The sequence below is a fragment of the Pristis pectinata genome, chromosome 29 (genome assembly GCF_009764475.1).
Source record: "Pristis pectinata isolate sPriPec2 chromosome 29, sPriPec2.1.pri, whole genome shotgun sequence".
Taxonomy (NCBI): Eukaryota; Metazoa; Chordata; class Chondrichthyes; order Rhinopristiformes; family Pristidae; genus Pristis; species Pristis pectinata.
The window spans coordinates 14,909,569-15,053,747 of NC_067433.1; the positions used below are offsets into that span (position 1 = coordinate 14,909,569).

The following is a 144,179-nucleotide window of genomic DNA, read 5'->3' on the forward strand; positions in this document are numbered from 1 at the left end:
AAAGGAATTACAATCATGGGTGTTCGTGGGTTCATGAACTGTTCAGAAATCTGATGGCGGAGGGGAAGAAGCTGTTCCTGAATTGTTTTAACTGCATGATAGTAAAATTACTGCACTGACCATCCAGGGACACAGAATGGTGATCCATGGACATGGGTTTAAATCCCATTGTTGCGGGGTGGGATTCAGTTAGTTTAACATATCTGGGATACAAAGAGTGTGAAATGGTTGAATTGAGGAAAAACCCATCGGAAGAGATATCTGCCTTGATATCTGGTGTATCGGGGGAACTTTACCAGTTGGGTCACCACATAGTTTCTGGAGTTTGTCATTTACAGTGTAAATAGAGACAGCTATTTTCCTGTTAACGAGACTTAACTCTTGGCCCTACAAAGAGATAAGAAAGGATCAGCTCAGGTTCTTTATAGTCATGTTGATTCAGTAAGAAGTGCTAGCTAGAACACAGTACAAATGCCCTAAACATTAGAATAGCTTCATAGTTAATTGAGTGTTCTACGCCCACGAAAAAGCAGACAGGGCTGTGATTTAACATTTCCTCAATAAGCACCTTAACCACAGCACTCTGAGATTTCTTGGTCCTGAACCCTCTACCTGACCTGGAGTGTTACTTGTTGCATTAAAGCTGACAATAAAAGGGTCCAGCATGTGTGATGTGCACGCCTTTGACCTTCTTTATCTTGAGTTCCAATAGGCAGAAGCTGATTTATTGCTGTTTTGACAAGATGGGTAAGGCTGTTTACTTTGGTTGGCTGAGTGTAGAGAACAAAGTTTCATCAACAGGAAAGTAAGCTGCCTCTGTTTACATTGTGAATGACAAACTCTAGAAGCCATTTGGTGACCTAATTGGTAAAGTTCTCCATGATAGACATTTGCTGATGGGTTTTATGACCCTATGTATACACCAAACCTTGTGTGGAAGATTTATTGATGACTGGAAGGGAGACTGAGAAATCTTTTGATGACAGCGAAATGTGGTAACTGTGCAGATGAAGGCTTTGTTCCTGCAGTGAGGATGTTTGAAGGCTTTGGCTTTGGGAATATTGATGCTAACAATGGTTATCCCTCTCCCTTCGCTGTCCACACCTCCTTGCCTTTCCTTTAGAGCTCCAAGTATCTGCAAATGCTTCCAGTAAGGTATGAGGTTGAAGGAAAGTACTAGAGACTTTCAAGGTCGAAATTTACAACCTCCTCCCACACTCTCCCTTTCAATCACTTTTTAGCTACTAAGTGCTTCAGAGCCCTTGCCCGAACTTGGCAGGGGGGAACTTTAGTCACAAACGCACAGCCATCTCCCACATCTGGGTGGAGGAGGACATTCTAGGGGACCTTAGAAGTGCCGAAATTGGGACCTCCTTCAAGAAATGAGGCTGATCAGACTGTGGTAACTACAGAGGGAGCCTCCCTGCTGCCTGCTACAGGGAGAGTCACTGCCAAGGTCCTCCTTAACCACCTCCAACTAGTGGCCAAAGAGCAGTTCTCCCAATTGCCTCCATCCAAAGGTACAGTGGGCAGGCACAGTAGTCTAGTGGTTAGCATAATGCTTTACAGCGCCAGCAACCTGGGTTCAAATCCGGCCACTGTTTGTAAGGAGTTTGTACATTCTCCCCGTGTCTGTGTGGGTTTCCTCCGGGTGCTCCGGTTTCCTCCCACATTCCAAAGATGTACGGGTTAGGAAGTTGTGGACATGCTATGTTGGCACCGGAAGTGTGGCAACACTTGCGGGCTGCCCCTCAGAACACTATGCAAGAGGAGATATTTCACTGTGTGCTTCGATGTACATGCGACTAATAAAGGTATCTCAGGTATCTCATCTCACATGATCTCTATTCAATATAATCATGGCTGATCTGCCCAGGGCCACATCTCCTCCTCACTGTCAGTTCCCAGTTGCTTTCAATTCCCTGATCTTTCAAAAATGTACCTACCTCCTCCTTAAATACCCACTATGATCGAGCCTCTATAACACTCCAGAGCAGAGAATTCCAAAAATGCACCACTCCTGGCTCCCGAAACAGGCTCTCTGTTCCAAGTTCTCTCTTGGGAAGAGATTACCAAGTTGGCAGAGGAAGTAACTCATACCAACATATACAAGAAATACAAAAATGGTGCATGTTTTTTTAAATTCATAGTGTGGTTCAGTCTATATATTCATAGCGTTATTGGTTCTATACACCTTTAGTGTGAGCACATTCTATGTACAGAGCACTATTGGTATCTGTGTGCTTTGGTTCTATGCACAGCTTCAGTGCAAACAAAGGTAACATTGAGTTGGGTACACTTTTCCCCTCATTGTCCGGGGACTTGTGCCTCGCAATCTGTTGGACACACTGCATCTTGGATCTCCAGATGAAACAGAAGACAGCACAGGAGACAGGCAGGGCAGAGGAGCGGGGCGTGAGCCACACCCGCGCCAAGTACAGCAGCGCCAAGAGCACCTCACACCTGGATGACCAGGTTCTTGCTGGCCAACGAGAGGGAGCGCTGCTCCCACAGTCCCGGTTTTCCTCTAACCTTGCCTCTCCACTGCAGCCATTTTTTGTAACACGCCCCAGACCCTCTGAACCAGATCCCCAGCACCTTCAGGTAGCCAGACCTGACGGTGAAGGGGATGGTGGATTGGGTCAGGCCAGTTGCCGAACAGCATGGCTTCGCTCTTCCTGTGGTTGACTCTGGCCCCTGATGCCAACTCAGACTGGTCGTGGGTGCTACTCAGTCTGTGGACTGACCATGGATCAAAGCAGAAGATGTTGACATCATCCCATGTACACAGAGGCACTGATTTGCATGCCCCCACTACCTGGCATCATCACCCCTTTTATTCCTGTACCCTTCCTGCTGGATTTGGCAAAGAGATCCATGCAGTACCCAAACAGGACAGGGGAGAGTGGACAACCCCGCCTTACTCCAGACTTAATGAGGAAGCTGGAGCAACATACACAAAAAGCTCAGCAGGTCAGGCAGCATCTATGGAGGGAAATAGTTGACATTTCAGGTCGAGACCTTCATCTGAACACAAGGAAGCTCTCTGTTTCCCACTTTTTGACTTGGACTGCATGCTGATGTCACTGTAGAATAGTTGGATCCAATTCCTGACTCCCTCCCCAATGCCCACTTTAGAGAGCACAGGACCCAGCCCCTCAGTGTCCACTGATATTGGCCCCAGATTCCGATAAAGTGGGCTAATCAAGGAGTAGACAGCCACACACCTCTTCAAAGTGCTTGTGACTGACAGCACTGATGGTACTGACTCTGTACGCGAACCAGCTCCCAGCTCCCAGCTCAATGGTTTAAGAGTGAACACTAAACCCACGTCACTAGTGCGTGAGTGAAAGGGTTACCATGGGAACCTGATACTTGAAAGGAGGGGACAATTTTCACTGCTTCTCAAGAATGGGACAAAGCTGAGGATGTATTTGATGTGTTCTCACCACTTGCTGGAATTTGAATAAATAAACAATATAATGCTTTGGGGCTGTAAGGGGATAAAGTGAGCGGGTTGGTTACACACACTGGCTTCACAAACACAAGCCTAAGTAATGATCCAATTTCAGAAGCTTACGATGAATAAACACAGGAACACAAGACAATAGGAGAAGGAGCGGGCCACTCGGCCCCTCAAACCTGCCCCAATATTCAATACAATCATGGCTGATCTGCCCAGGCCCCAACACCTCTTCTGTGCCAGTTCTGGTCGTCCCATTACAGGAAGGATGTGGAGGCTTTGGAGAGGGTGCAGAAGAGGTTCACCGGGATGTTGCCTGGATTAGAGTGTATTAACTTTTAGGAGAGTTTGGATAAACTTGGATTGTTTACTCTGGAGCGTCGGAGGCTGAAGGGAGACCTGATAGAAGTTTATAAAATGATGAGAGGTATCGATAGGGTAGACAGACAGAATCTTTCTCCAAGGGTAGAAATGTCAAATACTAGAGGGCATAGCTTAAGGTGAGGGGGGAGAGCTGAGAGGAGATGTGCAGGTTAAGCTTTTTTACACAGAGAGTGGTAGGTGCCTGGAACACACTGCCGGGGTGGTGCTGGAAGCAGACACAATAATGGCGTTTAAGAGGTATTTAGACAGGCACATGAACATTGCAGGAAATGGAAGGATATGGATCATGTGCAGGCAAAAATGGGTTTAGTTTAAGTTGGTATCATGGTCAGCACAGACATTGTGGGCCAAAGGGCCTGTTCCTGTGCTGCGCTGTTCTGCGTTCTCTGTCCTATGTTCCACAAAGCCCTAAATTCCCTGATTTTTCAAAAAATTATCTTCTTCTTCTTCTTCAAATATCTCCAATGATCTGGACTCCACAATCTTCCAGAGATCCACCATCCCGTGCAAGAAGTTACTAGGCACCTTGTTTTAAATGACTGCCCCCAGGTCTTGTAACAACGTCTCCTTGTTCAAGAATCCTACTGATGGAAGCATTTCAACACCTGCCCTGCCACCTATTCTTGTGGGAAGAGTTAAGAAACTGCAAGGGTAAAAGGACCCTGTTGGGAGTTACATACAGGCCTCTGAATAGTAGCCAGGATGTGGGGTACAAATTACAACAGGAGATAGAAAAGGCATGTAAAAAGGGCAATGTTACAGTGGTCATGGGGGGATTTCAATATGCAGGTAGACTGGGAAAATTAGGTTGGTACTGGATCCCAAGAGAAGGAATTTGTAGAATGCCTACGAGATGGCTTTTTAGAGCAGCTTGTGGTGGAGCCCACTAGGGAAAAGGTAATTCTGGATTTGGTGTTATGCAATGAACCAGATTTGATTAGGGAGCTTAAGGTAAAGGAACCCTTAGGAGGCATTGATCATAATATGATAGAATTCACCCTGCAGTTTGAGAGGGAGAAGCTGAAATCGGAGGTATCGGTATTACAGTTGAGTAAAGGTAACTACAGAGGCATGGGAGAGGAGCTGGCCAACATTGATTGGAAGGGGACCCCAGCATGAATGACGGTAGATCAGCAATGGCAGGAGTTTCTGGGAGTAATTTGGAAAATGCAGAATCAGTTCATATCAAAGAAGAAGAAGCATTCTAAAGGGAGGATGAGGCCACTGTGGCTGACAAGGGAAGTCAAAGAGAGCATAAAAGCAAAAGAGAGGGCAAACAATATTGCAAAAATTAATATAGAACATAGAACACTACAGCACAGTACAGGCCCTTCGGCCCACAATGTTGTGCCGACGTTTTATCCTGCTCTAAGATCTATCTAACCCTTCCCTCCCATATAGCCCCCTATTTTTCTATCATTCATGTGTCTATCTAAGAGTCTCTTAAATGTCCCTAATGTATCTGCCCCCCACAACCTCTGCAGGCACTGCGTTCCACACACCAACCACTCTCTGTATAAAAAACTTACCCCTGACATCCCCCTTATAACTTCCTCCAATCACCTTAAAATTATGTCCCCTCATGTTAGCCATTGTCGCCCTGGGAAAATGTCTCTTACTGTCCACTCGTTCTATGCCTCTTATCATCTTGTACATCTCTATCAAATCACTTCTCATCCTCCTTCTCTCCAAAGAGAAAAGCCCTAGCTCACTCAACCTATCCTCATAAGACCTGCTCTCCAATCCAGGCAGTAGTCTGGTAAATCTCCTCTGCACCCCCTCTAAATCTTCCACATCCTTCCTAGAATGAGGCGACTGGAACTGAACAGAATACTCCAAGTGTGGCCTGACCAGAGTTCTATAGAGCTGCAACATCACCTTGCAGCTCTTGAACTCAATACCCCAACTAATGAAGGCCAACACTCCATACGCCTTCTTAACAACCCTATCGACCTGCGTGGCAACCTTGAGGGATCTATGGATGTGGACCCCAAGATCCCTCTGTTCCTCCACACTGCTAAGAGTCCTGCCATTAACCTTGTATTCTGCCTTCGAATTCGATCTCCCGAAGTGTATCACTTCACACTTATCAGGGTTGAACTCCATCTGCCTCTTCTTAGCCCAGCTCTGCATTCTGTCAATATCCTGTTGTAATCTATAGCAACCTTCTACATTATCCACAACACCACCAACCTTTGTATCATCAGCAGACTTACTAACCCACCCTTCCACATCCTCATCCAAGTCATCTATAAGAATCACGAAGAGCAGGGGTCCCAGAACAGATCCCTTCAGAACACCACTGGTCTCCGACCTCCAGGCAGAACACGCTCCATCTACCACTCCATCTTCTATGGGTGAGCCAATTCTGAATCCACACAGCCATGTTTCCCTGGATCCCATGCCTTCTGACTTTCTGAATAAACCTTCCATGAGGAACCTTATCAAACACCTTACTAAAATCCATGTAGTGGGAAGCTAGAGGATTGGGAAGCCTTTAAAAACCAACAGAAGGCAACTAAAACAGCAATAAGGGGAGAAGAGATGAAATATGAAGGTAAGCTAGCCAATAATATAAAAGAGGATACCAAAGGTTTTTCCAGATATATAAAGAGTAAAAGAGAGGCAAGAGTGGACATTGGATCACTGGAAAATGACGCTGGAGAGGTAGTAATGGAGAAAAAAGAAATGGCAGACGAACTAAATAAGTATTTTGCATCAGTCCTCACTATGGAAGACACCAGCAACGTGCCAGAAATTCGAGAGAGTCGGGGGCAGAAGTGAGTGTAGTCACTATTACCAAGGAGAAGGTGCTTGGGAAGCTGGAAGGTCTAAAGGTGGATAAGTCACCTGGACCAGACGGACTACCCCCCAGGGTTCTGAAAGAGGTAGCTGAAGAGATTGTGGAGGCATTAGCAGTGATCTTTCACAAATCACTAGAGTCAGGAATGGTTCCGGAGGACTGGAAAAGTGCAAATATCACTCCACTCTTTAATTATGGAGGGGGGCAAAAGGCAGGTAATTATAGGCCAGTTAGCTTGACTTCAGTGGTTGGTAAGATGTCAAAGTCCATTATTAAGGATGAGATTTTAGGGTACTTGGAAGCACATGATAAAATAGGACAAAGTCAGCATGGTTTCCTTAAGGGGAGATCTTGCCTGTCAAACCTGTTGGAATCCTTTGAGGAAGTAACAAGCAGGATAGACAAAGGACAGTCAGGGGATATTGTTTACTTGGATTTTCAGAAGGCCTTCGACAAGGTGCCGCACATGAGGCTGCTAAACAAGATAGGAGCTCATAGTATTACAGAAAAGGTACCAGCATGGATAGAAGATTGGTTGACTGGCAGAAGGCAAAGAGTGGGAATAAAGGGGGCCTTTTCTGGTTGGCTGCCGGTGACTAGTGGCGTTCCACAAGGGTCAGTGTCGGGTCTGCTACTTTTCATGTTATATGTTAATGATCCAGATGATGGAATTGATGGCTTTGTGACCAAGTTTGTGGATGATACAAAGATAGGTGGAGGGGCAGGTAGTGTTGAGGAAGCAGGGACTCTGCAGAAGGACTTGGACAGGTTGGGGGAATGGGCAAAGAAGTGGCAGATGGAATACAGAGTGGGGAAGTGTACGGTCCTGCACTTTGGTAGAAGGGATAAAAGCGTAGACTATTTTCTGAATGGGGAGTGAATTCAAAAATCAGATGTGCAACAGGACTTGGGAGTCCCAGTGCAGGATTCCCTAAAGGTTAACTTGCAGGTTGAGTCAGTAGTAGGGAAGGCTAATGCAATATTAACATTCATTTCGAGAGGACTAGAATATAAACACAAGGATGTAATGCTGAGGGTTTATAAGGCATTGGTCAGACCACATTTGGAGTATGGTGAGCAGTTTTGAGCCTCATGTCTAAGGAAGGATGTGCTGGCATTGGACCAACTCCAGAGGAGGTTTACTGGAAATGATCCTGGGAATGAAAGGGTTAAAGAGGAGCGTTTGATGGTTCTGGGCCTGTACTTGTCAGAGTTCAGAAGGATAAGGGGGGATCTCATTGAAACCTACCGAATATTGAAAGGCCTGGATAGAGTGGAGGTGCAGAGGTTGTTTCCAGTAGTGGGAGAGTCTAGGACCAGAGGGCACAGCCTCAGAATAGAAGCACGTCCCTTTAGAACAGAGGTGAGGAGGAATTTCATTAGCCAGAGGGTGGTGAATCTGTGGAATTCATTGCCACAGACGGCTGTGGAGGCCCAGTCATTGGATATATTTAAAGCGGAGGTTGATAGGTTCTTGATTAGTAAGGGCATCAAAGGTTATGGGGAGAAGGCAGGAGAATGAGGTTGAGAGGGAAAAATAAATCAACCATGATCGAATGGTGGAGCAGACTCGATGGGCCAAATGGCCTAATTCTGCTCATATGTCTTATAGTCTCATGGTTTATGGTCTTATGGCATGCCCATTTAGGTTCTCATATGTTTCAATAAGATCATCCCTCATTCTACTAATTTGGTGGACGGAGAGATAACATGTCCTTTGGTAAGAGTGGGCAACAGAACAGAGCAGATGTTGTGTCTACATTGCAGTAGACCTTGGCCTATCAGGGGTGGTGTTCAAAGGAATTTTCCATAGACTGGTGAACAGGAATGGAGAACTGCACAAATAGTTATTTTATCTGGAGGTTTAATGAATGTTTCCTGAGACCGGTTGAACTACAGCTCAGTGGTCATCTGACTGAAGGCAACAGCTCATGGGGCAGGATGACTCTCTGTTGAACTCAATGGCTTCATGCTGCTTGTTCTGGTCTGAAAGTGAAAACCTTGCAGATTGAATCAAAATCTGCACTCAAGCCAGAGCATTTGTCTTGTCAGTGACTGAAGTGGAGATACTTGCACCCTCTCCAGATCATACAGTGTGTTGAAATGCAATCACATCACTTGTTAAAAAATAGTTCCATACATATTGCCAACAGGCAGGTACATTAACAACATTTAAAAGACATTTGGACAGATACATGGATAGGAAAGATTTTGAGGGAGATGGGCCAAACGCAGGCAAATGAGACTTGCTTGGGTGGGTGTCTTGGTCGGCATGGACCAGTTGGGCCAAAGGGCTTGTTTCCGTGCTGTATGACTCTATGACTCAATACACATAGAGCCATGAGCACAGAAACACATTCATCAGCCCATTGAGCCTGATCCAACCATCAAGTAACCATGTACACTAACTCTACACCAATTAGGTTTTATTCTCCACACATTCCCATCAAACTGCACCCCCCCTCTCCCTCAGATTCTACCCCTCACCTACACATGGGAATTTAGGGTGCCCACCCTACTACCAGCACATCTTTGGGATGTAGAAGAAAATCAGAGCAGCTGGAGGAAACTGGAAGGCATGCACGTAAGGTGAGGGCAGTAAGTACAAAGGAGATGCGCGGGGCAAGTTTTTTTACACCGAGCGTGTTGGGTGCCTGGAATGCGCTGCCAGGGGTGGTGGTGGAGGAAAATACAATAGAGGCGTTTAAGAGGTTCTTAGATAGGCACACTAATGTGCAGAGAATGGAGGGATATGGACTTGTATAGGCAGAAGGGATGAGTTTAGTTAGGCTTTTAATTACTGGTTTAATTAGTTTGGCAAAACATTATGGGCCAAAGAGACTGTTCCTATGCTGTTCTATGTTCTACAAAGCCCACACATTTGCAGGGAGAACATGCAAACTCCATACAGACAGCACCGGAGGATTGATCCCGGGTCTCTAGGGCTGTAAGGCAGCTGCACGTTTAATGGCTTCCCTACAGTATCTCTCTGGTTTATATCTGTTAGGTTGTAAAACTGCAGAGCCAAGCTTACCTTTCATCAGTTAAGTCCTTGCCACCCCTTGCCTTGCCTCATTCTGTCCATCTATTGCTTGGATTCCTAATGTTTCAACCTTGTATGAGAAGGGAAGGATTATGTGTCGCTGGACAATCAAACATACAGCAAAGTAGAAACAGAAAATGCTGGCTGGAGTTACTCAGCAAGTCGGTGAGTACTGATACTCCCTGGTCTTCTGAGCAATTTCAGCATTTTTTGCTCTACTTCACGTTGTTTTTGCACTGATGGGCAGAATTATTACACACAATCTCCACCTTGCTGTCTCCTCCAAGTTGCTTAACTGCAATAAATGTACATTGATAACAAGCAAATGTCTCTTTAAACTCAACTGATGTAAGGTAAGCTTGGCTCTGTAGTTTTACAACCTAACAGATATAAACCAGGGATACCCTGGGGGAAACCATGAAACGTGAAGTTGCCTTGTATATCATTCAGTCTTACACAGCACTTGAGTGCAATATGTCTTGAGATTAAACGATGCATGCTGTGACCAGAAGATTGTTACCAGTAAGTTTCCACAGGGCTGAACACTCAGCCCTTGCTTTTTGCTTTGCTTATAACTGAATAATTTAGCCTTGGTAAAGTTTGCAGATGATGCAAAGTTTGGCTCTTTTGCCTGATACCCAGGAGGTAAAATTTAAACTGCGAGAAATGATGGATGGTGCAATCAGTTGAGCAGTAAAATGGCAAGTGGAACAACCTGGGAAGTATGAGGTAATGTGATTACAGAGGTGCAGGAAGGCAAGGGAATATAGTGGTGTGGGGGAGAAAAGGGATCTTGGAGTGTACGTTAGTAATCCGTAAAGGTAGCAGGTAAAGGTCAAGAAGGCATAGAGAAAGGTATGGTAAATTAGCTAAGGAATAGAAATCAGAATCAGAATCAGGCTTATTATCACTGACACGTCGTGAAATTTGTTGTTTTGCGGCAACAGTATAGTGCAAGACATAACGACATAAAAATTACTTTAAGTTATAAATACAAATATAGAGTGCAAATTAGGAATAACGAGGTAGTGTTCATGGGTTTATGGACCATTCAGAAATCTGATAGCGGAGGGGAAGAAGCTGTTTCTGAAATGTTCAGTGTGGGTCTTCAGGCTCCTGTACCTCCTCCCCGATGGTAGTAATGAGAAGAGGGCATGTCCCGGGTGGTGAGGGTCCTTAGTGATGGAACATAAGAGCAAGGAGCTTACACTAGAACTGTGTGCAACACTACTTAGCTTATGTGTTGAATACAGTTCTGTCACCACCTTAAAGGAGGGATGCACTGGAGCCGAAGCAGAGGAGAGTCTGAAGTTTGTGGCTATGAGGAAAGAATGGATAAGCTGGCATTTTTTTTTGGAAAAGAGGAGACTGAGGGGAGATTTAGTTGAAGTGTGCAAAATTATGAAGTGTACAGCATTACTGACAGAGTGAAAAGTGAGGACCTCTTTCCTTCAGCGAGGGGTCAAAAACCAGTGGAGATCCATTCAAAGTAGATTAGAGGGGAGAAGGGAACAAGGTTTTCACACAGAGAGTGGTGGTCTGCAGATCACTGCCTGAAAGGGAGGAAGAGGAAGGAACTCCCATTACATGTACACAGTACTTGGTGTGGGTTTGTAAATCTGTGACCTGCAGGGTGTCAGACCCACTGTTGGAAGGTAGGGTTTGGCTGGGGAGATCTCTTTCGACTTCACAAAATGGCCTCCTTTTATGACATAACTTTTCTCCGATTGCCTCTCTACCCTGCTACAGATCAGTTGTGCGGTTCCCCATGGTCTGAAACCTTCCACTCTCACCGGCCAAGTTCCAAACTATTAGGTTGAGGATCTTTCTGCCGGGAAAATGAATTGTCTAACAAGGAAAATCACCAGGCAGGCAAGCCTCGGGTACCAGTTTAGACCTCACTGAGGCAAAAGGTTATGGATTGAAGTCCTAATCTGGAGATTTAAACTCAAATTCTGAGGGTGTCACATAGTCCCATGCAGAGGACAAACTGCACTGTCAGAGGTCCCAACATTTAAGGGAAATGTCAAACTACTCTGGCAGTTACGATTCCTTTGTGTCATCTTACAGGAGCGCGGGGGAGTTCACAGTGCCTTGCCCAATATTTATCTTTCACTAAATATCACTAAAACAAAACGCAGACTGTCTGATCTGTGCGGTTTGTGGGAGCTTGCTGTGTATGATCTGCCTGATACTGTGGCATCCATGACTACATATCAGAAGCATGTTATGGGTCATAAAGTTCCTTGGAAAATCCTGAGGTTGCGAAAGTGCTATGTCAATGCAAATGATTGAAGCCATTCCACCAAATACAATGGTGTTTTTCCTATATCCTACAATCATTCCCTTACACTGGAAGACAGCAGCACCACGGCGCAGTTTACTCCATCATGGATCCTTTCCTGGTTCTTCAGCCTCCCAAAAAATCTGGGTCAAGGTTGACCTGAAGGAAGTGGGGACAAAGGCCTGGCCAGCAGTGCAGCTGGCTCAGTAGCGCCATCAACTGGATGAAGTCCACGTGGAAAAGTCAGATCCCACAGGGACACCTGGCCAACTTTAAACCACCCCCCCCCCCCCCCCCCCACCAAGCAACTCCTGCAAAGCTGGACTTAGTCCTTGACGGCAGAGCTTTGCAAATTGTAGGGTGAATTTGACCAAATAATACCAGAGAAATGATTTCAGGATATGGCTAAATAAATGATCCTTGATTATACCTCCCTTCCTGTCTGCTTTTTCCTTTGTTTCCCTTTTCTTCTCTTTCACCTGCTTTCTTACTCTCACTATGTTCTTTATTGCTTGATTCCCTCTTTTAATTTCACTTTCCCCTCATTCTGTTTCACCGACTTCACTCTCTCATTTCTATTGTTTACTTGTCGTTCACAGACTTGTTTCCTTCTGTCTCCATCTTGTTTCTTTTTATTCGCTCTCATTTTTCTTCCTTGCTTCTCTCTCACTCTCCATCCCCCTCCCAGTACCACAGGCAAACCTCATCTAGAAGCAACTAGCCTAGTAAAAAGACAGACTCTCTCCAAACATCCACAGTTTCATTTGCTAAGGTCGTTAACCTCTCGAAGCTGATTGTAAATTACAAATCCCAGATGCAAGTAATTGAATTTTGGATGGATTGAGTTACATCCTGTCCACATTCAATGTTTATTAAACCTTCCTGCAAAGTGCAAAGCTTTACCCAAGTGTTAAAACAGAGCATTTAGTTGAAGGAAAATGCTGAAAATGTCTATATCTGGAGATTGATGTTACAGATTGCTTATACTGTATCATATCTGTATTTATGGTGCATTTTGTATCATTTGCACATGTTTTCCTTCCGGTGCCAAGTCGAGTGAATCCAGCTTGCTTCTCCCAATCACTGGACACCATCCAGGACTGGCACCCTATTCCCTCCACCACTGGCACATCCCATCTCTAGTGGCATAATGCAGTTCCCCACCCAAGGTTACTCTAACACCACCACCCAAACCTACAGCCTCTGCCATCCACTGCCTGTAGGTTCCCCTCTAAGCCACACACCATCCCAAACTTGGGAATGCGTCGCCGGTCCTTCATCGGCACTGGGTCCAAATCCTGGAACTCCTTCCCCAGCAGCACTTCAGTGGAAGGGTACAACTGTTCAGAAAGGCAGCTCGCCACCACCTTCTCAAAGCAGTTCGGGATGGTCAATAAATATTGGTCTTCTTGGTGACGCTCACATTCTGTAAATTAATAAATAAGTCGGTAAGTTGGTTTACTATTGTCACATGTACCGAAGTACAGTGAAAAACTTGTCCTGCATACTGTCCATACAGATCAATTCATTACAACAGTGCAATGAGGTAACACAAGGGAAACTAATAACAGAATGCAGAATAAAGTGTTACAGTTACAGAGAAAGTGCAGTGCAGGCAGACAATAAGGTGAAGGCCATGACGAGGTAGATTGCAAGATCAAGACTCCATCTTATCATACTAGGGGACTGTTCAATAGTCTTGTAACATTGGAGTAGAAGCTGTCCTTGAGCCTGGTGGTACGTGCTTTCAGGCTTTCGTATCTCCTGCCTGATGGGAGAGGGGAGAAGAGAGAATGTCTGGGGTGGGTGGGGTCTTTGATTATGTTGGCTGCTTTACCAAGGCAGTGAGAAGTGTAGACAGAGTCCATGGAGGGGAGGCTGGTTTTGTGATATTCTGGGCTGTGTCCACAACTCTGCAGTTTCTTGCAGTCACGGGCAGAGCAGTTGCCATACCAAGCTGGGATGTATCCAGATAGAATGTTTTCTATGGTGCATTGATAAAAATTGGTGAGGATCAAAAGGGACATGCCAAATTTCTTTAGCCCCTTGAGGAAGCTGAGGCCCTGGTGAGCTGTAAATGGGAGCATGTGCGCCGGCCCCCAAATTAAAGTCAATGACCAGCTCTTTTGTTTTGCTGACATTGAGAGAAAGGTCGTTGTCATGACACCATGTCACTGGGCTCTCTATCCCCTTCCTGTACTCATCATTACTTGAGATACGACCCACTACAGGGGTGTCATCAGCAAACTTGTAGATGGACATTTGAATGAGTAAGCCACAAATAAGTAAAAAGTTGAAAGGGCAAAGAGAGTTAAGGGTGATTACTTTTTATTCAAATAACTCCTCATGGAGCTGTACAGCAGAGAAACAGCCCCTCCAGCTCACTGACTCTCCACCAACCAATAACCACCCAGAATCCCATTTTATTCTCCCCACATTCCCATCAACTGCTCCCCAATTCCACCGCTCACCTACACACTAGGGGCATTTTACAGGGGTCAATTAACCTACCATCCCACATGTCTTTGGGATATGGGAGGAAACCAGACCACCCGGAGGAAACACGAGGACACAGCGAGAACGTGCAGATTCCACACAGACAGCACCCAAGGTCAGGAATGAACCGGGGTTGCTGGCGTAGAAAGGTAGCGGCTTTGCCCACTGCGCTGCCCACTTCTCCCAAATGTCAAAGTTAAAGTTATACTTCTGGTGAACAATGCATGAGAGAGGTGGAGTGAAGGTGGGCAGGTTTAGATCAGCTCGAAATGAAGCATCATCTTTTTGGATGGAGGAATGGGCTGGAGCAGCTGACTGACCTCACTTCTGCCACTGCCACAAGAATCCTCACAGGAGTTGGGAAATTCCCTTTATTCTCGGCAGGAGATGGTGGCGGGAATCTTTCACTTCACGTCTAGATTTCAGAGGCAGACGAGTTGGGGGTGAGGTGGGAGTGTAATTCAATGAAAACTTCCGAACGGGACCTTATGGACCTTTGTCGACTGAGGGTGGAAGAGCGATGGAGATGTGTCTGCCTGGAGTTGAGGTATTGCGCAGTCATGCCCGATGTAAATGCTATCATACTAGAGGGGCTGAGTGGCATCTCCCTGCCACTGGGAGAGGTTAACTGATAAAGTGTTGACTGACATAATGCAATGGAGGTATTATTCCATAAAACAGGCCATTCAGCCCATCTATGTGGGTCAGGTTTGCCCTCCATTTGGGAGAACAGTCTGAGTCCAAGTTAGCTACTGTTTCCCCCTACTCCCTGTATCCTGTGTTCATGTCCATCCATCAAACCCAATCTTGCTTACTTGCATATGTTGCAAGGACTAGAGAGCCTGAGTTGTAGGGAAAGGTTGGTCAGGCTAGGTCTTTATTCCTTGGAGCTAGGAGAATGAGGGGTGACCTTATAGAGGTTTATAACATCATGAGGGGCATAGATAAGGTGGATGGTAGCAGTTCTTTCCCCAGGGTGAGGGGAAAAATTTAAAAGGGACCCAAGGGGCAACTTTTCATGCAGAGGGTGGTGAGTCTACGGGACAAGCTGCCAGAGGAAGTGAGTGAGGCAGGTACAACTGTATCATTTAAGAAGCACTTGGACTGGTACATGCAGGGGCGGGGCTTAGAGGGATAAGGGCCGGACACAGGAAGTTGGGACTAGATGGGTGGGCAGCATGATCAGCATGGGCTCATTGGGCCAAAGGGCCTGTATCTGTGCTGTGTTCCTCTATGACTCTTTTGCCTTAACCACTAACCTAAGGTGAATTCCACAGTTTTGAAACTCTTCTTGCAGAAATGTCTCCTTCTTTAATTTTGCATCAATAGCACCCCTGTTCACAATCCCATAAAAAGCAGCAACAGCTCGCTACTGTACAGCCTGTCTCATCCTTAAATCATTTTCCAAACTGATCCATCTTACCACAGTTAGGATTAGGGTACCTTGCCAACACTCAATAAATGAATCACTCAGTTAACTGGTCGCCTTTAGTGATAGATTGATGCCTGTTTGTGCAAACAGTTTTCAGAAATCAATCACTCAGTGAAACATCAAAATCTTTTTCCATAATTTGTTAACAGCAAAATTTTCTCTTTTTATTCCATCGTCGACTGGTGAGAGATTCCAGAATCGAGCCAATTTCAAGCTGTGTCAATAGTTTGTTTCTTCGAAAGACAGTCAACAGTTACTGGATATTCCAATCAATTGCCAACTTTTCCTGACGAATGACCTCGCAGAAGTCTTACCCAGTGAGGCAAGTTTCTGACACGTTTTCCTCAAGTAGTTGTGTCTGGGGCCACCATTTGGGAGATGATTCTTTTCCCCAGACTTCAGCGCCACTTCCAAGTGCCTGCCTCCCCTCCTCTGGGACTAACACCTAACCTACCCCAACCTTGTTCACCTCCATATAGCCCTTCATCATCTTCTGGTCCACACAGCACAAGACTCTTGTCCAGATCAGGGTCATTATGAAAGGGGTAAGGATATGAGGAGAGTGGTGATCTGTTCTGATCCAGTTGGAGCAGGACCAGTGTATATCAAACCTGAAACTCAATTCTCATTCAGTGTTGGTCCACACCTTTAGTGCTCAGGAAGACACAAACACATAAGAAATAGGATCACCTCAAACCTTCTGTCTTTCAACAAGATCATGGCTGATCTTTGAGCTTAACATCACTTTTCTGCTCATATCCCTTCATTCTCTCGATATCCAGGTAATTATCACTCTTTATGTTAAATGCAACCAATGACAGAGCATCCATCACTCTCAGGAGTAGAGAATTCTAAAGATTCACTACATTCTAAGTGGAGAACTTTACAAATTACATATCCTTTACTTTCAGACTGTAAGTACCTGGTTCTAGACTCCACAACCAGGGGAATCATCCTCATTGCATGCCCTGAGAGACTAAGTTTCAGTGAGGTCACCTCTCAGTCTTCTAAAGCACCATCAAAGACATCTTCAAGAGGTGGTGCCTCAAGAAGGTAGCATCCATCACTAAGGACCCTCACCATCCAAGGAATGCCCTCTTCACGTTACTACCATCAGGGAGGAGGTACAGGAGCCTGAAGACCCACACTCAATGATTCAGAAATAGCTTCTTCCCCTCTGCCATTAGATTTCTGAATTGTCCATGAACACTACCTCATTATTCCTGTCTTCTGCACTATTTATTTATTTTTAAATTTATAATAATTTTATGTCTTTGCCCTTTACTGCTGCTGCTGCAGCAACACAATAAGTTTCACATCATACAAGTCAATGATAATAAATCTGATTCTGACTCTGAGGCCAAGGCTCCTTAATCTCTTAAGTGATACCGTCACCATGTCAGGAACCAGTCTGTTGAACCTTCATTGTATTCCTTCTGTAGCAGGTATATTGACCCTTGGGTAAGGGGTCAAAAATGTACACAATACCCCAGGTTTTGTCTCACTAATGCCCTATATAAATGTAATCACTTGTCACAATGTCAAGCAAAGGGCAAGCTCAAAGACAGCCCAAATGTAGCACACTGGTGCAAGACTGGAGTCAGGATGCTTCCTCAGAACCAAACACAGGTAGCAACCAGAAGGAATCTTGCCTCAGGGCTCTGAGGTGGAGACCCAACACAGAATCTGGATATCCTAAGAAGAACAGTGAAACCAGGACTGCACTAGAGCTGCCAGGAGACAAAGTACACCCAAAAATTGACCAATACTCTGGCAAGTAGTGCTAGTGAAACCAGGGTTCTTATGCTAGTCTCCTGATGGGGCTCAGGTGTGTGTTGTTATGCAATTATTAGTGCATGGACTCCATGTGCTGCACAACGAGGCACCATCAATGGAGCCGAATCGAGGGCCAGCACTCAGAACCATGACAATCACTTATCTTAACTCTTGTATACCAACAAAGCACACCAATGCCTCTAGTTCCTCAGAAGGCTAATGAAATTTAGGCATGTCCCCAGTGACTCTCACCAATTTTTACAGATGCACCATAACTTGGCATTGCCACTGCTCTGCCCAAGACTGCAAGAAATTGCAGAGACGTGAACACAGCCCAGTCTATCACGCAAAGCAGGCACACCTCCACTGATTCTGTCTGTACTTCCCACTGCCTCGGGAAAGTAGCCAACATAATCAAGGACCCTTCCCACTCCAATCATTCTCTCTTCTCCCCTATCCCATCACAAACCACCAGACTCAAGGACAGCTTCCATTCCTCGGCTATCAGACTCTTAAACAGACCTCTCATCCACTAAAAGATGAACTCTTGATCTCCCAATCTACCTCGTTGTGGCCCTTGCACTTTCTTTGTCTACCTGCACTGCACTTTCTCTGTAACTGCAACACTATATTCTGCATTCTGTTTTTCTACTTACTACCTCGATGTACTTATGTCTGGCATGATCTCTCTGGATGGCGCACAAACAAAAGCTTTTCACTCAGTACATATGACAATAAGAAACCAATATCAATGCTCAATTTCATGATCAATGAAAACCAACTTACCTTTTGCCTTCTCAATTGCCCTATTGACTTTTAGTGACTTGTGTATAAGGATACCCAAGTCTGTTTGAGCATCAACAGTACCCAATCTTGCACCATGTAAAAAATACTCTGCAGTTCTGCTGAGTCTGCTGGTGAGTTGCCATTTAATGCCCTGCACTATACACCTGGAGCCTGTTGTGATGTGAACAGAAGAATGTAAGAGAATGATGTCCGTGATGTTGATCAAGGAAAAGAGATGAGCTTTTAATGGATGCCTGGCCGACCAGAGTACTTTTCTGGTGAGTGGTGAGGAAAGGAGTTTGATTGGAAGCCATGGTTCAGCTTCCAACTTCCCCAATGTGGAGCTGAAATAAATTTGGGAACAAGGAAGTGGAAGATGGACATTCAAACTTTGGAGCTTTTCCCTCATTCATGAGAACAGCAACGATCTGTGCCTCCACCCACATCCCTTGATCCATGTTTCTTTTATTCCATTTTCTTATCAAAATGTAGCAGTCTTGGATTTGGAATCATCTTTTGAGCTAAGTCCTCCTGCTTTAAGTGGGATGGTATTTCACATCTAACATCCTTTGTGTTAACAGGTAGGCTATAACTTTAAGGTTATGACTCATTGTCCTAAACTCACCCATCAGTGTAAAACTCCCCTTTCTCTGTTGACACTATCAATTGCATTCACAATCCTAAAAACCTGCAGTAAATCCTCCCTTAATCTTTTATATTCTATGGAATTCAGATCTAGTTGATATAATCTCTCTTTGGAAGTTTGAGAACATTCTAGGAAATTTGAATGGGACTCCTTCCAAGGTCAACATCTTTCTAAGGTGGAGTGGCCAGCATTTTACATGGTGCTCCAGATGTGGTCTAACTAAGGCTTAGCACTGTGGTAGTGAAACTTCCCTTTGTAAACTCTCTCTTGGTTTTAACGGGGTATGCAGTGTTGAAGTTTTGAAATGGCTGTGATGAAGGAATGCTGAGTTGGTTTACTGGCTGTCATTATAGAGTCATAGAGTCAAAGAAAGATGCAGCACAGGACCAGGCCCTTTGGCCCATCGAGTCTGCACTGACCATCGACTAATTTACACTGGCGCAAAAAAACAAACTGCCGGAGGAACTCAGCGGGTCGAGCAGCATCGATGGGGCGGGGAGAGAACTGTTGAAGTTTTGGGTTGTGATCCTGCATGAGGAATGGTGCAGGGTCTCAACCCAAAACATCAACAATTCCTTTCCCCCCACAGATGCTGCTCGACCTGTTGAGTTCCTCAGCAGATTAGTTTTTGCTCCAGATTCCAGCACCTGCAGTCTCTTGGGTACCCATTTACACTAATCCGACACTAATTCCATCTTTTATTCTCCTCACATTCCCATCAGTTCCCTTCCAGATTCTACCACACACTTACACACGAGGGGTAATTAACAGTGACAAATTAATCTACAAACCCACACGTCTTTGGGATGTGGGAAGAAACTTGAACACCCGGGAGAAGTCCATGTGGTCACAGGGAGAACATGCAAACTCCACACCGACCAGCACCTGAGGTCAGGATTGAACCCGGGTCACTGGAGCTGTGAGCCAGCAGCTCAACGAGCTACACCATTGTGCTGCCTAGGAGAAGGAGCCCATTGGAAGACTTCCATTTGAAGAGTTCCAGGGGTAAAGGAGTCCCATTTGAAGGTTGCAACACCCAAAGGTACTGGAGGAACTCGGCGAGTCAGGCAGCATCTATGGAGGGAAATGGACAGTCCATTTCTCTCCATAGATGCTGCCTGACCCTCTGAGTTCCTCCAGTGCTTTTGTGTGTTGCTCCAGATTCCAGCATCTGTGGTCTCTTGTGTCTCCTCTTAAGTTGAAGGCTTCTGAGCATGCAGCTGGAAGTAATTCAGAAGCATGGAACTGGGTGCTGGGTGTTCAGTCTTTAAGCCTGATCGCACAAGAAAACCTCCTCCCGATTACCATCTACTAGTCAGCTGGTGAAACAGTTCTCCTCCACTTTGAACAACACTTCAATGAAGCACTGAGAGCATCAAGGGCACAGAATGAGTGGGGCACTTCAATGTCCATCACCAAGAGTGCCTTGGCAACACCACTCACTGATGGAGCAACCTGGGTGGGACGAAAAGCCTGTTTCTCTGCTGTATAACTCCATGACTGTGACATCACTGCCAGACAGGTAATTGTAATTGGTTTATTATTGTCACGTGTACCAAGATACAGTGAAAAGCTTTTGTTTGCGTGTCATCCAGAGAGATCATTCCATACATAAGTACATCGAGGTAGTACAAGAGGAAAAACAAGAATGCAGAATATGGTGCTATAGTTACAGAGAAAGTGCAGTGCAGGTAGACAAATAAAGTGCACGGGCCATGATGAGATAGATTGAGGGGTAAAGAGTTCGTCTTTATTGTATGAAAGGTCCATTCAAGAGTCTTATTACAGCGGGATAGAAGCTGTCCTTGAGCCTGGAAGCGGATGAACAATAAGGAATAAACTTGGGACAGAAACAATCTGCTGGAGGGACTCAATGAGTTGAGCGGCAACTGTTGTGGGGGCAAAGGAATTGATGACATTTGAAGTCAAGACCCTGCATCAGGGCTGAGAGTTGAGAGCGAAGGTAGCTGATATGAAGAGGAGAGGGGGGAGTGGCGAGACAGGGGCTGGTAGGTGCGCCAAGGAAAGGTGACGGATGACAGGCAGATGGAGCCAGGTAGGGGAGGGGGGAGGGTGGAGTTGGGAGATGGAGGCAGGTGGGTGATAGGTGGAGGCAGACAAGGGGAAAAGGGCAGATGGATCCAATTGGGGGAGGGGAGGGTGAAGGTTGAGACAGTTAGGAGGGTGATAAGTGAGGACACAAAGGCTGCCAGTGCTGAAATCTGGTAAGTAATGGAGGTGAACCATCAGGGGAGAGCTGAAGGCCAGGTGGGACCAGACTGGGTGGGGGAGGGTGTGGGTAGTCAAGATTTGGAGCCAGGAGGGGAGGGAGATGAAAATGGGTTATGGGGGTGGAAGATGGAGTCTGTGAAATGGGAAGACCAGAGGCGGATTGGAAGGAGAGAGAGGGGGGAAGATGGGAGGAAAGATTGTACAGCTTGATGAGGAGTACAAGATGATAAGAGGCATAGATCGAGTGGACAGTCAGAGACTTTTTCCCAGTGTGACAATGGCTAACACAAGGGGGCATAATTTTAAGGTAATTGGAGGAAGATATAAGGGGGATGTCAGGGGTAAGTTTTTTACACAGAGACTGGTGGGTGCGTGGAATGCACTGCCGGCAGAGGTTGTGGGGGCAGATACATTAGGGCCATTTAAGAGACTCTTAGGTAAGCACATGAATGATATAGAGAAATGGGGAGCTATGTGGGAGGGAAGGGTTAGATAGATCTTAGAGCAGGATAAAATGTCGACACAACATTGTGGGCTGAAGGGCCTGTACTGTGCTGTAGTGCTCTAAGTTCTATGTTCTATGAAAGAATTACCTGAAATTGGAATCTCCAAGGAGTAAATCTATTTGACTTCAAACTCAGCTGTCTGCTTATGGCAGCTGCATCTGTCCATTGTGGCATTGCTAGAATTAACTAATGTGTAGTCCTCATGGAAACTCCTGTTTTCACATCGAGGACATCATCGCTGTGTAATGACGCACAATGTAGTGAGGGCGTGAAGAGGAGGGGTGATGGTTGATGGGCAGATGGAGACAGGTGGGAGAGGGGAAGAGGTGACGGAGATGTGACCGGCAGTTCAGAACTGGGCATTGCCTAGGAGCTGTGGAGCAGAAGCAGGAGTGTGCAACACCTCAGTCAGTGATCTCATGGCCCATCTCATTCCCACCCTGCCATTAATGCCAGCCTTGGTTCAATGAGGAATGCAGAAGGACATGTTGGGAGGTTACATCTTGGCCAGGATGCACGCCAAACACTAAATACAGCATGCAACATACAGAGATAAACAATCTCACGGATAATGGGTGAGAACCAAGCCCTGTGTCCTGCCACGTCTGGACAGGGGGATGAACTTCCAAGAATATCCCCATCCTCAATGATGGTGGTGCCCTGTGTGTGAGTGCTAAAGACAAGGCTGAAGCATTTGGAGCCTCATTCAGCCAGAAGCGTCAGGTGGATAATCCATCTCTACTTCCCTCTGAGATCTCTACAACCTGAGCACCAAGTGAGAGCGACCGTCTTTGATGTCAAGGCAGTATTTGGCTGGATGTGGCAGCTGGGACCCCTGGTAAAGTTGACATCACTGAGTTGTGCTTACAACCATATCTCCATATCTCACTAACAGGAAGATGGTTGTACTTGTTGGAAGTTAATTATCCCAGCCAGTCCCAGGACATCACTGCAGCAGTTCCTCAAGGCAGGTTCCCACACCCAACCACCTTCGGTTGCTTCATAAATGACATGGATATGTTCTATGTTCTATGTTCTACTAGAAATGCATTCACCACCTCGAACACTCATCTCCTCCATCTCGGCTGCAGTGGGCACCATCTACAAAATGCATGGCAGTTACTTGTCTAGGCTACTCTGACAGCACCTCCCAAGCCAAGTTTTCAGGGGCATGGGAACACAACCACCTACAACTTACCCTTCAAATCACCCACCATCATAACTTAGAAATATATTGCTAATCCTTCATTGTTGCTGAAACTTTCCCCACAACTACACTGTGGGAGCACCTTCACCAGAAGGACTGCAGTCATTCGGGATGGTAGCTCACCACCAAGGGCTGCTACAGTGACTTTGCAGTTAGTTGCAATGACCCAGGTTTCACTCTGACTTCAGTGCTGTCTGTGTGGAGTTTGCATGTACTCCTTGTGACTGCGTGGGTTCCCCCTGGGTTTTCTGGTTTCTGTTGGATGTGCTGGTTACTTGGGCAACTGGTGTAAATTGTGGTGGAAGAATCGAGAGGTGTTAATGGGCATGTGTGAGAGAGTAGATTACAGGGAAATGAGTGAGGAATGGAATTCCTCTGACAGGCATCATAGACGCAATGGGCCGAAAGGCATCTTTCTATGTTGAATCAGAATCCAGTTAATTATCACTGTCTTACATGATGTGAAGTTTGTTGTTTTTCAGCAGCAGTACAGTGCAAAGACATAAAATTGCTGTAAATTACAAGATAAATAAATAGTGCAAAACAAAAAGAACAATGAGGTAGTGTTCATGGGTTCATGGACCATTGGACGATTCGGAAATGTGATGGCGGAGGGGAAGAAGCTGTTCCTGAAACCTTGAGTGTGGGTCTTCAAGCTCCTGTACCTCCTCCCCAATGGTAGTAACATGAAGAGGGCATGTCCCGGGTGGTGAGGGTCCTTAATGTTGGATGCCACCTTCTTGAAGCACCATCTCTTGAAGATGTCCTCGATGGTGGAGAGGGTTGTGCCCATGATGGAGCTGGCTGAGTCTACAATCCTCTGCAGCATCTTGTGATCCTACGCATTGGAGCCTCCATACCAGGCTGTGATGCAACCAGTCAGAATGCTCTCCACTGTACATCTGTAGAAATTTGCAAGAGTCTTTGGTGACGTACCGAATCTCCTCAAACTCCTAATGAAGTAGAGCCACTGGCATGCCTTCTTCATGATTGCATCAATGTGTTGGGCCCAGGACAGATCTTCAGAGATGTTGACACCCAGAAACTTAAAGCTGCTCACCCTTTCCACCACCGACCCCTCAATGACGACCAGTGGGTGTTCTCCCAACTTTCCCTTCCTGAAGTCCACAATCAATTCCTTGGTCTTGCTGACGTTGAGTGCAAGGTTGTTGTTGCGACACCACTCAGCCAGCTGATCTATCTCACTCCTGTACACCTCCTCGTCGCCATCTGAGATTTTACCAACAACAGTGCCATCTGCAAATTTATAAGTGGCGTTTTAGCTGTGCTTAGCCACACAGGCATGAGTGTAGCAGGTGTAGTTGTAAGGAAGCATGGGATATATAACAATTCAGGTCGGGTGTTAAATGTTGGGGAATGCCCTGAAGAATTCTCGAGCCCTTGGTCCAGTGCCAGTGTCCTGTAATGTCATGTTTTCTGTGCAGGTGTCGGCGTGTGGCAGAGTCTGTGTGTGGAATTACATCTCACTTTGAAATGTTGTGAGCTGGAGGACCAGCAATTCTGTGTGTAGGAGGTAAATGTTGGCAAAATCAATAGCGATCCAGTTGGATTTAAGTGACTACGGCAAAGCAACTACAGTTTGTCGAGCAGAGATTCATGTGCACACAGCATTGACTGATGTTAAAGAAAGACTTTCACATTCTGTCATGACTGCGGGATACACTTCAAGAAGAGGTTAACTGTGTGATTTAAGGAGTGAGGTTGCTGCAGCCTCAGCTCAACGTTTCATTGTCAGACCACGCCAGTGAGAACCGAAGACCACATGAAACTGCAGAGAGTTGTGGACACAGCTCAGCACATCATGGAAACCAGCCTCCCCTCCATGGACTCTGTCTGCACTTCTCGCTGCCTCAGTAAAGCAGCCAACATACTCAAAGACCCCTCCCACCCTGCTTATTCTCTCTTCTCCCCCCTTCCAACAGGCAGAAGCTTGAGAACATGCATCACCAGGCTCAAGAACAGCCTCTACTCTGCTGTTATGACTATTGCATGGACGTCTTGTACGATAAGATGTACTCGTGACCTCACAATCTACCTCGTCATGGCCTTGCATCTTATTGTCTACTTGCATTGCACTTTCTCTGTAACTGTAACACTTTATTCTGCATTCTGTTATTATTTTCCCTTTTACTACCTCAATGCACTGATGGGATGAAATGATCGGTACAGATGACATGCAGAAGTTTTTCACTGTACCTCAGTACATGTGACAATAATAAACCAATTACCAATTACCAAGTCCTCCCCCAGACCAGAACTTCACGCGCACGTTTCTGGAGTGAGACCTCAGGCCACAACCTCCACGATCTCTTACCAACAATTGACATGACTGATGGTTGTTTAACAGTGCATTTACCTCCAACTTCTTGGGGTGTTTGGCCATAAGCTGAAAGGAATGTGGTTTTGAGACAAAATCATTTGCTTTGGAGTTTCCCTGGCCCCAGAACCCCAGCAGTCTGGAAGAGGGATCATCCCAGATTTCTACAAGTTGTTCCTCCTGCATGTCTGAATCTAGCCTACCAAATTATTGAAAGATTTTAATGCTGAGTTCCTCCAGCATTTTGTGTGTGTTGCTCAGTAAGATTACCCCTCATTTTTTTTGGATGTCTTTCTCTTTCCTTTTCTGAATCTCTCTCTTCTCACTCTCTCACATCTGACTGTCTCTCTCCTCATCTCACTGTCCTCTCATCCAACAACAGTTTCTCCCTTTCTCTCTCTCTTTCTTCCCACATTTTCCTTGCTCTCTCCATCACCCTCTTCATTTCTCTCCCCATCTCTCCTGCCCCCATTTCCCAATCTCCCTCTGACCCATTCCCAATCTGCTTTAGATTCATAAAAGGAAGGCTCGGCACAGAAACAGTCCCTTCAGCCCATCACATCCATGTCGAATGTCAACCGTCCATTTATCCTAATCTTGTTTACTATTCTCCCCACATTCTCATCAATTCCCCCTGGATTCTACCACTCACCTCCACACTAGGGGCAATTTACAGTGAACAATTAACCTACCAACCCACAAAGCTTTGGGACATGGAAACCAGAACACCCAGAGGAAACCCACGGGGTCACAATGAGAACATGCAAACTCCGCACGGACAGCACCCGAAGTCGGAATTGAACCCGAGTCTCTGCCACTGTGAGGCAGCAGCTCTATTAGGTGCATCACAGGGCTGCCACTCTTTCTCACTCTCTCACACCTTATCTCTCTCTAACATCGCCTCTCACCACTCACATGGTCCCCCACCTTCCAACAGTCCCCCTGTCCCCAATTGCGAGGAGCCGACCAGACACATTTCCCACATTTATTCCCACCACAGTCTGTTTTCCCCTTTAAATCAGGGTTTCAGGGAAATGCACTAGGTGGCAGCAAAGACCACAACAAGGTTGCTGACAGACCAAAGGATTGGGATCCACTTATTGCAGTGTCACCTCGCTCCACAGGGGTGATTTGACAGAAATTGAAGCTGTTAATAGATGGAAGAGCCACGTTCAATGGAGACACAAGAGACTGCAGATGCTGGAATCTCGAGCAACAAAAAACTGAGGGTCAGGCAGCATCTGTGGAGAGAAATGGACAGTCGATGTGTTGGGCCGGGACCCTTCATCTGCACTGAACGAGTAGAGGGGAGATGGCCATTATAAAGAGATGAGGCGGAGAGGTGGGGAAGAACTGGCAAGCGATTGGTGGATCCAGGTGAGGAGAGCTGATAGGCAGATGGAGGAGGGGAGAGTAGAAATAGCGACAGAGGCTGGGAGGCGATCGGTGGAGGCGACAAAGGACTGCAGAAGATGGAATCTGATGGGAAAGGAAAGGTGGAGCATGGAACCAAGTGAGGGGGATGGGATGGGTAGATGGGAACAGTGGGGGAAGGGACCCAGTGGGAGGGGTGTGTGGCTGATGGGCAGATGGGAGCGGGTGGGGCAGGGGAAAGAAACACAGTGATGAGGGGAGCTGGGGGAAGGAAGAGGTTGTGTTAAGAGGAACTGGGTAGACCAGGAGGAGAGAGCAAAGGACAGAGGAGAAGCAGATTCAAAGTAATGATTGGAAAATGTTTAGAGAACTAGCCAACAAGTTGTGGCCTGCAGTGATAAGAATTACAAAAAAGGGGAGTGTTTGTAAATCAAGAAGGGATTAGACAGAGTTGTGAGAGAGGAACTGTTTCCATTGGTGGAGGGGTCAGAACCAGGCATCATAGACAGAGGATGATTAGCAAAGTGCCATGACGGAAACCTTTTTACACAGCAAATGATTGGGGTCAGGAACGTACTTCCAGGGGGAATAATGGAGGCAGATCCAACTGCAGCTTGCAACAGGTGATCGAGAGAAGTATTTGAAAGCAAAGGATCCACGGGAGTACATAGCTGGGTTGCTCTTACATAGAACCAATACGGACTCGACAGGTTGAGTGGCTTTCTGTGCTGTAACCTTTCTGTGATCTATGGTGGTGTGCTGCCTTCACTTGCCTCCTGGACTCTTGACTGAGGTGTTTGGGTTTGGTCCTGAGGTCATGTGGGAGGTGGGAGGGCTCTGGCGATCTCAGAGAAAACTGACTCCCCCAAACCTGGCAACCAATGGACACCCAGACAGCAGGTTCCCACTGGCGTGGGTTCCTGTGTGTGCCAACTGGAGCTACTGCTTGACTTGTCTGGGGAACATTTGGCTTTGGTTTATTATTGTCACATGTACTGAGTTACAGTGAAAAGCTTTGTTTACATGTCATCCAGGCAGATCATGCTACACAGAAGTACATCGAGGTGGTAAAAAGATGAACAGAATGCAGAATATGGTGTTGCAGCTACAGAGAAAGTGCAGTGCAGGTAAACAAATAAAGTGCAAGGGCCGCAGTGAGGTAGATTGGGAGATCAAGGATTCATCTTTAGCGTAAAAGAAGTCCATTCAAGAGTCTGATAGCAGCAGGGTAGAAGCTGTCTTGAGTCTGGTGGTGCAGGGATAAGCTCCCTGTAGAGGATCCCACATGTAGTTCTTCATTACCCACAACAAGATCATGGCTGCCTCTTCAAAACCCGGGTGGAAGACTTCAGAACATTCCACAGAGGCAAAGGAAGATCAGTTTTTTTTTATGTAAGCTGCTGTCTTGCAGTAAACCCTACACAGGGCTGCAAATTCTTTCACAAGACAACTCTTGTGAATTGAAGTGACGCCTATAGTCCCTTGTTGGATCGTGCCATTGTTCACTTGCTTTGCTCCAATAAAAGCTTGTTCCAAGCCACAGGAAGATGCACAGGCTTGCCCCGCACCTTCCCTCTGGGTTTCAGAGTTCCTTTCCAAGCCTGTTGTTTTGTACGGTGTAACTTTGAAGAGAGCTGAACAGAGTTCCTTGGAAGGAGTGGCTCCAGGCCAGTCGATCAGTCAGCCTTGCACCTCAAGTCCACATAGGACAATTGCATAGCCTGCTACAACCAACCAAATTTTGCCAGTCTGATAATTCCTCCTCTTCCTCTGGGACCCTTGCTTAGCTGAATAGTGAGATGATTGCAACATTTGGCAGCACTTTTTACCAAAGCCAGTTTGAGAGGCTTCAGGATGACTCAGACCTGATGTTAAAAGCTTCATGGGCGTTTATTGGACTTTCACACACTCCTTATAAAGCTATCAGTGCCCTTGTCACACCAACTTTAAATAGCACCCTGACAACAGCATGTTCCTGGTTGTCGGTGTGTTGGGGAAATAGGCGAAGGGGCAGCATCTCAATCAGCACATTGCACTAAAATGGACTTTGTTTATTTTTGTTCCAATTGTGTTCCTTCTTATAAAAATTGTGTGTAATTTATGTTTAATTTATGTTTTTCTTATGAACGCTGCTTGTATGATGTTCTGTGCCTGTGATGCTGCTGCAAGTAAGTTTTGCATTGCACCTGTGCACACATGGACTTGTGTATATGACAATAAACTCGACTTTGACTTTGAAGAGATTAGGGAAGAGAAAGTAAGGGTACGATAAGGCCATTCTGCTCCTTAAACCTGTATCACGACTCAGCACAGTCAGAGCTGACATTCTACCTCAGCTTGCCATTTCTCACAAGTATCAATCTGCCTCTCTATGTGGTACGTGGCACATTTAAGATAAGATATTTATTTATTAGTCACATATACATCGAAACACACAGTGAAATGCATCTTTCTGCGTTACTGAGAACGTGCTGGGGGCAGCACGCACATTCTCAGTAACGCAAAGAGTCAGAGAGTCAAACAGCATGGAAGCAGGCCCTTCGGCCCAACTCGTCCATGCCGACTGTGTTGCCCAGCGAGCTAGTCCCATCTACCCACATTTGGCCCATAGCCCTCTAAACCTCTCCTATCCATGTACTTATCCAGTTGGCTTTTAAATGTGCCCAAGTCAACCACTATTTCTGGCAGCTCATTCCAAATACGCACCACACTTTGCGTGCAGAAACTGCCCCTGGTGTCCCTTTTAAATCTCTCGCCTCTGATCTTAAACCTATGCCCTCTTGCTTTTAGCACCCCCTCCCTGGGAAAAAGACTATGTGCTTTCACCCTGTCTATGCCCCTCATGATCTTATATACCTCTGTCAGTTCACCCGTCAATCACCTACACTTTTTCCATTGATTATTTTTCCCCGTCATGAATTTTTGGGCTAATGAGGAATCGATGCCTGTGGGGATTGGACAGTAAGACAACAGTCAAATCAGCCTTTATCTTATTGAATGGCAGAGCAGGCTTGAGGGGTGGAGTGACCTATTCTAGGTAGATATATAGATATATTTATTTATTAGTCACATGTACATCGAAAAACACAGTGAAATGCGTCTTTTTGCAATACTGAGAATGTGCTGGGGGCAGCCCGCAAGTGTCGTCATACTTCTGGCACCAACATAGCATGCCCACAGCTCCTAACCTGTACGTCTTTGGAACGTGGGAGGAAACCGGAGCACACGGAAGAAACCCACACAGTCACGAGGAGAACGTACAAACTCCTTACAGACAGTGGCGGGAATTGAACCCGGGTCGCTGGCGCTGTAATAACATTATGCTAACCGCTACACTACCATGCTGCCCATTCTTATACTCTGGCTACCATTTCTTATGTTCCTTCCTTAAGTACTTGTTTTGTGCTCAATGAATATAGTAGTCCCTTATTCCAGTAACCAATGTCACCCCAGGTTCAACCAGTCAGTGTTAAAATCCCTGTGGTCCCTGCCATTTTACCGATTTGTGCATTGTCACATGACTCTTGTTGTCTGACTACATCCCAACCAGCTGAAACCATTTGGGGCAGCCATCACACCGTGAAGGCATTCCTGGCAGATCTTACATTGAGGGGTATTTGCATCACACACTCCCCACATAATGAGAGAAATGACCTGGGTTCAGCAGAGATGTGAGATGTCATTAGAAGGGGCCGTGTTCAAACATGTATTCATCAGCAGGAGAAAGAACAACAACTCAGGGTTTTTATTTTGAGATCTTTTTGGTTTCCGTGAGTAATGTGACTGCCATCTGCCTCAGCAGTTTGCCGGCTGGTCTGTCTCTAATGGACATTCTGCATGTGACTTATCTCACACACTGAAGCGCAACACACACAGGGACGAACAGGGTAATGGGAGCATGTGAGGGCAATTTACAGCAGCAGCAAGTGATTGAGACTCACCAGTCTCCGCTCTAAACTTGTGCACGGGAGCAGGACCACTGGTCTTCTCTGTCTCATTTCCTCACTCTTGTTGGGGTTTCTCCTCTCTCTGAACATTAGGGCTTTCTCACGCACACACGTATTGGTATTGGAATTGGTTTATTATTTTCACATGTACCGAGATACAGTGAAAAACTTAGTTTTTCATGCCATCCATGCAGATCATTTCAAAACTTTGAGGTAGTACAAAGGAAAAGCAATAACAGAATGCAGAATATAGTATTACAGTTACCGAGAAAGTACAGTGCAGGTAAGATAAGATATCTTTATTAGTCACATGTACATCGAAACACAGTGAAATGCATCTTTGTGTAGAGTGTTCTGGCGGCAGCCTGTAAGTGCCACCATGCTTCCGGCGCCAACAAAACATGCCCACAACTTCCTAACCTGTACGTCTTTGGAATGTGGGAGGAAACCGGAGCACCCGGAGGAAACCCACGCAGACATGGGGAGAACGTACAAACTCCTTACAGACAGCGACCGGAATTGAACCCAGGTCACTGGCGCTGTAATAGCATTACACTAACTGCTACACTACTGTGCCACCCTAGACAATAAGGTGCAAGAGCCATGACGAGATAGGTTGCACTCATATGTATACCCACACTCACATGAATGCACGCACATAATCACACGTACACACACTACTCTACACACTACTCGATCTTATAGAGGTATACAAAATTATGAAGGTTATAGATAGGGTGAATGCATGCAGGCTTTTTCTCCTAAGGTTGGGTGAGACTAGAACTAGAGGTTTAGGATGTAAGGTGAAATATTAAAGGGGAATCTGAGGGGGAGCTACTTCACCCAGAGGGTGGTGCGAGTGTGGAACAAGCTGCCAGCGGAAGTGGTAGATGCAGGTTCAATTGTAACATTTAAGAGAGGTTTGGGTAGGTGCATGGTTGAGAGAGGTATGGAGGACTATGGTCCGGGTGCAGGTAGATGGGACTAGACAGAAAACCAAGCTGGCATGGACTAGATGGGCTGAAGGGCCTGCTTCTTTGCTGTAGAGCTCTATGACTCTATGACTCAATGTCAGCAAAACAAAAGAAATGATTATTGACTTCAGGAAGTGGGGTCGAGTACACGCCTCTTAAATGTATCAATGGTGCTGAGGTGGAGATGGTTGAGAGCTTCAATTTCCCAGGGGTAAATATCACCAACAATTTGTCCTGGTCCAACCACGTGGCCAAGAAAACACACCAGCACCTCTACTTCCTCAGCAGGCTAAGGAATTTGGCACGTCCCCCATGACCCTCACCAATTCTAATAGATGCACCATAGGGAGCATCCTATCCAGATGCATCATAGCAACTGCTCTGCTCAAGACCACAAAAAATTGCAGAGAGTTGTGAAAGCAGCCCAGCCTATAGCAAAAACCAGCCTCCCCTCCATTGACTCTGTCTACACTTCCCACTGCCTCAGGAAAACAGCGAACGTAATCAAGGACCCCTCCCATCCCGGACATTCTCTCTTCCCCATGCCCCCCTTCCATCAGGCAGAAGACACAAAAGTTTGAAAACAAGACTACCAGGCTCAAGGACAGCTTCTATCCTGCTGTTATAAGACTCTTGAGTGGCCCTCCTGTACGACAAAGATGAACTCTTGTTCTCTCAATCTACCTCGTCATGACCCTTGCACCTTATTTGTCCAGCTGCATTGTACTTTCTCTGTAACCGTAACACTATATTCTGCAGGCTGTTACTGTTTTCTTTTTGCACTACCTCAGTGTAATTACATTTGGAATGATCTGTCTGGATAGGATGCAAAACAAAGTTTTTCATTGTATCTCAGTACATGTGACAATAATAAACCAATTACCAATTATCGATTAGCCTTGTTTCTCTTTCCACAGATGCAGTCAAACTCACCCTGAAAGGTTTAGCATTAACTTTGTTATATCTTCATTGTTCTCAGCTCAGACACCAATGGATATAATTCCTCATGATTGACTTTATGAATCCTTGATTAAACTCCTTAATTGGATCACCTGTTGAAAACTTGGAGTATTGTGTGCATTTCTGGTTGCTACTTTACAGGAAGGATGTGAAGGCTTTAGATAGAGTGTAGAAGAGGTTCACCAGGATGTTGCCTGGATTAGATAGTATTAGCTCTAAGGAGAGGCTGGACAAACTTGGATTGTTTCCTCTGGAGCAATGGACAGTGAGGGGAGACCTGAGAGAGGTATATAAAACTATGCGAGACATAGATAGGGTAGATAGTCAGAATCCTTTTCCCAGGATGGAAATGTCAAAAACATAAATCAGAATCAGAATCAGGTTTATTATTATTGCCTTATATGACGTGAGATTTGCTGTTTTGCCACAGCAGCACAGTGCAAAGACATAAAAATAATGATTAATTACAAAAATAAGTAAATAGTGCAAAAATAAAGGAATAAGGAGGTAGTGTTCATAGGTTCATGGAGCGTTCAGAAATTTGATGGCGGAGAGGAAGAAGCTGTTTCTCAGTCACTGAGTGTGGGTCTTCAGGCTCCTGTACCTCCTCCCTGATGGTAGTAATGAGAAGGAGGCATGCCCTGGATGGTGAGGATCCTTAGTAATGGATGCTGCCTTCTTGAGGCATCGCCTCTTGAAGGTGTCCTCAGTGGTGGGGAGGGCTGTGCCCGTGATGGAGCTGGCTGAGTCTACAACCCTCTGCAGCCTCTTGCGATCCTGGTCATTGGAGCCTCCATGCTAGGCCAGGTACGCCAGCGGGGCCTGATGCCTTGCAAGGGTTCACCCTTTCAAAGGATGTTCAGAGACACAGGGTCACATAGATTTAATTACATAGATTTTAGATGAAAGAGGAAATGTTTAAAGGAGATTTTTATTATTCGATGTTTCAGAAAAGATCGAGAAGAAGGTAGAAGGGGGGAGGGGAGTTGTGCTATTAATCAAGGACAATATCATAGCTGTACTCAGAGGGGACATAATGGAGGGCTCATCCACTGAGTCATTATGGGTAGAACTCAAAAATAGGAAAGGTGTAATCAGTCTGATGGGATTATACTACAGGCCTCCCACTAGCCACCGGGATATTGAAGAACAGATATGCAGGCAGATTAGGGAAAGTTGTAAAAACAATAGGGTTGTTGTAGTGGGTGAATTCAACTTCCCTAATATAGACTGGGATCTCCTTAGTGCAAGAGGTTTAAATGGGGCAGAATTTGTTAGGTGCATCCAGGAAGGTTTCTTAAATCAATATGTCCAACCAGAGAATGGGCCATACTGGACCTGGTGTTGGTTAACAAGCCTGTCCAGGTGACCAACCTTTCAGTGGGAGAACAGTTAGGGGACAGTGATCAAAACTCATTAAGTTTTATGATAGCTATAGATAAGGATAAGTATGGACCTTGCAGGAGGGTATTACATTGGAGCAGGGCAAATTATGAGAGCATTGGGCAGGAACTAGTGAGAGTTCATTGGGAACAGCTGTTTCTGCGCAAGTCCACAACTGACGTGGAGATTGTTGAAAGACCAACTGCACAGAGTACAGGGCAGGAATGTTCCAGTCAGAAGGAAGGACAAGGATGCAGCGTAAGGGAACCTTGGATGACGAGAGAGGTGGTGAATTTAGTCAAGAAGAAAAAGGAAATGTATGTGAGGTTTAGCAAACTAAAATCAAGCAGAGCCCTTGAGGATTATAAAGAAGCCAGTAAAGAACTCAAGAAGTGAATTAGGAGAGCCAGAAAAGGCCATGAAAAGTCCTTATCAAGTAGGATTAAAGAGAATCCCAAGGCATTTTATACATACTTCAAGAGCAAGAGGATAACTAGGGAGAGGGTAGGACCACTTAAGGATAAAGGAAGGAGCATATGCTTGGAGGCAGAAGATGTGATAGAGGTCCTAAATGAGTACTTTGCATCAGTATTTACCTAGGAGAAGGTTACGGAGGATAGGGAGATCAGAGTGAAGCGTGCTAATATGCTAGGACATTTTGAGATAAAGAAGGAGATAGCGTTGGGTCTCTTAAAGAACATTGAGGTGGATAAGTCCCCAGAGCCAGATGAGAGGCAAGAGATGAGATTGCTGGGGCCTTGACCAATATCTGCATGTCCTCTCTACCTACAGGTGAGGTCCAGGAGGACTGGTGAGTATCTAATGTTGTTCCATTATTCAAGAAGGGAAATAGGGATAATCCTGGAAACTATAGACCAGTGAGTCTCATGTCAGTGGTAGGGAAGTTACTGGAGTGGATTCTTAGGGACAGGATTTAAGAGCATTTGGAAAACCATGGCCTAATTAGGGACAGTCAACATAGCTTTGTGCGGGGCAAGTCCTTTCTTACTAACTTGACTGAGTTTTTCAAGGAGGATACGAAGGTGATTGATGAAGGTAGAGCTGTGGATGTTGCCTACATGGATTTTTGTAAGACGTTCGACAAGGTCCCTCATGGAAGGCTCATCCAGAAGATTAAGATGCATGGGATCCATGGTGAATTGGCCTTTTGGATTCAGAGTTGGCTTGCCCATAGAAGACAGAGGGTAGTTGTCAATGGGACTCATTCTGGAGGTCTGTAACTAGTGGTGCTCTGCAGGGATCCGTACTGGGACCTCTGCTGTTTGTGATGTATGTAAATGACTTGGATGAAAATGTAGATGGTTAGGTTAGTAAGTTTGCAAATTATATGAAAATTGGTGGTGTTGTGGATAGCGTAGAAGACTGTTAAAGGAAACAAGGGGATATAGACCAGTTGCAGATATGGGCAGATAAACGGCAGATGGAGTTTAACCCGGCCATATGTGAAGTGTTGCACTTTGGGAGATCAAATATAAAGGGACTGTACACTATTAATGGTAAGACCCTTAACAGTGTTGATATGCAAAGGGATCTTGGGGTCCAAGTCCATAGCTCCCTGAAACTGGTCACACAGGTTGATAGGGTGGTAAAGGAGGCATATGGCATGCTTGCCTTCATTAGTTGAGGAATTGAGTTCAAGAGTCAGGAAGTCATGTTGCAGCTTTATAAAGCTCTAGTTAGACCTCATCTGGAGTATTGCATTCAATTACAGAGGGGATGTGGAGGCTTTGGAGATGGTGCAGAAGAGGTTTACCAGGATGCTGCCTGGATTAGAGGGCATGTGCGGGGCAGGTTTTTTACACAGAGAGTGGTGGGTGACTGGAATACACTGCCAGGGTTGGGGGTGGAGGCAAATATGATAAGAGGCATTCAAGAAGCTCTTAGCTAGGCACATGAATGTGCAGGAAATGGAGGGATATGGATATTGTGTAGGCAGAAGGGATTAGTTTAGTTGGGCATTTGATTACTTATTTAATTGGTTTTGTACAACATAGTGGGCTGAAGGGCCTGTTCCTGTGCTGTGCTGCTCTATGTTCCATGTGATCTATAAGGCAAATTTTTTATGCAAAGATTGGTATGTGCCAGAACGAGCTGCAAGCGGAAATGGTGGAAGCAGATGTAATAGCAATGTTTTAGAGGCATTTAGACAGACACATGAACAGGAAGGGAATGGAGGGACATTAGACCATGTGCAGGCAGACAGCTTTAGTTTAATTTGGCATCGTGGTCAGCACAGACATGGTGGGCCAAAGGGCCTGTTCATGTGCTGTACTGTTCTATGTTCTACATTCTCCCCTTTTAATCAATAGAATAGAAGCACCAGTCTCCCAAGGCAGACACTCTATTGCAAGGTCTGTCTTGGGAAGAGATTACAAGGTAGAGAGAGAGAGAAAATGATTCATGGATGTGTTCAAAGCCTCCTTGAAGAAATGCAACATCCCCACAGACTCCAGGGAATCCTTAGCCCATGACTGCTCAAAGTGGAGACAAAACATTCAGGATGGTATTGAAAGCCTCAAGACAATGCATCAGGAACTCACAGAAGCCCTGTGCAAGCAGCACTAGGTGCAAACCACTTCTCCGACTACTCACCTTCCCACCCCATTGGCTGACTCTTGCCCCATCTGTGTCAGAGCCTGCGGTTCCCACATTAACCACTTCAGAACGCACGGAACCAGTGGAAGTTCACCATCCTGGATCTACAGGGACTGCCTACAAAGAAGAATAGCTGCCTAGAGTGTGTAATCTTTTGTCGTAATGTTTCCAGTCAAGCTTTAAATTAATCTGATGAATCTCAGGTTGCTTGTTGGCTTCTATTGAGCCATGTACTGAAGAAGTGCACCTTATTTAATGTAAACTGATACTTAGGTTTCAGAAGAAGACACCTCTCTTGGATAACATGTATCCTTAGTTTGCCACCTTGCTGCTCCTGAAAGCAGCAGGTCAGGATTCATTTCCATGGTGTAAGGAACCTTCCATTTGGACTTTTTATTCATCCATGAGATATGGACATCACAGACAAGGTCAGCATTTGTTGCATCTCCCTAGCTGCCCTGGAACTGAGTGACTGCTGGGTCATTTCCAAAAGCATCTCTGAGTTAAGTACATTGCTCTGGGTCCAGAGTCAAATGGTCAGAGCGGGTAAGGATGGCAAATTTCTATTCCCAGAGGAGTGAACTTGTGTCTCCGGGTCATTATTCTGTAAATGCTGTCACTCTTTCACACCGCACAAGTTATTGCTGAGTGGTGCTGTGTCTCTCTGGAAATTGGCAAGCTACTTGCAAAAAAATGAGGAGAATAATGTGGTGCATAAACGTTTCATTAAGACGTGCCTTAGTAAACGAGCTTGCCCTTTCCCTGAGGACTATTATCCACTAATGGTTCAGGCAGTGGATGGAGTTGGCTACAAATGATGAAGGCGGAGATGTATGAGGCTGATTGATGTCCCTTTGTAGAGAAAATTGGTGAGATGTGGGCAACTTCACTAGTGATTAGCTTGGGAAGCTTTTCCTCTCTGTTGGCTAGGAGAACTTAACATTTGTCTGCCCTCAGTGATCGCACTGACATTAGTCATTGGGGTTGCGTGCCTGGGGTTCATTTCATTGGTCTAAAACAAAGGGGCTTGCCAGATCAGCTGTTCATAGTCAAAGCAAGGAAACAGGCCCTTCGGCCCACTGAGTCTGTGCCAACCACCAACCACATATCTGCATTAATCCTACATTAGTCCCTTTCTTTTATTTTCTCCACACTCCCTTTAACTTCTCCCAGATTCTACCACTCGCCAACACACTTGGAGCAACTTACTGTGGCCAATTAACCGACCAACATTCACATCTTTGGGATGCGGAAGGAAACTAAAGCTCCCAAAGGAAACCCATGCAGTCACAGGGAGAACAGGCAAACTCCACAAGGACAGCACCCAAGGTCTGGATTGAACCTAAGACTCTGGCACAAGTTCAACCAGCTGAAATGAAATGCTCCCACTTGGATCTTGCCTATGACCTCCAAACTTTCCTGTTCTGGGCCAGCACAGTCTAAGTTGCATCTGGCCTTACCTCTGGATGCACAAGACTCTCGCTGAGTCCAACTGACGCTGAAGTCTCTCTGATAGCAGATAGGTGGCCTTTTGTGGTTTGGATCCCAACAAGCACAGGGACCAATCCCATGCAAGCTATCAAGCTGATATTTGATGTTGTTCAGGAATAATCTGGATGGTGGTGGAACCAAAATCACAACAATTGAACCAAATCAGCCACATTGGTGTTAATCCCATGTATAAACAACAGTCCTAATCCTAAATTTTGCTCTGTTCCCATGCCCATCTTCCCTTCATTGACCCATCCCAAGACTTCTTCAATCCAGTTATCTACCCACAAGATGTGGGCATCTTTGGCAACATAAGTCTTTACTGAGCAACCCTCCATTGAATGACCATTTCAGTATGAATCAAGCACATTGTTCGGACGGAAGAGGTATGGAAGGCTGATTTCATGCCCAGAGGATATTAAATGGGCTTCAAAACATTCCACTTGCTCATATATTTTCCTTATTTTCTTACAGCATAAAAGGAGGCTATTCAGACTATCGAGTCCATGCTGCCTCTCAGAACATTCCCATCAACCCCATCCCCCCACATATTTTTGTCTCCCCATACCCCTGATTCTTCCACCATCCACCAACACTCTGGGCACATTACAGTGGCCAATTAACATGCCAGCGTCTTTGGGACGTGGGAGGAAACTGGAGCACCCGGGGGAAACTCACACAATCATTGGGAGAACACGCAAAAGAGTGACAGTATTTACTGAGCGCACAGACCATCAGGCACTAATCCCATTTTATTCTCCCCATATTCCCATCAACTTCCTCCCAGACCAAGAAACTAACCATTGGCTTCAGAAAGGGGAACTCGGGAGACCACATGTCAGTTTTCATTGGTTGATTGACATTGGAGAGAGTCAGCAGCTTCAAATTCCTGGGTGTTAACACCTCAGACAACCTTTCCTGGGCCCAGCACGTAGATGTAATCATGTAGGAGGCGCACTAGCGCCACTAATTTCTTAGGAGTTTAAGGAAATTTGGCATGTCACCAAATACTCTAACAAGTCTCTGCAGATACACTGCAGAAAGTACTCTGACTGGTTGCATCATGTCCCGGTATGGTAAATCCAATGCACAGGAATGCAAGGGGCTGAAGACAGCAGCAGACACAGCCCTGTCCATCACAGGCACAACCCTCCCCACCACTGAGAGCATCTACATGAGGTGCTGCCTCAAGAAGGTGGCATCTATCATCAAGAATCCCCACCATCCTGGTCATGCCTTCTTCTCGCTGCTGCTGTCAGGCAGGAGATACAGAAGTCCCACACCACCAGGTGCAGGAAAAACTACTATTTGGTTCTTGAACCACCTTGCACAACACTAACCCTACCTCAGCAACGGAACATTGCGGCCTACCCCTTTCACTACTATGGACTTGTCTCTGATTATGTTTGTTTTTGCAGTAATATCTTGTTTTGCACGGTCTTCTTATATAATATATGTATAATTTATGTTCTGTGTGTTGTCTGAATCTACATGCAGGTGATGCTGCTGCACACAAGTTTTCCATTGTACCTGTACCTCACTGTACTTGTGCACGTGACAATGAACTCAACTTGAGATTCTACCACTCACCTATACAATGGGCGCAGTCTACACTTGCCAGTTAACGTACTGACCTGCATGTTGGAGGGAGGAAACCATAGCAGCTGGAAGAAACCCATGCAGTCACACGGAGAATGTGCAAACTCCACACAGACAGCACCAGAGATCAGGATTGAACCTCGGTCTCTGGAGCTGTGAGGTAGCTGCTTCACCATCTGCACCACTGTGCCATCATTAATGACAGTCCCCTGTCCTCACAGTTAAATACATCAGAAGACCACGAATAAATGTGTTCTTCCTCTCTAACTGGAAGTTAGGAAAAGTGATATAACGTTTTGACCAAAAATTGAATGAAGGATAAACTAAGGCAGAAGGTTCTCTGGATGCTGAATGTTGGTTTGAAAAAGTTCTGCAAACAGAATTTCTAATAGTGTGCAAACAAGGAGTTGCATAAATATTCAAATGAGCCAAATGCAAACAAGAAAAATACTTCAGCCCCATGGACTGTAGGCTGAATGGCTTTTGTCTGCAGCCTTGCACTCAAAGACGGAAGCAATTTAAGCAGACATGACAGAGGAGATCAAATTAGCAATGGCTTTCAGGGGGCCCCAGTTATGCTTTGTTCCTCTTGTGTGAGCTTGTTCTCTCTGGAATCCTTCCTTCAAATACTTGCCGCCTTTATATAAGGAATGGAGATGGGTTCTGGCAGAATTTCTACTGACTGATCTGTTTAAGATTGGAGACTGGGGGCAAGATTATCGGTACGCGACCGACTTGCATGCCTCGCCAGTGGAAGGTGCTAACTGTAAGGTTGCCCGAAGCAGGATTCAGTAAAGCTCATGTTCGACCCGAACAAGTTCAGTTTTGAATTTGGGGGAATAAGATGAGAGGGAAGTCTGGCAGACGTGTGTCTTTGACGAGACAGGAGAGGATTAAACATGTCAGTGAAAGCTGCAACAGTTACATCCCTGTAAATCTGGCTCAGTTGGTTTAAAACTCTGCTTTGCATTCTAACCCCTTAAAAAAATTGTTTAGAGTTCATTAAATGAGTGAAATTTGCTGTAGGTCATTGCTATCTCCTGTACCTGTAGAAATGGCGGTACAGTGGTGCAGCAGTTAGTGCTGCTACTGTGTATCTCCAGAGATCTGGGTTCAATCCTGACCTCCAGTGCTGTCTGTATGGAGTTTGCATGTTCTCCCTGTGACCGTGTGGATTTCCCCACGACGTGCCTCAAAACATTGGGAGGTTAATTGGCCACTGTAAGTTGCTCCTCATGTTAGAAGAATCAGGATGGAGTTGATTGGCGTGTGACAGGGAAATGACTGGGGGAATGAGTCAGCCGGGATTGCCCTGAGAGCTGGCATAAACTCAATGGGTTGAATGGCCTTCTTCAAAGTCAAAGAAAAACATGAGAAATATGAAACTCCATCCTGCAGTTATCTTACTTGTAGGTTGCTGATGCTGGAAGTGCTGATGGAGTATTCCAACACTCAACACCAGCCGGTGACAGGAGCTGGTGAAAGAGACCACGGATTGATTTGAAAGTGGAGGAACTCTTAATATTCGTACTCATGTAACGTGAAGCACTGCTTTGTATTAGAGATTACAGCAGATTATGGGAGAGAGGCATCTCTAAATCAAGACTCCACCACTGTGAGGAAGAGTCATAGAGTTATACAGCATGGAAACAGGCCCTTCGGCCCAACTGGTCCATGCCAACCAAGATTCCTATCTAAGCTAGTCCCATTTGCCTGCACTTGGCCCATGTCCCTCTAAACCTTCCTATTCATGTACCTCTCCATGTACATTTTAAATGTTGTTAATGTACTTGTCTCCAGCACTTCCTCTGGCAGCTCATTTCATTGTACAACTTGTAGATAGTGGGGTGTGTCCCTAATTGTTGGGAGTGTTTGCTTATATTATTGATCCGAATCTCCAGGCCAAGCTGCAAACTAAATCTACCACCTTGTGTTTTGACTATGTTCCATTGCAACACTCCAGCCCCTAGATGCCAGCATCTGGCTGGTGAACCTCAGTCCTTGGTAGGCATTGCTTTCGAGGTGAGATGTCCTAAAATAAGGCCCAGGAGGGACATGGAAGGTCCCAATTTCCCCGTGCTTCTGCCACCCTTGTCCTTCTAGCTGGTAGAGGTTCTAGGTTTGGAAGGTGCTGTCTAAGGAGTCTTGGTTCACTTTCTTTTATAATTAATGTTCTGTGTGTTGTCTGAATCTACGTGCCTGTGATGCTGCTGCAAGCAAAGTTTTCATTGCACTTGTACCTCACCGTACTTGTGCATATGTCAATAAACTCAACTCGACTTGACTTGACTTGCTGCAGTGCATCTTGTAGATGGTACAGGCTGCTACTGCAGTGCATCAGTGATGGAGTGAGTTAATCGTTGTGGATGGGGTGTCTATTAAGCAGGCTGGGCTGCTCCTGTATGGTGTGGAGCTTCTTGAGTGTTGTTGAAGCTGCAGTCATCCAGGCAAGTGGACAGCGTTCCATCGCACTCCTGACTTGATCCATTAGAGTTGGTCGGGATATGTATGAGTCTGTGGTTTATTCAGATACCAGCAGAGGATACAGCTACATCCCAATTATTTCTCGCCAGGACAGGCCAAGTTAAAGCTTACCACAGAAATGGTATCCTGCCAGTGATTGGGACATGGGGCATTGTGGTTACAGAGTTCTGGCACTTGGCCACTTGTGTTTTAAGGACTAGAGGGCATGGGCCTTAGTGGAAGTTGGGAAATCTTGAAAATAATGGCTTCAAACTATTACATTAAACCAAAATATGGTCCATGAAGTCTTACACTTTGCTTAATTTTTGTGACTCTCTGACTTTCAGTATTTCTCATACAATAAAATTTCTGCATAAGGTGACAGTTCGTTGGAATTTTGTTTTCTGGCTATATGGCTAATCACAATCCGCTGATGAAATTCTTCCTCTCACAAGTTGTAACACACACACCGAATGAGGAAGTGAAACTGTGTTACGGATGAACTGTCGCAAGATCCTTCAGACAAGTGTTCCGGCTGAGTAGCCTGCTGCCTCCAATGCAGGTGAAGTGTCAGAAACATGGTTGGTACCCGATACCTCTTGTGTTCTCTCCTCTTCTGTTCCATTGCTCCAGAGTTTGGTAAGTCTTTACTCTTTATTGCTAAACCATGTACCTTTCACCAGAATTATTTGACAACAATTGTCTGAGTACTTTTGCTGCGGACCTTGAACTTTATCATCATCAAATTTGAATTCTCTATTTCCTAACGACAGAGAAAGAGGCCATTTGGCCCATCGAGTCTGTGCAGGCTCACAATCTCATTCTCCTACTGATTTTCCCTGTAAACTATTCTCCCCACATTCCCATCAACTTCCCCCTCTCCAGCTTCTACCACCCACCTTTAGTGGGGGCAAGTTACGGCAGCCAAGTAAACTATTGGAATGTGGGAGAAAAACAGAGCAGCCAGAGGAAACCCACACAGTTACAGGGAGAACGTGCAGACTCCACACACAGACAGCACTGGAGGTCAGGATTGAACCCAGGTCACTGGAGCTGTGAGGTAGCACAGTCCTTGCAGTATACCCCCTGCAGTATATATATTGTGTGTGTCTGAGGAATGTATGTGCAGGTCCTTTGGCTAATTCACTTCAGGGACACCACAGAAGGTCTGGTTCCATCTCCTACGGGTGTCTATATTTGAGTGGACCTAGCATAAGTCACTGGGAATGTAAACTCCTGGAAAGTCTGACCTGTTTGTTTCCCTGGAGTCTGTAAGGCTCACTGCGTCAGCCTTGCATTGTTTCTGCGGGATAACCTGCAGGTGAAGGGAGGCTGGAATGGTGGAGGGGGAGTTCGGGGAGTCAGGTGGTAAGGGGGGGAGTGTAGGTGATAGAGGGACAGAGGTAGAGGGACTGAATTTTAACTTCTAAGAGAGGGAGTGTGGAGGCTTCAAAAGAGGAAATAAACTCAGCAGGGTAGAATATTAAAGTGATCCCCCTGCCTCCAGATTTAACCTGAATACATTGGACGGTGTTAAGAAATCCCGGAAATCCTGGTGTCAAGAAATTCTGGGAAATCAAGAGAGAAGGACAGACCAGGGACAAGCCTGAGACCCTGAAAGAAGGAAATGAAATCTGTAAATTGTTTATTAGTCGTGACTTTAACTGCAGATTTGTATGCATCTTTTACACATCTAGTGGGACTAGCTGGGTGGGTACCATGGTCAGCATGGACTTGTTGGGCCGAAGGGCCTGTGTCCATGCTGTATTGCTCTATGACTCCATGAGATCTTTTCAATAACAGGCACGAGAGGATGATTGGCTTCCACCCTGTAGGTTCTGAGGTGGCGGGTGCTTGGTTTGGGATGTTGTGCACACCAGCTGCTGCTTGTGGTCTCCTTATCGAGGGAGGCACAGTGACATTGTGGGTAGTGGAGCTGCCTCACAGCTCCAGTGACCTGGGTTCGATCCTGATCTCCAGTGCTGTTAGTGTGTGGAGTCTGCACGTTCTCTCTGTGACCGCGTGCATTTCTCCCCTGGTGTTCCAGTTTCCTCCCACATATACACAATGTGGCTACGAGAACAGGTCACAGGCTCGGATTCCTGTGGGGAATATCTCCGAGTCAGAATCAGGTTTATTATTACTGCCGCCTTCTATCATTCATGTGTCTATCTACAAATCTCTTAAATGTCCCTAATGTATCTGCCTCCACCACCTCTGCCGGCAGTGTGTTCCATGCACCCACCACTCTCTGTGTAAAAAAACTTACCCCTGAAATCCCCCTTATATCTTCCTCCAATCACCTTAAATTTATGCCCCCTCGTGTTAGCCATTGTCGCCCTGGGAAAAAGTCTCTGACTGTCCACTTGATCTATGCCTCTTATCATTTTGTACACCTCTATCAAGTCACCTCTCATCCTCCAAATGGAGCCAGATTCAGGAGGCTATGGATTTGCACCCCAAGATCCCTCCGTATATCAATGCTCCTAAGGGTCCTGTCATTTACTGTATACTTTCCTCTTACAATTGACCTCCCCTGTTCTTCCATGCAGCGAGAGCTTGTTGAAGGAAGGGGTTCAGGGAAACAGTACTGCAGTGAGGATGATTAAGGTGAGGGTTGTAGGATGAAGCTTGACCCCGGTCAATTATGTTTCCGGATCTACGGTAGGTGCATTGGTTAGGGCTGTGGTTTGCATTTTATCATGCAGTAGGTTGGAATGGTGACACGTTTCTGAGGATGCCCACATTTGAGAAGTATTCTCCGTTATCCCTTCCAGCTGATGAAGTTGGACGTTTTTGTGCAATTGAATAAAACCGGGTTCAAAGATTAGTGCTATCCCTTCTTGGACTTGATGTGGAGTAAAAATGATCCATTGTACCTTGAGAGAAGGGACTCACATTGTGAGCACTCTTATGCCACTGGGAGTGGGTAGTTGAGGAAGATCCTTGAGACATGGGAGGGAACCAGATCACCCAAAGGAAACCACCGTGGTCCTTGTAGAGATAGTACCAAAGGTCAGGATTGAACCTGGGTCTCTGGAGCTGTGAGGCGGTGGCTCCACTAGCTGGGCCACTGTGCTACTATTCTTGGTTCCCTTTTTGCAATGAATGCAAACCAGAGACCTAACAGTTTCCCAAGTTCTCTGCAACCCATCAGTGAAACCCTGACAAGTGCAGAGAAGCAGTGGAAGGGATGAATGGTCAACAGTGTAACCTCATTAGTAAAACTGTGGTTTCAGTGCTGGTTTCTTGAAGGACTCAACTTTGTTCACAGAAGTTGGTTCTTTCCTGAGCAAGGTTTGGAGAAAACTTTGAAAGGATTAATGCAAACCGTTGTCAGCCTTGCTGTTCAATTTAGAATCATAGAGTCATAAGTCATACAGCACAGAAACAGACCGTTCAGCCTAATTCATCTATGCAGACCAAGTTGCCTTACTGAGTTAGTCCAAATTTGAAGGCATTTGGTCCACCCCAATACAAGCATACATACCAGGAACAGGGCACTTGGTCATTTAAGCTTTCTCCAGCATTCAAATGATCATGTTGATCCGAAGCCTCAATCCCACATTCCCAACTACCCCACTTCCTTGTTTATCAAGAATCTGTTTACCTCTGCCTTCAAAACAGTCAAAGATTCTCCTTCCATTGCCCTTCGTGGAGAGAATTGGAAAGACTCTGATGGAATAGATTCTCAATGGGTCACTCTTTATTCTTGAACGGTAGCCACTAGTATTGGTTCTCCCATGAGAGGAAGCATCCTTTTCACATCCATCCCATCCATCCAGCCTCCCTACTGGAGCCGGCAGGTTTTCAGACTGTGACTTTGCAACAGTGGGGCCCAAAGGAGGAAATGGCTAGGCAACCTCAGGAGGAGGCAATCGATGCCTCAGCAACAGATCGTGACAGAGGTCCAGCTCACAAGAAGCCACTCCCTGCACCTGGACACAAGTGTCTAAGGGAGCTTTGGTATCAGGGTAGGTGCCAGGTATTGGCAGCTGCGAACTGGTAGACATGTCCCACTACTGGTTACAAAGGTGACCACCTTCCACACCCACCTTATACAATCTCGGCCACTCACAGAGGCACCAGGTGCACCAGCGTTGGAGGACGTCACCAGAGGGGTTGGTTCCCTTTGGAGTTCAGAAGAATCATGGGTGATCTTCCTGAAACATAAGATCCTAAGGGGGCACGATAGGGTCAACGTTAAGATATTTCCACTCGAACAAGGTGTCATGGTTACAAAGTAAAGAGAAGGTCATTTAAAACTGAGTTAGGTAAACATTTCTTCTCACAGAATGACTGCAATTCTCTACCCCATAGTTTTGTGGAGACTAGATCATTGGAGGTATTTAAAAGGGTAGATAGATGAAGTTTTGAAAGATCAAGGAATAGAGCTGGCACAGAGGAGGAGGTGAGCCCTGGGGCAGATCAGCCATGATTATATTGAATGGCGGGGTAGGCTTGAGTGGCCTACTCTTGTGTTCTTGGTTACGAGGGCTGGCAATACACCGCTTTCATTGGCCGCTCGGAGTGAGTGTGGGCTTGGATTTGCTGCTCTGCCTGACTTCCCACAGGTGTAGGGGGAGCAGACCTCAAGTATGGCTCAACGAACCCCCAGCCCACCTCAGTGTGATAGTAAAGGCTTCCATTTCTTTGGTGAGGACGGTTGTGGGGGGAGTGCTGTTGGGGCAGAGGGGCAAATCTGTAACTACAAGAAGGTCTGTCCACAGGGGCTCTGTTCTTTCTACCCTTGCTGACAACTGGCATGATTTACCCTGCACTCTCCCCTTCCCCTGATCTAAGCCCAGCTCCGATGACACAGTTGGGAATCAAGGGGTTAATTCAGCACACAACATGTCCAATAACCCCAATGTCACCCAACAAGCCAGCGGAATGATGGAGATGCCTGGGCCAATGTGGATGTAAGCCTCACCATCCACCTCTGCCAAACTCCCTGGACTGGTAATGGATCAGTCTTACACCACACAGCCAGGTGCCAGAGGTACTACAGCATCCTCCAGCAAGGAAGAGGCAACGGAAGAATATACTGGCAGTGTCTGAGGAGCAGCATGTATTGCTTGTAACTGCAGGGGTCAGTTCACCTCCAGGAGCTTGGTTATCTCTGGTGGAAACCCCCTCTTTTGCAACCACATATACAAGACTTGCCCAATCCCCTTTGCTCAGGGTCAGTTTAAATCCTATTCAGCAAATACCGAGGCTGCTGAGCAGAGTGATCCTGGGCCTGCTGACTGATGACAAAGTTATTTATATGTCCTGGTAAACCACAGAAACACCACTTCTCTTCCTCTGTATTTCACTCCCATCATTACAAACTTAGACCACTGAGATCATTGACAGAGAATTATCACCACCGTTTGCATCTGTACAACCCCAGATTCAACACTACATAGCTTGTGAGTCACTGGATCAGTGAGGGAACAGTTGAGAGGGAGAAGAGCTTCGATAAGAACTCTCAGCTCTGTCGCCCCCATGTTCCATTCTCTCGTTCACTGCGTTGCTCAGCATTTGATACAGGGGACAAAGAACTAAATAGTGACCCCTCAGGGGATCACGTGTGTCATGGATGGTGAAAATGCGATTCTTATCTGAAGTGTTGTGTGTGCGTTTAGCAGGTGTTAGTTAGAATTATTGCTGTAGTTCTGTAGTTTGCATAGCTTTTCTTCTAATTTTTTGTATTAGTTGTAGCAGTTTGGCACTAGATGTCCTTTTGCAGTGCTTTTAGCAAATAAACATTTGTACAATCAAAAAAAAGAACTGAATAGTTTGGAAATGTCAACAGTGAGCACGTTTAACTGCAGAAAATGCTGGAAACACTCAGCAGGTCAGGCAGCATCTGCGGAAAGTGAAACAGAGGTAACGTTTCAGGTTGAAGAAGGGTTTTGGACCTGAAACATTACTTCTGTTTCATGCTCCACCGATGCTGCCTGACCTGCTGAGTGTCTCCAGTATTTTCTGTTCAATAAGTTAATTTCCAGCATTTTCAGTATTTTTTTGATTTTCATTTAGTGTTTAACTGCCAATTGTACTCCTCTGTATCATCTTGCATAGCTCTAATTTTGCAAAGAAGCTTTACAGCTGAGTCTGTCAACTCCAAGTGACCGTTTCTGTTGAACAATAAGTGATAAAGTTAACAGATCCTTGGATCACCTTCATGTCCAGAAGCATACTTGGGGCTTGCACTAGTAACCATGGAACCTGCCAGTTACCATGGAGATAACAGGTCTCAGACTTAGCTGTTAGGTTAACACTTGCTTCCATCAAGTTAAAACTTTGGATACTGTCCTGAATCTCCAAAGAATTTTGGTTGGACATTTAAAAAGTAAATGGCTGGGACCTAAGGAGTGCTCATGTACAGAAAGACCTTGGGGTGCAAGTCCATAGCTCCCAGAATGTGGCAACACAGTTAGATAAGTTGGTGAAAAAGACATTTGCTATACTTACCTCTATAGGATGAGGCATTGAGTATAAAAGTTGGGATGTCATGTTGCAGTAGTACAAAGCATTAGTTAGACTGCACTTAGAGTATTGTGTACAGTTCTGATCACCACACTACAGGAAGGTTGTGGTAGCAATAGAGAGAGTGCAGAAGACATTCACCAGGATGTTGCCTGGAACGGAGGCCTGTAGCTAAAAGGAGAGATTGGACAGGCTCTGTTTACTCCCACTGGAATGTAGGGGTGATCTTATGAAGGTTAATAAAATTATGAAGGACATAGATAGGATAGATAGAGTCTTTTTCTCAGGGATGGAGAGTCTAGAACTAGAGGGCACAGGTTTAAGGTGAGGGGGAAAGATTTAAAGATGTGAGGGTTAAGTTTTTCACACAGAGGTTGGTAGTTATCTGGAACAAGCTGCCAGAGGAGCTGGTTTGGACAGATACTTAGATAGGAACAGCATAAGATATGGGCCCAAAGCAGGCAAATGGGATTAGTGTAGATAGGCTTCACAGTCAGCATGGTTGAGGGTTTAGTGTAGGATATGTGTAAGTGGTTGGCACAGACTTAGTGGGCCAAAGGACCTGTTTCCATGCTGGATTTCTTGATGATTATAAATTGAGTACACTCCTGTTTTAGGTTGAGAGCATCTTGACGTTGAAGATGGGCAGATGAAAGTTGGCACCTAGCCTGTCCACAGTAACCCCACCACAAATAAACATCCCGACCTGTATTATTGTCCAACTCAGGACACCCAATGAAAGAGGAGGAGGCAGTCCCTGGGTAGATTCAGGGTAAAGAGATCATGCTAATGTCCCCTGAAGATCTCAGCACTTTGTTCAAGGCTTATTATTCTGCACCTCGCCCACTTTTGTGTGTTGTGAAGCCAGCCTTTGCCAAGAATCAAACTAATTCCCTTCAGGTTGGTTGTAATGAGCCCAGCCTCACTGTGTGAGCTGAGAACTTGTGCAGTCCCTGATTCCAGGAGAGGGAAAGTTCTTTTCATGTGTGAAATTTTACTTTTGCTGGAGCAGAGGAGGTTAAGAGGGGACATGACTGAGATTTATAAATTCATAAGGGGTATAGAACATAGAACATAGAACAGTACAGCACAATACAGGCCCTTCAAGCCCACAATGTTGTGCCGACCTTTAAACTTTGCCTAAGACTATCTAACCCCTTCCTCCCACATATCCCTCTATTTTAAATTCCTCCATATGCCTATCTAGTAATCTCTTGAATTTGACCAATGTACCTGCCTCTACCACTGCCCCAGGGAGCGCATTCCGTGCCCCAACCACTCTCTGGGTAAAAAACCTTCCTCTGATATCTGCCTTGAACTTCCCACCCATTAATTTAAAGATAGGGTAGATAGGGTAGACTGCAGGAAACCTTTCCCCATGTCAACCGCGGATAAAGCTAGAGGAAATAGATTTAAGGTAAAGAGTAAGAGATTCAGAGGGGATCTGAGGGGGACCATTTTCATCCAGAGAGTGGCAAGTACCTGGAATGCACTGCCTGAAACAATGGTGGAGGCAGAGTCGTTGACAGTGCTTGACTACACACTGAAGGCAATGAACCAAGTGGTGGAAGAATGGGATTAATTCAGATGGGTACCCACTGGTTCAGCATGGATGTTGTGGGATGGATGGTCTGTCTCCCTGCTGTATTGAATCTGTGAAATAAAATCAGAAAATGCTGGTAATACTCGGCAGGTCAGGTAGATTCTATTGGGGAGAGAAACAGTGAAAATTTCAGGTTAACGTCTTGAAGTATTTGCAACATTTGTCATTTGGGTTACTTTTTTTATAAAATTTGAGCACCCTTCACTTTCCCCTTGAGCAGAGGCCCTGTCAGTCTCCCTCCACCACCCTCCTTCTCCTGGCTCAACACACCTCATGTGAACAACTCCCCCATTAACTCCAGCTCACTTCCTCTATATCAAAGCTGTAGCTGTGGGAACCTGTTTGGGTCCAAGCTATGCCAGTCTCTGGAGCAACAGGCCAATCTGCTGGGGAATTCAGAAGGTTGAGCAGCAGCTGTGGGAGTAAAGGACTTGTCGACGTTTCATCAGAACATCAGGAAGAATCCCTCTCCCTCCCCCGCGCCCCCCCCCCACAGATGTCACTCAAGCCGCTGAGTTCCTCCAGTAGATTGTTTGTTGCTCCAGATTCTAGCATCTGCAGTCTCTTGTGTCTCTTTTGCCTGTCTCTGAAGGGGTTAGGTGGAAATACTCTGCTTCCAGCTCAGATTCTTTCCTTTCATGACACCTCTATCTCAGGAGACATCCTATCAGAGACCTTGCCATTTCTCTCCATTACTCAGCAACTTAAAACAAGCTTGTTTTCTAAGTCTTCCTAGCTCTAATGAAGCGATAACTGTTTCTGTCTCCGCAGATGCTGCTTGGCCTGCTAACTGCTTCTGTTTCGATTTCAGATTTCCAGCATCTGCAGTGTTTACTATGGCCAGATTTTATTCTCCTATCAATTACAGCCCATTACTTTTCTGGTCACAATATTTAATTAATTGAATTGAAATTACCCAGCTACCATGGTGAGAATTGCATTCGGGTTTTCTGGATCTGTCCAGCACTGCAGAAACTCTGATTTTGCTTCTGATTCTGATTCAGATTTAGATTCAGATTAGTTTGTTGACATATACACTCGGGTGCAATGAAATTCCTTGTTCATGTGGAGCTCACAGAGTAAATAGTATACATGGCAATAATAAATACAATAAATACAGTAACAGCTGCAAAAGAGTACAGTAATGCAAACTGAACATTTGTTTATAGGTTTAAGGTGCTGGCAAGTAGGTATAGCGGAGATGTCAGGGGTAAGTTTTTTACTCAGAGAGTCCGTGGAATAGGCTGCCGGCAACGGTGGTGGAGGGGGATACGATAGGGTCTTTTAAGAGACTTTTGGATAGGTACATGGAGTTCAGAAAAATAGAGGGCTATGGGTAAGCCTAGTAATTTCTAAGGTAGGGACATGTTCGGCACAGCTTTGTGGGCCGAAGAGCCTGAATTGTGCTGTAGGTTTTCTATGTTTCTATGAACAAGTGCAAAAGGAAATGCTAAAATGTCAATAATAGAAGAGGTAGAATTAAGAGTCTGAGAACATGGCAGCACCACTGGGAAGGGGATGTGAAAAATGTGATTGGTTTTGCAGTCTGATAGCAGTGGGGAAGAAGCGGTTCTTGAGTCTGGCCGTCCGGGCTTTCAAGCTTGCGTATCTTCTCTGAGAAAGTAGAAAAGAACTCACTTCCACCTGACATTTTGGTTCTGGATGATGCTTAGTCAACGTGTGTTGTTTGTTTGCAGTGAGCTCTGCCTCCAGGCTACCCGGAGTACAGAATTACCAGGTGGTGAAACCGCGCAAACTCCACGTCAAGCAGAAACGAGAGAGTGAGGTACAGTGCAAAACCCAGTGACAGGCTTGTATTAACATCTCAACATGTGGCTGCTTCAATCAAAGGGGTCTTGGTGTGGAACAGGGATCCTGCTGTTACAATGGGATAAAGACAGCTAATGGTTCCAAATAAAACATGACTATAATAAGTCTTCTGTCCATGAGGAATAGAAGGATGGACTTCCAAGATAAACAAAGATAAGATAAGATATCTTTATTAGTCACATGTACATCAAAACACACAGTGAAATGCATCTTTTACGTAGAGTGTTCTGGGGGCAACCCGCAAGTGTTGCCACGCTTCCAGCGCCAACATAGCATGCCAACAACTTGTGTGGATGCCAAGAATGTGGATACTACAGATATCCTCTCCTTTACCCTCAATACATGATCCAAATAAACATGAATATGCCCACTAATGTTCTAAAGGTGTTGATAAACACACTAAAACATTTAAATACCCAAAAAGAAATGACATTAGCTAACAAACTACTTCTAGTAAAACTTACAAGCAGTGAATTGTTCATGAAATCACAAGGTGCAGCCTTGATAAACAATAAACAGTCTCTATTAGAAAAGTGCACAATGGGGAGCCATTTGACACAAGTGGTCTGGAAACTGGTCACCTGTTGATTTGGACAGTGATTGGTTCCTCAATGTGTATGTGCATATATATATATATATATATATATATATATATATATATATATATATAAAATATCCGAAAAAAATTGAAGTTGGACCAACCTTGTGAGTAGGTGAATCTGTGGATAACAGATCAATAGATAGCAAGGACTGAGTGTACAGCAGTCTAGGATGGACAGAGAGAGGAAAACATAGAGGAGTAATGGTGGGGGAAGTTTCTAACAGAATAGCAATACAGGGTGGCTTTAGTCAGTAAAGAAACCAGAAGATAACAGGCAGAAAAACTGAGAGCTAATGGTCCAGATTTGAATGGGAGAAGAGGTGCCAATCAAGCCTTTTCTCCACTTAATGAATTCTAAGTTCATTTTTCAATTTGCTCCATTGAGATCTTTTCTGTTGCAGGGTCTTTATCCATTGGTTGTTCGGTATGGAGTACCTGTAGAAGGCAAAGAGCTGGTCATACACCTCGAGAAGAATGAGTAGGTGGCTTTATTCCAAGAGTTGTTCCAGTATGTTTACATAGGAACCCTCAGAGGGTTGGTGACCTTTCCCAGTTTTTTCCTGCGATTGGGTTGCTCCTGACACATGGTGCCACAGGATAGCTTGCCCTGTGTTTCTGACCAGGACTTCTGGAAGATTCCAGAGAATTCAGGGGTATCTGTCAGCAAGGTACCAATGTCCATGGGTGATTAGGCTCCCAAGGTGTGGGAATGAAGGGAAAAGTAACTTTAGGGGAAGGATGCAGATCAAAGGGTGAAGACACAGGGCAAAGAGAGTCCTGCTCGTCATCCTATCAATGCAATGTTCAAGCTTCTCTTTATGGCTTCACTCCTGACATAACCAAGGCATTGACAGTGTGGATGCTGAGAGGCTGTTTCTCCTCAATGGAGAGAACAGAATGAGGGACATAGTCTCAGGAGAAGACCACAGCCGGTGACGACAGTGACCCATGTCACCTTCAGATCATCACCCTCCCTTCTTCTCCAGCCTCCCCACCAATCACCACACCATTGTCCCTGGACCCAACCTCCAGACACCTGATGCGGTGAGGTGCTGACTGCCCGAGGTGAATGTCTGGGGCAGGTGGATGGTTAATCCCTTGCCTGGAGCCTCAGAACCAGAGGTCACTCTCCTGGTTGGAGCCCAAGGTGAGCAGTCACTCTCCTGACTGAACCACCCAATCATATTGTGACTTCTGTCACCAGTTAAGGAGATAGACCTGCGCATTGCACTTTCTGTTGCTTCCACTACTCATATTAACCTCAGCCAACCAAAGCAGATTAAGTTTTGCCCCTTCTCATGTCTAAATCCCACTGTACCGTTTCCTCTCTCTCCACTTTACAGGGGTCTATTTGCCAAGAACTACACGGAAACCTACACCTTGGAAAATGGGACTGAAGTGCAGGACACCCCCCTCTATCCGGTGAGTACAGCACAAAACGTTCCAACCTAAGGAAGGTGTGACCACATTGTAGGGCACTACATGATTCTGTTTAATTCTTTTTATTAATCAGACTTACCTCTTGCAAGCTCAGGAATCTCCAAAGTTCTTGACAGTCTGTGAAATATTGGTCTGTTTTAACATTTGTTACGAAATCTCTGCTCTCTTTTCCACAAGCCTTTAGCTTGTGAGGTGACAGAAGTATAAGCCAGACATTTCTAATATTGATATTTTTTGATATTTATTTATTAGTCACATGTACACTGAAACACACAGTGAAATGCTTCTTTTTGTGTTACTGAGGATATGCTGGGGGGCAGCCCGCAAGTGTCACAAGTCTTCTGGCGCTAACATAGCATGCCCACAGCTCCTAACTTGTACATCTTTGGAATGTGGGAGGAAACCGGAGAACCCGGAGGAAACCCACGCAGACACGGAGTGAACGTACAAACTCCTTACAGGCAGCGGCGGGAATTGAACCCCGGGTCACTGGCGCTATAATAGCGTTACGCTAACCGCCACACTACTTTGCCGCCTTGAGCACGATCACCATTCAATGACTGACATGAGCATTGGCCGGTCCCTGTGACCTTTGCTTTCCAAAGCCAATCTCAGTCTTGAATATACTTACTGATGCAGTGAGGGCAGCACAGCAGCATAGCAAACAGAGCTGCTTCTTCACAGCTCCAGCAACCCAGGTTCCATCCAGACCTCTGGTGCTGTCTGTGTGGAGTTTGCATGTTCTCCCTGTGACTGTGTGGGTTTCCTCAGGTGCTCTGGTTTCCTCCCATATCCCAAAGACATGCAATTAATTGGCGGCTGTAAATTGTCCTTAGTGTGTCAGTGAGTGGTAGAATCTGGGGGTGGGGGGTAGTTGACGGGGAGAATAATTTGCAGGGGCGGAGGGAAATAGGGCTTGGAACTGATGCAATTGTTCTGTGGGAGTAAGCATGGGCCAGATGGGCTGAATGGCCTCCGGTGTTATAATTAAGTTTACGCATGAGCTTGTCGACAGCGGGGGTTAAAATTGTACAACCTCCCTCCTCACCCCAGGCTGAACTGGTGTTGATTTTAGAGACCACATTCCCAACTGCTTTTCAGACCATTGAGGTGAAACCTGTGAGAGTCTACAGACAATGTGTGCTGACTAGCCCAGGGCAGGAATTGTTATTGAGTTAATTATCTGTGTAAAAACAGGTTTCTTCATCAGGTTACAACATGTCCTGGAATGCGCCATTATGAGCAAAGACAGTCACAGCCCATCTGTAAACAAGATGTTCCAAATGCTGGTTATGCCTGTCATTTGAATCACCTTTTCTTAATTAAACAAGTTATGTTCATTCTTCAGAGGAATGTCGTGAACATAACCCAGCGAACACTGGTGACATTACTCATGCAGTGAAACACTTAGCCAGTGAGCAAGCCTGTGGTCAATGCCTGACACATGAATGATGAGGGCTATGTGGGAGGGAAGGGTTAGATAGATCTTAGAGCAGGATAAAATGCTGGCCTAACATTGTCGGCCACAGGGCCTGTACTGTGCTCTAATGTAATGTTCTAATGTTCTGTTACTTGAAGGCAGAATCGAAACCGAGTCTCTAGTGCTGTGAGGCAGCAGCACTACCTGCTGTGCTCTATGCACTCACTGACTATTCCAGGTGACTTTTCACATAGTGGCATGACGGTTCTCAGCTCCTGTCACAGTGTGGCATGTTCACTTAGATTCTTAAATACAAGCTTGTCCTGGAGTCATAGACACAGCTCAGAATCAGGACATTCATCTGCTCCGACTGTCAACCTCTCATTTTTACACTAATTCTACCTTAACCCATTTTATTCTCCCCACCTTCCCAACAACTGCCCCCAGATTCCACCACTCATCTACCCACGAGAGGCAACTTTCAGCAGCCAATTTGTTATTGGTATTGGTTTATTATTGTCACTTGTACCAAGGTACAGTAAAAAATTTGTCTTGCATACTGATCGTACAGGTCAATTCATTACACAGGGCAGTTACATTGGGTTAGTACAGAGTGCATTGATGTAGTACAGGTAAAAACAATAACAGTACAGAGCAAAGTGTCACAGCTACAGAGAAAGTGCAGTGCAATAAGGTGCAAGGTCACAACAAGGTAGATCGTGAGGTCAGAGATCCATCTCATTGTATAGGGAACTGTTCAATAGTCTTATCACAATGGAGTAGAAGCTGTCCTTGAGCCTAGTGGTACATACCCTCAGGCTCCTGTATCTTCTACCTGATAGGAGAGGAGAGAAGAGAGAATGACCCGGGTGGGTGGGGTCTTTGATTATGCTGGCTGCTTCACCAAGGCAGTGAGAGTCCAAGGAGGGGAGGCTGGTGTCCGTGACGCGCTGGGCTGTGTCCACAACTCTCTGCACCACCCAGCTTTTGGACGTGGAAGCACCCAGAGGAAACCTATGGAGTCACAGGGAGAACATACAAATTCTACATATTGTAGGAGGTCAGGTTGCTGGAGCTGTGAGGCAGCGGCTCTCCTCACTGTGTCACTGTGCCACCTTTCTTGTAACCTCATCCAGAAAGCTAAAGTACTTTACATCAGTGTTGTACATAGACCGTTGCAGTATAGGAAATGCAGCAGAGAGTTCACACACTATAAACTTCAACAAACAGAAATAAAGCTAATGACCAGATCACCTGTTTTGATCACTGGGAGAGGGATAAATGTTCCCCAGGACCCAAGGGAAATCCCCTGCTCTTACTACCATCTGTGAAATGGAGATTGAATGGCAAGGGTCACTGGATCCAAACTTAATCCAGCTCAAACTTGGTCGGTTGAGAAAGAAACCCAAGGTTTCTGGTGAATTGCATGTTCTGTGTGAGCGTAATATTGAGCTCCTTGTCATCAACCTCTTCTTAAGTGGATGTTTCTGGGTGACATGATTTGCTGACAATCCCATGCCTATTTTTCTGCTACATTTAGGATCATTGCTATTACCATGGTTACGTAAAGGGGGAGGAAGGTTCCTCGGCCAGCTTCAGCACTTGTGACGGACTCAGGTAAGGTCGGGGCATCTGCAAAACTTCCCTCAGCCCAGAGCTCTTCAGGAATGAAGAAGACATTCAGATAGGGGTGTACAAGATGATAAGAGGCATCGATCGAGTGAAGAGTCAGAGACTTTTTCCCAGGGTGACAATGGCTAACACGAGGGGACATCATTTTAAGGTGATTGGAGGAAGGTATAAGGGGGATGTCAGGGGTCAGTTTTTTTCACACAGAGACTGGTAGGTGCGTGGAACGCACTGCCTGAAGAGGTTGTGGGGGAAGATATATTAGGGACATTTAAGAGACTCTTAGTTAGACACATGAATGATAGAAAAATAGGGGGCTATGTGGGAGGGAAGGGTTAGATAGATCTTAGAGCAGGATAAAATTTCTGCACAACCTTATGAGCCAAAGGGCCTGTACTGTGCTGTAGTGTTCTATGTTCTATGTTCTATAGTCTTGGAGACATACAGCACGGAAACAGGGCCTTTGGCCCCTCTCAGTCCATGCCAACCACCAACCACCTATTTACATTAATCCTTCATTTTTTTATTCTCCCCACATTCTCACTTATTCCCAAAGATTCTATCATTCACCTACACACCAGAGTAGCCCAATTAACCTACCAACACACGTCTTTGGGATGTGGGAGGTGACTGGAGCCACCTGTGGGAAACCCATGCAGTCAGAAGAGAAGAGAAGATTTCTTCATTAGTCACATGTACATCAAAACACACAGTGAAATGCATCTTTTGCGTAGAGTGTTCTGGGGGCAGCCCGCAAGTGTTGCCACACTTCTGGTGCCAACATAGCATGCCCACAACTTCCTAACTCGTACGTCTTTGGAATGTGGGAGGAAACCGGATCACCCGGAGGAATCCTACGCAGACACGAAGAGAACGTACAAACAGACAGCAGCTGGAATTGAACCAGGGTTGCTAGCGCTGTTATACATTATGCTAACCACTGCACTACTGTGCCGCTCACAGGGGAGAAGGTCCAAACTCCACACAGACCAGCAATGGAGGGTAGGATTGAACTGGGGTCTCTGGCAGCGCTCTACTGGCTATGCCACCGACTTGTAGCAAGTCACGCAAGATTGGTCGAAGAATTTGATTTTTTCGGGCTGAATGGCTGGTTTCGGCTTGGCCTTTATTGGCTGCTTAAGATTCCGACCATAACTGGAAAGTCCAACGTTCTCTTTGGTTCTTTCTCTTCCATTTCTAGTGGTTATATCCGCACCAATGGCCAACGATATCTGATGGAACCTCTAAAGGAATCAGTCAGCAACGAACACGCGCTCTACAGATATGAGGAGCTCAGGCTGCCGCAGAAGACTTGTGGTGTGGTCAACACTTCATGGGACAGCTCAGAGCCAAAAGTGGAGGAGACCTTTAACTCTCCGAGCGAGGTATCTTAAACTAAGTCAGTGTTTTATCAGTGACGGTACTGTGTACTAACTGAAGGGTAGCAAGGCAAATTCCCCAACCCCTTGACTAGATTCCAGTCTGTAATAAAAGCTGAAAATACTGGAAATACTCAGGAGGTAACGCGGCATCTGTGGGTAGAGAAACAGAGTTAATGTTTCAGGTGACAGACCCTTCGTCAGAACAACATAGTCTAGGCAAGGTAACAGGGGGCTTTGTTAGCGGCAACAGTCAGTATGGACGCGATGTGCTGAAGGGCCTGTTTCTGTGCTGTATGACTTTATGACTTTGAAATAAGTGGTGGAGTGGGATTGATGGGATTGTTCTGAGAACCAGCATAGACTCAGTGGGCCAAGCAGCTTCCTTCTATGCCTTAAGGAACATTGAGAAATATAACTTTGGGGACCTCAACTGATTAAGTGCCCATGAAGCACAGTTTGGTGTTCAGGGATAGCCCAAGGAGTATTTCCATCAGCAGGTATTCAACTCATTTCTAACCTGTTCATCATTCTCTTCCATTCATTTCTTGGGATCAGGGCACCATTGGCATTTATTCTTCCGCCCTTGAGAACATGGTAGTGAGCCACTTTCTTGAATCACTGCAGTCCTTCTGGTGAGAGTACTCCCACAGTGACATTGGGAAGGAGTTCCAGAATTTAGCACCAGTGATGAGGAAGGACTACTGAAATATTTCCAACAGTGAATAAAAACTGAGGATGCTGGAAATCTGAAATAAACTCAAATGTCACTGGAAACACTCAGCGGGTCAGGCGGCTGTTCAGGAGTCAGGAAGTTATGTTGCAGCCTTATAAAACTCTGGTTAGGCTGCATCTGGGCTATTGCATTCAATTCTCGTTACCCCTTTATAGGAAGGATATGGAGGGTTTGGAGAGGGCGCAGAGGAGGATTGCCTGGATCCCAGGACATGTGCTATACAGAGAGACGGGACAAATTGGGTGCTTTCTCTGGAGCGGCAGAGGCTGAGATGAGACCTGATAGAAGTTATAAGATCATGAGACATAGATAGAGTAGATATCTGGTATCTTTCTCCCAAGGTCGAAATGTCTATACTGGAGGGCATACATTGAAGGTGAGAGTGGGGTTAGTTCAAAGGAGATGTGCGGGGCAAGTTTTTTATACAGGGAGTGGTGGGTGCCTGGAATGCGCTCCCAGTGGTGGTAGTGGAAGTAAGTACAATAGAGGTGTTTAAGGGACTCTTAGATGGGCACATGAATGTGTAAAGAATGAAGGGAAATGGACATTGTGTAGACAGAAGGGATTTGTTCAGTTAGGCGTTTAATTAGTTCAGAACAACATCGTGGGCCAAAGGGCCTGTTCCTGTGCTGTGCTGTTCTATGTTTCTCCCTCCACAGATTCCGCCTGATCTGTTGAGTGTTTTCTGTTTTTATTTCAGATTTCCAGCATCTGCAGTGTTTTAAATTTCATTTCCAGTCTGTATTGCACCATCAGATGCCCATTGTCCTTGCAGCAATTCCTTCATATTGGGGTTGACCCACAGTCTCTGGTTAATTGTTTGCACAGTTCTTGGTTAACTATTAACAATGGGAACATTGACAGTACTGAGAATCACCAGGTCATGTTGCATTTACTGTACCTTTCCATTGCAGAGGAATGAGTTCCTGAGGGCAAAGAAGTACATTGAAATGTACGTGGTGGTGGATTACTCAGAGGTGAGAAGGGCTCCTGCTGAATCGGGTGGTCAAAGCTGCCTCTGTTGATGGTGATTTCCCAGTCCCATGCGGTTTAGGGTGGTCTGTCGACCCCACTCAGTTTGAGCAGTGTTCCAGCATGTTTATCTCTGTCCTGCTGGAAATTCCACAGAATATCTCTGGGGGATGTAGGCATTTAGGTATTGAGGTGCCCCACTTTTTCTCTGTTAACACCTTGTGCCAGTTGCTACTAAATTCAAACTCTCATATTCTTTCTCTTCAAGAAAGAAAGATTTTCACTCTTGTTCTCCTGATGATCACTGGGTTTCCTCTGGGATGCTCCAGTTTCCTCCCACATCCCAAATACTCACAGGTTGTTGGGGTAATTGGCTGCTGAGCAAAAGTGGATGGTAGTGTCGTCCCGAAATTAATTTTCCCCTTCTGTTCACTGTAAGTAACACAGTGCCACAAGGTCAATTCGAACAAATACCTTTATTAGCAGTGCACCGCTAGGAGAATTCTCTTCAGCACTCACTAAGGGTCGCTTCCCGAGTTCTCCCCGCACAAAGGGCAGACAGACATTTGTACAGGAATTGTCACGCACATCCCATGCAAATGGCACTGCTAGTTTTGGTCAAGCTATAGAGATCCCGAGACAGCTATCACACCTCTTGTCTTAGTATAATTGAGTTATAATCAAGGCATTCAAAGGCAGGTATCACCCTTCATTGTTCAGACCAAGCCTTCACCTTGATGTTAATTACACCCAGTATCACCACCGTCTGACATATCGGAATGATCCGTTACCCGAAACAAAGGTAACATTCCAACCTAACTAGTGGGTCAGCAGCTTGCTTGTCCTTGCTAGAGAAATATAAATGCATATATATATTTAGTTTACTAGTTATAGGTATGGTTGCAATTCTTAACCCTTCACTTCCTCAGTAGGAGAGACGGAGGGTGTGAATTGTCAAGTAAGAGAGAATAGATTTCAGGGAAGTACGCTGCCTGAGGAAGCGGTGGAAGCAGATACTATCACTATGTTTAGGAAGCATCTGGACAAGCATCTAACTTGCCAATGCATAGAAGGCTATGGAGCTCAAGTTAAATGGGACTAGCATGCAACAGTTGGCATGGATGTGATGGCCCAAATGGCCTGCTTCCCTGCTGTAGTGCTCTATGATGCTACGACTTTGAAGTAAGTGGTGGAATGGGATTGGCAGGATTATCTGAGAGCTGGCATAGACTCGATGGGCTGATTGGCTTCCTTCTATGCCTTAAGGAAATATGAAAGATATACCTTTGGGGACGTTAACTGGTTAATTACTTTTGAAGCGCAGTTGTTGTTGAACTGTTGGAAACAAGCAAGCCCAATTGTGTTCAGCAAGCCCCCACACTCATTCGTCAGGGAATAAGCAGATTACCTAGGGTGGTGCAGCAGATCATACAGCTGCCCCACTACTCCAGTGACCCGGGGTTGAACCTGACTTCAGGTGCTGTCGGTGTGGAATTTGCATGTTCTCCATATGACTGCACGGGTTTCCCCAGGGTGCTCCAGTTTCCTCCCACATCCCGACATTGTGCATGTTGGTGGGTTAATTAGGTGCTGTAAATTACCCCTTGGTGTAGGTTGGTGGCAGGAAAATTGAGGGGATTAATGGGTTAATGAGAGAGAGAGAGAGAGAGAGAGAGAGAGAGAGAGAGAGGGGGGAGAAAGGGAGAGAGAGAGGGGAAGAGTGAGAGGGAGAGAGAGGGAGGGAGAGAGAGAGAGAGGGAGAGAGAGGGGAGAGAGAGAGGGGAGAGAGAGAGGGAGAGAGCGAAAGGGAGAGAGAGAGAGCAGGTTGTAAGGCAATAGGAATGGGACTGATCAGAGAGATGGCACAGATTCTTTGGGCTGAATGGTCTCCTATGTCATAAGAACATATGAAATAACGTAACATTATTGGCTGAGGGATAATTGACAGCTACAGCTTGCAAGGTTGTATTTGAAACAGAGTCAATGAGATCTCTGACAACCTTCTGCGAGAGCAGAGGGAGCCTCTGCTTTATGTTTCACATGAAATGCCATGCAGAACTTCCTCGTCACTGGACACAGAGAGGACACACTGTGCATTCAGCTGCTTGCTTTCAGTAGTCTTGATGGATTGAAGTCTAATAGCTCCTCTTCTTTTTGTTTTACAGTTCCAACGGTTTGGGTTGGCAGTGAAGAACAGGGTGTTTGAGGCAGTCAATCACATCAACCTGGTTGGTAACTCTAAAAGTTTAAACACCTGCGAAACTCTCCCTGCTGACAGACTGGACAGGAACATTCCCCATTACAGAGGGCTCTCTTGCACCACTCTGATCATGTCACCATGTTCTCCCCCTTTTGCTTCTGTTTGTTATACTTTTAAATTCTTACCAAGTTTCAGGAAAAAGGCAACACATCTAATTGCCCTTGCAACTTGTCCAATTGGCTCATTTGGATGTTTTGTCATCTCTGGCCATGGTTTGGCTTGGTGACCTTTCCCCTAAACCACTGCTTCAGTGTTACTCACCCCTTCCATCTGAGCCTTTCCCTGACCAGCCAGTGAGAGTGATGGCCCTTTTTGACTGCTAGTTATTGCTGTCTTTTAAACATTAATAAGAGAAGACTCCATTTAAATAACACCATACAGGACCCCTCCTTAGGATGCCAAACAGCCATTCAAGGTCTGAGAGTAGTTATTGTTGTGATAAGGGAAACACAGCATCTAATTTGTACACAGCAAGATGCCACAATGCATTAATGATGATGTTTTTCTTGATCAACATTGGTGGAGGATAACTCTTGTCACAGGATAACCCCACTTCTCTCAATTTGGTTCTGGGGAATCCACCTGAGAGAGAACACAGTTTAATATCTCACAGCTGAAAGATGGCACCTCTGACAGTGCAGCACTCCCTCAGCATCGCCCTGCCAGTGTAAGCCTAAGTTTTGAGCTCAGATCTCTGGAGTGGGATGTGAATCCATAATCTTATACCACTCAGCACCAAGTAATATGATTGCCCGACATAAGATAGTGTGCCCATAGTTATGTAATAGAGAGTGAAATCACCAAGCAGATTTCAATGCTTCCAGAGTTCCTGTTTATATCAGCAAGAACTGAATGGGCAACGACCTTCCCTGAGCAAATGCCTGTCAACTGGATAATGCAGATTGAGTTAGAATTTATCTGCACAGCTTGGCAAGGGCTTATCAGAATTAAATTGGAGAACAGGTTTGTGGTATGAGCAGAGATCAAGCAGTCAGAGTTTCAAAAGATGAACGGTGAGCTCAATGAACCACATGACATTCTCATGGGCTTGACCAGTGGATGCAGAGATGGTGTTCGCTCTGGCTGGAGTGTTTAGAAGCCAGGGTCATAGTGTGAAGGTGAATGGTCAGCCATTCAACTATGAGGTGAGGAGCAACCTCTTCACCAAGAGGGTGGTGAACCTTTGTAATCCTCCACCCAAGAGCCTCGGTCGCTGAGTATATTCAAAACCGAGATCGACAGTGTTTTGGGCATTAAGGTAATCAGGGGATATAAGATAAACCAGCCTCCCCTCCACTGACTACATCTACATGTCCCACTGCCTTGGGTGTTGGGAAGAGCCCTGCCAGCTAGTGCATGAGATGTTGGGCAGGGCTGTTCCATCCGGTGTGCAATGCTGCTGGAAAGACTAATGTTCAGAAGGTTACATGGACTTTCAATTGTTTCGCATCCCTTCTCACATAGAATTGGAGCAAATGGTTTACTGACATCTCCTTGTGTGACAGGTTGACGGAGCTCACAGCACCAACTTTGGAGGGAGTGAATATAAGTCAGGTTTTCACTGCATTGTAATCAATTGCAGAAAATCCAAAAACTTACATCTCTCTTTGCGCAGTTGTACAGGCCATTAAAAACACACGTGGCTTTGATTGGTCTGGATATCTGGTCCAGCGGAGATAAAATATCTGTCCAAAAAGACTCCGGTCAAACTCTACAAAACATGTTGAGCTGGCGTAATAAGGAGCTGCTGCCAAGGAAGGAACATGACAATATCCAATTCATCACGTAAGTGACAACAGCTTCCTTTCACTTGTTGCTTCATTCTCTTCTGCAAAAGGTCCACAAGAACGTTGAGGTAGGAAGAGAAGTAGATGGCAGTTCTGACTTTGGTCGCAAAAATCTTTGCCTTTTGCACCTTTCAACCCACATACACAAATACACACAACATGTGTGTGTGCACACACATACACATATACACACACAAACACAAATGCACACCCACACACATGCACACACATGCATGCACACGCACACATGCACACACACATGCATGCATACGCACATGCACATACACACACACTCACACACACATATGCATGCACATGCACACACTCGTACACAAGCATGCACACACATGTACACACACACACACACACACACACACACACACACACACACACACACACACACACACACACACAGAGCAAATAAAACTGGGTGGCTCTTTGCTACAGGAGGTTTTGCTCACTCCAAGATCTCTGCTTGAAATCCCAGTCAGTGTCATGTCGCATGGAGGCAGAAGCATAGAGATGGTGACGTGGCAATTAGAGCAGAGAAACAACCCAACTAGTCTCCGCCAACACTCACATCCACGTCCACCTCCTCCCACCCTGCTCCACCTCAGTCTGTAGGTACCATATCATTCTGTTCTTTTCTCCTTTGTCTGGTTGCATCATACACAAGGATGATGATCTCATGTCAGGTGATCTATTGATGTATAAAGTGGGACAGGGAGCAAATTGCTCAAGGGGATGTCACCAGCTGGCAATGGTGTGGAAAACATCAAGCTTTTCTCCTTCGTTTGTTTGCATCATACACAAGGATGATGGTCTCACGTCAGGTAATCCATTGATGTATAAAGTGGGACAAGGAGCAGATCACTCAAGGGTATGTCACCAGCTGGCAATGGTGTAGAAAGCATAAAGCGTCAAGACTGACACCTTGGATGACCAAACCATGGGTAGTGGTTTTCTGCAGGTTGCATCAGCTCCACTGTTCTGCATGGGTTACTCAGGAATGGGAAGTAAAATTACAGCATTTAATAAAAATAACACAGAACTGGTGAGAGCAGAGGTATACTTAATGTGGAGGATGGCAAGATGTCATCAGAAGATTACTGAATGGGCCATAAAATTAACTTTGGTGTAAATAAGCTTCCTTCAAAGCTGCATCTTGCCCTACCTCCTGTCCCCTTGCTGGGTCTGAAATCCCGCCATGGCAACTGGAGTGTGTAAAATTCAAGTTGTCAAGTCAATTTGGGACTTTGTGAAAAAGCAGATTAGCCTTAGTCGTGGTAACCACAAACAACTGGATGGTTATTAAATACACATCTGGTTCACTGACGTTCTTCAGGGAGGGAGGGAGTCCAAAACTGTGGGACATGGAAGGGGCTTGGTCGACCATGGTGGAGAGGAAACTTAGTTGCAGGAGGTATATTGGAAGCACTGACATTCAGTACAGAGGTGAGAGGGAATGAAACGTCCTACATTTGTTCGCTGATGTTTGTGGCCTTAAAACTATGCCTGATACTAGTGCTTCATTTTCCTTGTAGCCTCCTGGGTTTCCTCAGAGCGCTCCGGTTTCCTCCCATGTCCCAAAGATGTGCAAGTTGGGAGGTTAACTGGCCACTTGTAACTTGCACACATTCCGGGGGATGTTGACAGGAACGTGGGGAGAATAGGATTAGTGTACGTGGATGCTTGATGGTCAACAGAACCTCGATGGGCTGAAGGGCCTGTTTCCGTGCTGTGTGACTTTCTGACTCTATAACGAGAATGGAAATCCTTTCCATCTTTCTCACCTGAAGAAGCCCCACCATTTCAGAAAGACAGCTGTGATGTTACAACTGTGAAAGCGAAGGATAACCCCAGAGAAGAAAGATGTCTAAGTGCAAAGTGTCACCTCCTTTTTCCAGTTACGTGGATTTTGATGGAGATACCATCGGCTTGGCTCAAGTGAGTGCAATGTGCACAGGTGGCTCTGGAGCGATTAATCAGGTACGCTTCACGTTCAGATCAACATTGGTATTGCATGTGCTTTATTGTCACATGTACCGAGATGCATTGAAAGAACTTCTGTTTGTGTGCCATCCAGATGGATCTTGCCATATGTCGTGCTTTTGTGGAACAGGCTTGTTGGGCTGAATTGGCCTAAATGGTTCTCACGATTGATCCTAATAGGATGCCGGGTGAGCAGGGCTCGACATCAGTTAGGCTGCAGCGTTTCAGATGGGTTTGCGGATGACTGATAGTTGGAGGAGAAGGTTGGAGCAGTTGGAGATGGAAGGAGCAAAGGCCAGGATGTGGGTTTCAGCAGCAGATCAGTGGAGGCAAGGCTAGAAGACATGGCGGCACCAAACTTAATTGCACAAAAGAGGAGCAAAGGGTATTGGTATTGGTTTATTATTGTCACTTGTACCAAGGTACAGTGAAAAACTTGTCTTGAATACCAATCGTACAGGTCAATTCATTACACAGTGCAATTACATTGAGTTAGTACAGAGTGCATTGATGTAGTACAGGTAAAAACATTAACAGTACAGAGTAAAGTGTAACAGCTACAGAGAAAGTGCAGTACAATAAGGTGCAAGGTCACAGCAAGGTAGATCATGAGGTCAGAGTCCATCTCATCGTATAAGGGAACCGTTCAATAGTCTTATCACAGTGGAGTAGAAGCTGTCCTTAAGCCTGGTGGTACGTGCCCTCAGGCTCCTGTACCTTCTACCTGATGGAAGAGGAGGGAAGAGAGAATGACCCAGGTGGGTGGGGTCTTTGATTATGCCGGCTGCTTCACCAAGGCAGCGAGAGGTATAAACAGAGTCCAAGGAGGGGAGGCTGGTTTCTGTGACGCACTGGGCTGTGTCCACAACTCTCTGCAGTTTGTTGCGGTCCTGGGCAGAGCAGTTGCCATACCAAGCCGTGATGCATCCTATCGTACATTGATAAAAGTTGGTGAGTGTCAAAGGGGACATACCAAATTTCTTTAGCCTCCTGAGGAAGTAGAGGCGCTGGTGAGCTTTCTTGGCCAGCAAAGCGAAAGGTAACCTTGTGTAAGAGTGTGCTGAGCACTTCCACCTGCAAGTATTGAACTCATTTCAAACTTGTTCACCAGTCTCTTCCACTGAGATCCGGAACCACAAGCATCCACATTCATCTCTGAGCAGGTGGTGTTAGACCACCATCCTGAGGCACTACCATCCTTCAGGTGAAAGTGCTCCCCCTGTGCAGGAAGGCAGGTCCAGGATTTAAGGCAGTGATGATGAAGGATCTGTGACATATTTCCAACAGTAAGTGGAAATTCAAAACAACCGCAGGAAATCTGAAACAAAGCGGAAAATGCTGGAAACACTCAGCAGGTCAGGCAGCATCTGTGGAAAGAGAAACAGAACAAACGCTTGAAGACTTCTCGGCAATTTCTGGTTTAATTTCAGAAACATTTTTAAGTCAGGATGGTGTGCTACTTGCAGGGGAACCAGCCGTTGGTGGGGTTCCTCTGTGCCTGCTGGCCTTGTCCTTCCTAGCAGTAGAGGTCGTGGGTTTGGGAGGTGCTGTCAGATTGGCCATGGTATGTAACTCCAAAATGATTTCGTTCTCAGGATCACGCATCCAATGTCCACGGGGTTGCCTCAACGATGGCACATGAGATGGGCCACAACCTGGGGATGGATCACGACGATAATGCTTGCTTGTGCAATTCCAACGCTTGCATCATGTCTCCAGTCTTAAGGTAAGTGTGATTCATTCCCTCCACCCTTGACACAAGGGCTTGCACGGTGGCAACAATTCAAAGGGCTGGGAGGGCACTGACTGCACTCGATAACCAGAGTAATTCTGCCTTCAGACTTCATAGACGAGAACCAAGAGGTGGATGAATCAATGGGGACATCAAACTGACCCAGCAACAAAAAAAAAGAGCTGGAGGAACCCAACAAGTCAGGTAGCATCTATGGAGGAAAATGGACAGTCAAAGTTTCAGGTTGAGGCCCTTCATCTGGTCTCAACCCAATACATTGTCTGTCTGTTTCCATCCACAGATGCTACCTGACCCGTTGAGTTCCTCCAGCACTTTTTTCGTTGCTCCAGATTCCAGCATCTGTGGTCTCCTATGTCTCCATCAAACTGATCCCGTCTTTGTGCATGAGCAAGAACCAGAACAATTTGGCGGACTTTGGTTCAGATAAGTGGCTCTGTAGCATTTTCCTTGCTGAGCAAACATGGGTGTGAACGAGCAGAGATTTGTTGGATGTGATAATCAAAAGTAACATGGCACCAAGCACACTGAGGCAGCTCGTGCCCCTGAAGACCAGAGATGTGGGTGAGTTGGTGGTCAGAAGCTTGTGGGACTGTCCCACTGCAGAGCACAATGATCCAGGCATGTGCTGTACTGCAGTACTGAGGGAGTGCTGTACTGTTGCAGGTGGTGAGACATTAAACCAAGGCTCTGGTCCTCTTCCACAGGTTGAGTAGCAGAGATGGAGGCAGGGTAGGACGGAGGGAAGTAGGGAGGCCGGGGTGGGATGAAGGCTGGAGGCAGCACGAGGCCAGGGAGGGAGAGAGGCTGGAAACGGAGGGAGGCCACTGAGGAAGGGAGGCTGGTTAGAGAGGAAGGCTGTCTCCGTGATTGGCAGACTCAGGACCAAATATCCAAGGAAAAGTTCTGAAGTCAGTGAGGACTTGCTCCAACTGCAGTCCTTGGTCATTGATACCTCCTTCTTCGCCCGTCTTCCCTCAAGTGTGTGTTGCTCAACAGGTCAAAATCATCCACTCTCCATCATCTCACAGGACCACATCTGCAGCTAAAGGCTTTGGAAACTTGTGAGGCCATGTACTGTAAGTGCTGTTTCTCCTTGTCCACAGCTCTGTTTTACCAACGGAGTTCAGTTCCTGCAGTCACCAGAACTTCCAGCGCTTCACACTGACACAAACAGCTTCCTGCCTGAGGGATGTTCCCCACCTGGATGAGATTGTGGCAGCACCCATCTGTGGGAACCACTTTGTGGAGAAGGGGGAGGATTGTGACTGTGGCAGGCCCAAGGTAAGGATGAGCTCACTCCTTCAGCTCTCTCAGCCTAAGAAAAGTCCTTCAGCAAACCAATTTACCTGACTGTATGTAAGGATGTCAGAACAAAAGAAAGAGGAACAAAAATGGGCCTGCTTCCGACAAAGGTATTGGTATTGGTTTATTATTGTCACTTGTACCGAGGTACAGTGAAAAGCTCGTCTTGCATACCGATCGTACAGGTCAATTCATTACACAGTGCAGATACATTGAGTTAGTACAGAGTTCATTGAGGTAGTACAGGTAAAAACAATAACAGTACAGAGTAAGGTGTCACAGCTACAGAGAAAGTGCAATGCAATAAGGTGCAAGGTCACAACAAGGTAGATCGTGAGGTCAGAGTCCATCTCATCGTATAAGGGAACCATTCAATAGTGGGATAGAAGCTGTCCTTCAGCTTGGTGGTACATGCACTCAGGCTCCTGCATCTTCTGCCTGATGGAAGAGGAGAGAAGAGGGAATGTCCCGAGTGGGTGGGGTCTTTGATCATGCTGGCTGCTTCACCAAGGCAGCGAGAGGTAAAGACAGAGTGCAAGGAGGGAGGGCTGGTGTCCGTGACGCGCTGGGCTGTGTCCACAACTCTCTGCAGTTTGTTACGGTCCTGGGCAGAGCAGTTGCCGTACCAAGCCGTGATACATCCAGATAGGATGCTTTCTATGGTGCATCGATAAAAGTTGGTGAGTGTCAAAGGGGACATACCGAATTTCTTTAGCCTCCTGAGGAAGTAGAGGCGCTAGTGAGCTTTCTTGTCCGTGGCATCTACGTGATTTGACCAGGACAGGCTATTGGTGATGTTCACTCCCAGGAACTTGAAGCTCTCAAACCTGTCGACCTCAGCACCGTTGATGTAGACAGGTGCATGTACACAACCCCCTTTCCTGAAGTCAATGATCAGCTCTTTTGTTTCGTTGACATTGAGGGACTTCAACCTGAAACTTTGTATCTGTTTCCCTTTCCGCAGATGCTGTCTGACCTGCTGTGTTTCTGTTTCACTTCAGACTTCCTACATCTGCAGTTTTTTTTAACCTTCCATAAAGGATGTTCTGCTTATTGTTCCACCTCTGTTTAGCTGCTTGTGTAAACAGCAAGAAAGTATTGTCAATCTCAGCCTGGAATTGGATTAGATTAGATTAGTTTATTGTCATATACACTAGGGTGCAAAGAATCAGCCTCCATGCCCCTCTGGGAGAGAGCTCCAATCAATCTGACAGAAGAAATTGTTCCTCTTCTATATCTTGAAGAACCAATTCTTCATCATGGCCTACCTCTTAATTCTAGGTTGCCTCAAGATAGAAAGCATCTTCACAACATCTACCCTCTCAAGTTCTCTCAAGTTCTTGTATATATTTTACTGAGAATGCCTCTCAGTCTTCTGAACCCCAAATATTGAGCATTACTCAATCTTCTCAATTTTTCTTCACAGAATAAGGGATCCCAGGGATTTCTTCACAGAATAAGGGCTTCATCCAAGGGATCTATCTGGTTCTGAAACAACAATAAATCAGCTGGAGGAACTCAGCAGGTCAATCAGCATCTGTGGGGGAAAGGAACTGTCAACGTTTCGGGTCGAAACCCTGCATCAGGACTGAGAAGGGTCTTGATGCAGGGTTTCGAACTGAAACGTTGACAATTCCTTTCCCCCACAGATGCAGCTCGACCTGCTGAGTTCCTCCAGCTGATTTATTGTTGCTTCAGATTCCAGCATCTGCAATCTCTTATCCAGTTCTGAATCTTATTTTGCTTGGTCAGTGGTTTGTACATAGCACTTTTAACAATCCACAAACACTTTCATTCTGTTGATGAATGGCAAAAGGGTTCATAAAGACATGTTTCTCTTGTCATGATGCATTTGATCCTCTTCAGTTCTTTGGTAAATTATCAACTTTATAACTCTTCCAGTATATTTCAATATTTTAGACCATTCCTTCTTCCCATCCCTTCCTTGATCTTGCAGCATGTAAGAGATCCACGATCCTGAGAAGGGCAGCAGATAATGGCAGACCATGCCGGGAGCAGATAATTGCAAGGTCTGCAGGATGGCAGGAGAGGCGGGCAGTCTCCTGGCAGACAGTTGGTGGACTAAATGGCCTCTATCTATCAATAGTTCACTGTGTAATGAATTGATCTGTATGAACGGTATGCAAGTCAGGTTTTTCACTATAGCTCGGTACAAGTGACAACAATAAACCAATACCAATACCAATTGTGTCTATGCTTGTCCACGAAGAACTACCTGATCCCAGTTTCCAGCTCTCAGTGCAGGTCACAGCTCTTCAAGGTCACTTCTGTCTGCTCTCTGAATGTGGTGAGGGGTTCTGCCTCCATCGCCCTTCCAGCCAGCCCCAGCAGTGTCAGGAAGTCAATTGTCAGATGTTGTGCCGACCTATATAAACCTACCCCATCATTAATCTAACCCTTCCCTCCTACACAGCCCATAACCCTCCATTTTTCTTACATCCGTGTGCATATCCAAGAGTCTTTTAAGTGTCCCTATTGTATCAACCTCTACCACCACCCCCAGCAGTGCGTTCCAGGCACCCACCACTCTCTGTGTAAAAAACCTACCTCTGACATCTCCCCTAAACTTTCCTCCATTCACCTTAAACAGATGTCCTTTTGGTATTGGCCATTGGCACCCGGGGGAAAAGGTGCTGGCTGTCCACTCTGTCTCTGCCCCTCTTAATCTAACTCACCTCTATCAACGTGTGTGTGGATGAGTGTAGTGGTAACTTCCCCTAATGATGTGCTGTTACCCACAGGAATGCCAGAACCCTTGCTGTGAGCCACAGACATGCAAACTGAAAGAGGAAGCACAGTGTGCTGATGGAGAATGCTGCCAAGATTGCAAGGTACGTCCAATACATTCAGTCAGCTTTACCTTCCTTCAGCCGGTGCAGCTCTCTGAGCTTGGTTTTCCATTCTCTGTATCTCCTTACATCACCCTGCATCTCCTAACTCCCTGTATTTTCTCTTCCTCTGTCTGTCTGTGGGTCTCTTTCTACATGTGTATCTCTCTCTCTCTCTCTCCCTCTCTCTCTCTCTTTCTGCCTTGATTATTTTTATCGCTCTTGCTCTCTCATTAAGTTTTTTTTCTCTCTCTGCTTTCCCAGAGTCATAGAGAGTTACAGCACAGAAGTGGCCCTTCAGCCCACTGAGTATATACTGACCATCAAGCATTCATTTTTATACTAATTCTCCCCCCAATCCATTTTATTCTCCCCACATTCCCAGCAACAACCCCCAGATTCTACCCGTTACCTACACACCAGGGGCCGAATAACCTACCAATCATCACGTCTTTGGGATGTGGGAGGAATCGGGAGAATCCAGGAAAACCCACACAGTCACAGGTAGAACATGCAAACTACACACAGGCAGCACCCAAGGTCAGGATTAAACCTGGGGCACTGGAGCTGTGAGCTCCACTAGCTGCATCACTGTGCCACTCCATTTTCCTGTATTCTCACCTCTATTCCTCCTTTCCTATGTTTCTGCCTCTTCCCTTCCCTCTTTCTCTGTTGTTCTCTCTCTGTATTTCTCTCCCTCTTTCCCTCCCTCTCTTTCTTTCTCTCCCACTTTGTCTTTCCCCTATCTTTCTCTGTATTATCTCTTCCTCTCTCTCTCTCTGTCTCTTTCTAGAGGTGTATCTCTCTCTTTTTCCCCCTCTCTCTTTCCCTCTCCCTCCCTCTTTCTCTCTCTCCCTCTGCCTCTCTCTCTTTCTCCTCCTCTCTCTTTCCCTCTCTCTCTCTCTATCCCTCTTTCTCTCTCTCCTCTTCTCTTCCTCTCTCTCTCTCTCTCTCCTTCTTAATCCTTTTCTCTATTCCTGTCTCTTTTCCATGCTCTGCCTCTTGATATCTTTCTCTCTCTGTCTCTCGTTCACTCTCTCCTTCTTCCCCCTCTCCGTCTCTCTCACTCTCTCTTCCTGGCTCTGCCTCCCTCTCTCTGTCTCTCACATTCACCTTTGGGCATGTTCCTTTGTGAACTAAACCCACACCGTACAGAAGTGAGGGTCCTTGTGCGGGAAGAGACTAAATCCACTTTGTCCATTGTTCCTAGATCAAAGTCGCAGGCTCGCTGTGCAGGAAAGTGAATCACGAGTGTGACCTTTCAGAGAACTGTGATGGGAAGTCCAACAAATGCCCACAAGACACATTCCGGCAGAACGGAACCCCTTGTAAGAAAGGGATGGGCTTCTGTTATAATGGAAAGTGTCCCACTCACGAGGACCAGTGCATCTCTCTGTGGGGAGAAGGTAGGTAGATGTTCTTCATTCCTGCCCCAAAATGCAAGCTCTACCGAACCTCCACTGCCTGTCCCTCAACTCACCCCGTGCTTTCTCCTCTTAATCAACTCCTGATTTACCAACTGATAAAGCAACTTCTTTATTTAAAATTTGCTGTCCAGTCCTCTCATCCTGGTAAACTTCCCCAGCCCTGAAACCCTCTCCTCCACTTCTCCAACTCTGGCCTCTAGGTATCCCCAGATTTAATTGCTTCATTGCTGGCGGTCTTGCTTCAGTTACCCCTGTATGCTTCTCATTATTCCTCATCACATAGAAGGAGGCCATTCAGCCCATTGAGTCTATGACAGCTCTCAGAGCAATCCCATTCCCCACTTATTTTCTCTATAATCTATTCTCTTTCACATGCCCATCAACACCTGAATGAGTGCTTAAAGTGGATTTCCCTCTCTGAAGTCTCTGCCTCTCATTCCTCCTTTAAGGTGCTCTGTGCTCAGACAGCCCACAGGTAACTTTTCGATCCTGTGATCAGGACTAGGCAGGTGGGGTTGGAGTTTTTTAAATTGGATATCCAGTAATGTTCCTTTCATTCATTGTGGATTCACTGTGATATACTCCCTTCTCTACCATGAGTCAGCAACAAAAGTCATAAGTCTTGAACCAGTTTTTGTTGTTGACTAATTACTGTCATCAAGTGCAAGAACTGTGACCGGGAAATGAGGCAGACATTAGGATAAATTGCAACAGGAAATACCTAGTCCAATTTCCAATGGGCAAAACTCCAAAATGAAATGGATGTAACTGGCTTAACACATGCCCCAAGTTGCTATTAACATATTAAAACCACGTCCAGGTATTTTTACCTAATCTAATTTCTTGGCTTCTATCTCAATATATGGACCTAGAAATTCCTTCATACTACTCCAAAGTAAATGGTTCTCCACAGCTGAACATCAGCTTAGCTTGAAGTAGTGCAATACCTTGAACATTCAGAATCAGAATCAGATTTATTATCACTGAGAGGTACGACGTGAAATTTGTTGTTTTGTGGCAGCAGTACAGTGCAAAGGCATAAAAATCTATAAATTACAAAAATAAGTAAATAGTGCAAATAAAGGAATAATGGGTTCATGGATCATTCAAAAATCTGATGGCGGAGGGAAAGAAGCTGTTCCTGAATCATTGAGTGTGGGTCTTCAGGCTCCTGTACCTCCTCCCCGATGGTAGAAACAAGAAGAGGGCGTGTCCCGAATGGTGAGGGTCCTTAATGATAGAGGCCGCCTTCTTGAGGCATCACCTCTTGACGATGTCCTCGATGGTGGGGAGGTTAGTGCCCGTGAGGGTTATAGAGTCTATAACCCTCTGCAGCCTCTTGCGATCCTATGCATTTCAGGATATCTTTGCATGCAGAAAATTTGACTTCTAACTATACGGCAGGGTTTTCTGTTTGCCTCAGTACTTAATTCCTGGCACAGTACACCTCAAATAACATTCACAATAGTCCAATGAACAGATATTCTCCCCAGTGTGACTTTCAACTGTTCAACTCAAAGAACAACCAGGTTTCACTCACCCTGTCTCTCCCAAAATGGTGCTATTTGTAGGGCCAACACTCAAACTGTATTCTTTGTCCTCACTGAGATCCATCACACCCCTCCTCTACGATCTCAAATGCAACCTCCCATGTGTGCCTCAACTCATTTGCCAGTGGAGGCAGCCTCCCGCCAATTTGTCCAGACCCATTCCTACCTCTCGCACCATTGCAACATTCATTCATTACGTAGCATCACTCTCCTGCAGCTGGAAGAGTGCTGTTCATAGTGTGATATGTCCCTTTAAGACATGATTACATCTGCGGGAATTTGAAATGAAGCAATAGAATAGACCGCAATAAAACTGACATAGCTTAATGTTACTCAGGAAACCTGTCCTCTGAATCTTGTAATTGAGGATCTCAACTTTAATGAAACTTTTCTAAACAACATTTTCTAACACCCACAGTACTGTAGACCACATTAGAAGGTGGTTAAGCAATTTCTACCTCAATCCTTTGCCTTACATGATCCCACTTAAACAATGTAGTCTAAGTGAGATATGGATACAAGGTATCATAAATATGTGTTTTAACTGTGGTTTTATCCAATAACCTTTTGGCCGTTCCTGTTAAATCTGTTTCCACAGTCCCCTTCAGCAACATGCTGCAAATTATTAAGAAAAATGCTGTTCATTTTTCCAATGAGTTTCATTATAGCATGAACTCATAAAGAAAGGGGTGAAACAATCCTAAACAAAAATTGAGTCATTGCATAAGAGATGATGAAATAGATATCATAGATGAAAAATAATGTTAATAAGGAAACAGGTAAAGAAGTAGCGTAAGGAAGGAAGAGAAGACACACTAACTCTTAATGGTTTATTCCTCATTCATGAGGGGTGTAGACAGGGTGAATGTGCACAGACCTTTTCCCAAGGTTGGGGAATCAAGAACTCGAGGGCATAGGTTTAAGGTGAGAGGGGAGGGATTCAGTAGGGAGCTGAGGGGTAACTTTTTTACCCAGAGGGTGGTCAGTATATGGAATGAGCTGCCAGTGGAAGTGGAGGAGGCAGGTATATTAACAATGTTTAAAAAGTTCTTGGACAGGTACATGGATAGGAAAGGCTTAGAGGGATATGGGCGAAACGTGGGCAAATGGGACTAGCTTAGATAGGAATCTTGGTCGGCATGGACCATTTCCATGCTGTATGACTCTATGACTCGTACACATATATATTGTGAATATACTGCTTAACTCAGCTGAGTTATTCTGGTTGGTATCAAATAATTCTTGCGTCAGAGAGGGTAAAAAATTGGTAGAAGAGATAATATGTGGTGAGGGTCAAATGAATTGAAGGGTCTTTGGAGTTCCCAGTGTTATGGAATTAAAATATTAACAGTGTGGAAGGTCCTTTACTGGGTGAGTGGAGCATTATGTACTGCAGTGTTGTGGACAGATCCAGATGGACCCGTAAAGCATGAAATAAACTTGGATTTCTGTTGCAAGTAAAATGCAGCCAATGAAGCCCTTTTACAGCATAGTCACAACTGGGGATGCCTCATCCAACTTGTCTGCTGCAAGCTCCTATGATTAGCATTGTGATAAGGCCAGGTTTTCTGTTTTAGTTGTTTTGAAGACTATCAGACTCCTGAATCACTTACCTCTTTCACACCCCCTCCCCGGTGATACTGCCACGTTCGTGGACTCTTATCTCGACCTCTCTCAGTTATTCTGCTATTGTCACTTTGTCTTCGTTGCTTCAGATTGCACTACAATCTTTGCACTTTTCTGCTGTTTTGCGTTCATCATTGTATTTATTGTATTTATTAATTCCATGTATACTGCCTATTCCATGATATTCATGCAGACAAAGAATTCCAATGCATCCTGGTGTATATGACAGCAAACTAATTGAATCTAATTGAAGAGGGTATTAACACTGACAAGCAAGCTGCTATTGTGGTTGCTTCCACTGCTCTTTTATGCACTTGATTCCAGATTGTAACAATTTATGACTCCCTTCATTTGCCCCACCCTCGTCCTTCTGCCAATTACCTTAAACCCACGTCCCTGGGTCACCGGTACTCTTGGAGATGGGAACCAGTTTCTCCCCATTAATCCTCACAAAAACCCTCATAATTTAAAATCTTCCAGTTAGGTTCAACTCTAGCAGGGCTGCAGTACAGGATGGTGTCCAGTGGGATTTGCTATTTGCCAGAATATGAGGTCAGATGGATCAGTTAGTATGTGTGTTAGCATCTAACTGGCCGACAGGATGATACAGGGAGGATGTTCCTGGTTGCTAGGGATCCAGAAACAGGGCTCACAGCCTCAGGATACAGGGTATGTCACTTCAAACAGAGATCAGGTGGTGAACCTGTGGAATTCTCTTCCACTGGGATCATGCAAGCGAAGAGATTGACCTGGAAAATGCTTAAGGCAGTGGAGACTGAGTTGGTAAATATGTTCAAGAAAGCTGTAGATATATTTCTCAATGCTAACGAGATCAAGGGATAGGGAGAGAAGGTGAGAACCTGGTGCTGAAGTGGAAGATCCGCCAGGCTCACGCTGAATGTCGAGCAGGTCTGTAAGGCTGAATGGCCTCCTTCTGCTCCTCTCTTCTATGTTCTGGTGGTGAATATCATGGAGACACAATTGTATTCTAAATTCCACATTGATCGACAATGTAGCACTAAAATGAACATTTTTTTGTTCTAATTGTGTTCTTTCTTGTAAAAATTGTGGATAATTTATGTTTAATTTATGTTTTTCTTGTGAATGCTGCTTATCTGATGCTATGTGCCTGTGATGCTGCTGCAAGTAAGTTTTTCATTGCACCTGTGCGCACATGGACTTGTGCATCTGACAATAACTAGACTTTGACAATGTACTTTGTGCCACAATTATTCTTGTGGGTTTTTTTCTTTTCCATCAGCATCTCGGCCAGCATCCAGTCGATGTTTCCAAACCAATACGGTGGGTGATCAGTATCGATACTGCAAGAAGACGACCAAGTACCAACCCTGCAGATCTGGGTGAGTGTTCGCAGTGAAACAGTCACATATTTCTTTCCCAACTTGATAGCTGCTTAGTTTACCACACAATTCCCCCAGTCTGCTGTACACTCAATGTGTGTGAACTGAATTGTTGACGACAAGAAGTTCATTATTTTGCAACTTATTATGCCATAGAAGGAGGCTATTCAGCCCATTATGTCTATGCTAGCCCTCAGTGCAATCCCATTCCCCCCATTTATATCCCTGTAATCTAATCTCTCTCACAGACCCATCAACTTCCCACTGATTCTCCCGCCACCCACCAACACTAGGGGCAGTTTACATTAACCAATTCACCTAGCATTTTTGGGAAGTGGGAGGAAACCCACACGGTCACAGGGAGAACGTGCAAACTGCACACAGAGAGCACCAGAGGTCAGGATCGAATGCGAGTCGCTGGAACTGGGCTGTAGCAGCTCTGCACTGCACCACTATGGAACAGAGTCCTTGCTTCACTGGAATCTTGGATCTCTCCTACTTGCCATACTCTTTTAAGTTCATCCCAGCCAAGTGCTCCTACACGTATCGTAACACAGTCCTGTGGATATCCGATGTCCTCTCCTTGTGGGATAGCATGAAGTACAGAGAGCACAGAGCATAGGAATGAACAACGTGTTATAAAACAGAAAATGCTGGAAATACTCAGCCTGTCAGGCAACATCTGTGGAGAGAGAAACAGAGCTGATGCTTCAGATCCCCGACCCTTTGACAGAACTGAACAGTCTGTTGTGTTTATGGGATGGATGCAGATTTCCTAAGATCTAACATTTACTAGTTCAGTAATGAAAGTTGCACAATTATATAGCTCCCTTTGTATCCTTAGTGACGAAGGCGAGGAAAGAGATATCTCTGGGAGTCGGACAGGCAGGGAGCTGGAGCTGAGACCAAGATCTGATCAGCTGTGATTTTGTTCAGAATCAGAATTATTATCACTGACTTATATGATGTGAAATTTGTTGTGTTGCGGCAGCAGTACAGGGCAACAACATAGAATTACTATAAATTACAAAAGTAAGTAAATAGTGCAAAGAAAAGGAATAACGATGTAGTGTTCATGGCTTCATGGACCATTCAGGAATCTGATGGCGGGGGGAAGAGGATGTTTCTGAATTATTGAGTGTGGGTCTTCAGGCTCCTGTACCTCCTCCCCAATGGTGGTAACAAGAAGAGGGTGTGCGCCGGGTGGTGAGTGTCCTTAGTGATGGATGCCGCCTTCTTGAGACACTGCCTCTTGCGACGACAGAGGGCTCTCTTTGGCCTAGCCCTGCTCCTATTCCTTATAGTCTTATCACAGATTGCTTTATAGTTGATAATTTGAACCCAGCAACACCCCTCTATTAGGAACAAGATGAAAGACCGATTCAGTCATTGGCCTTGATTAACAGATAAATATCAGCTGGATCACAGAGGAAATCTCCCCAGTTCCCTCAGCAGAGTGCCATGGGATAATTTTTTACATTCTCCTAAACCGGGAGGTGGCCTTTTAATTTAACATCTTATCCAAACAGCAGTAAAGCTCTCATTTACCAATGCACTGAAGTGTAGACTAGGTTATGTCCCCAAGTTTATTCATGGCAGTCACTGGACATGATTGTTAGTCCCTCAAAAGAAACCCCACAAAGCATTTGTGACTGGGGACTATAGCAAGAAAATGGGCCATATAGTCCACAGGTCTGTTCTGTTTTTAAAGAGATCACAGATGTTCTATACCTTAAATTCATTCCATGTCTAACAAGCTTGCCTTTATTAATCAAGGCATTAAGTTCAAGAGTCAGGAAGTTAAGTTGCAGCTTTATAAAACTCTGGTTAGGCCGTATCGGGAGTATTGCATTCAATTCTGGTCACCTCATTACAGGAAGGATGCGGAGGCTTTGGAGAGGGTGCAGAAGAGGTTCACCAGGATGCTGCCTGGATTAGGGAACATGTGATATAAGGAGAGGTTGGCCAAACTTGGGTTGTTTTCTCTGGAGCAGCAGAAGGTGAGGGGAGACCTGACAGAAGTTTAAAAGATCATGAGAGGCATAGATAGAGTAGACAGCGGGTATCTTTTACCCAGGGCCGAAATGTCTAATACTAGAGGGCATGCACTTAAGGTGAGAGGGGATAAGTTCAAAGGAGATGTGTGGGACAAATTTTTCACACAGAGAATGGTGGGTGCCTGGAATGCATTGGCAGGTGGTAGTGGAGGCAAATACATAGAGGTGTAAAAGAGACTCTTACATAGGCACAAGAATGTGCAGAGAATGGAGGGATATGGACCTTGTGCAGGCAGAAGGGATTAATTTAGTTCAGCATTTGCTTAGGTTCAGCAACATTGTGGGCTGAAGGGCCTGTTCCTGTGCTGTACTGTTCTATGTTGCATAATGTAAGAAAAATCATTCTCAGCATTAAAACTTGCACCGGACTCTCATTCTCAACAGCTTTTAGGGAGAGAGAGCTGTGGGTTACCACAGACCTTTCCTTCAGTGTCAACACAATTGGCAACTGGAGAGAAACATCTGGGCCAGTGTTTGGTGATCTCTCCATGTTCTATCTCCTCAGGGACATAATGTGCGGGCAGCTACACTGCGTCGGCGGGAGTTCAAAGCTGCCTTTCTCCACCGGTCGAATAACCATAGGACGAGATGTGTGCAATGTCTTTCTGGACAAGAATGGAGTTAACCCAGGACTGGTGCAAAATGGAATAAAGTGCGGAGACAACAAGGTAATGAAATGAATGGGAAATAAGGTGTAAATAACCCCCAACGCAGAGATAGAAGGTGGATTTGGATCTAGACCCCATGTTTGTTCCTTGTCTTTTTCAGAAGCGACGGTGTCAGTGTTTCTAGTCTGTGGTTTCGCCTTGGTTTGCCACTACTTTTCATTTCTTCCTCACAGAACCTTGCAGGACAAGAGGGGACCATTCAACCCATGGGCCATGTTTCCTGATACTCTAGGTTTGCCTCAGAAATGAACACAAGTGACTGCACTGCTCAAGGACAGGTCAATCTCCCTCTCAGAAACCTTGTCTCAGGAGGCTATCCCTGCTGGGATTAGCCAGATCTGTGCTTGTCAAGAATAGCTCTGCTGGCAAAGTGGGGATCAATGCAAATTATTGCTTCACAGCTGGGCGGGCGGCATTGATCACTGTAGAATCAGAACATGGGTACCGGGCCTCTGTCCCACAGTGCAGAGCGTCAACCTCCCATCTGCACCAATCCCACTTTTTATTCTCCCCACATTCTCATCAGCTCCCCACAGGTTCTACCACTCATCAACGCACTAGGGGGCAGTTTACAACGGCCAATTAACCTACCAACCTGGGATGTGGGAGGAAACTGGAGCACTCGGAAGAAACCCACGCGGTCACAGGGAGAACGTGCAAACTCCACACTGACATGCACCCAGGGTCAGGATCGAACCCAGGTCTCCGGTAGCCGTAGGGCAGTTGCTCTACCAGCTGCACCGCTGTGCTATGCGTGGGACCCAAAAGTGCTGTCATTTGTAAAGGGCACTCACACCCTTTCAGGTACCTCCCTGGTATCTTCCTGCCACCTGTGCCCAAGGAAGCCACGTCCTGTGACAGAACTTTTGCAGGTTCCCCTTCCCTCTGGAAAAACTCTGCCTCCACTCCCCGTTGCTGCCCTGACTCCTCATCAACACGCCAGTAGCTGAATCAGTACTGATGTGTGACTACTGACTGAGGTCAGGGCTGTGAGGAAAGTTGTGACCAACACAGGTAATTCACCCCCTAACGTCCACTGATCAGGAAACAGAGCCAGGCTACCCAAGGAACCTTGCGCAGTTTTTGAGCTGAGGCTAATAAATTTCACGATTTTGATAGCGCTTTTTGGAACTGATTGTTGACACTGTTTTAATGACAAATAACATACTTCCAGACAGAAACTCCCCTTTGTTGACCTGAATGAACAAAGCACATACATAGGCATGTTCATGTGACATGACATGGAGCAGATAATTATAGAGTAATACAGCATGGAAGCAGGCCCTTCGGCCCAACTCATCCATGCTGACCAAGGTGCCCACCTAAGCTAGCCCCATTTGTCCGCTTTTGGTCCAGATCTCTCCCGGTCCTTGTACTTATCCAAATGTCTTTTAAGTGTTGTTCTTGTACCTGCCTCAACTACTTCCTCTGGCAGCTCGTTCCATATACTGTGTGCACCACCCTCTGGGTGAAGAAGTTGCCCCTCAGGTTCTTCTTAAATCTTTCCCCTCTCACCTTAAACCTATGCTTTTGGCTTTTGGTTCTCTTTCCCTAGGAAAAAGACTGCATGCATTCTATCTGTGCCCCTCATGATTTTATACACCTCTATGAGGTCAACACCTCTGTAAGGATTGACACAGTTTTTTTAAATAAAACATCTTTGGGATGAGTGATTTAGATTGTAAGTCTGGCCCTGCACCAGTGGTTTAAACTCCCTTCTGAAACAGGGCACCCCCAATAGTGCCGATACTGCTCATTCGAGAGTGTTCTGGGATACAGCAGAGTCTGGATTACTTCTATCCTGTGCCCGCACTGCAGAAGGGACTGTGTTATTGGTGTTAGGGAAGTTAACAGGTCGATTTGTGCACTAACTGAGTGAACTAATGCATAGGGAGCGTGTTGGAGGAGGGTTTCACTTCTACCTTGCTTCACACACCCAACTGAACTCAGGTTATTATGAGCTAAGCTCACTCCTTCGATGTCCAAAGCACTGACTGTAAATCTGCCCTCTCCACAGATGTGTTTGAACGCAGAATGCATTGAAGTCAGAGTCAACAACTGCTCCAACAAGTGCCCTCAACATTCGGTAAGATGGCCACTTCATCTGGGTGCAGTTGTGCCTGCTCTTCTTTCTCTTTCTTCCACGGCACACCCTGTTCTGCACATTTCGGAGTAGTGACAAGGGTTTGCCCGACCCCTCAACATTAAGCAGGTGCTGCACACACGGCACACACGGCTGTGGTACCCTGCAGTGACATGGGGTCGTCTTCTCTCCCTCCCCAGGATCGGTCTGGAGTTTCAAGGAACTGAATATAAACCATAGAGTCATACAGCATGGGGAAAGGATATGTCCACACCAGCCATCAAACACCTGTTTGCACTAATCTTACACCATTCAACTATTCAGTTCTTGAACCAACCTGCACAACCCTAATCACTACCTCAGTATAGCAACACTGTGACCACTTTCACTACTTCTCACTATTACGGACTTCGGGTTTTTTTGTTCGAATTGTGTTCTTTCTTGTCTAATTTTCTATAATTTATGTTTAATTTATGTTTCTCATGTGAATGTTTGTATCTGATGCTATGTGCCTGTGATGCTGCTGCAAGTAAGTTTTTCATTGTACTTGTGCAAACATTTACTTGTACATCTGACAATAAACTTGACTTTGACTTTTAACCCCCAAGTTTATTTTCCCCACATTCCCGTCAACATGTCTCAGAGTCTACCACTCATGCACGCACTAGGAGTAATTTACAGTAGCCATTCAACCTACCAATCTGCACGTCATGGGGATGTGGGAGGAAGTATCAAATCTGTCCTTGAAGCTGGTGGTACGTGCTTTCAGGCTTTTATACCTCCTGAAAAAGGGAGGAGAAGAGACAATGTCTGGGGTGGGTGGGGTCTTTGATTATATTGGCTGCTTCAGCAAGGCAGTGAGAAATGTAGACAGAGTCCATGGAGGGGAGGCTGGTTTTCGTGATGTGCTGAGCTGTGTCCACAACTCTCTGAAGTTTCTTGCCATCTAGGGAAACCCACGCAGTCTCAGGGAGAACGTGCAAACTCCACACATAGACAACACCCGAGGTCAGGATTGATCCCAGGTCTCCGGCGCTGAGGCAGTGGCTCTACCAGCTATGCCACTGAGTCTCCCAGACACTTGTTCAAGGAAAGTTCAGGAGGAAAGTCTTTGGGGAAAGGGTACTGGAGAAAGGGTGTGCATTCCTTTTGAACACAACACACTGTCACCGACACAACAGTCCATTGAGTAGGGAGCAAAAAGGCAAGGTTTGCCTTACTATAGCAGCTTTCCCATTTCCTCTGGGATGGCATGTTTCCAGCAGTTTGTTACTTCTGAAATGCAGACGCCCTGGCTTGGTAAGTTAACTGCTTTGCCTGAGATGGCAAGAAACTTTAGAGAGTTGTGGACACAGCTCAGCACATCACGGAAACCAGCCTCCCCTCCATGGACTCTGTCTACACATCTCACTGCCTCGGTAAAGCAGCCAACATAATCAAAGACCCCACCCACCCCAGACATTCTCCTTTCTCCCCCCTTTCCAGAAGATATAAAAGCCTGAAAGCACATACCACCAAGTTCAAGGACAGCTTCTATCCCGCTGTCATAAGACTATTGAATGGGTCCCCAGTACAATAAGCTGGACCCTTAACCTCACAATCGACCTCGTTGTGGCCTTGATCCTTACTGTCTACCTGCACTGCTCTTTCTCTGTAACTGTAACACTTTACTCTGCATTCTATTATTGTTTTCCTTCATGCTACCTCACTGCACTGTTGTAATGAAATGAACTGTGTGGATGGCATGCAAAACAAAATATTTCACTGTCAAATTATAATAATAAAGCAATTTACCAATTTACCATTGCAACAATAGAAGGTCAAGTGGCAGTGGGAGAAGCACTGTAGTTTCCAGGTATACCCTTTGTATGAAGTATTCGACAGTCGGTCTGTGTCTGGTTCCTCATTGCACCTTTATGTTCATTCTCACAGATCTGTAATCATCTCGACCAGTGCCAGTATGAGGAGGGCTATGCAGCACACAGCAGCCTGCTGCCTACAGCCGGTAGGACCATGGTGATACCACAAGACACACTGAAAGAGCCAGTGACTGGTCAAAGGCTTGGTTTCCCCATTGGGTTTAGTAATTCACACCCTCCCCTCCAAGCACAGTCTTTGCAGGCATGCTCAGTTGCTTCCAAGATGATGGAGAGGGGAGATGGTGGGAGAGCCAAGAGGCCTCTCTAAATGTCACTTTGTGAACACTGGCAAACTACTTGACTGTGGGAGGCATCACAGCTGAGCCTTACCGACTGGCCACATCCAATGAGGCACAAGAGATTGCAGATGCTGGAATCTGGAGCAAAGAACATCCTGCTGGAGGAGTTTAGCAGGTCAGGCAGCATCCGTGGGGGGGAAAGGAATTGTTGACATTTCAGATCGAAACCCTGCACCAGGACTGAGATGCAGCGTTTTGACTCAAAACATCGACAGTTCCTTGCCCCCCACAGATGCTGGTCGACCCGCTGAGTTTTCCAGCAGATTGTTACTCCAATGAATCTTTCGATTTGTCTCTTGATCACGAGTAAAATCGGGATTCTGCTCAATCAGCAAGGAGGGTCATGGATGACTTTCTGGGTCCAGTCACACAGTTGAAGTGATGTACTGCTGAATTGATCCACTATTCCAGGACATTCAAGGTCCAGTGTTACAACAGGCTAAAGCAATAGACTTTTTCCTTCCTTGTTTTTTAGCCTCATGGGAACCGCTTGTCACAGGCCTGTAATTCCGGCCAAATCCTGCTGTTTCTGCAGGAAAGAAACTAAACTTCTGTGTTGTTGAGAGTGACTGAATGTCTATGAAGTGCAACAGGACTCAAGGTCTTACAATCGATGTTGGTCAGCATGGACCCATTGGGCTGAAGGGCCTGTTTCCATGCTGTCACGTTCTGTGACTCTATGTTAGTAACAAGCAGTCCCAAGGCAGCTCAGTGCAGACTTGAGTTCTGCTTGGCTTGCAGCTGTGTGAAACATTTTGTTCCTCATTCCAGAATCAAAAACACCCTTTGAGCATTGCTGCTCTTTCACATGGCAACCTTGTGCTGCTGTTACATAAGCAGTTGAGTATTTGGTTTGAGGAAGTCTTAAACTAATGTAGCCTGTGGACCCAATCTGGCCTGTAAAATGGAAACACAAGAGACTGCAAGTGCTGGAATCTGGAGTAACAAACAGTGTACTGGAGGAACTCAGCAGATTGATTGATAGCTCCCACAGATGCTGCCTGACCCGCTGAGTTCCTCCAGCAGATTGTTTGTTGCTGGCCTGCAAAGTGTTTTCCTGAAATCACATCAGAGGCATTAGTGTGACTGGCATTCCATCAAATATTAAACTTATAGAAATATCCAAAAGACCACTATAATGGAGCTCACATTCACACATACACTGTCACATTGGAGCAGGAGGATATCTTGCTTCTGTTCCGCCAGCCAAATAGGAATGATTTAAATAGTCTCAGTTAACCAGCAGAATGCAGAATTCTTGCCTTTTTGTATTTATGTTGGGAGCTGAAACTTGTAGTGAGATACTTCTTTGAAACTCACTCCCTAATCCTTTCATACAACATTAGGTTAATTGTAGTGAACTTCCTGACAGCACAAGCGGTATTTAAACATCCATTGTGCACCAGTCCTCTGATCTATTTAAAGAAATGTAATTAAATATGTGGTTTTGTGAAGCCACACAAACAAATGAAGGTATGTAGACATCAAAACCGTTGCAAATAACCAGTGAAAACAAGTCGTCAAGATGGAATCTGTGGTGGCTGTTATAATGAATTTGGCTGTAACTTAAATCTCCTCGATAAGTAAATTACCCTGAATCCCAAACTGTAATGTCATTTTAGCATCATTCTGTCTGAATTGCCCATACTTTGATTATCATGTTTGTTGCTTTCACTATAGACCCAAAATGGCACTGACAGTGGTTCAATTTGCACGATTGCTTTTTGAAGATTTAATACACTGCCTTTGTTTGAAATGCTTAATGTGAATTTCTCCCGAGGAATTATAACATAAACCGTTGAATTTACCCTCTTAAAACAAGCACCCAAAACTGAGTGTTAGCAGAAAAAAAAACTTTCTTTCTTTTTCAATCTTTTTATTAGTTTTCAAATTAATACAGATTAATATATCAATGTTTATACATGTAATACAAAGAGATCAGGAGAACCATGACATGGATAATCATAAAGAACAATAGAGTATAAAAAAAATCTGTAGATCCAACGATCTGTTAGTGAATGAATATAATATAAAAGAAAAAGATTTATTATAAAATATAAAAAAAAGAAAAAAACCCCCAAAACAATAAGAAAAAATTATAAACAATATATCAAACCAAACTAAGCTAAGAAAAAAAAATTCAAAATAAACAGAAAACAACAACTGGACTAAAATTTCCCAATAGAAACAGAGTGATATTATGTCATCAACTCCATTCCTCTAAATTGAAAGGTTAATTTTAGGGGGATCTATATCATGTGAAAATATTGAATAAATGGACTCCAAATTTCCTCAAATTTAAGCGAAGGATTGACAGTACCACTCCTAATTTTTTCCAAGTTTAAAACATGATGTTGTTTGAGAGAACCATTGAAAAGTAGTAGGGGGTATTGGATCTTTCTATTTAAGTAAAATGGATCATTTGGCCGCAGAAAAAAAAAACTTGGTATAAATACTGCTTGTTTTCTTTGCAAGAATGTTGTCGATGTCCTGTATCAGAAATCTGCAGTGCATTAATAATATCTGCTCATGTTGGATCACCAGTGGTTTGATTCAGCATCACAATTATAATATTGGTTTAGTGTTGGTGGGGGAACTGGCGAGGATGATGAGAGACCTATTCACTGTGTTTCACTGAAGGCAATTGGAAATTAAGAATTGTCCAGTCAAATTCAGAGAATTGGGATAGACAGAAAAAGGATGAATGCTATTATTTGGTCATTTCAATAATTTTAGACACTGCCTGCTGGGATAAAGAAGGAAGGAACAGCGTCGAACTTTCAAATGATTTGAACCTGCCAGTGATGTATCTCAGTAGACGTGCCAGTTTTCATAAATATTCCAGAAAGTTGGATAAAGAAAATATCCTTCTTTAAATGACTAAGCCATGGAACAGGCTAAACAGATCTCTCATCCCACAGGAAGGGTATCAAAAGCACGTGGGCATAGGTTTGAGGTGAGAAGAAAGAGTTTTAAAGAGGGTCTGAGGGATAAGCTTTTTACACAGAGAGTGGTTGATATCTGGAATGCGCTGCCAGAGGAGGTAGTGGAGTCAGATACAATCAGTAGGTTTAGGAGACATTTAGACAGGCACTTAAATAGGCAAGGTATAGGAAGATACAGTCCTAATGCAGGCAGATAGGGTTAGGATAGATGGGCAGAAAGGTTGGCATGGTCAAGGTGGGCGACAAAACTGTTCTGCACCACTGTGAAAATCAAATATCTACAAGGGCTGGAAATCTAAAATAGAAACAGAAAACGCTGGAATACTCAACAGGTCAGGCCTCATCTGCAGGAAGAGAAACAGATGAAGGGTCTTCGACCTGAAACGTTACCTCTGTTTCTCTTCCCACAGATGCTGCCTGACCTGCTGAGCATTTCCAGCACTTACTGTTTTACTTATTTGCGCAACACTGCTCTAATCTCATTGGAGGCTTCCAGCCAATTGATGGAGACTTGCTTTGCATTACTCTGCTCTATTAAACCAATAAGATATCTCTATTAGTCACATGTACATAGAAACACACAGTGAAATGCATCTTTGCGTCGAGTGTTCTGGGGCAGCCCGCAAGTGTCGCCACGACTTCCGGCGCCAACATAGCATGCCCACAACTTCCTAACCCGTACGTCTTTGGAATGTGGGAGGAAACTGGAGCACCCGGAGGAAACCCACGCAGACACACAGGGAGAACGTACAAATTCCTTACAGACAGTGACCAGAATTGAACCCAGTTCGCTGGCGCTGTAATAGCGTTACGCTAACCGCTACATTACCGTGCCTGCCCTAATAACCCTGTGATTAACGAACCTGCATGGCAATCTAAACTCATGATGTCTTTTACCTCCTGTGTGTCATGGTCTTAATTTGTTTTTCTTTCAAATCCTGCAGCAACAGTTGTTATTATTTTAATTGCCATATTAATCATCCTCGTGATCGGAGTAGGATGCTTCCTGTACAGGAAGTGCACACGAAAGAGCACACCCCTACCACGGTGAGTGACATTTGTCAAGGGTTATGACCTTTGTCCACCTTGGTCACGGCCAGGCTATTGAACTTAGGATCTAGGGCAGTCGACTGCAGCTCAGGCTACGGTAGCCTCCTCACCTCTGACTCAGAACTTTGTGGGTTCAAGTCTCACTCCAGGGCCTTGGGCTTAGATCTAAGCTGACGTCCCAGTGCTGAGGGAGTGCAGCACCATTGGAAGTGTTGTTTTTTAAGCTGAGGCCCCGTCTGCTGTCTCAGGTAGATGAAAAAAGGTAGGGGTACCCAAGGCCATGTTCATCCCTCAGTCAATGTCACTAAGATGGATGACCTAATCAATTTGCTATTGGCTGCTGTGTTTCCTACATTGACAACGTCTCAAGCACTCTGCAGGACTGGTTTAACAGGCTCTGGGATTTATCCTGCGTCTGCTGTTTGACTGCAGACGCTATCTTTTCCACAGTCTCCTTGAACCCTGACCACAAACCTACGCCTCTCCACTTCTAGATGGACAGTGCACAAACACTCCGAGGTAGTTGGACATGAGAGATGGTGGGATCAAACGGTGATCCCAAGTCCCCACCCCTTCAAACATGAAGGCAGGGAATGGCGATAGCTTGTGGGAAACTGGAAGACTGGGAAAACTTTAAAAAGCAACATAGAACCACAAAGCAAGCAATAAGGAAAGGGAAGATAGATTATGAAAGTAAACCAACAAAAAATATAAGAACAGATAGTAAAAGTTTTTATAATTATGAAAAGTGGGAAAGGGTGGCCAAAGTGAACGTAAATCCCTTGGAAGATGAGAAGGTGAGGCCACACCTGGAGTACTGCGTGCAGTTCTAGTCTCCTTACTAGAGGAAAGATTTTCAGGCTTTAAAGGCGGTGCAGAGGAGGTTCGCCAGGTTGATTCCGGAGATGAAGGGGTTAGCCTATGAGGAGAGATTGAGTCGCCTGGGACTATACTCGCTGGAATTCAGAAGAATGAGAAGGGGTCTTATAGAAACATATAAAATTATGAAAGGGATAGATACGATAGAGGCAGGAAGGTTTTTTCCACTGGTAGGTGAGACTAGAACTAGGGGACATAGCCTCAGGATTCGGGGAAGTAGATTTAGGACGGAGATGAGGAGAAGCTGCTTTTCTCAGAGAGTAGTGAATCAGTGGTTCTCTGCCCAGGGAAGCAATGGAGGCTACCTCATTAAATATATTTAAGACACAGTTAGATTGATTTTTGTACAGTTGGGGAATTAAGGGTTATGGGGAAAAGGCAGGTAGGGGGATCTGAGTCCACAGCCAGATCAGCCATGATCTTATTGAATGGTGGAGCAGGCTGGGCGGGCCAGATGGCCTCCTCCTGCTCCTATTTCTTATGTTCTTAAAAACAAGGAAGGAGTGGCTCACTCTATCCAGCTTGATATAACTGCCCACTATTCCATAACAGACTTTGGCGGTTCATCAAGTTATTCCGTTTTATTCCCAGACAAGCAGCAGATATCCTGATTCCTGCTGTTGATCACTACCTAAAGCTATCCAGGCTTCACTGGGTAAACATAAAAGTGTCCCATGCTGATTTTCATGATATTTTCCTGATTTTCTTTTCCAAGATATATTTGAAAATTCCCATGAAATGCAGCTATTCCCACAATCCCATAAAATATAGTTATTCTTGTGTTTGCTTCGAGAACTTCTGGTTGATTTTTCATTAACTTTTTCAGCAAATCAGACTTGATATCTATTGCCATGTTGGGTTGTGCCGTGGATGTGGAAGCTGCTGGTGATGGTATCTGAAGCGTGAAGTGAGGTAGTTCGCTTTTATTGATGATTCTCGCTTGTAACCATCTGCTTACATCCTTAGAACCCGGCAACCTCAGACTTCTGGACTCACAAACCTAGCCTTTGCAGGGAGCACACCAGCAACCCCACAAATGCAAAGAATCAACAACCCCAAGGCAAGTCCTTTCACTTCATCATTCTGTTGCAAGGTGCTCATGGTATTATGGTGGTTATTTCGCTGAATTAATATTCTAGAGAACTATCATAACATGGAAGCAATGAATTCCAATCCCTAAATTTGAGTTTTGTTTAAAAAAAATAGATCTGAGAAAGAAAGATCTTAGAAGTTTCCCAATTACAGTAAAACTCTAATAGTCCAGCACCGTTGCAACTTTAGTGAAGCCGGAATAGCAGATTTTCTGGATTTTTGGATGTTACACCTACTAATACCCTGACACATTTTTAAGTCACATTTTTGTACATATTACACAGTAATATAATAAACTTTCCAGTGAATCTGGTAAGCTAAAAGGCAGCATGGGAAACATGGCCCTAGTGAGTTTAAAGGGAGTGTGGGAAACAGAGTCCTGGTGAGTTTGAAGGAATGTGGGATTATAAGGTCCTGGGGAATTTAAAGAGGGCGTGGGAAACAGGGTCCTGGTGAGTTTAAAGAGAGTGTGGGAAACAAATCCCCATGATCCAGGTACAAAACCACTGGGATTTCCAAACAATTGGATACAGGATATTGAAGCTTTACTGCGCTGGTGTAAAACCTCGCTGTTTCACTAACCTCCTCCAGGGAAGGATTCCAGCTGCCCTTGATCAATCTGGCTTCATATGATTCCAGCCCCAAACCAACGTGATTATAAAGTGGCCAAACTTTGAAACCTGGTGGGTAACAGCCACTTTTCCCACTCAACCAGGGGTGGGGAATTTAGATGGAAAAGTCCCCATTCCAAGTAGAACTGAGTAAAATAATTTACCTTGTTTACCCTTTCTTCCGCCATATCCAGAAGAATTCAAAAATAAACCCAATCCTTCCCTGCCATCCCTGATCCTTGGTTTTAACTATTCTTTCACTGTTCCCTTTCGAGGTGACAGTGGTTTCTGCTGTCGGTCTCTCCTTTGTGGAATTCCATGTTCTGACGCGCATTAAATGATGGTTCTGTCCTGAACTTTGGTTTGGAGGATTTGGAGTACTGTATACAGTTTTCATTATTTAAGAAACAACATTTTAGCATTGGGAGCAGTCCAGAAGAGATTTACTAATCTAATTCTTGGATGAGAGGTTTGTACTGTCATGAATGGCAAAAACGTTAGATATGTATTCTTTGGAGTTTAGAAGAATGAGAGTTGATCTTTTTGAAATATATAAGATCCTAAAGAGGTATGACAGTGTAGATATTGAAATTGTTCTGCTATGGGGGGGGATATAGTTACGAAATAAGTGGATGGTCATTTAAAACAAAGATACATAGGAATTTCTTCTCGCAGAGGGTGGGAAATCTCTGGAATTTTCTACCCTGGAGGATTGTGGAGGCTGGATCATTGGAGGTATTTAAAGAGGAGGTAGATAGATTTTTGAACAATCGAGGAATTCAAGGCTATAGGGAACTGGCACAGAAGAGTTGAAGCCAGCATAGAACAGTCATTAAATGGCGGACCAGGCTTGAGGGTCCTGGTGGTCTACTCCTACTCCTGTTTTCTTGTGTTCTTGTGACTGAGTCTTACTTACAGCTGAGAGATTGAGACAGTGTGGGTAAATCCCAGGTTACACATACCTTTGGGGATACAGAGAGGAGGAAGATGAAGCTTTTCACCTCTGGGACATGAGACATTGACTGTGAGAGCACCAGTGTGAACAATTGTTATCGGTTGGAACGGAGGAAGAGTAACCAAGCCTACATTCCACAGGTGGACTATTTATCACCTACTGTGCATTCTAAGGGAGAAAAGCAGCCAATGTTACAGAATCTATCAGAGTGGGGAACAAACCCACCTGTTGTTGGGACCAAAGAAGGTCATCCCTTCCAAATTTCGTTGCCTCCCGCCAGCCCCTCTGCACTTGTTTTTTGCCTCTTATAGCCTTTCCAGCATCAAGTTCCAGATTACCACCACTCAAGAATAGAAAGGGGATATAAGGTCTGTAGATACTGGAGCAAAATAAAAATTGCCGGAGGAACTCAGCGGCATCTGTGGAGGAAAAGGGGTGGTCAATGTTTCAGGTCGAGACCCTGCACCAGGGCTGAGAGGGCAGCAGGGGAGATAGTCAGTATAAAGTGGTGAGAGGGAGGGGTGGGACAGCCGCTGGCAGGTGATAGGTTGAACCAGGTGAGATGGGGGATGATGGACAGGTGGATCTAGCCGGGGGAGGGGGAGTATTGAGACGGAGGCTTGGTGGGTGATTGGTGGAAACAGATAAGCAAGTTATAATGGAGCAGATGGAGCCAGGTGGGGGAGGAGAGAGGGAAGGTGGAAGGTGATGATGATTGTTTTGCTGATCTGTTATCTCACATCACTAATTCTCACATCATATTCCTGGGCCCAACGTTGACTGCTCCACCCCCTCCTCTCTATGCCAACCCACCGTATGCACCCGACCCTCCTGGCAAGGTAAAGCCTACGTTCCGGCAATGGGTTGCTTCTGGGTCCATTTGCACACAAGAGAACCAACAGTGCATTGAGTACAACAACCCATTCTGGAGCACCGTCTGATCAGACAGTTAATATTATTTATGCTGCTTTTCTCTCAGCCATTTATAAGATAAGGTTTTTTTATTAGTCACATGTACATTGAAACACACAGTGAAATGCGTCTTCTTGCATTGCTAAGAATGTGCTGGGGGCAGCCCGCAAGTGTCGCCACTCTTCCAGCGCCAACATAGCATCCCCGCAGCTCCTAACCTGTACGTCTTTGGAATGTGGGAGGAAACCGGAGCACCCGGAGGAAACCCACGCAGACACACGGGGAGAACGTACAAACTCCTTACAGACAGTGGCGGGAATTGAACCCGGGTCGCTGGCGCTGTTATAGTGTTATGCTAACCACTACTCTACCTTGTCCTTCCCAATCTCCGTTGAATAAGTCAGTTTTCCCTCCACCACCATCTCACTCATTCTCCTGTCATGTTGCAGGGTCCAATGAAGACTGCTCCACCCCCTCCGCCGTATGCCAAGCCACCAACTGCACCCAACCCTCACACCAAGGTAAGCCCATGTTCCAGCAATGGGTTGCTTCTGGGTCCATTTGCACATAAGAGTACAATTGCGTAGAGCAACTCAGACGCGCACACAAGCCAGTCAGACAGTTAATATTATTTCTGTTGATTTTCTTCCAGCCATTTCCTCCTCAACCTCCAGTAAATAGGCCGGTTTTAACTCCACCATCAGCCAAGGTAAATTAACCTGATTAGTAGTTTGCATTAAAATAGTTTGAATAGAAAACAGAAGGAGTGCAAGAACTTGGGTTCTTTGAGCAGATGAGCAGTTGGATGGCAGATGATATTTAATCACAAGATTTACACTTTAAGAGATAAGATAGATAAGATTTCTTTATCAGTCACATGCACATCAAAACACACAGTGAAATGCATCTTTTGCATAAGGTGTTCTGGGGGGCAGCCCGCAAGTGTCGCCACACTTCCGGCACCAACATAGCATGCCCACAACTTCCTAACCCGTACGTCTTTGGAATGTGGGAGGAAACCGGAGCACCCGGAGGAAACCCACGCAGACACTGGGATAATGTACAAACTCCTTACAGGCAGTGGTCGGAATTGAACCCGGGTCACTGGCGCTTTAATAGCGTTACGCTAACCTCCAGTGTGACATCTCACGTCATTTGGTGTAGCCTTTATCCATCGCCTTCAGATGGCCAATGAAACACCTGGAAAGATGATTAAAAATGGGTCCAATGAGGATATAAGAAATGGAAGCAGGAGTAACCCACTCAACCCTCACACCTGGATGGCCATTCAATAAGTTTCACCTCAGCCAATTTCTTAGTTCCCTTAATGTCCAAAAATCTATTGATGTCTATCTTGAATACACTCAGCGACTGAGCATTAACAGCCATCTTGCACAGAGAATGTCAAAGATTCCCCAGCCTCTGGATGAAGAAATTCCTTCACAATTCTGGCCTGAATAGCCAACCCATTATTCAAAAAGAACCACCTACATTCGAGGTAACTTACAGTAACCAATTAACCTACTAACCACCATAGCTTTAGGATGCAGAAGGAAATCGGTCAGTGTGGACAGAGTAGGTTGAATGGCCTGTTTCCCTGCTGCGCGACTCTATGGCACCCGGAGGAACCCACGCGGTCACAGGGAGAAGGTGCAAACTCCGTGCAGATGGCACCGGAGGTCAGGGTTGAACCAGGATCACTGGAGCTGTGAGGCAGCGGATCTACCAGCTGCACCATTGCAGCAAAGTCAGGAGGAAGTGGGTGTTTGGACTGAAAATGCCAACTGATAAACTGAGGTGACCCAAGGAGCAGCCCAGCTGAAGTCAGTAGGGTGCAAGAGGGCACAATGTGCCAAGGGCTGGGGTATGAAATGATCTGCCCATCCCAAACTGGGGACCTTAAGTTAAAATTATCTCCAAATCTAAAAATGGGGAAGTTACCAGTTTCCCAATATTAACTACCTACACTCATCGAGGTGATGTTGAAGCCCACACATTGTTTCACTTCCGGAATTGATGTACAATATCCCGTGACATTGCTTCAATTAAGAATAATTCCACCGGCCTCCTGGCAGAGTTGTTTCCAGATCAACATCACGAAACAGATCAGTCATTTTCATGTTGTTCTCTGTGGGATCTTGCTGTGCACAAATTTGCCCTTGCACCTGCTACAACAAAAGTTGGGAGGCCATGCAGGACTTCTGGGAAAGAAGCCACGATTCCCTGGGATTACAACACTGACAGGGCAATATGGAAGGGGCAGCACTGGTCTCTCAGCCTCACAGTGAGTCAGGAGGGTGTGGTTTAGAACATAGGACAGTACAGCACAATACAGGCCCTTCGGCCCACAATGTTGTGCCGACCTTTAAACCTCACCTAAGACTATCTAATCCCTTCCTCCCACATATCCCTCTATTTTAAATTCCTTCATATGCTTATCTAGCAATCTTTTGAATTTAACCAATGTACCTGCCTCCACCACCACCCCAGACAGCGCAGTCCATGCCCCAACCACACTCCGGGTAAAAAAACCTTCCTCTGATATCTCCCTTGAACTTCCAACCCATTACTTTAAAGACATGCACCCTTGTATTGAGCATTGGTGCTCTGGGAAAGAGGCACTGGCTGTCCATTCTGTCTGTTCCTCTTAATATTTTGTACACCTCTATCATGTCTCCTCTCATCCTCCTTCTCTCCAAAGAGTAAAGCCCTAGCTCCCTTAGTCTCTCCTCATAATGGTTTCTCAGGGGTGGTTGGGAAAGAGCGGTAAACGCCAGCCTCACCAACAGCAATGAATAAAAGCAAAAGGTCCTGTCTCTCCCACTAATTCCTCTGCTTTCTTGCACCCTCTTGGCCCACAGGTTCCGGCATCCAAACCCACACATCCACCAGCGCCCAAGGTAAAGCCACGGATATTCAACAATGAACGCCATGTAGTAACAAGAACGAGGAACTGATTAGCACCTCGGTGGCAGCGTCAGCCCTAGTTCAGTGGATGGTATCAGTCCCAGGCTAACACCAGCACCTGCAGTATCTCAGTTTTGTTCCTCCTTTGCTTTTGTTATCTGACGCTGGGGAATTCAGAGTAACTTGAGAATGTGGGATTCATAACCCCAAGGGTGGTTGAGAGAAACAGCACAAATGTATTTAATGGGAGGTTCAAGAAGGCTTTGAAGGAGGAAGGAAGGGTTATGGTGGTGGGTGAAATTAAAAAAGTTGGCAGGAAGCTGAAGTATAAAATAAACAGAGACACAAGAGACAGCAGACGCTGGAATCTGGAGCAGAAAAACTGATGGAGGAACTCAACGGGTCAGGCAGCATCTGTAGATGGAAATGAAACCAGGGGAGCAGCACCTCCTATTCCCCTTGGGTAGTCTACAGCCCGACGGCAGGAACATTGAATTCTCCAAGTTCAGGTAAACTGCTCCCTCTCTGTCCCTTCCTCTCTCCTTCTGATCAACCTTGGCACATGGCCACCCACAGAACAACACCTCATATTCCTCCTGGGGACTCTCCAACCTGATGGCCTCAACATCAATTTCTCCAACTTTCGGTAACCCCACCCCCACTTTTTCTGCTCCTCCCCCCCCCCCCCTACTCCTTTGTCTTCCCTTATTCCTGTGGCCCCCTTCCCCCGCCTTGATAACCTGCCCATCTCCTCTCCTCCCCTCCCTCATCCTTTATTCCATGGTCCACTGCCCCCTCCGACCGGATTCCTCCTTCTTCAGCCCTTTGCCTCCTTTACCTGTCACCTCTCAGCTTGTTACATCTTCTCCCCCTCCCCCACCCACCTACCTTCCCCCTCTCACCTGAACTCACCTTTCCCCTGTCTGCGGGTGCTCCATCCCCTCCCCCCCACCTTCTTATTCTGGCTTCTGCCCTCTTCCCTTCCAGTCCTGATGAAGGGTCTCGTCCCGAAACGTCAACTGTTTGTTTCCCTCCACGGATGCTGCCTGACCTGCTGAGTTCCTCCAGCACTTTTTGTGTACTGACCCCATCATCCTGTTTCTTTCCCCTCCCCCACCCTGCCCATCACCCACAGTCTCCTCCCACTGGGTCCCCTCCCCCCCCCCACTGTTCCCATCTTCCCTCCCCACCTCCCTCATTTGGTTCCACGCTCCACCTTCCTTTCCTATCAGATTCCATTACCTGCGGCCTTCTGCTGCCTCCACCTATCACCTCTGTCGCGCTTTCCACCCTTCCCTCCTCCATCTGTCAATCACCCCTCCTCACCTGGATCCACCTATCGCTTGCCCCACCCCCTCCCCTCACCTCTTTATACTGGCCCTCTCCCCTCTCCTCTTTATTCTGGCTCTCTCCCCTCTCCTCTTTATACTGGCTCTCTCCCCTCTCCTCTTTATACTGGCTCTCTCCCCTCTCCTCTTTATTCTGGCTCTCTCCCCTCTCCTCTTTATACTGGCTCTCTCCCCTCTCCTCTTTATACTGGCTCTCTCCCCTCTCCTCTTTATACTGGCTCTCTCCCCTCTCCTCTTTCAGTCCAGATGAACCGTATCTCAACCTGACACACCGACTGTCCATTTCCCTCCATGGATGCTGCCTGACCCGCTGAGTTCCAGTGGTTTGCTTTTAGCACAAAAATTAAAGGTTGGCCTGTTTCTGAAGCCTCCAGTGAGGGGAACTCTATGGATATGTGATTGAGGCTTTCTTGCCCAATTTGAATTTTCCTCAGTGTGACACAAGTCTCTGTGTGTCATACTTTAAGTGGAACAGAAACATTTCAAACACCTTGTCCTGTCCTAGAATTGAAGGTCAGAACCCACAACTCATGGGCTACCGAAATACTCCGACTGGGCTTAGGCTGAGAAAACCTTTCTCGGGTTTCCTTATGATAGAGAAGGAAACCATTCGGCCCTTTGAGTCCATACAATCCCACGCCCAGTTACGTCCCTGTATCCTATTCTCTCTCACCCGCTCATCAACTTCACCGGCCACCCATCTACACACCAGGGGCGATTTACAGAGGCCAATTAACCGAACAACCTGCACGTCTTTGGGATGTGGGACGAAACTGGAGCACCTGGAGGAAGCCCACTCCATAGAGACAGCACTGGAGATCATGATTAAACCCAGGTCGCTGGAGCAGTGAAGTAGCAGCACTACCCGCTGCACCACTAGGCCCAGTGAGAACTTTTGTACATTGATTTATAGGTCTTGTTTGCTGAGCTGAAAATCAACAAGATTGGGAGATGATGAAGATAAAACATAAAACAGTACAGCACAGGAACAGGCCCTTCAGCCCACAATGTTGTGCTGAACTAATTAAAATAACAATGCCCAATTAAACTAATCCCTTCTGCTGCACATAGTCCATGTGCCTCCATTCTCTCTATGTTCCTGTGCCTATTCAAGATTGGTATTGGTATTGGTTTATTATTGTCACTTGTACAAAGGTACAGTGAAAAACTTGTCTTACATACCGTTCATACAGATCAATTCATTACACAATGCATTGAGGTAGTACGGGGTAAAAACAATAACAGAATACAGAGTAAAGTGTCACAGCTACAAAGAAGTGCATTGCAGACAGACAATAAGGTGCAAGGTCATAACAAGGTAGATTGTGAGGTCAAGAGTCCATCTCAATGTATAAGGGAACCGTTCAATAGTCTTATCACAGTGGGATAGAAACTGTCCTTGAGCCTGGAGGTACATGCCTTCAGGCTCCTGTATCTTCTGCCTGATGGGAGATGAGAAGAGAATGACCCGGGTGGGTGGGGTCTTTGATTATGCTGGCTGCTTCGCAAAGGCAGCGAGAGGTAAAGACAGCGTCCATGGAGGAGAGGCTGGTTTCTATGATGTGCTGGGTGTTACGTGATTGTGATCATTCAGTCCATCATGTCTCTGCTAGTCAAAGCAGAGTGACTCAAACTAATCCCACTTCCCAGAGCTTCAGACAGGCACCCTACAGGTTACAGAACATCAACTGATTCTAAACACACCGAGGGTTTCTATCTCCATTCCTTTTTCACTGCGAGTCCAGAACCCCTCCCCTTTACGGGTGAGAAAGTTGTCCCCCATCTCTCCTACACTTCTTCTCCCGATTAACTAAATAATTAATCTTCAGCTCTTAATTATTGGGAAGTAAACCAGAATCACTGAACTGCTAGTTACAGCAGGAAAGAAGGCCATTTGGCCTGCTGAGTCTGTACTAGCTCTGCATAAGAGCAATCTTTCCTGTTCACTCTATCCCAGCCTCTGACAAGTTTATACACCTCCATTACATTTCCATTCAGCCTCCACTGTTCCCATGAAACAAGACTAGCTCGATGATCTCTCCTCGTAGCTACACTCTGCACCTTTGTGCCATCTCCTGTGTTCTCTGAAAGCCACCACATTCTTCCTGTAGGGCAGTAACCTAAGCCATGCAAGTTCCATGCAACCCTGCTCAAGGGTCCCTGAGCCAGCAGCTGTAGTGGCGCCATCCCAGAGGATGGAAGGAGGGCTCTGATGAGCTGTGCTGACTCATCCATGATAATGGGATTCCATTGGCAAATGGCTGAGATTGAGGTGGGCTTGGTTTTTTCTGACAAAGGCAGAAGCAACAGGTAATGGGATGTTTGTTTCAAGAAAAGTACTGAACATATTAATTTCTGGTTTCCAGGTCTTGATGCCTCCAAGGAATCCGAGAAACTGAACATCAGACAAGAGCTGTCTTCTCCGATCTCCCAGTTACCTGCCTCATGCATTACTTGTTCAATTTATTTATATCTTGTAGAAGTGCATCTCCCAAATCTTTATTCTCTATTTATTCCATTGACTTATAACTAAAGATGAAAAGCACAGGACTGCTCAGCCACTGTCTTGATGAGGAAAGGCAGGAGGGTGTTTTAGAGTATCAACTAAAATCAGTGGAACTTTATGTGGGAGTTTTCTGACACAATTACCATCCAATGATAAAATCGAAGGCTTGCATATAAAGGTGGAGGTGATGTGCATTTATTCTCAAATAAAAACAATACTAAAAAATCCTGGTTTTCCGTTTGTCCTCTTACCACATTGAAATGGCATCCAGTAAGTTGCAACATGTCAGCAGAATGATTCACTACCAGCTCCAACGCAGCTATACTTTAGTAGGTCCTGTAGTGGGCTGAGAAGGTTTAGTGGATTGGTATCTAGGCTCCAAAGGGTTAACTAGCCAGCCGAGGTAACACTATCCTCCTGATTACTACTTGCCAGTCTCACTGTGCTGATCAACCGCACAGTTCTTGTCCTGTCTTCACACTGAGGACATCCTCCATTGTGCTGTGTGACACTACAAACTTACTGCATGGCATTGACTTGGAACAGACCTGACCGCTCACAGCTGAGTACTGATGAGGCACTGTGGACCATCAGCAGCAGCAGAAGTGTATGCCACCTCAATCTGGTTCCCTCACTCCACCATCTCCACCAAGAAAGGGGATCAACCTCAGTTCAATGAGCAGAAGGGCAAGAGGCAGACCTGAAGATGATGAAGAGCCAGCCTAGTGAAGCTGCAACACAGGATGACATGGGGCCTGAACTGCAAAGACGGCACGCAATAGGCAGACGGAAACACAAGAGACTGCAGATGCTGGAAATCTGGAGCAGCACACAAAACGCTGGAGGAACTCAGCAGGTCAGGTAGCAGCTGCGGAGGGAAATGGACAGTTGACGTTTTGGGTCGAGACCCTTCACCTGGACTCAACCTGAAATGTCGACTGTCCATTTCCCACTGTAGATGCTACCTGACCTGTTGAGTTCCCCCAGTGCCTTTGTGTGCAGGCAATAGCCAGAGCTAGGTAACCTCACGCCGATGGCTCAGACTGGAGCTCTGCAGTCCACCCGCATCTGGTTACGACAGTGGTGAGGGATTAACCAGCTAACAGGAGGAGGGGTCTCCAAGAAGATCCCCGTCCTCAATGTGGGAGGGCACAGCGAGTGAAGCATTCACAGCCACGGACAGTCAGAGGTACCCAACTGATGATCCCTCTGTCTCCCTGCTGTGGTCCCCACTGCTACATGAGCCAGCCTCCAGCCAGTTTTATCCATGTTACATTACGAAGTGGCTGATAGCACAGAAAACAACAGAGGCTACATCCCAGCCGTGCCACTGAAGACCTGTGCTCCAGAACTAGCTGTGCCTCAAGCCAAGCTGTTCCGGTACAGTTGCAACACTGGCATCTACTGGGCAATGTAGAAAATTGTCCAGGTACACCCTGTTCACAAAAAGAAGGATGAATCCAACTAATGCCCAATTAGTCTACTCACCAGCAAAGTGATGTTCGGCATCATGTACATTATCATCAAGCAGTACTTACTCACCAATAACCTCCACATCAATGACCAGCTTGGCTAGGGACACAGGTAGTTCTGATAAGACGACAAGATCTCTTTATTAGTCACATGTACATTGAAACACACAGTGAAATACATCTTTTGCGTAGAGTGTTGGGGGGCAGCCGCAAGTGTCGCCACGTTTCCGGCGCCAACATACATGCCCACAACTTCCTAACCCGTACGTCTCTTGGAATGTGGGAGGAAACCGGAGCACCCAGAGGAAACCCATGCAGACACGGGGAGAACATACAAACTCCTTACAGACAGCGGCGGGAACTGAACCCGGGTCGCTGGCACTGTAAAGCGTTACGCTAACTGCTACACTACCGTGCCTGCCCACAAGAGACACAAGAGATTCTGCAGACGCTGGAATCTGGAGCAACACACACACACAAAATGCTGGAGGAACTCAGCAGGTCAGGCAGCATCTATGGAGGGAAATAAACAGTCGACGTTTCAGGCCGAGACCCTTCATCAGGACTGGAAAGGAAGAGGGCAGAAGACGGAATAAGGTGGTGGGGGGAGGGGGAGGAGTACAGGCTGGCAGGGGATAGGTGACTTCAGGTGATAGGTGAATCCAGGTGAGAGGGGGAAGGTAGGTGGGTGGAGGAGGGGGGATGAAAGGGAGTGATGTATGAAGCTGAGAGGTGATGGGTAGGGGAGGCAAAGGGCTGAAGAAAAAGGAAACTGGGAGGAGAGGGCAGTAGACCATGGAATAAAGGGAAGGAGGTGGGGAATAGATGGGCAGATCATGAGGGCAGGGGAGGGGAAAGACAAGGGGTGAATGGACCACAGGTATGAGGGAAATCAAAAGGGGGTCGTGAGAAGAGGGAAGGGGTTACCAGGTTAGAGAAATCGATGCTGAGGCCGTCAGGTTGGAGACTCCCAAGGCGGAATATGAGGTGTTATTCGTCCAACCTGCATCTGGCCTCAACGTGGCAGTTGAGGAGGCCATGGATAGACATATTGGTATGGGAGTGGGATTTGGAATGGAAGTGGCTGGCCACTGGGAGATCCTGGCTGTTGCAGTAGACTGAGTGAAGGTGCTCAACGAAGCAGTCACCCAATCTGCGTCGGGTCTCACCAATGTAGAGGAGGACGCACCGGGAGCACCGGATGCAATAAATAACACCCTCGGACTCACAGGTGAAGCGCTGCCTCACCTGGAAGGACTGTCTGGGATGCAGGTAGTTCTGGTAGTGCAGGTGTTCAGTATCACAGCTGGGATATGGTCAGGTCACACAGCCTTTGCTGTATCCAAGGTTCTCAGCTGTTTCTTGCTATCATCTGGAGTGAATCAAATTGGCTGGAGATTGGTTTCTGTGACAGTGGGGTTCTCAGGAGGATGCCTAGATGGATTTTACAGCAGAGAGTGGTGGAAATTCAGAACTTTCTTCCAAAAGCAGCAGTTGATATCTGGTCAGTTAATAATTAATCATCAGAGCCTGATAGACCTTTGTTAACCAAAGATATTACGATATGGGTAAAGGTGATCTGGGGAGTTAGGTCACATGATCTCAGTGAATAATGGAACAGACTTTAAGGGCTGAATGGCCTCCCCCTTCCTGTGCATAGTTTGACTCCTGGGAGGTTTACCAGGGCAAAACATTTCACAACAAACACGGGTGCATCTAGATTACCTCATAACCACAGGAGGAGTTTGCTTTTGGACTTGACACGTTGCCCTTTGAGGGAGGTCAATGCTGAATTCTTTGCAGCTGGAACCGGGTCATTCAGAAGAGTATCGAGTGTCACCCACCTTGGAGTGTGGGGCTGGAGTCACATATAGGCCCAAATCAGACAAGGAGAATGGCTTCCCTTCCCTGAACAGGTTTCTGACACTGTTGGGTTTTACAGCAATCCATGACTTCAGAATAACCTTCACTGAGTCAAAGCCACAGAGTCGTACAGCACAGCAATGGGCCCTTCGGTTCATCACGCTCATGCTGGCCTTTTTGCCCATTTACACTAATCGCATTTGACCGTATTAGAATTGAATCCTTCTATGCCTTGCCTATTCAAGTGCCTGTCCAAGTGATCCCACCACGTTCTCTGGAACAGTGGTAAAGTAGGTTTGTAGCAATCCTTAGGTCTGCATCTATCTGTGGACTAGGAGTTCAAATGCCACCAGGGAAGAAATTTGGGGAAATTCAGTTCAGTTTTAAGGAAACAAACAATCTGTTGGAGGAACTCAGCAGGCTGACCAAAGTCAACAATTCCTTTCCTCCCACAGATGCTGCTCGACCCACTGAGTTCCTCCAGCAGATTGTTTTTTGCTCCAGAACCCAGCAACTGCAGTCTCCTGTGTCTGTCAGTTTTAAAGAAACTTGGAGATTAAGAATGACTGGTTAGGCCACACGTTCGTACTGCATGCAGTTCTGGTCACTATGCTATGGGAAGGATGTGACTCCACTGGAGAGGGTGCAGAGGAGATTGCCCAGGAAGATGCCTGGATTGGAGGACTGACAGGGAGAGATTGGATAGGCTGGGCTTGTTTTCCCTGGAGCAAAAGAGGCTGAGGGGTCACCTGATAGAAGTATATAGAATTATGAGAAGTATAGAGATGGTAAATAGTCAAAACCTTTATCCCATGGTTGAGGCATAGGTTTAAGGTGAGGGGAAGGAATTTTAAAAGGGATATGAAGGGAAAACTTTTTACACAGAGAGTGGTTGATATCTGGAATACGCTGCCTGAGGAGGTGGTGGAGTCAGATAGAATTATTATGTTTAGGTGGCGTTTAGACAGACACTTGAATAGGCAATGCATAGAAGGATATGGTCCTAATGTGGGCCACTGGAATGAGTGTAGATAGGCAATAAAGGTCAGCATGGACATGGTTGGCCAGAGGAACTGTTTCTGTGTTGTATGACTCTGTTACTCTGTGAATCCAACTCAGTGCAAGTTATTCTAAAATCATGGATTGCTGTAAATTCCAACAGAGTCTCAGAAACCTGTTCCTGGAAGGGAAGCCATTCTCCTCATCTGATCTGGGCCTACACGTGACTCCAGCCCCACTCCAAGGTGGGTGACACTTGACACTCAGAAGAGTGACCTGGTTCCAGCTGGAAAGCATTCAGCATTGACCTCCCTCGAAGGACAACATCTCAATGAGCACAAAAGCAAACTCTCACAGATGCAGAAAATCTGAAGTAAAGATGGAAACGGTCAATGGGTCAGGCAGCATCCGTGGACTGAGGGACAGAGTTGACATTTTAGGCCAGTATCCCAGGAGTTCTTGTCTTGCTGGTCCTGGCCAGATCCCGAGGAGATTCTTCTGATTGCCGAACATGCCGGCTGTTTCCTCTTGCTTCCTCTGTCAAAACCTCCCCACTCCCTGCCCTACAACATCTGTGTGCTGAGTCAGTGATCAGTACACTGCTGTGACTGCGCAGGGTAAGTGTTAGGCAACCCTGACAAAGCCGGTGTGGTTTTCAATCTACATCCTGTTTTCAGGAGGGGCTGTGATGTAAAGTCCTTGTGTCATTGGGACAGCTTGTACGCCAGGAAGTTCTGACAACACCATGGTCAACAACTCAAAGTGGCTCAGCAGTGCACTGGCCTGTCTCACAGTGAGCCTTCTCATCCTTGGGAGGACTTGGGGTTGTGGCCAACAGTCCATGGTAACTGGGGTCACATTGATTATGAATGAAGTACAATTCCTATTGAAGTACAACCTTCCCACAACCACTGTTGGTGTGATGGAGACTCAAAAGCCTGCAGATGCTGGAATCTATTTATTCATTTGGCCATTTATTTATTTACAGCGTGGTAACAGGCCCTTCCAGCCCAACGAGTCCGCGCCGCCCATTTTAAACCCCCATAGTAACCTACTCGTACGTCTTTAGAATGTGGGAGGAAACCGGAGCACCCGGAGGAAACCCACACAGACACGGGAGAACGTACAAACTCCTTACAGGCAGTGACGAGAATTGAACCCTGATCGCTGGCGCTGTAATAGCGTCGCACTAACAGCTACACTACCGTGGAGCTAAAAACAAACTGCTAGCGGAACCCGACTACCAGCCCATCTCGCCCGTCCCTCTCACCTTTCGACCGGCTGTCATCCCTCTACAGCCTCAGTCCTGACGCAGGATGTCGATCCGAAATGTCGACCGTCCCTCTGCCTCCACAGATGCTGCTTGACCCGTCGCCACGTTCTTCCAGCAGTTTGTTTTTTTGCGATCCTGGTTGGGAATCTGGATGGGATGTGTCCCACATCATACAGCACAAACGTAGGCCATTCAGCCCATCTGTCTATGCTGGCATTCATTGGTTCAAAACCTCTGTTCCTTTCCCTTCCCAAGTGTTTCCCCCTAAGTCTATCCTTTCCCTGTAGCCATGAGTTCCACATTCTCACTGCCCTTTGGAGCAAACTTGTTGGGAATTCCACACTCAATTTATCAGTGACTGTCACACATTTAAGGTTTCTGCCCCAAAGTGGAAAAGCCTTCTCCATCGTTGTCCAACCCAAACTCCTCGATCTCTGTAAACATCTGACCCCGACACCACCAGCATCTTCACCCACTGAGGCAAGATTTGGAAAAAGTACATAGAACATAGAACATAGAACATGGAACACTACAGCACAGTAAAGGCCCTTCGGCCCACAATGTTGTGCCAACATTTTATCCTGCTCTAAGATCTAGCTAACCCTTCCCTTCCACATAGCCCCCTATTCTTCTTAAATGTAAACAATGTTTTTGGAGAAAGTTTGACTTCAAATTATTTGTCCACCAAGAAAACCCTAAAACCATTCTCTCTTCTCCCCCCTTCCATCAGGCAGAAGATACAAAAGTGTGGTGGGTGGAAACCATTACAACACTTACAAAGGCATGAAGCAGAGAGTGGTGGGTGCCTGGAATGTGCTGGCAGGGGTGGTGGTGGAGGCAGATACGATAGAGGCACTTAAGAGGCTTTTAGATTGGCAAGTGAATGTGCAGAGAATGGAAGGATAGGGACCTTGTGCAGGCAGAAGTCATGAGTGAAATTAGACATCATTAGTTTAATTAGATCATCACAACATTGTGGGCCGAAGGGCCTGTTCCTGTGCTGTACTGTTCTATGTTAAATTGACACTGCAAGACTTCTGACTGCCCAGCCACACGTGGAGATGCTGGGACCCATGGCCAGAAGTGCAGAAAGATCTAAAGAGCATCTCCAAACAGGAGAGAGACCAGAACCGAGGATGAGCTTCAGATCACTGCCACGGGGAGAATTCCTGCCCACAACACCAATGGGTAGCACAGTGGAGCAGCTGGTAGAGCCGCTGCCTCGCAGTACCGGAGACCCGGGTTCGATCCCGACCTCCGGCGCTGGCTGTGTGGAGTTTGCACGTTCTCCCTGCAGCCGCCTGGGTTTCCTCCAGGTGCTCCGGTTTCCTCCCACATCCCAAAGACGTGGGATGGCCGCTGTAAACTGCGGCTAGTGTGTCGGTGATTGGTAGAACCTGGGGGCTGGAGTTGATGGAATGTGAAGGAATCAGAATCAGATTTATTATCACTGACTTATATGACGTGAAATTTGTTGTTTTGTGGCAAAGACATAAGATTAGTATAAATTACAAAAGTAGTGCAAAAAGAAGGAATAACAAGGTAAATGACAACGGAAAATTATTGGGGAAATGGGATTGCTCTGTGAGGTAGCACAGACTCAGTGGGCTAAATGGATGACATTAGGAAGTGTTTGAGCATGTACAGCAAATATGTCGTGCTGCAGTGCTCCTGTGGTGTTAAGATAGCAATCTAGCTCTGGCTGGTTTTGGTGAGTAACGCTGTGGTTTGGGAGCGGGGGTCTGCGAGGTGCTGAACATCCCTGGTTTATAGTCACTCAACATCGTCACCCGTATCCAATATCTCTCCTTAAGGAAATGGTGTTGGTCCTGCTCTGGTCAACAGAGGTCACACCTTCTGTGACTCAGTGTGACTCAAAGCCGCACATCCGTCACCAAGACACAGCAACATCAACGTCACCACACGGCCATGGGGAAACCAGATTCGGGGAACTGCTGCCAGGACGTGACCACAGCAGGAGGTCAAAAGGAGGGTCCGAGGGGAGGAGGGGGTGAGAATTGGAGGGGAGACTCCAGGGCTGGGGATCTTCATGGATGAAGGCATGACACTCATTTGAGGGGTGGGGTGGGGTGCAAATAAACTTTGGGCAAGAACTCAGAATTGGAGGAGGGAAGAGACCTCAAGAGGGTGGAGGGCCAGAGGAGATTACAGAGGTGGGGAGGGGATGTAGGGTCAGAGGTTACGGAGATGGTGAGGGGGTGTCGGGTCAGAGGAGGTTACGGAGGTGGGGACGGGGTGTAGTGTCAGAGGTTACGGAAGTGGGGAGGGGTGTAGGGTCAGAGGTTACAGAGGTGGAGGGTGCAGGAGGTTACGGAGGTGGGGAGGGGGTGTAGGGTCGAAGGTTAGGGAGGTGGGGAGGGGGTGTAGGGTCAGAGGATACGGAGGTGGGGACAGGGTGTAGGGTCAGAGGAGGTTACAGAGGTGGGGAGGGGGTGTAGGGTCAGAGGTTACGGAGGTGGGGAGGGGTGTAGGGTCGGAGGTTACAGAGGTGGGGAAGGGGTGTAGGGTGGAGGAGATACCTGAGGGTAAGGCCAGGAGGAGATGGGATATGTGGATGGGAATGTGACGATCAGTGCTCTCTCAGTGGAGACACCTGCCTCTCCAGCTCGTTGAGTGAATTTACACAATGTTTGAGAAATTCCTCAGAGCAGCAGGCGTCCAGCAAAACAAAATGACAGTCAAGGTCAAAGTCAATTTTATTGTTGTGCACAAGTACACATACGCACAGGTGCAATGAGAAGCTTCCTTGCAGCAGCGTCACAGGCACATAGCATCAGATAAGCAGCATTCACAAGAAAAGCATAAATTAAACACGATTTTTACAAGAAAGAACAGAATTAGAATGTGAAAACAAAGTCCATTGTAGTTCAAAGTGGTCATAGTGTTGCTGTTCTGGGGTAGTGATTAGGGTTGTGCAGGCTGGTTCAAGAACTGAGTGGTTGAAGGGAGGTAGCTGTTCTTGAACCTGGTGGTGTGGGACTTCAGGCTTCTGTACCTCCTGCCCGATGGCAGCTGTGAGAAGATGCATGGCCCGGATGGTGGGTGTCTTTGATGGTGGATGTTGCCTTCTTGAGGCAGTGACTCAAATGTTTCAAGTGTTTTGAGTGATTCTGCCTATTTCTTCTGTCACAAGAATAACAGACTAATTATATGCTTTTCATGTTCATCTGAGTTTGGATGGACGTTGTTCTGGTAAAAGATGATCTAAATTAATTCAGCCCTTCAAGAACAGAATTATAGACCAGATCATGCCTCAGATCAGAAGCCAATCAGAAGTGTAATGTTCCTTCCAGCTTTGCACTTGAGATTGTTGCCAAAGCTGTCAGTTTTGTTTTATCTGCCTCCATTGCTTCTCGTTCCCTTGGCTCAGAACTTGTGGTTTCACACTGCAGCTTTGGACCTTCCTGTGAGGAGCTGGAGATACAGTACTTTGTAGTTCAAGCTGACACCTAGTGGACACAACCGGCGCTGCAATGCAAAGGCCTTTATTCAACAATTAGGAACAGGAGCAGTCGTCGGCCATTCGGCCCGACCAGGCTGCTCCGCCATTCGTCCAGATGATGGTTGACCTTCTAACTCAACACATTTTCCTGCCCTATCCTCATATCCATTCTTTTCAATGCTAATGAGGAACTTTATCAAGTAAAATTCACACCATGCCACGGAAGAGAATGTCGACCAAAAACGTGGTCAGAGCCAAGTTTTAAGGTGAAGAGGTTGAGGGAGGACATTCCAAAGCTTAGTCCACAGGGAGTGAGTAGTGGAGCCATGGAATGTAGGGACGGTCTGAGGCTGGAGATCCCGGAGGGTTGTAGGGCAGGCAGAGTCACAGGGCCAAGGAGGGGTGAGACCAGGGAGGGTTTCGACAACACGATTGAGAATTTTCAGACCCTGGTGAATGGGGAACCATGAGTTAGAATAAGGGTGAGGGCAGGAGGAAGGGCGGGAGAGGATGTGCTGTGATCTTTGTCAGTCAACAAACTATTTATTCCCCTTTAAAGGCTTTGCTGCGGAGCGTTGGAACAAACAGACACTGATAGTGTCCTTTCTCCTGTCTAATCACCCCAAGGCAACCTCCCTTACCTTCCCCCATGTGTGTTTCAGCAGTCTCCCTTAAATGCTTCAATGGCTGCTCATCATAATTCAACCAGTTAAATTGGATATTACAGGAATCAGGGGATAGCAGATTAGTGGCGCTGAAGTCAAAGATCATCCTTGATCTACAGATTAGCAGAGCAGCCATGGTGGTGCAAATGGTTTCTCACAGAGTCACAGACAGGTACAGCACAGAAAGAGGCTCTTTGGCCCACTGAGTCTGTGCCAACCATCAACCACTGAGTTACACTAATCCTACAATAAACACAATTTTTTTTATTCCCGTCAACTCCCCCCGGATTCTACCACTCACCTACACGCTAGGGGCAATTTACAGGGAGCACGCGGTCTCCGTGGGCACCCTGGTTGAGTTCTGCGTTCAGTGGGCTCGCGTGTGATGCGGATGATGAGAATGCAATTCTTCTCTGAAGTGTTGCATGTGCGTTTTGCAGGTGTTTAGTTCACATTATTTTGCTGTAGTTACGTAGCTGCTTAGTCTGTTCCCTCCTTTTTCTGTATTAGTTGTAGTGTATTGACACTGGTTGTCCTTTTCTAGTGCTTTTAGTTAATAAACATTTATATTAAAAAACAAGGGGCAATTTACAACAGCCAATTACCCCACAAACCCGCACATCTTTGGGATGTGGGAGGAAACCGGAGCATCCGGAGGAAACCCATGCGGTCACAGGGAGAACGTGCAAACTCCACACAGACAGCACCTGAGGTCAGGATTGAACCTGGGTCACTGGTGCTGTGAGGCAGCAGCGCTACTAACTGTGCCACTGCACCACTCCATTCATGACTTCCCTAACTCATTGACTCGTCTCCTTTGAGTTATCACCCACCTCCTCCTCCTGCTCCCCGATCTCTGGTCCACCTCGTTGACCGACCCTACCCACACTCCCTCCCGCGCTCTCCACCCTGACCTCCTCATTCCTTCCACCTTCCCACATCTCCTCCGTCTGCAGTCAACTATTCCCCTGGTCTGGCGATCACGGACAATGAGCAGGGCCTGGTCTGCTGCACTCAGATCTCTGGGACACGTGTGGGCTGGTATCTCACCACCAGGGCAGCCTGTACCGAGTGCAGTGGGAATCCCACAGCTGAACTACAGTAAAACTCCGATAATCTGGCACCTTTCAGACTTTGGAGCTGAAGGAACAGCAGATTTTCCAGACTATTGGATGTTACTCTCACTAACACCACAGATGCTGCCTGACCTGTTATTTCCAGCATTTTCTGTTTTTATTTCAGATTTCCAGCATCTGCCGTTCTTTTGATTTACACTTTATTTACAATCTTGACACGTATCACAGGAGTATAATAAATTTTCCAATGAACCCGGTGTGCGGGAACCATACAAACTTTCTGGTTCCTGCTCAGACCCACATTCTTGACCTCTGGTGTTCCTGAGCCCAGGCTTGGCTGCAGCTACACATCCCGCCCACATTCCAGTCCTCAACCCTGGATCTGGCTGCACACCTCACTTGCACGATCCGAGTGAGCCAGATTCGGAGCCATCGGAATTTCTGAACTACCTGATGCTGGATTAACTGAGTTTTACTGTACCTCCAAGCCCAGTGCTCAGAAGCAGTAAGCACCAGGTGGCGACAGAGGCCAGCTGATGGAATAAATGGTCCCTACACAGACAGACCACTGGGAGCAGGAGAAGGACACAAGAGACTGCAGATATTGGAATCTGGAGCAAAAAAGTCAGAGGAAGTCAGCTGGTCGGGCAGCATGTGTGGAGGGAGAGGGATGGTCAATGCTTCAGGACTGAGGGTGTGGAGGGAAGATAGGCAGTATATAGGAGGGTGAGACAGGGGCCGGTGGGTTATAGGTGGAGCCACATAAGGAGGGAGATGGTGAGCAGGTGGAACCAGTTGTGGGGAGGGGGTAGGAAGGCTGGGCCGAGGGAGAAGACATCCATGTGCAGCAGTGTGTGGGTGAAGGCAGGTGGAAGCAGGTGTGGGGAGGGTAACAGATCCAGGGGGAGTGGGTTACCTGAAGTGCTTGTGCCATTGGGCTGTCAACTACCCAGGTGGAACGTGAGGAGTTGTTCACCCCTGAGCCTGCCTTCAGTTGGGACACTACTTGATGGGCGCTTGGCTCCAGCCCCCTCCCACATCACTGTCACCTTTTGATGACCCTTCCCAAAGATCTGCCACCGCGGGTCTCAGTGACCTTACACACCATACTGCAGGGAGCTGGAACCCACTCCCAACCGCCGCCCACATCCTAGGTCACAGACACCACTGAACTTCCCTTTCCCAGCGATGTCCCGTCGGGAGAGGTGGGTGTCACAGGGACAGGAGAGCATCCTGGACAAGGATGGTAATTTTCCAGTTTTGTGAACACACCCAATCCTGAACCAGCCTCCCTCCATAGACTCTGTCCACACTTCTCGCTGCCCCAGGAAAGCAGCCAACGTAATCAAGGACCCCTCCTCCCACCCCGGGCATTCTCTCTCCCCCCACCTCCCATTGGGCAGAAGATACAGAAGCCTGAGAGCATGTACCACCAGGCCCAAGGACAGCTTCTACCCAACTGTTATCAGACTCGTGAATGGACCCCTCATACGCTAGAAGATTTGACCTTTCGATCTCCCGATCTACCTCGTTGTGTCCCTTGCACTTTATTTGTCTGCCTGCACTGCACTCTCTCTGTAACTGCAACACTATATTCTGCATCCTGCTTTTCTTTGCACTACCTCGACGTACGTATGTGCAGAATGATCTGTCAGGATGGTATGCAAACAAAAGCTTTTCATGGTACCTCAGTACGTGTGACAATAATAAACCGATCCAATCCAATCCATGTAAATATTGGGATGAATATTTTGTAAATATGTAAATAAAACTGATTAAAAAAAGAGGCTGTGATTGTAATCTCATTGCATTTCTGAAGCAGACCTATGCAGACCCACTCAGTACAAACCAACACTACGTTCTGCATTCTGTTTTCTTTAAAGACTTTGTTTTAAAACTTTAAAACTTTATTAAAGTAAAAACTTTAAAACTTTATTCATACAGCACGGTAACAGGCCCTTCCGGCCCAATGAGCCTGCGCCGCCCAATTACACCTACGTTAATCTGCTAACCTGTACGTCTTTGGAAGGTGGGAGGAAACCCGAGCACCTGGAGGAAACCCACGTAGACACGGGGAGAACGTACAAACCCCTTACAGAGAGCGGAGGGAATTGAACCCACGTCACTGGCGCTGTAATAGTGTTGAATGGACAGATCTGTCTGGATGGCTCACAAGCAAAAGCTTTTCACTGTTTCTCAGTGCCGGTGATATTACTAACCCAATACTTCGTTCACTTGGTCTTATTACAGATCCCCACCCCGACTCAATGGGCAGTATAACTTCTTTCTGTCCTGTAACAATTCCGTGATACCCACTGACCCCAGCGCCCTCTGCCTGAACTTCCCACCCCATTGTCTGTGAAAGTCCTGGCCCCACAAGGGGGCACCTTCACTTTGGCTTCCCCGGGGGGCGGGGGGGCAGTGAGCACTAGGCAAGGGAAGGGCGGTGAGATGTTACCTGGGTGAGCCGCACTGCTTGCTCACAGTGTGGACCACACCCGGGGATGCTGGGGGCTGCCACTGAGTCAACCGATGGGGGGGGGGGGGAGGGCTCCGGGGTCCGTCCTGAGGCTGGGGGAGTTGTGAGGGGGGTGGTGAGTGTTGCTGGTAAATAGCGCTCTGTGATTGGGATGGGGAGGGGTTGATGAGGTGGGGGTGCTGGCTGGTGATGGGGAGCCTGGGTCGAAGGTGGTGAGGGAGAGGTTGGGCTGTCAATAGCGTGGGGCTTGGGTCGATGGTGGGGAGTCCATCCAATGGCAGAGGGGTATTCAGTAGGATGATGGGGGTGATTCAGGCCAAGGAGGATGGTTGGTGTCAGAGATGGGGAGGCGGGGGCAGGCTGGTGGGGCAGGTGACAGGTGTTGTGGGGATAGATGGGGCAGGTGGGGGTTGGGCTGATGTTGGGGGGTCAACGATGATGGGGCATCAGGTGGATGAGGGTGGGTGTGAGATGGGCACTGTGGCTGATGATGGGGGAGGGGGATGATGGGGAGGGGGGATGATGCGGGATGGGGATGATGGGGAGGTATGATTGGGGAGGGGGTTGATGGGGAGGGGGATGATGTGGAGGGGGATGATGGGGGAGGGGATGATTGGGGAGGGGGATGATGGGGAGGGGGATGATGGGGAGGGGGTTAATGTGGGCTGGGTTGATGGGGAGATCAGTCTGTTGTTGAGGGGCGGGAGTGGTGGTGAGTTGGGGGGGTGAACTGATGTGGGGGTGGCTGTTAGGCTGTCACGCAGGGGGGGTGGTGGCCACAGACTCTCCTGCCGTTCCCACACTCTGACCTAAGACCTACCCCCAACCCCCGAATTCTCAGCAGCCCCCCCCTCCCCGGCATCATCCTATCAAATCCTTAACCATCTGAACCACCTCCATTAGCTCGTCTCTCCACCTCCCACACTCAAAAGGATCAGACAGATTTGCATTTCTAGAGCACCTTTCACATCCCATTTGGAAAGTTTCCAATGAAGTGGGTTTTGGATAACAATCATTGTTATGAATTGGGAAACCTCTGCAGCCAATGTGTGCACAGCAAGCTCCCACACACAGAAAGGCGACAATCACCAATCAGTTGAATGGGTATAAATATTCCCCACCCCCTTTAAGAGACAACTGTGGGATCTTCTACAGAAGAGACTCAGCTTAACCTCCTATCTGAAGGGCAGCACTCCCTCAGTACAGCGCAGCTTGGGTTTTCCACTCAGGTCTCTGGACTGGGACTCGATCTCGGAGCCTGGTGCTTATGCAAGTGAAGAGAAGATCTCCTCATAATGTAATCCTCCAAACCCCAGTGGAACTTCGGACTAAAATTCTGCACCAGAGATGTGTAAGGGCACGTTGTATGTTCTGCAGGATATGTACCCTTCTCCCTGTAGAGAAGTAGAGCTCCCCACAATGGAAGTGCTGGTTGTGAACCTGGCAGCCAGTGGGTGGGGGCGTGAGATATGTCCAGTTGTCAGTGCTGCTCTCTGAGGATATGTGGGTTCCTTCCACTGCAAAACTGTGGATGGGGCAGTCTGGGCCCTTGTTGTTGACTGACTGTGTGTGAATGTATGTGTGTAGGCATGGTGTGAGTGGGGATCTGTGTGTGTGCGCGTGTATAAATGTGTGGGTGCACACGTGTCTCTGTATGAGTGTGTGTCTGTGTGTGCATACAGTATGTGTGTGTGTGTGTGTGTGTGTGTGCGCGTGTGTGTGTATAAATGTGTGTGTATGTTTGTGTGTGTGCATTTGTGTCTGTGTGTGTGTCTGCATATGTCTGTGTCTGTGTGTGCCTGTGTATGTGTGTATGCGTGTGTCTATGTGTGTGTGTGTGTGCCTGTGTGTGCCAGTGTATGTGTGTGTGCCTGTGTGTGCATGTGTGTGGTGTGAGTGTGTCTGTGTGTGTGCTCATGTGTTTGTGCCTGTGTATATGTGTGTGTATGTTTGTATGTGTGTGTGCATGTGTATATAAATGTGTGTGTATGTTTGTGTGTGTGCCTATGTCTCTGTATGTGTCTGTGTGTATATGCGTGTGCATGTGTGTGTGCATGTGTGTCTGTGTGTGTCAGTGTGTGTATGTGTGCATGTGTCTGTGCATGTGTGTGTCTGTGTGTGTGCGCGCGTGTGTGTGCATCTGTGTATGTGTGTGTATCTGTTTGTGTGTGCCTCTGTGTGTGTGTCTGTGTGTGTGCCTCTGTGTCTGTGTGTGCATGGGTGTGTGTTTGTGTGTGTGTGTACATGTGTGTCTGTGTCAGTGTGTGTATGTGGGTGTGCCTGTGTGTGTGTGTGTGTGCACGTGTATGTGTGCATGTGTATGTGTGTGTGCCTCTGTGCTCTGTGTGTGTATGTGTGTGTGTGCCTGTGTGTGTGTGTGTGTGTGTGTGTGTGTGTGTGTGTGCCTCTGTTATGTGTGCATGTGTGTGTGTCTGTGTGTGTGTGCATGCGTCAGTGTCTGTGGGTGGGTGTGTGTGCGCGTATGTGTGTGCATCAGTGTGTGTGTGTGTGTGTGTCTCTGTGTCTGTGTGTATCTGTATGTCTGTCTGTCCGTAGGCGTGTGTGTTGAGCTGGGTTTTAATTGCCCTGGTTTCAGTGTCCTTGTATTGACCACTTTGAGTGAGGTTATCAATAACTGGAGGATGTTGTCATGAGATCAGATAGTTCGGGAAACCTCTGAAGGATTAAATGATGGGAACTGAAGACCACCGACAGCTTTGATCGGAGCCCCTCTGGAGATCCTCTCTCGGTTATTCCAGGAAACTCTTCTTTCTGCTGTCACATCCATTTCCTCTCCACTACTTCACACATTGGGGAGGTGGGTGAGGGCTTCAAGGGGGGGAGCTGCAGGATAGTCAACAAACACATCAAGATCTGCTTGGAAGACCCCACCTTCATGGTGTGCGCTTGTTCTGGTGACGTGTCCACAGGATGAGGAGCCGTGAGATTTATTGACCATCTCCAAACACCCTGGGAAGAGCTATCAGCCCCAGCTAGTACAGACCTCCAGGTGGAGGTGCTCCTGGATTTGTAGGCCTCGGCCCAGTGGCAATGAAGGAACAGCGACATATTTCCCAGCTGGAGTAGGATTTGACTGGGAATTTGGGGGACCTGGAGCTCCTCGTCCTGGGAACGAGAGGCTGGGAGGAGGACTCAGGAAGAGTTGTGAAGTGCTGCAATGATCCTAGGACTTCAGTCATTGTCTGAAGCTGTGGGAATGGACGTGCCAGAAATTCCCGTCAATGGATGACTTGGGAGATTAGTTTTCAGATCAAGACTCAGACAACCAGAAAACTTCAGGAAGGATCCTCACCAACAAAGCAAGCAAGGCCCTCGAAGAGGTTACAAGGAGGATCAATGGGAGCAGTGTATTCGATGTAGTCTACATGGATTTTGACAAGGCAGGCTGGTCAAATAAATAAAAGGCCATAGATCCAGGGGAGTGTGGCAAACTGCAGGCAAAACTGGATCTGTTGCAGGAAGCAAAGGGGAGCGGTTGAAAGATGTTCTTGTGACTGGAAGGCTGTACGAAAGGGGTTCTTGGGGCTCAGTACTCAGAGGGCAGGCACGGTAGTGAAGCAGTTAGCCTAAAGCTATTACAGCAACAGCGAGCCGGGTTCCATTCCAGCCGCTGTCTGTAAGGAGTTTGTACGTTCTCCCCGTGTCTGCATGGGTTTCCTCCGGGTGCTCTGGTTTCCTCCCACATTCCAAAGGCTTACAGGCAACACTTGCGGGCTGCCCCCCAGAACACTCTACGCAAAAGATGTATTTCACTGCGTGTTTCGATGTACATGTGACTAATAAAGATATCTGATCTTACTCACAGAAACACAAAAGCACACAAGGAAACAGGAGCAATAGGAGGCCACTCGGCCCCTCAAGCCCGCCTCGCCATTCATTACAATCGTAACTGATCTACGCTGGCCTCAATTTCCCTTTGTGCCAGTTCCCCATCACCCTCAATTCCCCAATCTTTCAAATGTTTATCTGTCTCCACCTTCAATATATCCAGTGATCCGGGCTCCACCAGCCTCAGGGGCAAAGGATTCCAGAGATTCACCCCCCTCTGAGAGAAGAAATTTCCTCACACCTCAGTGTTAAATGACCGGCTCCTGACTTTGTATTGATGTCCCTTTGTTCCCACCGGTGGAAACATCTCTACATCTGCCATGTCAAGCCCCCTTAGGATCTTATATATTTGAATAAGGTCACTCTTCATTCTTCCAACCTCCAAGGAATACAAACCAAAAAGAGAGAGAGAGAGAGACAGAGAGAGAGAGAGACAGAGAGAGAGAAAGAGAGAGAGAGAGATTCACCCAAAACAGGAGAAATGCATTGAACCCTGCTCACTAGCAGATCTTGGCTGAGTTATTGGATTTCCACCAGGGCAGAACAGAGAGGGGAGAGAAGGCAGAAGTTAGTGCAATGGTCCGTCCCAGTCACAACCTCTGGAAAGCTAGTATGTTTGTGTGTGTTGGGGTTACCCTGTATAAGGGGTGTGTTTATGCAGCATATCTGTATGTTTGTCAGTATGGTGTGGGGTCTGTGTGAGGTTGACTGTATCTGTGATTTGTCTTTGGGTGTTGTGACTGTGTGGTATGTCTGTGTTTGTGGGTGTGTCTGTGGCCTGTGTGTGTAGTCTCTATATGTGATGTGTTTGTAAGTGTATGCCTGTGTGTATAAAGTCTGTGTGTGATATGACTGTATTTGTGGGATGCCTGTACCTGTGGTGTGTCTTTATCTGCATTGTGTCTGAGTGTGGTGTGTGAGTATGTGCTGCATCCTAAATGTGCTGCATCTGCATGTGGTATCACTGTGTGTATGGTGTGCCTGTGTGCAGTATGTCAATACATGTAATGTCTGAACATGTGTAGGTCTCATTGTGTGGTGTGTCTTTGTGTCTGCATGTGGCGTGTGCATGTGTTGTTTGTGGGTTGCAGCATGTGTCTGTGAGGAGTGCCGTATGGTGTGTGTGTGTATATGTGTGTGCGTGTGTGTGTGTGTGTGTGTATATGTGTGTGTGTGTGTGTGTGTGTGTGTGCGTGTGTGCGCGCGTGTGAGCATTGGGTGAGTGTGAGGAGGTGTGTGGGTTGTGTGTGGGTTTGATCGGCTGCTTGTTGGATGTGTGGGTGTGGACACAGTGTTAGCTGTGTATCAGGAGTGTGTGGGATTTGTGTAGGGTGTGTGGTTGTCTGGTGCAGGTGTGTGTGTTGAGGTTGTAGGTCGGTTGTGTGTGTGTGTGTGTGTGTGTGTGTGTGTGTGTGTGTGTGTGTGTGTCTGTGTGTGTGTGTGTGTGCATGAATGGGCCAGTTTTACGAGGTGTGCCTGCGGGTGTGTATGGGTTAGATGTGTGGGGCAGAGTCTTTAGGTATAGGTGGTGTGCGCATTCAGGGAGTGTGGGATGTGTGTGGGCTGCCCGACAACTTCAGCACGGAAACCGTTCCTTCACCGTGACTGCTCCCTGCGTCCTGCGGGAGACGGACAAAACTCCTGCCTCTCACTCAGCACGGCCCTGGGAATGTGAGCCCAGTTTCCGGGGCACTGCCCTCTGGACCCAGACTTAGGCCAAGCACCCAGACTGGAACAGAAGCGGTGCCCTCATTCAACCTCAAAGCAGCTGAACAACTGTGGAGCCTCAGGGAGTTGCCGATTTCTGGCTCACTGATCTGTTCTGGAGAAGCTGCAGTGCAGGCCTCTGCTGCAAACCCAATGACGCTGGTGTGTGGGGCAAGACGCACCAGAGGGAGGCAGAGACTTGGTGGGGTGATGGACCCTTCACCAAACGCTCCCAGCCCAACCCCAAACCTGTCTCCAGTGCCGAAAGAGCAGCATTAATGATAAACCACCCCCCCTCCGCTCCCCAGAGCAACAGACACAAGAGCAGTGTCCCTCAGGACAAGCTTACAAAAATAACTTTCATTAAAAGCTTCCACTGGCAAATTTAAAAACGATGCTGGAAATTGATTAGCCTGTCTTCTGAGATAATTCCTGGCTCATAGAGTCATGGATATTCACAGCACGGAAACAAGCCATTCAGCCCATCGAGTCTGTGCCAACTACCAAGCACTCAACGTTACACTAATCCAACTATAAACCAGTTATTCTCCCCACATTCTTAAAAAGTCCCCTCAGATTCTATCACTCGTTTATACACTGGGGGCAATTTACAGCGGCACAGTAGTGTAGCGGTTAGCGTAACGTTATTACGGCGCCAGAGACCCGGGTTCAATTCCAGCCACTGTCTGTAAGGAGTTTGTACGTTCTCCCCATGTCTGCATGGGTTTCCTCCGCATGCTCCGGTTTCCTCCCACATTCCAAAGACGTACAGGTTAGGAAGTTGTGGGCGTGCTATGTTGGCGCTGGAAGTGTGGCGACACTTGCGGGCTGCCCCCAGAACACTCTACGCAAAAAAAGATGCATTTCACTGTGTGTTTCGATGTACATGTGACTAATAAAGGTATACCTTAACAAATAACCTACCAACCCACACGCGTTTGGGATGTGGGAGGAAACCAGAGCACCTGGAGGAAACTCACACAGTCACAGGGAGAATGTGCAAACTCCACACAGACAGCACTGGAGGCTGCCAGTCAGCCCAAAATCTAGGCTGACGCTCCAGTGCAGGACTGAAGAGGTGGTGCATCATCGGAAGTGTAGATATCAGATGAGATTTCAAGACAAGACCCCACCTGCTCTTTCAAATGGAATTAAAATATCCCAGGGCCACAGTTGCAGAGGAGAGCAGCAAGTTTTCCCCATCATCTTGGGGCCACAGTTTCTCCTCCTTGCACGTTCTCCCTGTGACCGCGTGGGTTTCCTCCGGGTGCTCCGGTTTCCTCCCAAATTGGTAGTTTAATTGGCTGCTGTAAATTTTCCCTAGTGGATTGAAGAGTGGTAGAATCAGGGAGGAGTTGATGGGAGCAGGGAGAATGGAATGCGATTAGTGCAGGATTGGTGTAAATGGGTGATTGACGTTTGGCTGAATGTCCGTGCAGTGTGACACTCTGAGAAAGAGTCTTGCAATTTTTCTGACCATAGGACACTCTACTTCCCAACGCCAAAGTGCTGCCCAGCCAGTGGAGTGCTTTGGAAGTCTGTTCACAGTGACCAATCAGCACAGAGCACGATCCCACAAACAGGAACTTGATGGTGTGCTTCAGTGATGTTGATTGAGGGAGAAATATAGATCAGGACACTAGGGGGAGAACTTTGTTGCTCTTCTAGAAATCTGCCCCAGGGAATCTTTAATCCGAGAGCAGGAGACTGGGTTTATGGTCTCACTTGAACACCAGCACTTCCAACAGCAGGTGCGCCTTCAGTACAGGGATAATAAGGGCTTTGCTTCAATTTTTCCCCATTTATGGATCATGCAGCATGGAAACAGGCCCTTGAGCCCACTGACTCTGTACTGATCATTAACCACCCACTGAGACCAATCCTGCACAAATCCCATTTTATTCTCCCCACGTTCTCATTCTCCAGATTCCAGAAGAATGATAGAATGATAGAAAAATAGAGGGCTATGTGGGAGGGAAGGGTTAGATAGATCTTAGAGCAGGATAAAATGTCAGCACAACATCGTGGGCTGAAGGGCCTGTACTGTGCGTAGTGTTCTAGTATTCCAGTGTTCTAGATTCCACCACTCACCTGCACACAGAGGGCAATATACGCTGGTCAATTAACTTGCCACCCTGCACGCCTTTGGGATGTGGGAGGAAACCAGAGTACCCAGAGGAAACACACATAGGGAGAACGTGCAAACTCCACACAGACAGCACCAGAGGTCAGGATCGAGGCAGAGTCTCTACTAGCTGTACCACTGTGCTGCCCTGTCTTCCCTGTCAGCTGGCATTCCTTGATAGCTCTTTCATTATCTCTCCCCCCCCCACCCCCAATGTAATCATTAACCCCTTGAAAACTGCCAGAGAACCTGCACTTGGAGATTTGTGAGGGGAATCCTGGCTTTCTGAGCCTTCCCCTCTGTGACTCACCAAGTGTTAGCATGGGACACCTCTGCCTATAGTTCCCCAGAGAACAGGCTCTGGGTGTGGGATAGTTTTACAATTTGAGCCACTGTTTTCTTTCAACTAATTTGGGAATAACGTCACTCCAGGCTGGATGATTCCAGTTTTCAGTCCTGCTCCAGGCCGTGGTCAGTGATGTTGGAAGCAGGTTTTGTTTTTATTTTGGTTTTGGTTTTGGTTTATTATTGTCACTTGTACCAAGGTACAGTGAAAAACTTGTCTTGCATAATGATCGTACAGGTCAGTTCATTACACAGTGCAGTGTAGTGACGATGGAGTTATGCTCAGTCACATGTGCTGACCTGTGTCTGAGACATCAGACCGAAGGTCACACCACCACTGAAAGGTGAAGGATGCTCTTTGGTCTGCCCAAAAAGTATTGGTCTTTCAGCACAGTGAGATGTCTATAAGGGAATGCTACCGACTGGCACAGTCCAGGCTGCAGGAGTCCGTGCTGAGGGATGCACTGAAGCTCGGTGCAGCCAGTGCTGAGGCTCTGTGGGGAAGGACCACAGTCTGGGCTCCTTCCACTGCCGCACATGGAGGGGCAGAGTTGGGTGGGGAAGCCCATCGAACACTGAAAGGGGTATCACCTCAGGGAGCCACGAGAGTGGCAGTGGTGCTGTGTTTGTTTTTTTTTAAAGTTTACACTCCTGAATGCAACAAGCATGAATGTAAAATGTTTTTGCACTGTTTCTTCCTTGGTGTATTTTTTATTATGTATAAGGCCTATTTTTGAAATTTAAAAATAGGTGTGTGATTGGTGTTGGCCTGGTCTTTGTTCTGGAGTTCGGGTTGTGCTCTGTCTGGGAAACAGTGGGTGCTATCCCCTGGCCAATGGGTGCTGTACCTGAGGTCTGTGGGTGCTGTTCCTGAGATCACTGGATGCTGTCCCTGGGGTCAATGGGATCTGCTCCTGCGGTCAGTGGGTGCTGTCTCTGTGGTTGGTGGGTGTTGTCCTTGATGTCAGAGAATGCTTTTCCCTGGATTCAGTGGGTGCTGTCCCTGGGTTGAGTATGTCCCTGGGGTCAGAGGTTGATGTCCCTAGGATCAATGGATGCTGAAACCAGTGTACGATGGGTGAGGTATTTGGGGTCAGTGGGTGTTGTCCCTGGGGTTGGGCTTGTTGCAGTGCCCAGCCTGAGGTTGACACTGACCCCTGCACAGACAGTCCTTCCCACGGTTTTCCGATCTGCTGACATTAAACCGAAGATCCCTCCCTTTCCCCGTGCCCCGATGGAAACCAAAGATAAGAATTCTTTCTTCAGTCCTGAAGAAGGTTCCTGACCCGAAATGTTGACCGCCTGCTTTTCTCCATGGATACTGCCTGGACTACTGAGTTCTTCCAGCATCAGCGTGTTTTTCCTCAAGATTCCAGCAATTTCAGTCCTTTGTTTCTCCCAAGAATTCTTTTGCCTCTCAGTGTCCTGTCTGTGAAGCACTGCTGGCACACAGAACATTCATGTCCTTCCCCTCTCCTCCCCTCCCTCCCCTCCCATCCCCTCCCCTCTGCTCACTCCCCTCCCCTCCCATCCCCTCCCCTCTGCTCACTCCCCTCTCCTCCCCTCCTCCCCTCCCCTCTCCTCTCCTCCCCTCCCTCCCCACCACTCCCTCCCTCCCCTCCCTCTCCTCCCGTCCCCTCCCTCCTTCTCCTCCCCTCTCCTCCCCCTCCCCTCCCTCCCCTCCCCTCTCCTCCCCTCCCTCCCCTGCTCTCGCCTCCCTCCCCTCCCTCTCTCCAGCTGCTTTGCACTGTGTAGCTGCTGAGAGTGAGACACTGTCTGCTCCCAGTGCCCTGAGCTGCTGCTGCTCTGCAGACATTTGTTCTGTGCTCAGTTGGACCAATAAAAGTGAGACAAGAGCTCTAAATATAGCCCTGCAGCCAGACAGTGGCCACCAGCTGATAGCAGAAGTCTGGTACCTGAAATCTGAAGCTTTGCTCTTTCACTGCTGCTTTCTCCACCACCTCCCCCAACCCCCAGAATTCTCTCCATCCCCCACCCTGTCTCTAACACCTTGGTGATCCATTGGTCACAGTTGGAACTCCCACCAACACACTCATCCTTCATGAAAGAGGCATTCAGCTATTTGACTGTAATAGGCATCAGAATCATGCTTAATTCTGTCTGACATATAAATCCTGCAAGGCAGGGCACCGAGGTGGTTGGGTTATCAGTGGCTGGGAACGAAGATGCTGGCTCTACGTGGGGAGACCTGATAGAGGTTTTTTTTAAAAATTATGAGAGGCATAGATAGGGTAGGCAGGGTAGAAAGGTCAAATACCAGAAGACATGCTTTTAAGGTTAGAGAGGGGAAGTTTAAAAGTGACGCGAGGGGCACTTTTATGCAGTGAGTGGTGGGTGCCTGAAGTGGGTTACCAGGGGTGGTAGTAGAAGCAGGCAGTTTGGTGGAGTGTAAGAGGCTTTTAGGTGGACACATGAATATGAAGGGATTAGAGCGAGATGGATGATACACTGGAAAAGGACATTTAATGTAAATTGGCATCAAGATCGGCACAACGTTATGGGTCGAATGGCCTGCCTACGCTGTACTGTTCTACGTTCTATAGACATCTGACTTGTTTTTCCTTTAGCACACTCACAGCTTAGCGACACTCTTCCTGTTTGGGTGAGTTGTTTGCACTCTCTGGAACAGGTGTGGACGGTTTCAATCCCTTATCAAGGCCAGCGCACTAACACTAGTAGGGCTCTACTCCTTTATAACCGTTGGGGAGGGTGTGCTTCAGTGGGGGGGGGGGGAGGGGGGAACCAAGTGAGTGTTGCTGGTTGATCTCACCTCAGTGCTCCCAGTCTGTATCCACTCAGTCCCTGGGGGAGTGGATGCACACCCCATCTCCCCACGCCAATGAGCAATCAAGGCGGTGAAGTCTAGTCTGTATCCTGATCACGTCAGCAGGCTGCCTGCCCTCTTGAACTATTGATCATTGAATCAATATCCAGGACTGTTTCTGTGCAAACCTCAAGCTGGGTTCTGTGCTTGGAAGTGATAATTCGGCTCTGCAAACACAAGGGGTTGGGGTTATTTCATCCTTGTGCTGCTGTTTACTATCATGACCTTATTTGGACAGAGCTGGGAACATTTCGAGGAAGTCTCCCTAAGGCCAAACTAAGTCCTTGAGCCCACTTGCCCCGTCTCCCACTCCAGGTTGTGTTGCCAGAGTTTGTCCTTGTAACTTGCTACTTCATGGAGTGAAGAGGGAATTTTACTGTGTTATATATGTGCATTGACTGGAGACTACAGTCTCTGGGAGGAGTGCTTGTGTGCATGGGGACCACCCCAAGGGAAGGTGACCCAAAGCTCATTCATGTCCCTAGTTACCCGGATATTTTTGTCAATTACTGGCCACTCTGGGACAAACCCGGAGAATGCTTTGGTTAAGTAGGCACATATCCTAAATTTAACCTTGATCTGTTTGGCTCTGAAAGGAAAGTTGAAAAGGCAGCATTCTTTATTCTCTTGGAATTGGAATTGGTTTATTATTGCCCCATGTACCAAGGTACAGTGAAAAACTAAGTTTTGCAAGCCATCCATACAGATCATTTCACAACATCAGTACATTAAGGTAGTACAAGGGAAAAGCAATAACAGAATGTAGAGTATAATGTTACAGTTACAGAGAAAGTGCAGTCCAGATAGACAATAAAGTGTAAGAGCCATTATGAACTAGATCTGAAGTCTTGAGTTCATCATTAATGTACAAGAGGTCCATTCAAGAGTCTTATAACAGGAGGATAGAAGCTGTCCTTGAGCCTGGTGGTGCATGTTTTCAAGCTTCTGTATCTTCTGCCTGATGGGAGGGGTGTGAAGAGAGAATGTCCGGAGCAGGTGGGGTTTTTGATTATGTTGTCTGCTTTCCCAAGGCAATGGGAAGTGCAGACAGAGTCCATGGGGGGGAGGCTGAGAGGAAAGTCTGATAAAAAAGTTGAGACCATGAAAGGATCTGGACAGCAGGATGAGAACAGGAAAAGTGGGACATTGCTTCACCAGAACCTAGTCCAGGTCAGCAAGTACGGAGGTTACTGAAATCTCCAGAATAAAAAAAAGACAGAATGTTTAGAAAAGGGCAAGAATTTAACTTCAGGCAGCATGGAGACAAACTTGAGAAGAGGGGTGGTGAATACAGGACTGAAGGTGTTATATTTGAATGCACGCAGTATATGAAACAAGGTAGATGAGCTTATGGCGCAGTTAGAAATTGGCAGGTACAACATTGTGGGCTTCACAGAGTTGTGGCTGAAAGAAGATCACAGCTGGGACCTAAATATCCGAGGATACACATCCTATCGAAAAGACAGGCAGGTGGGCAGAGGGGGTGGGTGGATCTGTTGGTAAAAAATGAGATCAAATCCTGAGCAAGAAGTGACATAGGATCAGAAGATGTAAATCCTTGTGGGTAGAGTTAAGGAACTGCAAGGGTAAAAAGACCCTAATGGGAATTATATACAGGCCTCCAATATTAGCTAGGATGTGGGGTACAAATTACAACAGGAGACAGAAAAGGCATGTAAGAGAGGCAATGTTACAGTGGTCACGGGGGATTTCGATATGCAGGTAGACTGGGAAAATCAGGTTGGCGCTGGATCCCAAGGGAAGGAATTTGCAGAATGCCTACAAAATGGCTTTTCAGAGAAGCTTGTGGTTGAGCCCACTAGGAAAAGGCAATTCTGGATCTGGTGTTGTGCAATGAACCAGATTTGATTAGGGAGCTGAAGGTAAAGCAACCCTTAGGAAGCAGTGATCATAATATGATAGAATTCACCTTCCTGTTTAAGATGGAGAAGCTAAAATCGGGTGTACAGGTATTACAGTTGAGTAAAGGTAACTACAGAGGCATGGGAGAGGAGCTGGCCAAAGTTGATTGGAAGGTGACCCTAGCAGGGATGACGGTAGATCAGCAATGGCAGGAGTTTCTGGGAGAATTCGGAAGACACAGGATCATTTAATCCCAAAGAAGAAGAAGCATTCTAAAGAGAGGATGAGGCAACCGTAGCTGACAAGGGAAGTCAAAGACAACATAAAAGCAAAAGAGTTAGGCATACAATATTGCAAAAATTAGCGGGAAGCTAGAGGATTGGGAAGCTTTTAAAAACCAACAGAAAGCAACTAAAAAAACAATAAGAGGAAAAAAGATGAAATATGAAGCTAAGATAGCTAGTAATATAAAAGAGGATACCAGAAGTATTTTCAGATATATAAAGAGTAAAAGAGAGGCAAGAGTGGACATCAGACCACTGGAAAATGATGCTGGAGAGGTAGTAATGGGCTACAAAGAAATGGCGGACAAGCTGAATAAGTAGTTTTTTGTCAGCCTTCACTGTGGAAAAAACCAGCAACATGCCAGAAATTCAAGAAAGTCAGGGGGCAGAAGTGAATGCAGTCACTATTACTGATGAGAATGTGCTTGGGAAGCTGAAAGGTCTGAAGGTGGATAAGTCACCTAGATCGGATGGACTACACCCCAGGATTCTAAAAGAGGTAGCTGAAGAGATTGTGGAGGCATTAGCAGTGATCTTTCAAGAATCACTGGAGTCAGGAATGGTTCCAGAGGACTGGAAAATCACAAATGTCACTGCAGTCTTTAAGAAGGGAGGGAGGAAAAGGACAGGAAATTATAGGCCAGTTAACCTGACTTCAGTGGTTGGTAAGACTTTAGAGTCCATTATTAAGGATGAGATTTTGGGTTACTTGGAAGTACCTGATGAAATAGGCCAAAGTCAGCATGGTTTCCTTAAGGGGAAATCTTGCCTGACAAATCTGTTGGAACTCTTTGAGGAAGAAGGCTTTTGACAAGGTATCGTACAAAAGACTGCTAAACAAGATAGGAGCCCATGGTATTACAGGAAAGGTATTAGCGTGGATAGAAGATTGGCTGACTGGCAGAAGGCAAAGAGTGGGAATAAAGGGGGCCTTTTCTGGTTGGCTGCCAGTGACTAGTGGTGTTCCACAGGGGTCAGTGTTGGGGGTCCACAGGGGTCCACTTTTCACATCGGATGTTAATGATCTGGATCAAGGAATTGATGGCTTTGTGGCCAAGTTTGCAGAAGATACAGGGATAGGTGGAGGGGCAGGTAATGTTGAGCAAGCAGGGAGTCTGCAGAAGACTGGGACAGGTTGGGAGAATGGACAAAGAAGTGGCAGACGGAATACAGCGTAGGGAAGTGTACGGTCATGCACTTTGGTAGAAGGAATAAAGGCGTAGACTATTTTATAAATGGGTAGAGAATTCAGAAATCAGAGGTGCAAATGGACTTGGGAGTCCTAGTGCAGGATTCCCTAAACGTTAACTTACAGGTGAGGTAGTAGTTAGGAAGGCAAATGCAATGTTAGCATTCATTTCTAGAGGACTAGACTATAAAAGCAAGGATATAATGCTGAGGCTTTATAAGGCGTTGGTCAGACAACATTTGGAGCATTGTGAGCAGTTCTGAGCCCCATATGGAAGGATGTACTGGTGTTGGAGGGGATCCAGAGGAGGTTTACTAGAATGATCCTGAGGATGAAAGGGTTAATGAATGATGAGCATCTGATGGCTCTGGGCCTGTACTCGCATGAGTTTAGAAGGATGAGGGGGGATCTCATTGAAACCTACCGAATATTGAAAGGCCTGGATAGAGTGGAGGTGCAGAGGATGTTTCCTGTAGTGGGAGAGTGTAGGACCAGAGGGCACAGCCTTAGAGTAAAAGGATGTCCCTTTAGAACAGAGATGAGGAGGAATTTCTTTAGCCAGAGGGTGGTGAATCTGTGGAATTCATTGCCACAGATTGGCTGTGGAGGCCAAGTCATTGGGTATATTTAAAGCAGAGGTTGATAGGTTCTTGATTAGTAAGGGCATCAAAGGTTACGGAGAGACGGCAGGAGAATGGGGTTGAGAGGGAATAATAATTCAGCCATGATCGAATGGCAGAGCAGACTCAATGGGCCGAATGGCCTAATTCTGCTCCTACGTCTTATGGTCTACTAGTGGTGGGTGAGGAATCTTTGGGCAGCACAGTGGCGCAGCAAGTAAAGCATCTTTCTTGCAGAACCAGAGACCCCGGTTCAATCCCAACCTAGGGTGCTGCCTGTGTGGAGTTTGCACATTCTCCCTGTGACTGGGTGGGTTTCCCCTGGGTACACCGGTTTCCTCCCACATCCCAAAGACGTGCAGGTTGATAGATTAATTGGCCACTGTAATTTGCCCCTAGTGTGTAGGTGAGTGGCAGAATCTAGGGGGAGCTGATGAGAATGTGGGAAGAGTATAAAATAGGATCACAGCACGGTAGCATAGTGGTTAGCGTAACGCTATTACAGCGTCAGCAATCTAGGTTCAGTTCCCGCCGCTGCCTGAAAGGAGTTTGTACGTTCTCCCCATGTCTGCGTGGGTTTTCTCCAGGTTCTCCGGTTTCCTCCCACATTCCAAAGACGTATGGGTTAGGAGCTGTGTTAGTGCTGGAAGAGTGGCGACACTTGCAGGCTGCCCCTAGCACATTCTCAGTAACGCAAAAAGACGTATTTCACTGTGTGTTTCGATGTACATGTGACTAATGAATAAATATCTTATCCTGTAATAGGCATTTGTTGGTCAGTGAGCTGATGGGCCTGTTTCCGTGCTGTATGACTCTATGACAAGTAGGAGTGAGTCAGCAATGCAGGGAAACTCAAAGGGAGTGTGAGACACAGCAAAAATCCCAGCCCAAGTAGCAGCAGCCCTGAATAGGCATTGTAAACTGAGGCTCTGTGTCATTAATCAGCAGGACCATAATTGGAGAGGTACTTGCCCTGGAGCAGGTGGTGAATGGAGATTTCCAGCTGGGTTGCCTTTCTCAAAGGAGCTTGATGTGTATTACAGCCAGGACCCTGCTGATCGATTCCCCTCAGAGCTGACATTTTGCTGGATCCATATCAAGGCCTGAAGGTAACTGCTGAATTACCCTGTAATCAGTTAAACCCTTGAGTGCACTTGATGCCTGTCTCCTGTTCCAGGTTGTGTTGTGACAGTTTGTCCCTGTAACATTCTGCTTCATCAGTGAAGTGGGAGTTTTACCACGCTGTCCACTTCCCCTCTACCCCCAAGCTGTCTTTAAATCTCCAGACGTTCCTATGTTCCGGGTACAGTAGCATTCAAATGGGGCTCAGGATCATGGAAATAAAACAGGAATGCCAGGAGAACTCAGCCATCTGTGGAAAGAGAAACCTGTTAATGTTCCGGGTCTGCAACCCTTCCTCAGAAGTCAGTATCATGGGATATTTCCCAGGGAATCCGGTCACAGTCATAGAGTCACAGAGAGACACAGCACAGAGAAACAGGCCATTCAGCCTGTCGAGTCCGGACCAACCATCAACCACCCCTTTTACACTAATCCTACATTCATCCCATATTTTATTCTCCCACATTCTCTTCAATTACTCCCCAGATTCTACCCCTCACCTACACATTGGGGGCAATTTATAGTGGCCAACTAACCTAACAACCTGCATGTCTTTGGGATGTGGGAGAAAACCAGAGCACCTAGGGAGAAACCCACAGGATCACAGGGAGAACGAGCAAACTCCACACGGACAGCACCCAATGTCAGGATTAAACCCGGCTCTCTGGCCTTGGAGAAGGAGAATCCAGTCTTGGAGTGACTGGTTCAAACACATCAGGGAGCTTCTGCAGTTGGCTAACCCTGAGATAGAACATAGAACATAGAACACTACAGTACAGTAAAGGCCCTTCGGCCCACAATGTTGTCCTGACATTTTATCCTGCTCTAGGATCTACCTTCCCTCCCACATAGCTCCCCATTTCTCTATCATTCATGTGCCTATCTAAGAGTCTCTTAAATGTCCCCAATGTATCTGCCCCCACAACCTCTGCTGACAGTGTGGTCCATGCACCCACCACTCTCTGTGTAAAAAACTTACCTCTGACATCTCCCTTATACCTTCCTCCAATCACCTTAAAATTATGTCCTCTCATGTTAGCCATTGTCGCCCTGGGAAAAAGTCTTTGACTGTCCACTCAATCTATGCCTCTTATCATCTTGTACACCTCTATCAAGTCACCTCTCATTCTCCTTCTCTCCAAAGAGAAAAGCCCTAGCTCACTCAACCTATCCTCATAAGACATGCTCTCCAATCCAGGCAGCATCCTGGTAAATCTCCTCCGCATCCTCTCTAAAGCTTCCACATTCTTCCTATAATGAGGCAACCAGAACTGAACACGATACTCCAAGTGTGGTCTAACCAGAGTTCGAAAGAGCTGCAACATCACCTCATGGCTCTTGAACTCAGTACCCCGACTAATGAAGACCAACACTCCATACACCTTCTTAACAACCTTATCAACCTGCACGGCAACCTTGAGAGATCTATGGATGTGGAGATACTTCGGGCTGTCGGCTTCCACTATCCCCATGCATGGCACTGGGGTTGGGTGCACACGTGTCTCTAGAGACGTGGTGGGACTTTCCCACGGCCATGATCTGGAGTTACTTCTAGTCCCCAGGTACCTGTTAATGTTTATGTGTTACCTGTCAAATACAGAGAATTCCTGGATTTTCTCAGGGACATGGATTCAAACAGACAACGAATATGTTCCCACCTCACCACTCCTCAGAACTTAGCTTACTTTGAAGTTCAGATAGAGATCTCCACCTAAGTTCTAACACTTCAACTCAATGGTCCCTCAGCTGACAAAACAAAGTCTGACCACGCTGCAGCCACTTGTGTCCAATCAAAAGGCAGCTTCTTTGAATATGGACCATGAAGATTTGCACCAGATCTAAAATATGCCAGCGTCATGACAACTGAGGTAGAGGCTATGTTCTTTCACAAGTGGCTTAGTCCCATTAACTGGCACTAAGAAACAAGCATTATGCAATGGATCCCACAGGAATAGACCACTCAGTCCTTGAAATCTATCACATTGAAACAGAAGGATGCCACACAGTCCCTCGATTGTGTTACATATAAACAGGAAGAGACTCAAAAGGACACAAGAGACTATAGGTATTGGAATCTGGTGCAACAAACAATCTGCTGGAGGAATCAGCGGCTGGACCAACATCTGTGGGAGGAAAGGAACTGTCAATGTTTTGGGTCGAAAACGTACAGATGCTGCTCGGCCCATTGAGTTCCCCCAGCAGATTGTTTGTTATTCCAGAGACCCAAAAATCCTGTTCTGTCATTCAATGGGGTAAGAGCTGATTTGGATCCTTGTATCCAGCTGATTTAGGTCCCTCTGCCTGCCTTGATATAGAACAAGTAGAAGATGCAGCCTGATGAGAAGATAGAAGATTCTGGAATGCCGACTTCTGAACTCCGTCCAACCACCCAAACCTGAAGGGATAAAAAGCTCTGATATTCTTGCATATGGGGTAGAATTTCAGAATGAAATTAATGTTCAGATGGCTGCATTGTATATAATTATATTATGTGCGTTTTATCTCACCTGCGTGAATAACAATGGAGAATGTCTGACAGCACAACAAACCCTGCCTTGAATACAGAATGAGCAAAGACCTCCAAGTGTCCGGTGGATAGGAATGTGATGTGGTTCTCCACACGATCTCAACCTGCTTCCCTGCAAATTGGGCCTAAAGGTGCTGAGGACAAATGGGACGCCAAATCTTGAGCCAAATATTAGGGCTGGGAGTTTGAGGCATTGTTATCAGTTTGTCCCCTTGCTATGTGTGGATCGTGGGCAGAGAGATGAGGGAAGCCTCCTTCTCTCTGGAGGCAACAGAGTCTTGCAGTCCTCAGTATTTTATGCAACATCAGAAGGTCATAGAGTCATAGAGCTATACAGCATAGAAAACAGGCCCTTCAGCCCAACTCATCCATGCTGACCAAGTTGCCTAACAGGGCAACCTTTCCTATCCATGTACCTGTCCAAATGTCTTTTAAATGGCCTAATTGTACCCACCTCTACCACTTCCTCTGGCAGCTCGTTCCATATACCCACCACCCTCTGTGTGGAAAAGTTGCCCCTCAGGTCCTTTTTAATTCTTTCCCCTCTCACCTTAAAAATTTGCCCTCTAGTTTTGGACTCCCCTATTCTGGGGAAAAGACTGTGGCTATTCAACTTATCTGTACCCCTCATGATTTTATAAAGCTCCATAAGGTCACCCCTCAGCCTCCTATGCCACAGGGAAAATATTCCTATCCAGGCTCTCCTTTTTTTGTAAATCCAGCTTCTCCTTACATCTCAAACATCTCTGTGGAATTCTCTGCCCAAGGAAGCAATAGGGGCTACCTGATTAAATATACTTAAGACACGTTAGATACATTTTTGCATAGTAGGGGAGATAAGGGTTATGGGGAAAAGGCAGGCAGGTGGATCTGAGTCCACAGCCAGATCAGCCATGATCTTATTGAATGGCGGAGCAGGCTCGATGGGCTGGATGGCCTCCTCCTGCTCTTACTTCTTATGTTTCTAGACTCTTCAGTCCCTGTAACATCCTCAAGTCTTTTTTGCTCCCTTTCCAGTTTAATAACATCTCATTGCTTTAAGGTCTTCAAAGCAATGAGATGCTTTTGAGGTGATGTATCTGAAGTACTGAATAGGAAAGTATTTAATTGGGGGAGAGCAAATTACGATGGTATTAGGTAAGAACTTGGGACAATAAACTGGGAACAGATGTTCTCTGGTAAATGCACCTCAAAAATGTGGAGGCTGCCTAGGGACCACTTGCATGGGGTTCTAGATAGGTTTGTCCTGCTGAGACATCCTTTCCTTAAGGATGGTAGGGTGAAAAAACCATAGTTAACTAGAGAGGTTTAGTCAAGAGGAAGAAGGAAGCATATTTAAGGTTTAGGAAGAAAAGATCAGATAGGGCTCTTGAGAGTTATAAGGTAGCCAGGAAGGAACTTAAGAAGGGACTTAGGAGAGCTAGAAAGGGACATGAGAAGGCCTTGGCAAGTAGGGTTATGGAAAACCCAAAGGTGTTTTACACATATGTGAGGAACAAGGGAATGACTAGGGTGGGGGTAGGACCACTCAAGGATAAGGGGGGAAAATGTGTCTGGAGGCGAAGGAGGTAGAGGAGGTCCTAAATGAATATTTTGCATCTGTGTTCACCAGGGAGAGGGACTTAAATGAATGTGAAGTTAGCATAGAACAGGCAAATGTGTTGGAGCATGTCGAGGTTAAGAAAGAAGCAGTGTTGGAGCTACTAAAAAGCATTAGGATAGATAAGTCCACGGGATCAGACAGGATATACCCCAGGTTACTATGAAAAGCAAGGGAATAGATTGCAGGGCGTTGACAGTGATCTTTGGTTCCTCCCTGGCCACAGGAGTGGTACCGGAGGATTGGAGGATGGCAAACATTGTTCTATTGTTCAAGAAAGGTGAAAGGGATAATCCCAGGAATTATAGACCAGTGAGTCTTACATCAGTGGTTGGCAAACTATTGGAGAGGATTCTTAGGGACAGGATTTATGAGCATTTGGAGAAGCATAGTCTTATTAGAGATAGTGAACATGGCTTTGTGAAGGGCAGGTCATGCCTCACGAGCCTAACAGAGTTTTTTGAGGAAGTGACAAGACAAATTAATGAAGGTAATGCAGTGGATGTGGTATATATGGACTTTAGCAAGGCATTTGACAAGGTTCCCCATGGTAGGCTCATTCAGAAAGTCATGCGGTATGGCATCCATGGAAAATTGGCTGTGTGGATTCAAAGTTGGCTTGCCCACAGAAGGCAAGGGTGGTTTTAGAAGGGGAGTATTCGACCTGGAGGTCAGTGACAACTGGTGTTCTGCAGGGATCTGTTCTGGGAGTGCTGATCTTTGTGATTTTTAGAAATGATTTGAATGAGGAAATGGAAGGGTGGGTTGGTAAGTTTGCAGATGACACCAAGGTTGGTGGTGCAGTAGATAGTGTAGAAGATTGTTGTAGGTTGCAATGCGATTTAGACAAGATGCAGAGCTGGGCAGAGAAGCGACAGATGAAGTTCAATCTATAAAAGTGTGAAGTGATACTCTTTGAAAGAACAAACTTGAAGGCAGAGTACATGGTTAATGGCAGGATTCTTAGCAGTGTGGAGGAACAGAAAGATCTTGGGTCCAAGTACATAGATACCTCAAAGCTGCTAGGGCAGTTAAGAAGGTGTATGGTGTTCTGGCCTTCATTAGCCGGGGGATTGAGTTCAAGAGCCGAGCGGTAATGTTGCAGCTCTACAAGACTCTGGTTAGACTACACTTGGAATATTGAGTTCAGTTCTGGTCACCACATTATAGGAAGGATGTGGAAGCTTTGGAGAGGGTGCAGAGGAGATTTACAAGGATGCTACCTGGGTTGGAGAGTATATCTTATGAGGAGAGTTTGACCGAGTTTGGGCTTTTCTCTTTGGAGCGACGGACAATGAGAGAAGACTTGACAGAGGCATATAAGATTATGAGAGGCATAGAGAGTGGACAGCCAGCATCTTTTCCCCAGGCCAGTAATGGCCAATACTAGAGGTCACCCATTTAAGGTGCGTGGAGGAAAGTTCAGGGGAGACGTCAGAGGTAGGGTTTTTTTTAAACGCAGAGGGTGGTCCATTTATGGAATAAGCTGCCAGAGGAAGTGGTTGAGGCAGGTACAGTAGCAACTTTTAAAAGATAGTTGGACAGGTACATGGATTGGAAAAGTTTAGAAGGATATTGGCCAAATGCAGGCAAATGGGACTAGCATGATTGGGCATCTTGGTTGGCATGGACTGGTTGGGCTGAAGGGCCTGTTCCCATGCTGTATGACTATGACTACCTGTCACGACCGTAGAGGAGGCTTGACCCAAAAGCAGAGCAGCGGAGATGACTTAGCAGTGAATGATGACTTTGATAATAGACCACAAAATAACAAGCCATGAAGAGCCCCAAAACAGGAGAGAATGGAAATTAAACACCACAGGCAATGAGGTAACCTTAGGCAGGGAGAGTAAAGCTGGGAGCAACTGGTTGGGACCAGCTGGTTCAATGAGTAAATGAGGCCTGTGACTGAGAACTGGGGTTAAATAGGCTGCAGGTGATGAGTCTGGAACGAGCAGCAGGTGAATCCTATTCACTGGGTGAAGGCTGGGATATATCTGCATGTGTAGGCTGGGAGGTGTCTGTGGTAGTAGGCCTGATACCATCCATATCTGGATGAGCACTTGAATTGTATGGTAGGCTATGGACCAAATGCTGGTCAATGGGATTAGTATCAATGGGTATTTGCTGGTCAGCATGGACATGATGGGCTGAAGGGCCTGTATCTCAGCTGTACGATCCGTGACTCTCTATGACAAGGCCTCAGTGTAGTGTTTTACCCAAAAGACAGCACAGCACTCCCTCAGTACTCCACTAGAGTTTATATTCAAGTCTCTGCAACGAGACATGCACCAACTCCCTTCCAACCTGGAAGCAGTAGAACAGGCCTATTGGAGGCACAGCCATCTCAGAGGTGCCCAAAGCCCAGCTCACCCATGTTTGGAAAATTGAGTTAAGAGTCATAGTCATAACGCACAGATATGAGCCCTTTGTTCCACCATCCACTACCAAACACCCACTTATCTCATCCAACAATAATCCCATTTTATTCTCCCCAAGTTCCCATCAACTCCCAACCCCACCCCCCCCCCCCCCCCAGATTCTACCACTTACCTATACTCTAGACACAGTTTACAGTGGCCAATTAACCAGCCAATCTGCATGCCTTTGGGATGTGGGAGGAAACTGGAGCACCCAGGAGGAACGCACGAGGTAACAGGGAGAACTTGCAAACTCCACAGAGACCGCACCAGAGGTGAGAAATGAACCCAGTTCTCCGGAGCTGTGAGGCAGCAGATCTACCAGTTGTGTCACTGTGCCTTCAGAATGGGAACCCTTAGATACTACAGAGCTGGTTTGTTCACTCAGGAAACTTATATGAGGAAGTGAAGGGTTAAGAATTGCAACCATACCTATAACTGGTAAACTAAATATATATATGCATTTATATTTCTCTAGCAAGGACTAGCAAGCTGCTGACCCACTAGTTAGGTTGGAATGTTAAGTATGTTAACTGCCTTTGTTTCGGGTAACGGACCATTCCAATATGTCAGACGGTGGCGATACTGGGTGTAACTAACATTGAGGTGAAGGCTTGGTCTGAACAATGAAGGGTGATACCTGCCTTTGAATGCCTTGATTATAACTCAATTATACTAAGTAAGAGGTGTGATAGCTGTCTCGGGATCTCTATAGCTTGACCGAAACTCGCGGTGCCATTTGCATGGGATGTGCGTGACAATTCCTGTACAAATGTCTGTCTGCCCTTTGTGCGGAGAGAACTCGGGAAGCGACTCTTAGTGAGTGCTGAAGAGAATTCTCCTAGAGGTGCACTGCTAATAAAGGTATTTGTTCGAATCGACCTCGTGGCACTGTGTTACTTACAGCGGACAGAAGGGGAAAATTAATTTCGGGACGACATATAGACCCAACTGGATAAGGTAGAAGATATGGAGAAGTTGAAGCGTTAGAGTGTTTGTCTGAGAGACTCACAAAAGTGGAGCCGAGGCAGAGTGGTCCCACTCAGCTGGACAATGGAGGAGAGATATTGGACTGGTTCCTCACTGGTTCCTCAGATCCTTTGATTCCTCTAGTGCCCAAAAGTCTTGAATATAATTTTGGACCCAGGATCGCTGGTTTCTGAAGTAGAGAAAGACAAAGACTCACAATCATCTTGCTGGAGAAGTTCCTCTATGTCTCTGTCCTAAATGGCTTACCCTCCATCCTGAAGCCACGTTCCCTGATTCCCCAACTTAAAGTGGAATTCTCTCAGCATTTGCCCTGTCAATCCCTTTCACATCCCTAAGGATAATGTGCTCCACTACTGCAGAGAGGTGGTTGTGATTTACAAAAGATGCCCTACTTCCATGGAGAGCTGGAGACCCGATCCGGCGACAATCAAGCCCTCAGTTGTGGACAAGACACACAAGGATTTGTGCGCAATGACAGATTCAAGGACAAGAAAGAGATGTTGAAGCAACAATCTGCTGGAGGGACTCAGCGGGTCAAACAGCATCTGTGAGGGGGGAAAGGAATTATCGACATTTCGAGTCAAAACCTGCCTCAGGTCAAACTGAAACATCGACAATTCCTTTCCCCACATGGATGCTGCTTGACCTGCTGAGCCCCTCCAGCAGATTGTGTGTTGTTCCAGATTCCAGCATCCGCAGTCTCTTGTGTCTCCAAAGAGATGTTGGAGTTTGGGTGGGAGCTTGCAAGGACGGAGGGGTCAGAAGTGAGATTTTGAAGGAAGGGAGCAATGACGATGGTGGTTAACATGGGAGCCAGCAAAGCAAGTTGAGTTGTGGTGGAATGGGCATGAGAGATTGGGAGTTGGGTCTCATAGACAGGAGGTCACAAGAGCAGACAGGAGGTGCAGGTGGGAGTTCAGAGCTTGGGTAGACGGACAACCAGAGCAGGGAAAGAAGGTAAAGGATGAAAACCAGAGTCTTGGCAGAGATGGGTTGGGCAGGAGAAAAGATTTTGAAGACATGGATGTTGGTGAGGAAAATCTATCTTTTATTTTGTGACGGTGTCAGAGCTATGAGCATGTTGGGACAGGACCAGATTGGTGCTCAATTATTGATGGATAAATCCACTGAAATCCTGTTGAAGGAAATTATACTGGATTGTTATGCCATTGGGATCATAAGTGATAGAGACATACATAGATTGTGCAAACTGCCATTCAAGTTGGGCTGTTGCTTACTGCTTATTGTTAAGTGGTTTTCCATCATTTCGGTTGACTGGTCTGTACCTTTTAAATATTAATGCCTCTGGTGCTGTGAATCGCCCTGCACCCAGGTTCAGGCGCGCAATATACAGCACACAACCACACAGCCCCTGCAAGCACAGCTTAATGTTTGAATACTTAGGGGCTATTTCATAATTGGCAAGCTTTTCAACAAACACACAAAACTTACCCCTTTATTTAGGGAATCAAAAATTAAAGAGATGTTTTATGAAAGTGCTAGGGATCAGAGAGGTTTTGATAGAGGTATTGGTATTGATATTGGTTTATTATTGTCACTTGTACCGAGGTACAGTAAAAAACTTGTTTTGCATACCGATCGTACAGGTCAATTCATTACACAGTGCAGTTACGTTGAGTTAGTACAGAGTGCATTGAGGTAGTACAGGTAAAAACAATAACAGTACAGAGTAAAGTGTCACAGCTACAGAGAAAGTGCAGTGCAAGGTCACAACAAGGTAGATCGTGAGGTCAGAGTCCATCTCATCGTATAAGGGAACCGTTCAATAGTCTTATCACAGTGGGGTAGAAGCTGTAAATGCCCTCAGGCATGGTACTGTAAATGCCCTCAGGCTCCTGTATCTTCTACCTGATGGAAGAGGAGAGAAGAGAGAATGACCCGGGTGGGTGGGGTCTTTGATTATGCTGGCTGCTTCGCCAAGGCAGCGAGAGGTAAAGACAGAGTCCAAGGAGGGGAGTCTAGTTTCTGTGACATGCTAGGCTGTGTCCACAACTCTCTGCAGTTTCTTGTGGTCCTGGGCAGAGCAGTTGCCGTACCAAGCCGTGATGCATCCAGATAGGATGCTTTCTATGGTGCATCGATAAAAGTTGGTGCGTGTCAAAGGGGACATACTTTTTTTCATTGGCCTCCTGAGGAAGTAGAGGCGCTGGTGAGCTTTCTTGGCCATGGCATCTACGTGATTTTAAAAGCATGAAGAGTTTAGCTAAGGGAAATCTGTTTCAAATGCTTGAAGGCTGATAATGAAGGACCATGCAATTGGGATTGGCAAATGAACCGGAGGTCACTTGAGGAAAGGGTCTTGACCTGAACCGTTTACTGTCCATTTCCCTCCGTAGATGCTGTCTGGCCTGCTGAGTTCCTCCAGTAGTTTGTGTGTGACCTGAGGAAATGTCTGTATGCTTTGTGTGCTGGGATTTGGAATGCATTGCTTGTTGGAAAACGGATACAGATTCAACAGGGTATTGGATAAATACTTGGACAAAAATATACACGGAAAATACGGAGATTAACAAGATTAATCATTGGAAGGGCTGGCACAGACTCGATAGGATAATTGGCCTCTTTTCCTTCTATGATTCAAAGGAATTTGCCAAGAGATTCATCCACAGCTTAAAAGCTCTGTATCATTGTTGAAGTGCCCAAAAAAGTCATCCTCGCCTTACACACAGTTGAAGAAGACTAGTGAACACATGAGCCTGCAGGGTAGTGCCACAGAATGGACCCACCTACAGCTGGGCATATTGTAAATATGGTACCGGGTAGCTTCCAGGGAGCCACACGTGTGGCATCGGTGCTGTTTTCTATATAAAAAGGTAACACTAATGAATGATCTGTACAAGAATGTAAAGGTTTGCAATGTTTTGTAATTGAAAATAGTTTGTCTTTTATTATGAATAAAGTTTATTTTGTAAAAAAAATACTGGGAAGAACGTGGTCATCAGGTGCGATATGTTCTCAGGGCTGTTGTACTTGCCACAGGTAAGGCCTGTTCCCCGCTGCTCTGCTTCGGTAATCACCCAGGCTGTCTTCCAGGTCACCTGGGGGTCCAAGATGGAGCTAGTCGGATGGGTCACGATGCAAAAATCCCCAGAGAATGGGGGAAAAAGTGTACCCAACATTGCTCTCATCCTGATGACCACCTCTGTGTGTGGCTGCATCAGGCAGTGCATTGATTCAAAGTGCATGTGCACCAAATGTCACTACATGTCCCTGGTGTGCAGAGGATGGGTCTGGCCCTGTTGCCACGCAATGTCCCAGTGAGCTAGACATTGCCGCATTACCTGTCCTTTGTGGAAAGTTCTTCCAAGCAAACACCCTTGACCACAAGTCTATTAGGCAGTGGTCCACACAGAACGTCTTGCAGACCCTGCAGGACAGGGACTCCATGGATACTATGGGGTGGTTCCCTGACCAAACTGTCCAAATCATCTGGCAGAACGCCTCATCGCCAGAACTTACCAACAAGCACCAAGACCTCGCTTTGCTGGCGGTTAGAGGGGCCCTCACACTCAGATCTTTCCTATAGAGATGACGTATCACTCCCAATGCACACTGCCCTCAGGACGGCTGCGGTGGGGAAGAGATGGTCTCCCACCTCTTTGCAGACTGTGGATTTGCTGATAGAGTGTGGAGACGGATGCATGGGTCCTGGTTCATTCCTAGCAGCTGCGTGACAGGGGACACTCTGATCTCCAGGCTGTTTCCGGGGGCACACACCGAGACAGACATCAAGTGCTGCTGGAAGGTCATCAGCTCGGTGAAGGATGCCCTTTGATCTGCCTGAAACTTGCTGGTCTTCCAGCACAGTGAGATGTCCGTAAGGGAATGCTGCTGACTGGCACATTCCAGGCTGCAGGAGTACGTGCTGAGGGACGCACTGAAGCTTGGTGCAGCCAGTGCTGAGGCTCTGTGGGGAAGGACCACAGTCTGGGCTCCTTCCACTGCTGCACGTGGAAGGGCAGAGTTGGGTGGGGAAGCCCCTCGAACACTGAAAGGGGAATCACGCAGGGGGCCACATGAGCGGCAATGGTGCTGTGGATTTAAAAAAATAAGTTAACGCTACTGAATATATTGACTATGAATGCAAAAGTTTTGCTCTGTTTCATCTTTTGTATATATTTTTAGTGTGAATAAAGTTTATTTTTGAAATATAAACAGTCTCTGATACTGCTGAGAGATGTTGCAGACATGGGGAGCTGCAGCACACCCACTCCCACCCACAACAAGTGGTACATGTACCAGCTTCTCCTGTGCTGGAGAACTTCCATTCCTCTTACTAAGCTGCAGGGAAAAGAAGGAAGGTGTAATTCTTAGGAAATGGTACCCTTCACTCCGACATTTGCGGATAGGTGGAGTGCACCGAGGTGACACATCGTGTACTCAACAGAGATACATTTCTATACTGTCTTTCATGAGCTCAATCGGTCTGTACACATTTTACACCCAGTGATGTACCTTCAAAGCTGTTACTCTTGCAGCATCAGTCTGAAAACCAGATCTGTAAAGGCTCTGGTAGTGAGAACCAGGGGGCTGGGCTTTGTATATGCAGGATCACCATCAGACTGAGAACGCCTCAGATTCCATTGTGAGGATCCAGGCAACTGATGATATTCCAATGTCCTGAGTCAGATCCCTGCCCAGTTCCACTTCCCCATCTTGATTTTGTGTGATGGGCTTGATTGAGGACACTACAATTTGAAAATGATCCATTCTCCATTGGGTCCAATAAGATCAGGGTGACAGGTTGGGTCATCACTGCACCAACACTCAGAACAGAGTGAGGCCATTAATGAGCCTCTTACAGCCAATCAGTGGAGAGGCAATTGGTTCCATTCCACAGCCTTGAGCTCAACAATGGCAGCAAGGGTAGGGAAACATTGCCACCTCCAGTCACTCACCATCTCATCTTGGACAAATTCGGGAACTTCATCATCATTGGAACTAAATCCTGGCACTCCCTCCCCAAATACTGGAGGTGAACCTTCACCACATGGACTGCTGCAGTTCTCAAGGTTGCTTAGCAGCAGACATTAAATTTTAATCTCACCAGTGATCTGTACATCCTGAGACAAGCCCACAAATAACACGCTAAAATCTTTAAACACACACTGCAATCTATAAGTCAAATTCTTCGCACTTTTCTTAACGTTGTGGCCAAGTTGGGTGGTCTGTGGTGGGGAACTGTCCCACACTCAGGGTCTGCTGTTGTAGTCTGTGCCTGCATGCACAGTCTTCCCCACACAGGCTGCAAGGATGTTGCAGTGATTGATTTTATTGACTTGCATGCACTGCAGTTGTTGTGAAGGTCACACAGCTTCCCTTCCTCACGTCCCTTTGTGACTTTACAAAGAATTATATCAGAGCAGTCTGTTACTATCCCAATGGATCTTAGTTTTCCGTACCTAGCCCTGCCTTGTGTTTGCCCCTCCCACATTCTCAGACCCCTGCCTCTTTTTACTTTGTGACGGTCTGTCTCTCCTCTTTATCTTCCTTTCAATCTTACGCTGTGTTCCTCACTCACAAACGTTCATTTGTTCTTTCTCTCTTTGTGCCCATTTTCTCCCTCTCTCCCTCTCTCTCTCTCCCTCTCTCTCACATTCTTTCTCTCTTTCTCTCTTTCTCCCCCTCTCTTTCTCACATTCTCTCCGTCTCTCTCTCCCTCTTTCTCACATTCTCTCTCTCTTTCTCTCTCTCTTTCTCACATTCTCTCTGTCTCTCTCTCCCTCTTTCTCACATTCTCTCTCTCTCTCTCTCTCTTTCTCACATTCTCTCTGTCTCTCTCTCCCTCTTTCTCACATTCTCTCTCTCTTTCTCTCTCTCTTTCTCACATTCTCTCCATCTCTCTCTCTCTCTCTTTCTCACATACTCTCTCTCTCTCACACACATTCTCTCTCTCTCTTTCTCTCTCTCTCTCTCTCTCTCAGTCTGTGGCTCTTTGTCTCTATCTATCCCTCTTTGACTCTTCCTGTCCATCTCTCTCTCACACGCACTCTTACTGTCATCCTCTCTGTCTCCAAGGAGAACGCTCCATTTTAATTATTCCCCTGCCCTTCCCCTTGGACATGTTTATTTCCACCATTTCCTAAGAGTTATACCTTCCCTCTCGTCCCTGCAGATTAATAATAACTCAGTCTGAAAGTGGAAGCTCTCCAGTGCAAGAGATGCTTGTGCATTCTGCATTCATCATTCTGGATGGGATAAGAGAATGGATGTGTGGCAGCTCCCAGTATCTGCAGCATCCTGCCAGTGGCATCGAGGACCCCAGCTGCCAATGGCTTCATCCTGTGACACTATCCTGCAGGACTGTGCTTTCATTATTTCTCCTTCAACCACTTTTGAGGGCGAGGGGTCTTAATAAGCCCAATGACACAGCAGGTGGCAGTGATTCCTTGCAATCCAGCCTGTAATCATCACTGTAGGGAGCAGAAGGCTGGCCCAAACTCACAATCTCTCGATTCATCTTTCCATCTCTCACCTTTCCCCCCCCCCCCGTTCCCCCCGTGTCTGCGCGGGTTTCCTCCGGGTTCTCCGATTCCCTCCCACATTCCAAAGACGTACGGGTTAGGAAGTTGCGGGCGTGCTACGTTGGCGCCGGAAGCGTGCCGACACTTGCGGGCTGCCCCCAGAACACTCTACGCAAAAAGATGCATTTCACTGTGTGTTTCAATGTACGTGTGACTAATAAAGAAATCTTATCTATCTTATCCTATCCTTTCATTATCTTGTTAACTTTCCCTTTATTGCAACTGTGTTTCTACTCCTTGTTCTGCTTTTCCTATTTAGTTTTCTCTCTTTCTTCCTTTTTTTATCTTACACTTCTTTCTCTGCCTTTGTGTGCAGCGTCAGGAGACCAGGAATGGAGAGCGAGGGGGAGGAGAGTGGGGCTGGGAATCTGGAGTCAGGGAAGTGGGAATGGAGTGACTGGATTGTGGCAAGTGGGAATGGGAGCAGCT

At 46.4% G+C, this 144,179-nt stretch overlaps 1 protein-coding gene across 3 annotated transcripts; it reads left to right on the forward strand.

Moving 5' to 3' along the window:
* The first annotated feature begins 42,692 nt into the window (after nt 1–42,692).
* Nucleotides 42,693–100,655, forward strand: LOC127584417 (zinc metalloproteinase-disintegrin-like crotastatin). 3 transcript variants are annotated; one of them, XM_052041208.1, is made up of 24 exons: nt 42,694–42,842; nt 51,981–52,069; nt 53,116–53,192; nt 54,058–54,136; nt 57,115–57,191; nt 58,405–58,588; nt 60,233–60,295; nt 62,456–62,518; nt 64,166–64,335; nt 66,245–66,326; nt 67,925–68,055; nt 69,186–69,363; nt 72,147–72,236; nt 73,444–73,639; nt 78,098–78,197; nt 80,760–80,922; nt 82,940–83,008; nt 84,938–85,010; nt 89,113–89,215; nt 91,064–91,157; nt 94,117–94,188; nt 94,320–94,376; nt 96,529–96,567; nt 100,290–100,655. In XM_052041208.1, the coding sequence occupies exons 1-24, from the start codon at nt 42,782–42,784 to the stop codon at nt 100,320–100,322; spliced, it is 2,343 nt and encodes a 780-aa protein (XP_051897168.1). In that variant the 5' UTR covers nt 42,694–42,781; the 3' UTR covers nt 100,323–100,655. The 3 variants fall into 3 exon arrangements, with proteins under 3 accessions (XP_051897169.1, XP_051897170.1, XP_051897168.1); XM_052041209.1 differs by lacking the exon at nt 96,529–96,567 and having other exon boundaries at nt 42,693–42,842; XM_052041210.1 differs by lacking the exon at nt 94,320–94,376 and having other exon boundaries at nt 42,693–42,842.
* Nucleotides 100,656–144,179: the final 43,524 nt, after the last annotated feature.

Coding starts and splice junctions, on each gene's coding strand:
- LOC127584417 (XM_052041208.1), top strand. CDS start 42,782: ATGGTTGGTACCCGATACCTCTTGTGTTCTCTCCTCTTCTGTTCCATT. Junction 54,137..57,114: donor AGGACACCCCCCTCTATCCG/GTGAGTACAGCA, acceptor TGCTACATTTAG/GATCATTGCTATTACCATGG. Junction 58,589..60,232: donor CCTTTAACTCTCCGAGCGAG/GTATCTTAAACT, acceptor TTTCCATTGCAG/AGGAATGAGTTCCTGAGGGC.